Source organism: Manis javanica, chromosome 7 (genome assembly GCF_040802235.1).
Source record: "Manis javanica isolate MJ-LG chromosome 7, MJ_LKY, whole genome shotgun sequence".
NCBI lineage: Eukaryota > Metazoa > Chordata > Mammalia > Pholidota > Manidae > Manis > Manis javanica.
In genome coordinates, this window is record NC_133162.1 from 76,195,758 (window position 1) to 76,317,653 (window position 121,896).

The 121,896-nt window shown below is 38.7% G+C and overlaps 1 protein-coding gene, 1 long non-coding RNA gene and 1 pseudogene across 6 annotated transcripts; 1 reads left to right on the forward strand and 2 right to left on the reverse strand.

The window, feature by feature from the left end:
• Positions 1 to 37,169: 37,169 nt before the first annotated feature.
• BMS1 (BMS1 ribosome biogenesis factor) lies at positions 37,170 to 87,959 on the reverse strand. Of its 5 annotated transcripts, none has more exons than XM_037020009.2 (23): positions 87,849 to 87,959; positions 86,601 to 86,810; positions 85,681 to 85,871; positions 84,672 to 84,751; positions 73,794 to 73,982; positions 73,042 to 73,184; positions 72,238 to 72,359; positions 71,733 to 71,926; positions 70,587 to 70,726; positions 67,974 to 68,743; positions 67,746 to 67,847; positions 66,848 to 67,005; positions 62,577 to 62,658; positions 46,745 to 46,818; positions 45,968 to 46,144; positions 43,415 to 43,603; positions 43,146 to 43,326; positions 42,893 to 42,951; positions 42,015 to 42,137; positions 40,947 to 41,094; positions 40,425 to 40,600; positions 38,195 to 38,356; positions 37,170 to 37,681 (listed from the first exon to the last, which is right to left on the reverse strand). In XM_037020009.2, the coding sequence occupies exons 2-23, from the start codon at positions 86,774 to 86,776 to the stop codon at positions 37,451 to 37,453; spliced, it is 3,867 nt and encodes a 1,288-aa protein (XP_036875904.2). In that variant the 5' UTR covers positions 86,777 to 86,810; positions 87,849 to 87,959; the 3' UTR covers positions 37,170 to 37,450. The 5 variants fall into 5 exon arrangements, with proteins under 5 accessions (XP_036875904.2, XP_036875905.2, XP_073097276.1 ...); XM_037020010.2 differs by lacking the exon at positions 87,849 to 87,959 and adding an exon at positions 87,327 to 87,514; XM_073241175.1 differs by lacking the exon at positions 84,672 to 84,751 and having other exon boundaries at positions 73,794 to 73,870.
• A 150-nt stretch (positions 87,960 to 88,109) lies between these two features.
• On the forward strand, positions 88,110 to 120,352 carry LOC140850438 (uncharacterized). Its single transcript, XR_012133279.1, has 3 exons — positions 88,110 to 88,450; positions 90,771 to 90,932; positions 117,246 to 120,352. It is a non-coding gene; the product is annotated as an uncharacterized lncRNA (long non-coding RNA).
• Positions 109,610 to 110,626, reverse strand: LOC108388587 (olfactory receptor 6E1-like; annotated as a pseudogene).
• Positions 120,353 to 121,896: the final 1,544 nt, after the last annotated feature.

A 121,896-nucleotide genomic window follows, 5' to 3' on the forward strand; every position in this document is an offset into this window, starting at 1 on the left:
GTGCACCCCTATGTTTATTGCAGCACTATTTACAATAGCCAAGAAATGGGAGCAACCTAAGTGTCCATCAGTAGATGGATGGCTAAAGAAGATGTGGTACATATACACAATGGAATATTATTCATCCATAAGAAGAAAACAAATCCTATCATCTGCAACAGCATGGATGGAGCTAGAGGGTTTTATGCTCAGTGAAATAAGCTAGGCAGAGAAAGACAGGTATCAAGATTTCACTCATCTGTGGAGTATAAGAACAAAGAAAAACTGAAGGAACAAAACAGCAGCAGACTCACAGAACCCAAAAATGGACTAATAGTTACCAAAGGGAAATGGACTGTGAAAGATGGGTGGGAAGGGAGGGATGAGTGGGGAAAAGGGGCATTATGATTAGCACAAATAATGTAGAGGGTGGGGCATGGGGAAGGCAATATACACACAGAAGACAAATAGTGATTCTATAGCATCTTACTATGCTGATGGACAGTGACTGTAATGGGGTATGTGGTGGGGATTTAATAATGGGTGTAGTAACCATAATGTTTCTCATGTAATTGTACATTAATGATACCAAAATAAAAAATTAAATTATAAAAATTTACATGTTCCTATGTTGGGTACACAGAAATTTACACCTGTTATGTTGTCCTATTGGAGTGCTCTCTTTATCATTCTGTAATATCCTTGTCTCTTGTTACTTTCTTTGTTTTGAAGTCTATTTTGTCTGATATAAGTACAGCTACTCCTGCTTTTTTCTCCCTTTTATTTGCATAAAATATTTTTTCCATCCCTTCACTTTCAGTTTATGTATGACTTTTGGCCTGAAATGAATCTCTTGGGGGCAGCATATTGGTGGCTCTTGTTTCTTTATCCATTCTGTCACCCTGTGTCTTTTCTTGGTGCATTTAGTCCATTTACATTTAAGATAATTATCAATAAGTATGTACTTATTGACACCTTATTGTTTTCTGGTTGTTTTTGTAGTTCTTCTCTGTTCCTTTCTTCGTCTCTTATAGTTTTATTTTGTGATTTGATGGGGTATTTTTAGTGGTATGATTAGGCTCATTTTTTAAACTTTTGTGTATCTGTTATAGGTTTTAGGTTTGTAGTTACCACAAGGTTCACAGATATTTTCCTAAATACATAACAGTGAAGATAAGTTGATGGTCTCAGTTTCAAACACAATGTAAAAGTCCTACTTTTTTCTTCATCTTCCTCCTCCATAGTTTATGTATTAGATATGGTAATCTACACCTTTTGTGTACTCCTTGCCTAATTTTATGTATAGTTGATTTAACTACTTTTTAAAAAAATTTCTTACTTGCTTTGTAAATAATTGGCCTACTACATTTTCTGTAGGTTTATTTTCACTGATGAAAAACACTTAGACTTAAGAACTTTTCCATCTACTGAAGACCCTTTAACATATCTTGTAAGGCCAGTTTAGTGGTGGTGAAGTCTTTTAATCTGGGAAACTCTTCATCTCTCCTTCAATTCTGAATGATAACCTTTGAGGTAGAGAATTATTGGTTGTAGGTTCCTCCCTTAAATTCTTAGAATATTTCATGCTATTCCTTTCTGGCTGTAATGTTTCTACTGAGAAATCTCGTGATAGCCTTATGAAGTTTCTCTTATAGGTAACTGCCTTTCTTTTGCTGCTTTTAAGATTCCTTATCTTTAATCCTTGCCATTTTAATTTGTATGCATCTTGGTGTTGTCTCCCTGGATTCATCTTGATAGGGGCTCTCTGTGCTTCCCGGACCTGAGTGTCTATTCCTTCCCCACTCTAAGGACCTTTTCAGCTATTATTTGTTCAAAGAGACTTTCTACTCTTTTGTCTCTCTCTTCTCCTTCTGGGACCCCTATTATGCAAATATTGTTTATTTTGGAGTTATCACAGAGGTCACTTTGCATTTTCTCATTTTTAGAAAGTCTTTTTCCCTCTGTTCCTGCATTTGGTTACTCTGCTGCTCTCTTTCTTCCATCAGACTGATTCTTTCCTCTGCTTCTAGCAGTCTACTATCCATTCCCTCTATTATATTTTTCATTTCAGTTATTGTGTTCTTCAGCTCTGAGTGGCTCTTTTTCATATTTTCTATCTATCTATTGAAATTCTCACTGAGATCATCAATTCTTTTCCCCAGTTCAGTGAGCATCTTTATGACTGTTTCTTTGAATTCTTTATAAAGAAGATTGCAACTCTTTCTTTCATTTAGTCCTTTTTCTGGTGTTTACATTGTTCTTTTGTTTGGGATATATTCCTCTGCCTCCTCATTTAGTCTGGATTTCTGTGTTTCTTCCTTTGTATTAGATAGATCTGCTGTGCCTCATGGTCTTGAGAGCAATGGCCTTATTAAGTGGGCATCATGTGATGCCCAGAAACTCAAGACTCTCTGCTCACCAGTGCCTGGTTCTCTTTTGTGGTTGAGCCACAGTTGATATTGGTGGGCTGCAGGCAGGGCCCATCTTTTGGCTTGTCTGCTAACAGCAGCTTATCCCACAGCTAGCCTCTGTGAGCTCTTTGTATGATGTGAGGCACTTCTGCTGGGACTCATTGTGGTTAGAGCTGTGTTCTTCCTGCCAGTCAGCAGTGGTGGATCAGTGCAGAGTATGCTGGGCAGGGCAGGTACACGGTGGAGCACTGGGTTTGAGCCAGTGGGACAAGTGGAGAGTTTAGAGCTGGCTCCCACAAGCTTCTGGCCAGTTGAGCTGAGAGAGGGCCAGGAAAGTAGAGTTTGCCATCCTCACCTGCCAGCCAACAAAGTTGGACCATGGGCTGAGATAAGCAGGCCAGGAAAAGTAGGTTCACAGAGAAGTGCTGCTGTGGAGTTGAGCCACAAGCAAGGGAGATGGAGAGTTTTGGGCCTGGCTCCCTCGAGCACCTGACTACTTGGAGTAAGGGTGGGCTGTGAAGTGTTTCTGCTCCCCTTTCTCCTCCAGAGAGAGGGCCCTCTGACTTCCACCCCTCTGTACACTTTCTGCTGCTCTTAAATTGCTGCCTCTGTGTTGGGTCTCATAGGACCAACAGACCATGCCTGTCCTCCACAAGCAACAGGCATCTCAGACCCCTCAGAGTGCTCCAACCATCCCTGGTATCCAGCCCTGTTAATCATCAAAGCCCAGTGTACCGTGGACTCATGTTCATAGAGAAGCTCTCCAGGGACATGTGTGACAGATTCCTGAGCATTTATCCCCTCCCCACTCCATTCCTCTGCTTCCTTCTTATGGGGTGAGGTCGGGGAAGGGCTTGGGTCCTGTCTATCACAGCTCTGCCCCTTTACCCTTCTCTGTGTGGTCCTCTCTTCTTCACCAGGTGTAGATGGCCTGTTCTCCAGTCTTCAGGTTGTTTTCAGGGTCAGTTGTATTTGCTATAGTTGCTTCCTTGCTGTGTAAGTTTGAGGAGGTTTTTACCTTGCCATTCTACTCTGCCATCTTTTTGTCTTTTTCTCAATTATTTGCATGGGTTCTTGCTATATTAAGAAATTATTTTCTCATCTACCACACATTATAAAGAGCTTTTGTTTATTGTGTATCTGAGTGTATGGAAATTTTGATTTTTTTATGTAACCAAATTAGCAATTCTTTCCTGTTGTAGGTTTCTGGCTTTCCTGTCTTTCTAAGGAAAGCCTCCTTTACTCTAGAATGTTAGAAATATTTAGTGTTACAACTACAAAAAAAAGAAAACTTCAGATCAATAACCCTTTTGAACATAGATACAAAAATCCTCAACAAAATATTAATAAGCCAAATTCAAAAATACATCAAAAGGATCATTCATCATAACCAAGTGGGATTTATTCTAGGGATATAAGGATTGTACAGTATTCACCAACCAATTAATGTGATATACCACATTAACAAAAGGATGGATAAAAACCACATCATCATTTCAATAGATGCTGAAAAACATTTGACAAAATTCAACATCCATTCATGATAAAAACAACAAAACGGTACAGAGGGAACATACCTCAACCTAATAAAGGCCATACACAACAAACTCACAGCTAACACCATAGTCAATAGTAAAAAACTGAAAACTTTTCCTCTAAGATCAGGAACAAGAAAAGAATGTGTACTCTTACCACTTTTATTCAACATAGTGCTGTAGGTCCTAGCCACAGCAGACAGCACAAAGAGATAAAAGGCATCCAGATTCAGAAGGAAGAATTTCATCTGTCACTATTTGCAGATGACATGATATTATACATAGAAAACCCTAAAAATGCCACCAAAAAACTATTAGAGTCAATAATTCAGCAAAGTTGAAAGATATAAAATTAATACACAGAAATCTGTTGCATTAATATATACTAACAATGAATTAGCAGAAAGAGAAATCAGGAAAATAATTTCATTTACAATTATATCAGAAAGAATAAAATAACTAGGAATAAACTAACAAAGGAAGTGAAAGACCTATACTCTGAAAACTAAAACACTCATGAGAGAAATAAGGAAGACACAAATAAATGGAAATCTATCCCATGCTCATGAATAGGAAGAATTAATATTGTCAAATGGCCATCCTGTCCAAAGCAATTTACAGATTCAATGCAATCCCTATCAAGATACCAACAGCATTTTTCAGCAAACTGGAAGAAATAGATGTAGATTCACATGGAATCACAAAAGACACTGAATAACCAAAGCAATCCTGAGAAAGAAGAACAAACCTGGGATTATTATGCTCCCTGACTTCAAGCTATACTACAAAGCCACAATAATCAAAACAGTATGGTACTGGCATAAGAACAGACCCACAGATCAGTGCAACAGAATAGAGAGCCCAGATATAAACCCACACATATATGGGTAATTAACATACAATAAAGGGACCATGAATATCCAAATATATATATATATTTCAGGTGTTTATATATATTTAGTGTTACTTAGCTATTTAAAGCTCTTGTATTTATACTTAAAGCTATGAATGAGAAGTTCCTCAAAAATTTAATATAAAATTAGCATATGATTCAGCAATTCCTCTTCTGGGTATATACTCAAAAGAATTGAAAGCAGGCACTTGAAAAGATATTTGCACAGATGTATTCACAGCAGCATTATTCACAATTGCCAAAAGAAGAAAGCACCACAGATGTCCAATAATAGATGAATGGATAAACATTTTATCTATATATACCATGGAATATCATTTAGTCTTAAAAAAGAAGGAAATTCTGGCACATGCCACAACACAGATGAACCTTAAAGACATTTTGCTGAATGAAATAAGCCATTTCTGTACAATCTTTGCATGGACAAATGTCTTCATTTCTCTTGAGTAAATACTTAGGAATAGAATGGGTCTTATTAAAAAATTGGCAAACTGTCTTCCAAAGTGGCTGTCCAGTTTTACCTTTCCACCAGCAAAATATGTTGCCTCATATCCTTGCCAACACTTTACAGTCAGTCTTTTTTATTTAAGTCATTCCAATAACTCAGTAGTGGTATCTCATTGTAGTTTTATAATGCATTTCCCTAATGAATTTGATAATGAACATCTTTTCAGGTGTTTATTTTCCATCTATATACCATTTTTAGTGATGTGTCTCTCCAAGTTTTTGCCCACTTTTAAATTTTTTGTTTTATTACTAATGAGTTTATATCTTCTAGATAAAGTCCTTTTCAGATGTGATTTTGAAAATACTTCTCCCAGTCTGGGCTTGTCTTTTCTTTCTCTGGAATGTGAAAAGGAGATATTTCTTATCTGGGTGAAGTCCAATACTTCTTTGGATTGTGCTTTTGGTGTCATAGCTAAAAATCTTTGCCTAATGCAGGGTCACAAAGGTTTTCTCTTTTTCTTTTTGCAAAAAGAGACTGTGCAACATTTGTTACTATGTATTTGACATGGCATATTTGTGGGGAAAGGAAAACTCTACTACACATATTGTTCTGAGACAGTTGACATCAATATGGGTAGAAATGAAATTGGATCCCTACCTCACAACATATGTAAGAACCAATTCTAATTTAAAAATTTTAAATAATAAAATTACAACTTTTTGTAAGATAATATAGGAGAGTATGTTTATGACCTTGGGTTGAGGAGGATATGATAAACAAGACCATAAAAGTCAAAAGCAAAGAGGAAAAGATCAATGGATCTGATCTCATTGAAGTTGGGAGATTATACTTCTCAAAAAACAAAATACCAAATAGAAAGTAAAAGTCTAAAGTCTCAACAGGAGGAAGTTTTTATAGCACTTATTGCCAACAAAGCATTCATATCCAGAACATACCTGAAAATTCTTGTTATAGACTGTTTGTATCCCTCAAAATCAATATGCTGAAACCTATGTTTAGGCCCTAGGGAGGTGATTAGGTCATGAAGGTGGGGCCCTTGGGAATGGGATTAGTCGCCTTATTAAAAGGACCCAGAGAGCTCTCTTGTCCCTTCCTTCATGTGAGTAAAACAGTGAAAAGATGGCCAACTATGAATCAAGAGACAGGCTCTCACCAGATGCCAAATCTCCTGACACCATGATCGTAGACTTCCCAGCCTCCAGAACTGTAAGAAATAAATGTCTGTTGTTGATAAACCATACAGTCATTGTTATTTTTATTAGAGCAGCCCAAACAGACTAAGACAATCCTAAAAATTAGTTTTTTAAAAAGACAATAGAAAGAGTTGTATAGATATATCCTCAAAGTGGAAATCAAAATTACCTTTAAACATATGAAGTTTCCCAATTTCATTAATAATCAGTGAAATAAGAATTAAGATACCATTTAAAATCCACCAGAATGGGGGAAAACATTAAATCTGACAATCTGATATCATTGAAAATGTAGAACAAGCAGACCTCATATACTGCTGCTGTGAGTGTAAATCAATTAATTTTGATGAATTTGTCATTACCTAATAAAAACACATGCTCTTTGACTCTGTAATTCACTTGCTTCTATATACCTTCCAAATCTTTTGCACACAAGCACTAAGATGAATAAGAACATTCACAGCAGTGATGATCAAATAGCGAACAAACAATAAAGACAATCAACTGGAGACAGGTGAGTATGTTGACATATATTCATTCATGGAATGTTATAAAAATAAAAATATTCTTACAAATTTAGAAAATGGCTGATTTTCTGTAGCCCTAGTAACAAGTAGGCACTAGAACCCATCTTAAAACTGTTCACTTGATCCAGAACAATGCATCTCAGTGAATATGATTTTGTGAATTTACTGATCAGTGTCAGCTCTTCACTTCTGGGACGGCCAATCAGGGATGCACTCACCCCAGTCCACAGCACTCACCCAAGTCTATAGATGACGTCAACCTGTGTATGCTTCTGAAAGTCCACCAATCTCTGAACCCTACTTCCCCAAAACCTTACAGATGTTCAAGCTGTCTGCTCTTGGAGATTGCGCCCAATGAGCATAGCTCTACAATAAGAAACAAACATTTCAGCTTTCTTTTTTTCTTTTTTTCTAGATGAGAGGTGATTTCATCATACTTTGCCAGTTACAGAGTTGGTTATAGAGAAAAGGAAGTACAGCTTACAAACCTTAACATGGAAGGAAATCAGGATTATATGCAGGGAAAAGTCACAAAAAAATAGTGTTACTCCAGTTAAGAAAGGTCAAAATCATGTAACACTGAATAGTCAAAATCATGTAACACTGAATATAGCATTAATTAACTAAAAACATTAGTTATTAATTAAAACTCATAAAACATTTGAGATAAAACAACAAAGAAAATCAAGGGAATGATATATACAAAGTTCAAGTGCATTTCTACTTTGAGGAAAGTAAAGTTGATGTGCCAGTTAGTCACCAGGGGCCTTCAAAGATACAGTTAATGCTGTCTTTCTTAAGCTGAGTGTTGGGTACAGCATTTATTTGATTATTTTTATGCTGTATACATATTTGATAAAAAGTATTTTAATTGTTAATAATATTTGATACCACAAAACACACAATTGTGTGCATGTGCCCCTTATAACAAGACTATGACATAGAAATTATTAACCCCATTTTACAGATGAAGAAAATAAGGTTCAGAGTGGTTAAACAACTTTCGTGACCCAAGGCTAGTGTGCCAATGATCTGAACCCAGGTGGTCTGATGCTAGATCTCATACTCTTACTTAACCAATTCTCCACACAGAAGTCAACAGAGAACCATGGGTCCTGATAAAGCCTATGAGCTAGTATTGTGTGTGTATGTGACTTTAAGGAGTCTAATTAGGAACAATAGGCAAAAGCTTTAGAGGGACAGACCTGGGGTCACATAACGGCTTTTGGATTCTCAGAGTGAACCAGAGATAGGATGGGCTGCCTGGTCGGACAGTGAAGTCCGTATTCCAAAGAGTGTTTGAGCATGTTGTGGGCAGAACGTTGGTGGAGAATTTATAGAAGACATTGACATACCAGATGGTGAGATTAAATGATCGTTAAAGTTCTTGCTGTCTTTTGACCTCAAATTCCTGCTGCTCATTTTAGTTCCTAGGATAGTTCCAGACTGGTGTTGAGTTACATTTTATTTTGGACCACCATAAAAACTGATGTTCCTCACTTTGTTTTTTCATCCTTTATTCACCTGCTTTCAGAATAAAAAGCAGGTGCTCTGGCAACCAGAAAAATCATCAACAACTTGTTTTGATTTTGTATCAGTCACTTTAGTTATTATTGTTTTCATGCCCAAATTGACCCTGTATGAGCCTCTTGAAGTTGGACTAAGGGTCTTTGATATAATCCCAGTAGCTATCAAGCTTCCTTTCTTTCAGATCCCACAAATTTTCCAGGTCTATCTTGAAGATTTCCTGGTCCTGACCTGAAATCAACCATTTCTCCAAGGAGCTCTAGGTTCTTTTAGTGAGAAATGGTGTCCTTCACGTTAAGAAATTTGGACTCAGACCACTCATGCCTGGACAGTGCATCAAATACCTACAAATAAATTTACAGACTGTTATAGCAACTTGTCAGCTCACCAACCCATAAGTAAAATATCAGAGTTTATCAGTAACATTAAATGAGAAGCAACAAAATGCAGAATCAAAGAATGGGTGGGTTTGCCTGGTTTAAAAAATCAAGATTAAAGCAAAAAGCAGATTCACTGATTCAACATTTGTTGAGCACCTACTAAGTGCAAACCGCAATACTGAGCACTGACTGGTTGGTGATGGGGTCAGCCTCTTCCCGAAAGGCAGGAAACCTCAGAGATATTTCTGGCTCCTCCAAGAAGCATCAGGCTTAGTGAGGAAACTTGACAGCCCATTGCACTCCAGATTTACCCTCCCTACTCTCCCCTTTTGCTACCATCACTTGGTGGCCTACTATTGAGATGAAAACCAGGAGAATTAACCTCCCCAACCATGATTCTCACCCCACTACTTAACTGTGGAGCAGCTCTTAATTTTGCCACCAGCTCAGCACAAAGATATAAAGTGCTTTAAGATCAAAGATATAAAGTGCTTGTCTGCAAAACTGGATAAAGAGAAGTTTGGCCTTTCCTTATCCACTTCCTCCCACCTCTGGCTTCCCAATTTCCCTCCCCAAACAGGACCTTTAGTTTCAGACTTGGTCTCTGAGGATCTGATATTTGGTATGAAATCCCACCAGCCTCCAGTCCCAGACAAGTGAGATGAACGAGAGTCATTGTGGCCACCTCATGGAACAGATTACTGGGCAAATCATCTCACCTTTCTGAGCTTCTCTTTCCCAACTATCAGCTGAGAATAACAACACTCACCTCTCCAGCCTCTCAGAGTCATTGTGAGAAGCACAGTGAAGTCATGGGCAAGAAAATGTTTTGGAATGTATAAAGTGCTATGCAAATGTGAGTTGATACTATTATCAGTAGTCTCATGGGTCCAAAATACTTAAACTGTAAAAGGTGGGGGTGTGGGGTGTTTCATTCACTTTATAAGCCACACCTCCCTTCTCCCCTATATCTCTGGTTACAGGCTGGGCCCTGGAGTTAGAGTGTCAAGATTCAAATCTCACTCTACCACTTACTAGTGTCAACCAGAGAAAGACAAAGTTGTAAAAAAGTTGGGTTTATTTGAGGTCTTAGGGATTATAATCTAGGAGACACAGCTTTAGGTAGCTGAATTATATTCTGAATTGCTGGCAACGTTTAGGGTCTTTAAAAGTAAATGGGAGGAAGTTAATTCATTAACATAAATTGTTTTGAATATTTTATAATTGGAGCCAGCAGAGAGGTTTGTACAATATTCAGTTTCTGATTTAGTTGCTATGGTCAGAGTCAGGCAAGTGTCCCAGTGGTGGTCTCAGGAATGCAGCTTGGCATTCTTCTGAGATGTGAGACTGCTGATGTATGCAGAGCCCATTTCCCTAATACATTTAGGCTCCATTTTAGTTGTGGCCCTTAGCCACACTGACTCCATTTTGATTTTAGTTTGCCTCACTTCATGCTAGGTGTGCAGCCTTAGATTGTGACTTGGTACCTCTTTACTTCAGTTTCCCCATTTGCAAAGTGAAAGTGAAAATAGTACCTGCCCAAATAAAATTCTTGATAGAGTGCCTGGCAGCATAAAGTCCTCAGTAAAGGTTAGCTAACATCACACATATAATTGATATTTTTAGGTATTCGGATTTTTTTAATCAGGCTGGATCATTTTTCTTTAAGATTTTTTTCACTCTTAGTGACGTTTTCTTGCATACTGATTGCAGTCCACACATCCCTGAGACACTTACATGCACACACATGCTTACACACATACAGTGCCATTCAGGAGATATTTGAACTTGGGTTTCTGTAGAGAAAGTGGAAGTTCCAAGGCCAGGCTCCTCACCTGATCTTAATCTACTTGCCCACTGTGTACAGGCAGTGATGTAATACTTAGCCTACTGCACAGGCACATCCTTGCATACCTGTTGGCAATAAGCCATTATTGCCAGTGTTGCTATAAAAAGAACTCTGCCTGGTGTGAAAAGCAGAGGCTGGAGGTAAGAGCAGAGCCTGGAGTGGAGGCAGCATCTGAGGCAGTGGCTGAAGGAGAGGCAGGGACAGAGACGGACCTGCCACATGCAGACTGCCCTAGAGGCAGATGGGTCCTAGCTCTTGACCTGCCACCATGAGAATAAGGCTTGGTATAAGCCCCTTTTTACCCCCAATGTTCCATTGTCATTTTTCAGTCTCAGTGAATCCAGAGTGAACTTGCCCAGAGCTGAAACCCACTTCAGCCTGGAGATACAGCTTCCTTCTCTGTAAAATCAAGTAATGATGTTTGCTTCCTGGAGGTGTTGTAAGAATAAATGAGATAGGCTACGTAAAATTTGTTAGCACAGAGTGCCTAAAAAATTATTAGTTCCCTTTCCTCCCACCTATGTGTCACCACAAATCCTTGTAGGGATCACACATGTGAATGGGAATAGAACTGGCAACATCTCACAGTGCCCAGCCCCTAGTGGGAGACACAGGCAAGGAAAGACACAAGACAATGTCAGGTACTGCTAAATGTGATGAAGTTCACAGGTGTGAAGAGAGAAAAAACAGGGACTCTTTCAGACAGGTTAGGTCAGGCCTCTCTGAGGAATGAGCATGCTCAGACCCCTGAGTGAATTATTTCTCTTGTGCTTGTTCAGTTGGGACATGCAGAGATAATCTATTGTGATTACTTAATCTCTGGGTGAAAACTATCACGTGGGTTTCAATCTGAGTATGAGAATGATTCCCCTTTTGAAAAAATACTAATCACAGATTTAACAAGTCTATCTGCATCTTGTCCTTTCTCTATCAAAAAGTATCTTTGTACTTATTCAAGAAGTTCCAAAGGAAGAACATTGATGAGCTTTGTCTTCCTAAATAAAATAGAGTAGTTGAATTGAGCCACCTACCTGGGTCTTAGGAAAGCATAAACCAAGATAAGGTAGTGTGAGGTGTCCTGCACCATTTATGGAACAGCCTTGATGGATAGGAGGGGACCAACCCACAATAGTCTGGTCTTATTCTGAAGGGCACAAAGAGGAGAAAGTCAAGGCAGGAGAGGCATTCATCTAAAAGTGTCTAAGCTCTTATCACAGATGGAGGGAGCCACAGTAGGTGTTTATTATTATTCTTTCAACAGATCTTTACAAAGATACATGGACTTCTTAAGACACAGTCTTATGCCTTTTATTCTTCCTGTAATAGGACAAATGGCAACTAAACAAACAATGGGGTTGGAAGGAGCTGGTAACATCCACATTGAAAGGAAATCCACCAGGACCATGAGGTCATCTCTTCTAGGGCACTGTAAGTCCAGGGAGAGGAAATCCCAGGGCAAAATACCTCTAAAAACTGAAATCAGTCAAAGGGAGAAATAAAGTTTAAAACCTGTTAATTGCTTACAAACTGCAGTCCAGGGCTGTCTCTCTCTCCTGCTCCAGAGGAAGCAAGCCAGTAAGCAAGCCAGCCCCCTCACCTTAACCTCTCAGGTTGACACGCCCTTGGTTGCCCAGGTAATTACCCATTGACATGGAGATAAACTTCTCTCCACCCATAAGGATATGCAAATGCACTAAAGCCAGGCGAGATACTCTGGAAATGTTACAATTTTACCTACAGGCACAGATGGGGAGATTGGGTTGGGGCAATTGATTTCTTTTTTCTTCTTTTTTTTTTTTCCAATGAGTATTTCTGTTTAGTGCTCAGGGGTAGACAGTGCTTGATTCTGTTTAACTATGCAAATGAGCCAGGAAAAACTGAAATGGGCTATAAATGTTAGGAGCTGGCCAAAAGAAGGTATGGTCCCACAAAAACCCTCCAGAGGAAAATGATGCTCAGAAGGACCTGTCCCCAGTCACTTCCCTGGCCAGCCAGGGCTCTGGGGCCATGTCCTGCTGGCTGGGCACAGTTGCCCTGCTGCAGTTATGAGTACAGTGGCTACAGGGCTTCCTGTGGACAAGGCACAAGTTTCCCTCCGTGAGTCAAGAGATGATGCAACCAGCTGGAGAGGGAAGTTACAGCTACTCTCTCTGGCTCTTGGTCATGCTGCCTGTCTAAGCCAACCATAGAAACCATGCTCTCCTAGCAAGTTGCAGGATCTCCAGTAACTCAAGTTACCTAGGATCTTTTTACAGCTTCTCCATGCCTAGCATCATGATGAAGACAAGAGATGAGTAAGATACAGTCCTGGCCCTCAAGTACTTCTGAATATGTTGGGGGAGGTGGAAACAGAAGCAAATACTGATGGGACAGAGTGGCAATTGCGAAATATGGCCATGAGCAAAAGTTGGGAGCTCATAAGAGGTACAGCTCACTCTGCCTGGGGAAGTCAAAAAGGGCTCCATGAAATAAGCAACATTTGTGTAGGTGCTTGGAGGAGGGTATCAAGAGACAGATAAGGAAAATAGGACCAAGGGTAAGACATATGACAAGATTTCATAGGAATGAGAAGATGTAGAGCATTCAAGGAGCAGCACAGTATTTGAAGGCTGGCACGGTGGTCAGCTTTATGTGTCAACCTGGCAAGGCTATAGTACTCAGTTATTTAAACATACCCCTATCTGTTGCTGTAAAGATTTTTTGCAGATATGATTAATATCTAGTCAGTTGACTTTACGTAAAAGAGATTATCCTGGATTAATCTGGGTGGGCCTGATCCAATCAGTTAAAGGCTTTAAGAACATAAGTGACTTTTTCCTGAGAAAGAGGAATTTCCTCCTGTGGACAGCTGCATCATCAGCTCCTGCCTGAGTGCCCAGTCTGCCCTTCCTAATAGCCTGCCCTACAGATTTCAGACTTGCTTACCCAGCACCCATAATCATATAAGACCATCCTTCCAAAACTTCTCTTCTTATGTACACTGTAAGTCTGGGGGAAAGGAAATTCCGGAGCAAAACACCTCTAAAAACCAATACCAGTCAAAGGGAGAAATAAAGTTTAAAACCCGTTTATTGTTTACAAACTGCAGCCCAGGGCCATCTCTCTCCTCTGCTCCTGGAAAAACAAGACAGCAAGCAAGACAGCCCCTCCCCTTAACCTCTCAGGTTTAGACATGCCCTCGGTTGCCCAGGTAATTACCCATTGATATGCAGATGAACTTCTCTGCACCTCTGAGAAATGATGCAAATGCCCTAAAGCCATACTTCTCTCCACCCTTGAGCACCTGTTGATATGCAGATGAACTAAAGCCAGGTGTTCAGAAATATTACAATTTTACCCACAGGCCACCCCTCCAGAAATTTCACCTTACAATTTTATCGTTCCCCCTCTTCGAACTAATGACATACAATAGCAACAACAATAAAATCATGATAATCCTCAAACCAGAGGATTCAGCCTATGCAGGTTAAGTAAATGTACTTTACAGCACAATCTCTCACTAAGCACAAAATATGTTTCTATACTTGTTTACTCATTCCTAACAGCCATGATAGATTGCTCACAAAACTTTCTCCAAACATTAGACAAAGTCAAGCCTCTCTTTAAGCATTTTTTTCTTGACAACAGCAACACAATCATGATGATTCTTAAGCCAGAGGATTTAGCTAGGTTCACAGTCCCATGCCAATTAAGGCTAAAGCTCCTCCATTCCAGCCCTCACAGGGCAGCTGCAGCCAGGGGGTGTATCCAGGACACAAGGACTGTAGAAGCAAATAACTGCGATTTTGGTGGGGCCACTTTGCTGTTATTCCAGGAATACACAGGAGGCCAGCTTCCAGGTGTTAGGGTCCAGGCTTCCGAGGCTTCCCCAGAGAACAAACTACACAGGCATAGAGATGTAAATTCAAGCAAAGTCTTTATTCAACTAGCTAGCTGAGGTCCAAGTCAGCCCGATGCAGCGGGTCTCAACAAGGACCCCGAGCACTCAAAGCCAAGGGTTTATATAGCATTTTCAAAACACTTAACTCATAGTAATTTTCCACAGCTGCACATTATTCTTGCAAGACATACATCCTGGGGTTAGGCAGGAGCAAGATAAGACCACTCCTCAATTGTCAGGGAGGTTCTGCACGATAAGCTTGGTATGTAGGATTAGCTGACCAAGGTTAGCTGACTAAAGGCCACAGCTGCCCACCACCCGGTGCTCATGATTAGCTTGTTTTTCAAGGCCTTACCCAGTTCCAGTTTTTCTTTCTAAGTCACATACTCAGAAAATGGCTTCTAGGCCTTTAAGATGGCTATGCTTATGCTAACCTATTTCTATTCTTACATTCCCCTCTTCTTCTTGTATCTATTTCAATCATGAAATTAGGGGTCATCTGTTTGGTTAACACTCTGATAGTTCTTTCTCAACACTATGATTTGCATGGTACTAATGCGTTCTTTGATAAAGGTAACACACATGGAGTGACTCTGGTTTGGCGGGCCTACTACTTGTTAGAATAAGCTGGGGTGGTGCTGATTACTTCTGTCCTGTTGCAGAGGGAGGTGTAAGTTTTAGGAACTCTCTCAATGCAGGTTCTTTGCCTACTTACAGAGGATAAAGTGAGTCTTGGTCTTTGTCTCATTCTCTCTTCTACAGATAGGGACTCTAGCTGCTGCTAGGGAAAAGGGGCGATGACCGCTCTGGCTGCTTCGTGTTGAGTAGGGGGCGCAGTAAAGGGTGCAGCTAGGTCTCCATCACTGGTCAGTTGAGAGGGCTTCAGAAGGCTGGTGCTTCTATTCTGGGTTTCATTTCTATTACTTTTTGCAGTTTTGTGGCTTCTAGGCAAGATAAAACAAATTGTGTTATTAGGTTATATAGCAACATCTGGAGTTGGATTTTCTATTCTGGAAGGAGGCTGCCTTATTGAAACAATACTTTTCTCTAAAATCACTCTCATTTTTATTAGAAGTAACCAGGTTAAGAAAATAATTAACAGCTGGCTTGATTATTTGCACAGGTGCAGCAAGAAGAGCAATTGATTACACAGGCTCTTTTAAATATGCTTTGCTGGAACTTTTTGTAAGGAATTTCAGATTGAACTTTTAAAGGCCTCTTGAGGCCAGACAGCCAAGCTAGACTTGCCGTCAGGCTTTGCCTGCAGTACCTGTAGATTTGGATGAATTCTTCTCTTCTCGAGGTCTCTGCACCTGCCAGGAAGTGACCTTCTTTACTCACCTAGTAAGGCTGCTGGGAACTCTGTAAGCAAGGTACCAGGCCAGTTCTTCTAAAGGGCTTTGTTGGCTTTATAAAGTCAATCTTAGTTCCTTAAAGTTGTTCATATCTGAGTCCATGCACATGTCTCTCAGGTATGACATTCCAGTCAAAGCCTTGGCAGTATAACCAGTGTTCTTAAGTAGTCTTCTCACAAGGAAAGCAGATTCTTATTGAACTCGTGCAAATAAACATACTGCCATGGAATACAAAAACCGTCACTGAAAGTTTTTAAACTCTGGCGGAATCAGGTAGAGAGAAGGATGTTTCAATTCTGCTCATAAAGATAGTCATTTACTAAACTGTTGTCAGTTTAAGAGAACAAGGTTAAAACACTTTATCAGCAACATTTGAAACAAAAAGACACAAAATCATTTTCTTTAGTTTATGTAATCTTATGTAACTAATACCTGTTCTGCTGAAATCTAGTTCTTTACCAATTTAGGGATAATACTATAAATGACAAAAGACTTACAAATGACAATGGTTAAAGATCTGATGAGAGCTTACTGTAAAACAGTTGACATAAGGAAATTCTGATATTTCTGTAATACAAAACATTCAGTAACAAAGTTTAGCATCATTCTCTTTGACAGTCCTTTCCTGGTAAATATATATATATATCAGATAAATAAGCCAAATTAGTTAAATACTTTCTCTAATGAGAAAAAATTCTTCTGACATGTTCCAGAGGCCCTCTGGAAAATATCAGAGTTAACTAGAGGTAAAAGCACTTTTTTGAACTTAGCATAAGTGTCCAAGACTAGATACAAAAAAGCAGAGAAAGTGCTTAAGTCTACAGGTCTTCTCCGAAAGCTTCAAGAATGTTTTACTCTTTAATAGTAGATATAAGCTTCTATGTAAATTCTATTAAAAGCTCTAAGATCATTTGCATTAAAAAATATGGAGAGTCCCCGTGTTTTTTAAAACATACAGCATATAAATTGAACAAGAAGACCTGGTGGTTGTCAAAAAAAATCTATTACAACCTTTCTCAAAAGTGGTCACACGTTTGTCCATCTAAACTTTTACAGTGAAACCTGTTTTTCTGGGAGAAACATAATCTTGTCCAGATTCTACAGTTTAATTTTTAAGAATAAATTTTGGTTTGTTAACTAAGTGCATTTAATCAGCTGAAAAAAGCTTTGTTACCATTCTGCTTAGGATAAATTAAGAAAACAAATAATCAGTAACAACTTTAATCATTTGTTGGTTAGAGATTTTTCCACTTATAAAAATATATGGAATAAATAATTCAATTTCTCAGGCCATGCAATCATTTTCAATAACAAAATATTTCAAAGGCAAATAAAGGTTATACAGTTGTTAACAAACTTTAGCTTTTAGTCTTTTTAATATTACGATTTCATGGCAACTCACTGAGACTTTAAGCATGAGAAACTGCTTTGATCTTTCAACATTAAGAGCAGACTAACAGTTAAAGAAAACTGTTTAACTGGAAACGAGATTCTAATTTTGCTGTGCATTTGATATCAAGACTCACTTGCTTTAATTTCACTAGGCACGACTATATCTGTAAGAATATAGTAATTTATTCTTCATTTGCCCCATGGTCCCAAGCACATAAACCGGTGAGAATTATGCCTGGGCTTGCCTGCGGCTTGAGTGGGTTTATCTCACCTTATCTCTAAACATCTTGACCCTCCCCCCAAAGCAACAGGCTGAGCGGATCTTCCACAACAAAAGGCACCACGCTGTTTTCTTTCTTTAAATAAATAGCTGTACTTTAGAACAAAGTTACTTTCTTTTATCACAAAACACATTCTTTAGCATGCAGAAGAGTTTTCATTCTTTTTACTTTTTCTTATTAAAACATACATCTTTTAGTATAGAGAAATGTTTTCTTTATTACTTTAAGTAGTTTTAATTAAAACTTAAAATCATTAGAAACTTTAATTTTTAGTGAACACTGAGAAGCAGGACACTGCAAACTGTCAAACTAACATTCTCTAGACTGACAAACTTACACATTCTACAATTTCTGCAACTATGAGCTTCACAGCACAATCTCCCAGCAAACACAGAGCACATCTTCTCAACTTAACAAAACTCTAAGGCTTTAAGTTACTACAAAGATTCTCAGGCTGCAGGTAGGCATACACACTGCAACACACAATTAAAAAGGTGTTCACTTGCCACACTTATCCAGCTCACCTACTTGCAACAACTACGCTAGCCTACTCACAAGACCCCCACTGAACACTAGACAAAGCCAAGCTTCTAAGCATTCTATTCTTAAAAGATTTAGCAGATAACATGACTCAAATGACTCTAGGTAAACTCAGGCAGCCGACAACTACCAAGACATGGCCGCCTTAGGCAAACTCAAATTAGCATTAATGCTTAACACTTTTTTTATCAGATTTTCTGGAAGTTTTAGAATACTCAATTTTCACAAGCGCTTGTCTTTAAATCAATTTCATTAATACCATCCGGAGGTAGAAAGATATATTCATTTACACACTTAGGGGTCTTCTGAGTCTGTCCCATGGTGAGAAAGAAGAAGGAAAAAGAATATGAGGGAGACAAAGGCGAAGGATGAAGATGCCACTTCAAACAAAATGACTGTTGTATGTGCTTGTGAACAAGTGCCTGTCGTTGCACAGTTTTCCTTCCACGGGGGACGCGAATTTATCTGGGATTCGCGGCTGTGACCCCCTTATCCTGTCACGGGAATCTTCTAGCGGCGGGCGCCCTAATGGCTCTTAATTGCCCGACCCGTGCCCGCGGGGAATGATGTAGTGGCAGAAAGGAGGAACGGAGAGAGCAGGAGAACCTTAGAACGAGGAAACTTAAAATGAGAAGCACAAAAAATATAAACCGAAACCAAAACACAGTAAAACAGTCAATGATAACACCAAGCACACACACCACATCTGATCGCACTCGTTCGGACCGGTCCTTCTCTCACTCTGGTGCGCACCACACTCACTACTTTCAGGGTCCTCAGAAACTCTCGTAATTCTCCTGAAGGGCGTCCACTCAGACTGCCGCAGGGTGACGAGCTTGATCTTTTCCTCCTCGGGCGCCAGTTTTCTGCCGATCGGATTTGCCTTCCTAAGGCCGAGTCACTCGGACCCTAGGGCCAGGATTGGTTACCTGGACTTTTACCCAGGGTCACTAACCTGGGGGCCGGGACTACCAGCCCGGACTTCCTCACTCGGGACTACTAACCCGAGACCATACACGGGATGGCGACTCCCGCTTTATAATGGATTTATGCAGACATGAGGGGGCGACCCTCGAATTACACTGCCCCGTCCGGACAATTAGACCTTGCCTCCAGCTGTCCTTTGTTCTCAGGGAAGCCGCTCGAGATCCCGGACGAGCCCCCAAATGTTAGGGTCCAGGCTTCTGAGGCTTCCCCAGAGAACAAACTACACAGGCATAGAGATGTAAATTGAAGCAAAGTCTTTATTCAACTAGCTAGCTGAGGTCCAAGTCAGCCCGATGCAGCAGGTCTCAACAAGGACCCCGAGCACTCAAAGCCAAGGGTTTATATAGCATTTTCAAAACACTTAACTCATAGTAATTTTCCACAGCTGCACATTATTCTTGCAAGACATACATCCTGGGGTTAGGCAGGAGCAAGATAAGACCACTCCTCAATTGTCAGGGAGGTTCTGCATGATAAGCTTGGTATGTAGGATTAGCTGACCAAGGTTAGCTGACTAAAGGCCACAGCTGCCCACCACCCGGTGCTCATGATTAGCTTGTTTTTCAAGGCCTTACCCAGTTCCAGTTTTTCTTTCTAAGTCACATACTCAGAAAATGGCTTCTAGGCCTTTAAGATGGCTATGCTTATGCTAACCTATTTCTATTCTTACACAGGCTTTATCCCCAAGGTGCCAGAAGAGTCAGCCATCGCTGGTCCATGTGTTGAAATGTCCAGGGCCATGTCCATTTTATTCCTAATTGCTGTGCCCATTCTTGCAACACATGTCCAATAAAGTGGGTGCCTTGATCACTCTGAATCACCGGCGACCAGCCATAGGCTGCAAAGAGACACTCTAGGCCCCTCTTGATGGTTTGCTGATCTGCACAACGTGCAGGGCATTCCTTCCAGGCTCAGCTGACTTCTTCAAAGGTCAATGGCAAGCTCCATTGATGGGCTACAGTCCACATTGTCTTTTGCCCCACGTGCAACAAATGCAGATGTAACCATTGGGCCACATCAGAGGCAGACTTTCCTTCTAGCCAGTGCACCTGGGCCAATGTGTATGCTTCATTATTCCCTGGGGACACTAAAGGCAAATGGCCAGTCAGATGATGTGCCATGCCACTCCGTGGCCTTTGGGTCCAGTCTCCTACCCACCCCATAATGGGATAGGTGGTTATTACCTTAGTCAGAGCTGTTCCAGTGATGGGCTCCTTAGCCAGCAAGGTGTGGTACACAGCAGCCAGTTGCTTCTCTATCAAGGTGACCCAGACCTCTGCTCCTTTCCATAGTTGTGATCAGGCTCTGTCTGGCTGTAAGAATAGAAATAGGTTAGCATAAGCATAGCCATCTTAAAGGCCTAGAAGCCATTTTCTGAGTATGTGACTTAGAAAGAAAAACTGGAACTGGGTAAGGCCTTGAAAAACAAGCTAATCATGAACACCAGATGGTGGGCAGCTGTGGCCTTTAGTCAGCTAACCTTGGTCAGCTAATCCTACATACCAAGCTTATCGTGCAGAACCTCCCTGACAATTGAGGAGTGGTCTTATCTTGCTCCTGCCTAACCCCAGGATGTATGTCTTGCAAGAATAATGTGCAGCTGTGGAAAATTACTATGAGTTAAGTGTTTTGAAAATGCTATATAAACCCTTGGCTTTGAGTGCTCGGAGTCCTTGTTGAGACCCGCTGCGTCGGGCTGACTTGGACCCCAACTAGCTGGCTGAATAAAGACTTTGCTTGAATTTACATCTCTATGCCTGTGTAGTTTGTTCTCTAGAGAAGCCTCGGAAGCCCAGACCCTAACATGGCCAGCAGCAGGAGCAGCAGCAGTGGCAGAAGCAGTAGCGTTAGGCTCGGGCCATGAGCTGGGGTTGGCGCTGCCAGCAGCAGTGGTGGCACTGATGTCGGGGTTCTTGTTCACAAAGCCGAAGAATGAGCTTCACAAACACTCACGGTAGGAGAGCAAGGTACAGACTTTTATTTAGAAATTAAGTGAGAGGAAAGAGCTCCGACAAAGAGAGCTGTAGTGGTGCGTTGTCTAGGGGGTTTTATAGGCAGTTGAGGATTTTTCAAGAACATCAAAAAAAGGCTTAGGGGTGTGGACCTTTACCACCTGCCCTGTCCTCAAGGTGGGCTGGGTCATAGTCTGATTGCTAGGGCTGACAGCAGTCACGGGTTATGCTGATACCCTTGCAGAACACTCAAACATTCCAGCCCAAGTTGCTCCTGGCCTTTTGACCTTTAACTTATCTCATTGAAGATGTCTATACTCTTAGTCTGGTATATTTCCCTAGAGAATTAGTGTGACCCTGACTTTAAATAATGCTGAACACAGAGTTCTACAGGGACTTCTTTTCCCATTGTTACATTGCTCTGATAGTAAATATTCTGCCCTGCTTTTCCCGGAGGCCCTCACGCTACTCTGACTACACCCAGGTCCCTGTCTCAGCGCCTCCATGACCACACGAGTGTAGATGCACTTCCCTCGTCATGAGCACTTCTCCCCACCATTTCTAGGGGTGACTCTCCCAAAGGCTGCACCCATTAAGACAGATTTTGGGTTCAGAGGAATCCTGTCGACTACCACCAGATGTAAGTCCAGGGAAAGTTACTTTTAAAAACTGATATCAGTCAAAAGGAGAAATAAATTTAAAACTGGTTTATTGCTTACAAACTGCAGTCCAAGGCTGTCTCCTTTGCTCCTAAAGAAGCAAGCCAGCAAGCAAGCCAGCCCTCTCCCCTTAACCTCTCAGGTTCAGACACGCCCTTGGTTGCCCAGGTAATTACCCATTGACATGGAGATAAACTTCTCTCCACCCCTGAGGAATGACGCAAATGCCCTAAAGCCATACTTCTCTCCACCCTTGAGCACCTGTTGATAGGCCGATGTACTAAAGCCAGGTGAGATATTCTGGAAATACTACAATTTTACTCACAACACATATCCTTCTGGTTCTGTTTCTCTGGTGGACCTGTGACCATTACACATGGGAAGAGTGGATGAGGGCATGCAGGGAAAAACTGTGAATGGCCAGTGCATGAAGTGAGTGCTCCTAAAAGCAAGTGATTCTCAAACAGTGTTCCCACCTATATGGATATGGCTTGGAGGATAAGGGTGGGGGAGTGGATGAAATAAGAAAAAAGCCAATCAATCAGTCCCATCATTAGTTCACTTTCTGTTCAAATGGAGCATCTCCACTTTTATCTACTTCCTTTTGAGATTTAATTTGGAAAAGAGGTTTCACTTCTCAGCTGTTAGGAAGCAATGATAAGAAGCATTTCCACAATGATGGCACGAGGAGTTCCACAGAGATTCTTCAGAGTGAAACAACCAGAACTGGTGAAAACTAATAACAAAACAAAAAAATAGTAGAGTGACTGGAAATTGTCCTAAATGCATACAACAGATGAAAAAACTTTTACCAAGAAAATCTACTAATCTCAGTAAAAGCAGTGAGTGTCTGTGGCATTTAAGTCTTGACCTACTCCCTCCTTGCCCTCCACCCAACTCAGTGAAAGAGAATATCTATTTCAGGGATGTGCAGCTAAGACAACAAGTCTCTGTTGTCCCCCAGGCTCCAAGTCTAGAGCTATTATTTCATCCTGTGAGGGGCAGACCACCACCATTTCTCATCTCAACTGACTCTTTGTTGCAGAAGTTCTATTCCAGACAAGCTTGGCCAAGAGGTCTGACACTCCTTTCTTCTACTTAAGACTCCACTCTTAGGGCACAAGCTCTATCCCAAGTGCAGCTGGCCAAGAATACTGAGCTCTGAGGTGCCCTTATTCCAGATCAGTCATATGGTAGGAATTCCATGACAACAGAGGAAGTTCCATGCCAGGAAAGTCAGAAGAACAAGGACTATTGCCCCACTCACTGCCCCATGTGTAAAGAAAGGAAGTCATCTGAGAAAAGCATGTAGTTGTCTCCAGTCCAGCACCAGAGCAGCAGCATTGATGCCGGGGTTCTTGTTCACGAAGCCGAAGAATGAGCTTCACAAACACTCAAGGTAGGAGAGCAAGGTACCAGGCTTTTATTTAGAAACAAAGTGAGATAATGGAGCTCCTGGCTCACGCCAGGAGGGGACAAGAGAGCCTGTAGTGGTGCGTTGTCTAGGGGGTTTTATAGGCAGTTGAGGATTTTTCGAGAAAATGAAAAAAACTTAGGGGTGTGGACTTGCATCACCTGCCCTGTCCTCAAGGTGGGCTGGGTCATAGTCTGATTGCCAGGGCTGACAGCAGGATACTCTTGCAGAACACTCAAACATTCCAGGCCAAGTTGCTCCTGGCCTTTTGATCTTTAACTGATCTCACTGAAGATGTCTATATTATTAGGTATCTTTCCCTAGAGAATTAGTGTGACTTTGACTTTGCATAATGCTTAACAGAGTTTCAATGGGGACTTCTTTGCCCATTGTTATATTGCTCTGACTGTAAATATTCCGCCCTGCTTTTTCTGGAGGCCCTCTCCCTACTCTGACTACACCCACCATCCCTGTATCAGCATGAAGAACCTGGCCAAAGAAAGAGGCAGGCCATAAGAAAAGAAAAAAAAAAAAAGAATGGCTGTTTATCAAAACAACATAAAATAACTGGGTGAGGATCTGGAGAAACAGAATCCTTGTGCATTGCTAGTGGAAATGTTTAATGTTGCAGCCACTGTGTAAAACAGTATGGTAATTCCCCCTAAAATTAAACAGAATTACCATATGATTCAGCAATTCCACTCCTGGGTATATATGTGAAATAACTCAGGATCTAGAAGAAATATTCATATACATAAGGCAACCACAAAGAAAATAACTCAAAATACAGCAAAAAAAAAATAGAAGAATTTAAATGTTAAAAAATATTCACTTTATGGAAAAGAAAGCAGTAAAGAGGAACAGAGGAACAAAAAAGACATGCGACTTATAGGAAATAAGGAATAAAATTGCAGACAAAAATCCAGTCTTACCAGTGATGGCACTAAAAGTGAATGAGTTAAATAATCTAGTCAAAAGGAAGAGATGATCAGACTATATTACAAAAATAGAAAAAAAGAAAGATCAAACTATATGTTTTCTATAAGACACACAATTGAAATTCAAAAAACACAAATACCTTAAAAGTAAAAGGCTGGAAAGAGAATTGTAATGACTATGCTAATATCAGAGAAATAAACTTTTTGACAGAAAAAAAAAGTGTTATTAGAGATAAACAGAGACATTATATAATGATATAAAGCTCAGTCCACCAGGAAGATATAACAATTATAAACATGCATGCACTTAAGACAGAATTTCAAAATATATAAAGTAAAACCTAAAAGTAGACATAGAATTGAATGAAGAAATAAATAATTCAACAGAAAAATTTGGAGAGTCTAATGCCCTACTTTCATTAATGGATAAAACACAAGGCAATAGCTCAACAAGGATATAGAATACTTGAAAAATAGTCTAAACAATTAAATCTAACACATCTATAGGACAATCTACCCAGTAACAGAATACATATTTTTATCAAAAGCATATTAAACATTCCTCAAGCTGCGTCATAAAAAGAGCCTCAAAAAATTCAAACAGATGAAACTACACAAAATTGGTTCTCTGACCACAATGTAATGAAATTAGAAATCAACAACAGAAAGAAATTTTGGGAATTCACAAATATGTGGAACTTAAACACAGGTTAGGAATTTATATTCCCAAATAACCAATAGGTCAAAAAACATATTACAAGGGAAATTAGAAAATATTTTGAGCTGAATGAAAATGATGACACATCATACCAAAACTTATGAGATGCAACTAAAGTACTACTTAAAGGAAATTTTATAGCCATAAATACCTATACTAACAATGAAGAACGATGTCAAATAAATAAATTAAACTCCCCCTTAAGATACTATCAAAAGAAAACTAAACTAAAACAACATAAGGAAGGAAATAAGAATCAAAGTGGAAATAAATGAAATAGAAATGAAAGTTAATAGAGAATATCAATGAAAACAAAAGTTGGCCTTTGAAAATATCAACACAAGAAAACTTTAGCAAAAATAAGAAAAGAGAGAGAAAGAAGGTAGAAGAGGGAGAGAGGCTAGTCAAATGAATAAAAGCAGGAATGAAAGAGTAACATTAGTACTAACCTTACAAAACTAAAATTAACTATAATAGAATACTATGAACAACTTTATGTCAACAAATTACATAGCTTAGAAGAAATAGACAAATTTCTACAAAACACACATAAACAAAACTGACTCAAGAAATAGACTATCTCAATAAGGCCCATAACAAGTTTTAAAAAATCAATAATCAAAAAACTACCCACAAAGAAAAGCCCAGGCCAAAAGCCTTCACCATTTTCAAACTTATAAGGCTGGTATTACCCCTGGTACCAAACCAAAAAAAGACCTAGTAAGAAAGCTAAAGACAAATATCTCATATAGACACAAATATCCTCAGCAACATACGACCACTGAATTCAGCAACACTAAAAAGTTGTATACCATGACCAAGTGGGATTATCTAGAGATGATAGCAAGGTCAGCTTGACTGAAAATCAACTATATGGAGTAATCCTCCAGGTACATAGAATATAGGAGAAAACCTACATGACATCTCAACTGATTCAGAAGAAAAGCATTAAATAAACTCCAACACATTTAATAAACTCCAGCACCTTTCCATGATAAAAACACAAAGGTGATAAGAATAAAAGAAATTTCTGCAATTTGATAAAGGACACCTATGAAAACCCACAACTAACATCAGATTTAATAATAAAAGACTAGCTGTTTACCCCTTAAGTTAGGAACAAAGCAAAAATGCATGCTCTTGCCATTTATTTTCAACCTTTACTGGAGGTTCTGACCAAGGCAATTACACAAGAAAAATAAATGATTTTTGGATATAACACCAAAATCAGAGAGTAACAAAATTAAAATTAAAAAAGAGTGCCTACATCAAACTAAAAAGTTCCTGCCCAGAAAAGGAAACAATATACAAAATTGAAGAGGCAACCTATTGAATGGCAGAAAATATCTGCAAACTGTATACTGGTAAGAGTTAAATATTCAAAATATATAAGGAACTTACACAACTCAATGTCAAAAAACAAACAACTTGATAAAAAATGTGCAAAGGATCTGAACAGATATTTTTCCAAAGAAGACATACAAATGGCAAAAGGTACATGAAAATGTGCTCAATATCACTAATCATCAGGGAAATTCAAATCAAAAACACAATGAAATGTCAACCTCATACCTGCTAGTGATACCGGGATTCTTGTTCAGGGAGTCAAAGAATGAACTTCGTGAACAGACAAGGCAGGAGATTTAGAGAGAGTTTTTATTTAGTTACAGAGAGAACAAGCTTTATTCAGGATAAGAGAAAGTACAGAACTCTGAGAAAGTACAGAACTCCCTACAGGTGCAGGGAGGGGCAAGATGGCTGTTTGGGGTCTCGGTGTCTAGGGTTTTATGCTTGCTGCTGAGGGAATTTTCTATAGATTCAGCCAGAATGCTAGTTATATTTTAACCTATGTCTGTGAAGGTTTCCCAGATACTCTATTGTAAGCTAATGGGCCTATGTAGCTATGAGCAATGAGCTGTTCTATAACACTGGGGCCCAACGGGGAATAAATTGTTACATTATTTCCATGTCAAGCACCCTGTTTTGTAAGACTTTGTGCTTTTCTAGGGCCCACACCTACTCTAACTGGGCAGGAGTTATGCCCTGCTGCCTCCCTGTCTCAGTAAGAAAAAAAATTACGGAAAGAAGAAAGGAAAGACAGAAGGGAGGAGAGAAGGAATGAAGGAAGGGAGAGAAGGATGGGGAAAGACCAGAAATATAAGACCAAAGAAAATAAGAAACCTCATCCATATCAACTAAGAACTACGAATCTGACAGTATCAACATGACAGGGATTGTGGGAGCAGGAAGGAGAGGTCAAAGGAACTGTGAACATCTAATGTATGTATAAATTTTTGAAGAAAGATGTTGTAGAGAATAGAGAAAATGGAAATTCCTGAAAAGGATTCCCACATAGTCTTAATATCACCCACTGTAGACCTGAAAGAGCCTGCTTTGCATGCTTAGGAGAGCAGTGGGATGAGGCCAAGCGTGGAGAGGAAACACCCATTCTCTCCTCTCTGCAGTTCCTGGTACGTAATTGGTCAAGTATCCACCAGTCACCACAGAGATCCAACCACAGAGTTCCTCCAGGGGCTAGGGCCTCAGAAGAGAGCAGAGGAGAGTGGTGGGAGCAGACAGGGGAAGCCTGGAGGGTAGCCAGGAGAGAATGGAGGCTGGCAGAGGGAGGTTGCAGAGCCCAGGTGCTGGGAGGGGAGAAAGCCCCGAGCCAGGGAGCAGGAGGGAGCAGACCTGGAGCCAGGAGAGCCTGGGACCCACTTCTGTGAGAATAAACATGGTATGAGCTTAAACCTACCCACCCCACACCCCACCAGCCGAGAAAACTTGCTCTTGTTAGTTGGTCTCAGCAAATATACAGTGAACTTGCCCAGAGCAGGGAAAACCCTCCTCCCAGAGCAACAGATACATATACTAATGTGCTTAAGAAAATAAAAGAGGTAAATGAGCATGTTTGAATACTAAGTCAATTGCCATATGAATAAAAATAAGATTTAGAAGTTCTAAATCACTGAAAGAAAACATATATTCAGTAGACAAAAGTAAATGGAAGTATTGTTAACATAGCAGTAATTTAAAAAATATAAAAGGGTTAAACCTGACAATTAAAAGGTTGAAGCTCTTAGAATTGATTAACACAAAAATAGTATCCAACAATATGTGAGCTGCAGAAGAAATTTTGAAACAGAGACACAGGAGAGTTGAAAATAAAAGCTTAAAATAGCCATTTCATGAAATATAAACAGGAAGCTGGTGGAGCAACTGTAATATATATAATGCATTGCATCTGGGGGTTCATCAATTTTAAGATATTATTTTATGTATAATTAAGAAAAATCCCTACCAATTAAATCATGACATGTTTTCTTAATACTTAAAATTTTCATTTTATATGTATTAAAATAACCCTTTTAAAACTAGTTAGAGGTAGATTTTTTTATTGTTAATAGAAAAATAGGAAAATTAAAACTTCTTCATATCAGAGTTTAACTCTTCTGAAGTACTTTTTCACTCGGCCAATTACTCAAGCTTTGAAATACAGTAGAATGTCCTCTGTGACAATAATAGTTTGCGACTGAAGCTTTGTTTAAGAGTTCTCTATTCTCTTTGGCAGTTTTCCTCCAAGACACTGACACCATTCTGCGCATTGACCGTATTCCTTTTATGATCTTATCACAACTTGACAGTGGAAGGTTTTCAGACCACAAACAGAAGTCTGCTCCTTCTTCAAATAGATAGTAAATGGTTTGTTGATGGAATCATAAAGGGGTTGTACTGTTGGATTCTCCCAGAGGAGGACGCCGCCCCAAATCACTCACGAAAGGCATCTCTTGATGCAACAAGCAAGAGGAATTTATTCGGGAACCAGCTAGCTGGGGTCCAAGTGTCAGCCCGACGCAGCAGGTCTCAACAAGGACCTCGAGCACTCAAAGCCAAGGGTTTATATAGCATTTTCAAAAAGGCAGTATTTTTCCATAAGCACATAACTTTTCAGGCTGGTGCCACATCCTGGGAATTTAGCAAGATAAGATCATGTTAGGGTTGTTTCTTGGTATGTATGAGTAACCCACACAAGGTTAACTGACTAAAGGTCACTACTGTCGGTGCTTATGATTGATTAACTTGTTTTTCACCTTGTTTTTCAAGGCCTTTCTGAGTCACATATCCAGAAAATGGCCTCTGGGCTTCTTAAGATGGCTGTGCTTAGGCTAACCTGCTGTCTTCACTAAATGCTTAGATTCTACAGTACTCTTGTCATGCCTCATGGAATAACAACCAACTCACTTCCACTTTTTTCGTGAGTTTATTTTTTAGCTGATCAGATGCATCAAAACAAATATACCTTGTTAATTCCTTAAGTCTCCTGAACCCTGTGCCAGATACTTTTAGTCTGCTGTCAGCTTACCTACTATCCTACTTTTCTTTTTAGTGCAAGCACAGTAACATTACTTTTAAGCTAAAGAATATAAGTTAAAATTTAGAGCATATGTGGAAAGGTCTTTTATAACATATGAAGATATTTAAAATAGAAGGTTATTTTTGTGATTAAAGAGATAGGAATGATTTATTCAAATAGGACACAACAACTCAAAGCCATAAAGGAAGATAACAGGTCATTTAAGACCTCTGTACAAAGAAAGGTATCATGGACTTACAAACACAAGTATCATAGTAGGGAAAAAAATATTTGTTAGATTTATGAACAGCCACAGGATTTATATCTAGAATATATAAGGAATGTTCACAAATAAATATGGGAAACAACCAACAGAAAAACGAGAAAAGGGCATGCACAAATCACAGAAGAGATGAGAATGGCCAATGAACACTTGAAAAGATGCTAAAGCCTTCTAGTTACCTCATAGAAATGCAAATTTAAAAAACAATGCACTATTTCTTGTGCCTACCAGACTGGCAAAAATTAAAAGCACTGACAACATTCTCCACTGGCAGGAATTGGGAAAATAGCCATCTTTCAGATATTTCCTCTTATTTATTGATCTTTTCCTCCCCTCCTGGCATTCATACTGGATAGATGTGAACACTTCCTCCTCCCCTCTGTCCCTCTGTGACTCCCTTGTGGCCCCCTCCTCACCTCCTCTGGAAGAGCCCCCATTGTGATCCCTGTTCAGTCATTTGTGTTCTGCTCCTTAACATTCCCATAAAGCGCATCATTTCGGCACTGATAGTGCTCATACCCAGGATCCCCAGCTGCTTCACAACCACCTCATCTGGCTTCCTATCTCCATATCCTGCCAGGGATATTTATTATCAACATGTAAATGCTTTTCCTGCCTTTCTATTTATCTGTTCCCTCTGGAGCTCAGACTGTGGGGTTTCCCTCTTGGAGTTTACTCTTCTCATGCTCTGCCTCCCCAAGGGTTTCTAATGGGTTTTCTTCACAGGTTCTGGGCTCTTTTATCAATTAATTAATCCCTTTTGTGAAATCTCCAAGGTCTGGGTTCAGAGGATAGAGCTGGCAGCTCATACTAATTTATCTTATTATGAAGTAAAAGTAAAACTTAAAAACAAAAATGGTAACATCAGATGTTTTCATGGGTGAAAGCAATGGATACATGCAGACATTGCTGGTGGGAGTATGAATTGTTACACCCTTCCTAGGGAACTGTGGAAACACATTCCAAATGTTTGCAAAGTTGACTGGTAGTTCCCTGACAAGATGGTGTAGATATACTGTGTCCCTGCTCCTTCCCTCTGTATATAACAAAATGTGCTGGAAATAATCTAACAGAGAATCAGAAAAGGACTCTGCAAAGTGGAAAAAGGAAGGTGGACTTGATGGGGAAGCACAGAACTTGAGGGAAGACACTGTGCTGAGTTCCTGGATTCTCCTATCTTCCACTGACTTAGTCGATTTGGGCTGCTATAACAACAGAAATTTCTTTAGTACAGCTCTGGATGCTGGGAAGTCCAAGATCAAAGCTCTGGCAAGAGTGGAAGGGAGGGGAGAGAAGGGAATAGCCAAATAGTTCTTAGATTGACATGAAAAATACAATCCATAAAAGGAAAAGTTGATAAATTGGACCACATCAAAACTGAAATTTTTTTGCTCTGCAAAAGATTCTGTTAACCAACAAATAGACAAATTGCAGACTGGATAAGATATTTACAAATCACATATGTAACAAAGAAGTTGTGACAAGCATACAGAACTCAGAACTCAACATTAAATAAAATTTAAAATGTACAAAAGACATGAACAGATATTTGACCAAAGAGGACATCCAGATGGGAAATGAGCACATGAAAGGTTGGTCAACTTCATTAGCCATTAGGGAAATGCAAATTAAAACCACAATGAATTATGACTACACGCTTATTAGAATGGATAAAAGAAAAAAAGTGATAATACCAAATACTGATGAGGATGCAAAGGACTAGAGCATTCAGACATTGCTGATAAGAATGTAAATGGCACAGCCACTCTACAGAATGGTTCCTTGTAAAACTGAAAGGGGACTTACCATTTGACCTTGATCTTTGGCATCTATCCTAGAGAAATGAAAAATTCTTTTTACTCAGAAAATTGTACATGAATGTTCATAGCAGCTTATTTGTAATAGCCCTAAACTGGAAACTGCTCAAATGTCCTTCAATGGTGAATGGTTAAACAAACTGTGGTACACCTATTATACTATCCAGCCCTGAAATGGGACAGACTCTGCATACTTGCAACAACTCAATGACATAAGCCAACTTTAAAAGGACACATACTATATGATTCCATACAGTTGTGAAATAACCTGACAATTGAGATGGAAAACAGCTAGAGGTCAGGGATGGGAAGAAGGGTGCATGGCTGTAAACTGGTTAACATGAGGAAGCCTTTCAGTGATGGGACAGTTATGTATCATTACTGTGGCAGTAGGTAGGCAAAGCTACATGTAATATTGTGCAAAGCAACATACAAACACATACAAATTAGTACATGAATAACTCGTGAAATCCGAATAAACTCTGTAGATTGTTTCAAGGTCCATTTCCTGATTTTGATATTGTGTCATGGTTATGCCAGATGTTAGCATTGGAGGAAGCTGGAAAAAGGGCACAAGGAACCACCCTATACATTTTTCTGCAATTTCCTGTGAGTTTATAATTATTTCAAAGTAACAGGCATTTTTTTAAATGGCCGTAGGATCTCACTTGCAGGAATTTGTTTTAAGGAAAAGAACAAAGCAGATTTCAGTTCAGGGGAAAATGGAGTAAGTGCATTTTACTCTGTGTCTCCCACTGAAATGAAACTATAAAAACTGGATAGAATGCATGGAGAAGCTATTTGAGAACTTTTAAAATCATGTAATAGCAGAAGAATTGGGAAAGAAACCGTAATTCAAAGTAACACTGAGCTAGTGGAGAACTTTACCATTTTCCCTTCTCCAGTGTTTCACAGCCTACCTTGAAGTCAGCCTGAACTGGGAGGTGGACATCAGTGCAGAGAGAGCTCAGGAAAGTGTCTCCTAACACACAGAAAGAGTACAAGAAATAACCCCCCTTTCTCTTTACTTCAGACATTGCTGATAAGTCTGAACTCTTTACTCTTTACTCTATTTTCTCATGCTGTAGCCCAGAAGCACCTCATTTTCTGATAGGTAGAGTTGTGATCCAAGTAGGGTGGGTTGTGTTTTATTTCTTTTAATCACTGTTTTCGTACTCTCCCCGTCCTTTTACTGCTTGACCCTGAATGTGGGCAGTCACGGTAGGGAAGGTGCAGAGTGGGATACACAATGCCCCCGTTTCTTGGATGGAGGGGCTAAAAAAGAAAACCCCCGGGAATCAATAAAATAAGCTTCTAGGAAGACCAACAAAGGACAAAAGTAGAGAAGATTTAAATTACCAATATCAGGAATGAAAAGCAGATGTCACTACAGACCCCAAAGATAATAAAAGGATACTAAGGAAATCCTACAAATAACTGCCCATAAATTCAACATCTTAGAGTAAATAAATCAATTCCATTTCATAATCTGACAAAATTCACTAAAGATGAAATAATCTTCATAGTCCTTCAACTATTAAAAATATTGAATTCATTGTTTAAAATTGATTTTTAAAAAATATCCAGGCCCTGGAGGTTTCACTGCCAAATTCTATTTAACATTTGTGGAAGAAATAACACCAATTCTACCTAATCATTTCCAGAAAATAGAGAACATTTCCCAAATTATTTCATAAGGCCAGCATTTCTCTGATACCAAAATCACATAAAGACCCAAGACTTCCATAGATAACATATCCCTTATAAACATAGATGCAAAAATCCTTAACAAAGCATTTGTGCATCAAATCTAGCAAAATATTAATATACCACAACTAAGTGGGTTTTATCCCAGGAATGCAATGTTAGTCCAATATTTGAAAACTAAATCAATGTGATTCACCATATTAATAATCTAGAGATGAGAAACCACATGATTATATAAATTAATGCAGAAAAGCATTTGGCAAAGCAACACATTTTCATGATAAAAATTCCCAGTTAACTAGGCACAGAAAGGAATTTCCTCAATGAGATGAGATGAGAAAGAATATCTACAAAAGAACTGGGAACAAGGCACGGATGCCCACATTCACCACTCCAATTCCACGTTAGACTGGAAATCCTAGCCAGTGCAGTACATCAAAGGAAAAAAGATATACAGTTGGAAAGGGAGGAATAAAAACTGTCCCTATTTGCAGACAACATGATGGCCTATGTATAAAATCCCAAGGAATCTGCAAAACAACAACAAAGACCCAGAACTAATAAATGGGTCAAGGAAATTTGTAGGATATAAATTCAATACACAAGAATCAATCATTTTTCTAAAAACTAGCAGTGAACAATTTGAAACCAAAATTTAAATAACAAGTACCATTTTCAATGGCCCCAAAATTATTAAAAAGTTGGGCATAAATCTAACAAAACATGCACATGTTCTGTATGTAACATGGTGATGAAAGACATCAAAGAAGACCTAAGGAAATGGAGAGAGATGCCACAGTCATGGATTAGAAGACTCAACACAGCGAAGCTGCCAATTCTCTCCAAAATTGTATCACAGATTTAATACAATCAAAAACGATAGCAGGATTGTTTTTGGTAAATGTAGGCAAGTTCATTAAAATTTATACCAAAAGGGAAAGACTCTAGAATAGCTGCAGCAATTCTGAAAAAGAGGAATAAATTTAGAGGAATCACATTACCCAATTATAAGGCTTAATATAAAGCTATAGTTGTCTAGATTGTGTTGCAAAGGGATAGACACATTTATCAATGGAACAAAATAGAGAGCCCAGAAATATACCCTCACAAATATGTCCAAAGGATTTTTGAAAAGGATGTAAATGTATTTCAGCGGAGAAAAGATGTCTTTCAACAGTGGTATTAGAACAACTGGCTTTCTATAAGTTAAAAAAAAAAAGAACCTAAATCTCACACTTTATACAAAAGTTAACTCAAAATGAAAATTATAAAGCTATAAAACTTTTAGAAAAAAACATAGGAGAAAATCTTCATGACCTGGAGTTAAGAAGAGAGTTTAGTCATGACACCAAATGCATAAATCCATGAAAGGAAAAAATAAATTAGACTTGGTAAGTATTATAAATTTTGCAACAGACACTGTTGAGAATGAAAAGACAGTTATAGTCTAAGAGAAAATAGTTGCAAATCAACTACTACTCCAAAATATATGAAGAACTTTCAAAATCAACAATAAGAAAACAATCCAAATAAAAAGTAGGCAAAAGTCTTGACCATAAACTTCACCAAATAAGACACTGTATATGAAAGTCAAGTAAGCGTATGAAAAGTTTGCTCAATATTATTGGTCATTAGGGAAATAAAACCACAATGAGAACCTACTACATACCCACTAGATGGGCTAAAATAAAAAATACTGGCAATACCAAAGGTTGGAGAAAAGGCAGAGTACTGGAGCTCTCCTTCACTGCTGTGGGTATGCAAAATGGTACAGCCACTCTGCAAAAGCTTCACAGTTCTCTTAAAGCATATGACCCAGGGGTTCCACTCCTGAGCATTTACCCTGCAGGAAGAAAAATGTTCACACAAAACCTCTACACAAACGTTTATAGCAGCTGTATTCATAATGGCCCCAACCTGAAAATAGCACACTGTTCTTCCATTGGTGGATAACCAACGGTGGTCTATCTGTACAGCTGGATACTATTCAGTAACCGAAAGGAACGCATCACTGATCAAAGAACAGTTGGAAAGAACTCCAAGGCATGACACTTAGTGAAAGTAGTCGATCACAGATTATATACCATATGGCTCCACTTACATGACATTCTCAAAACACCAAAGCTTTCATGATGAAAACACATTAGTAGTTACAGGGGGAGGGTTCAGCACACACCAAGAGGGAGTGCTTCAGAGAGGTGGGATGGTGGGGTGTCTGTGATTACATGACTACATACATGTTAACATTCAGACCCTTGCACCTCTTTAAAATAGGACCAGAGAGGAAAAAATTTAAATCTATTCTGTCACTTTGTATGTATTCTCATTCAGTCCTCATAAGGTGAAAAATTGGCTTATTATCCACATCTCTCAGACAAGAAACGAAACTCAAGAATACTCAGGAACTTGCCTAGAGCCACATCATAGTGGCAGCGCCTGGAGTCCCCTGCCCAGCCTCTTCAGCACTGACACCATCAAGTCTGCATGTAGTGTAAGCCATTGGAGACAAGAGACTGCCCCCTTTGTTGACGTCACGTTTGGCTTCTGGGCACAGCCTTGGTCAGCTTTGAGCCAAATGACCCTTAGCAGGATCACTTGGGCTCCCTGGGATTGGTCTGCATTCATGGGTTGGATGTGGTGGTCTTTGAGGTGTGTGAAAATACTGAAGTAGCGGAAAGAATGCTGGACTAAGGACCACCAGTGTTCAATCTTGACCCCTCCCTAGATAACTTCCCAGGGTGGTGTTGCTGTCCCTCAGAAGCACATTTTAAGCCCAGAAAGTGTACCCACCTGAGCTTCAGACAGCATTCCTGACTACCTCAGATGTCTCCAGAGTAAGTGTAAAGAAAACACACACCAAATTTCAAAGAGCTGGCAAAAAACAGGAATGTTGGGTATCTCATTAAGGATTTTCATATTGATAATATATTGCAGTAAGTAATAGATTTATTGGCTTAAAAATAATAAACGCATGTCACCTGTTTCATTTTTCCTTTTGTTAACATATTTCTATTGATAGCACACAGAAGGCATTGTCCAGGGGGAGAACCAGGCTGGGGCTCTCACTGTCCCCCCCTTGGAGGTCACTAGGTTGCAAGGGCAGGTTCTGTCTTGATCCAGCCCAGGACCCCGGGGCCCATCTTCAGTTCTCTCTCTACAGTCAGGACTCCATGGGAGGGAAAGGAAATTTAAGACAGTGGTGAAATAGCTTCACTTAGATAGCAACCTCCCTACTAGTAAGTTCGTTCATTACATTCTTTAACTTTGCCAGAACCTGTGGTCTTTAAAGCACATTCAAGTCCCCCAAATCCCTGAGACTGGCCAGCCACTTACTGGAACTGGGTCTGAGCAGGTGCAGCATGCTCAAGAGTGGCCCAAGGAGGAGAAAGCCTGGCAGCAGCTCCCCTGTCTTTCTGTGCAGTTGCTGCCAGGCCACCACATCTGGGCAGGCATGGAAAAATCAAAGGCCTCAGTGACAGAGTAGGATCTCAATTAATTCATCCCTATTTACTGTCACTCTGAGGGGCCAGCACCACCGGTATGGGGTTATGGTTGCACACTCGTGAGCAGCATGGGGTGTCACCTCAGCAGGGAGGAGTTCAGGGCAGCTGTGCCAACATCTGCATCTCTACTCTTAAAAGTGACTGGGGTCCTCAAGCAGGTTTTCTTTGTGTTGTATCTATCAATTTTTACTGTGCAAGAAATTAAAGCTGAGAAAAATTTCAAGTATTTTTTATTAATTTGTTTTTTAAAAAAAACCATTATACATTATAAATAGACATCTTGTGAAAAGTGTTTTCCACAGCAAAAAATTAGTGGGAAAGTGGCACTGTTTTACATTTTTGTACAAACCTCTTTAAGACCAGCTTAACAGAAGCTGATTCTCTTATCTGCAGCTGGGCCATTGCACTATACACATCCTAAGGCCTCTGGGAAACTGGGCTTTGTGCTGTACCACACACCCTTCTCTACAGTTTTACTGTAACGCTAAGACTTCAAGTTAGTATTTTTTCCCCTTCTGGAAGACCCATCATGAAGGTGGGAGAATGAATAAGCACTTATCCACAATTATCAAGCATTCACTCCTAATGAAAATTACTAAGCCATAATTAACAGGAAAATATTTTAATATTTTTGTAGCACAAAAAATTAAACTGAGACAGGCAAGAGGAATGTAAGGGAATCTAGAAAACCATAAATTATATTGCTTGATGTAACCTAGATGCTGAAAATGAACAGGTGTCCTGCTGGCAGTTTTCATTTCTGCTCTCACAGGCAGTCTGGGTGAAATAGCCACCAAAGAGGTCTTTCTTGGGCTCCTGTCCCCTGACTTGTCATTTACGAGTACCATCCATCTTTGCAGATGCAAATGAGTCTATCTGACTGGAGCTCACTTGGATTGCGTCTCAGGTCCCTTCAGGCTGGACTTCTGATTTCTTCTTTCTTTCTGACCCTGAATTCGGAAGAGTTTCTTCCTGAGGTCCTTCTGTCGCTTCAGTTTCTCCTCTTCCTCCTTCTGCTTCACCTTGAAGTGCTCTTTGCTCTGCAGATGTCGCTGCTCCTTGGCCTTCTTCATCTTCTGACTGTGCACTGTGCTCAGAGCATCCAGTAGGGCAAGGATCTGACAAGGACAAACCAGAGAGCACCAGATATTCTTACAGATACAGCACATTCAGGGGACTACATACCTCAGCTGACTGCATCAAAACCAGAAACAACCCATGATCCAAATGAATGGTAACCTAGTGGAAATTTGCCCCAAACTAGGAAATCATAATTTGCATGGAGATATAAGTAAGAGCATATTTACTTAGTGAAATACTTAAAGAATGGCCTTTACCACAAAACGACCTTTGTTAACCACTCTGTGGATACTATACACAACTAAGACACAGTGACTCAGCTGTGTGTCTACTACTTCCCCCTGAAACATATAAAGCAGAGCATGACTAAACAGAAGGGGGGAAATGGACTCTGGCCTTCCCTCTAACATCCAGGTCTAGTGCCTGAGTAAGGCTGGCCCTCGTCCTTTCCTGATGAAAAATGAGAATGCAGGAGAAACACCAAGTGCACTACTGAAAGCACTGTTTTCCCATCTAAATACAACATGTAGGTAGCCATCCAGCTACAGTACCTTTCTCTCATGAGGCTCCCGTACGACGGCTGGTCTCAGCCTGTCCTTTGGCACCTTGCCCACCTTTGCTTGGGTCTTGGGTTTGTTCTTAAATGGCAGGGCTTTCTGCAAGGCTTTTGGAATGTGTAGTGAATTAAAATGTTTCTTTTGCCTCATGATTGGCTGAAAAGAAAAATAAAACAACGACTGTCACTTATTTAAATTACGATCTATGTGCATTTGAAATTTGCATAAAATTTCAGTGGTTGGCTTTTCCACAAGTTCAGTCACACCAGAGTCTGCTGACCATCAGGAATGAGGTGAGGATTCAATCATCCATCAGATATAGATTGCCTCAATGGACGTGCATAGCTCTCGGCAAAACAGAAAAATACATAGAATATATTTGCAGTTTTTCCAAGAAATCAACTGTGCCCATTTCTAGAGTGTGTACCAGGGGGTTCTCAATAGAGCAGATGAATAGATCTAAAATTCCTTTTAATGGAAAATTAAGGCCTTATCTTTGGGACACTGAGGTGGTTTTTTCTTTCCTAATAAGAACTATCTAGCTTTTCATGTTGACTATCAACCACTCTGGATTTAGGAAATAGCTCTTCTTCCAACCAGCAGCCAAAATGTCCCCATTTCTGATTCTCATTAAGAAGTTTAACTTCATTCTATTTCTAATGAAAGGTCAGCCAAAATACTGATATTTATACAACACATGAGATTTAAACTCTCTACAATTTTTAAGGTAATCTAAGTTCTACGCTTAAATTTTGATGACCCAAATTCTTACCTGCCTCCAAAATAGTTATTAGTTGAAAGTTTTGCAAGGTCAACATCAACTATATAGAAAATATTTCTACTATGTATTTAAAATTTATTTTTAAAAACATCATCCATGATAATGTTCAATTTTCTCTGTTCAGAAACCTAAAACACTTTAGAATGAAAGACACCAGAAAAACCATCATCTCAAAAAGAGTAAGTACCACAGGCTGGATAACAGGTACCATGTCCTGAAGGACATTTTAATAGAATTTCATGTAAGATGATTCAAAATTTTATTATTAATTATTTTGTAGAAGAAGGAATGCTTAGGAAACTTATTTTTAGCAGAAACATAAGCCAGTATCCCGAATTATCCTCTCATTATAGAACAACTAAGTAGCCTACATGAAAACAAACCTTTTAAAATGCATTGTCAACCTGTGAAAAAGATAATGGAAGTTCCCAGAGACCAAATTCTAAATGAAAATAGGAATCCAGACAGACACTGACAACTTAAAAAAGAGAAAAAATACTGATGAGGCCAACTACTAGCAAGGATGGAGAACAATTAGAACCCTGATAAGCTGTTAGTGGGAGTCTAATAATCCAGTATGACTTCAGAAAACCATAGGCATCAGACACCGAACCACATGCACACCCTGTAACCCTGAGGTCCCAGCTGTGGGGATCTAACCAACAGAAGTGTATGAAGCCCCTGCACACCAAACAAGTCATGTACAAGCATTCAGGGCAGTATCTGTAATGGCCCAAATTGAACATATTGTCTATCCATAGATAAAATGACATTGCCATGTAACAGAATTCTACCTGACAATAACAACAAACTAAATGTCTGCTATACACAAAGACATGGTTGAATCTCAAAACACTGAATGAAAGAAGCCAAGTAAAATAGTATATGCTGTATTTTATAAAACCAGAAAACAGAACGAATTTACATGGTCTATACGAGGTGAGACAGAGGCCACACTTGAGGTGGAGGTGACTGGGATAGGTCACAAGAGGGGCTTCTGTTGTTCTAGGGATTCATTGCTTGACCCAGGTGGTGGCGATTTGGGTGTGTTAAAGTTCACTGGGCTGTATGTACATTATGACTTGTGGACTGTTCTGTATATATGTGAACACTTTGATTAAAAACTACACTAAAAATTTCCAAAAACCCACGTTGCTTCAATTACAATTGGCATATTAATGTTTTTTTAAGTAATACATGTATATGGTGGTGAAAAAAAATAATTCAAAAGATATGCAATAAAAAGTTTAAGTCTCTTTTCCAACCTACAGAAACCACTATTCCATTTTTCTGTGTTCCTCCCAAAATATTCTATGAATATACAACATGTTCATTTAAGTTTAACATTAGACTTTCTACCTGAAAATTCAAAGCACAGAAAACATCACATATGAAACATCTGGATGACCTCTCTCTACAGAGCACACGTGTGTCTATCTATACCTTATAGAGAGAGTCCTTGTTGGGCTTAAGTTTGACACCATGGGCAAGCCGGAGTTGACCAGTTGTCCGCATTCCTGACCAGGTGTCTTTCTCACCAATTGGTCTCAACAAGGATGTTACTGGATTATAGAAGGCTGGAATGGAGACAGGATACCAAGTTCTCATGAAGACGATATCTGGTAAGACAGGAAATTTACTTTAACATTCTCAAAAGAAGATTCATATCCATCTCATCAAACAAAAGAACAAAACATTCACCCCAAATTTCTCTAGCTAAATGCACAGTATTTGAAGAGACTTTATCAAGTGAACTACTCTTCAGTATCACAAAACTTTTACTGGGTGTGAACCACAAGGCTCCAGACCCAGTGTGACTTTGCACACTGTAAAATATCCTTTAACTGGGAGAGCTGGACCTAACTCCTATTTTCTAAAGACCAAAATTACACCTTTGAATCCACACTGGCTAGAAATCAACAGTGAACGGTAACACATTTATGAAGACACCTAAGGGATATTTACCACTCATCAGCAACTTATCCTCAAAGCTGGCCCGGAAAGCTCCTTCTGGAGCCCGGAGTGCTTTCTTGATCTGTCCCCTTATTCCACTGACAGTCCGAATCACAGCACCTTCAAATTTGGCCACTTCCAAGGCAGAATTAAACATTCCCTACAAGTATATGAAAAAATCACACACACACATACAAAATCTTACTTCAGTTCATAATTATATCCTTGGCTAAAACACAAAAAACAATTCATTGAAGGATGGTAAAATAACCAAAATTTATTTTTTCCCCCTGAAAGTGGAATGACTAGTTCAAAAAGAATACCCCTCTATTTTGTTTCCTCAAAATAACATTCATCAAGACTCTCCTGTGGGCTCATTAGCATGCTCATCACTGATTATCTTTGTAGAAAATCAAGAAGCTATTTCATGGGCCTACATAGCCTGTGCTGTCATCTCACAGGACTAGGCTGCAGCTCATATCCTATTACCTAAGGTACATGCACTCAGAAAATAAAGAGAGCCAGATAAATGCTGGTAGTATTATTATCTCATATTACAAGGACATTTTATGATCATCTTAACTCTGTTTTTAATGGGAATACCCCCACTAATGAAATTTTCAATAACTGTTGCTAAGCTATGCCCCCTCCATGTCGTACTGCATAACAAAGCATGCACTTGTCTGTACTCTTGCCAACAAGTATTTTGTGAACTGCTTTATTTTTCTATTGATCTGTTTGACAAACCTATGATTTTCCCCCTTTCTTTCACAAACCAAAGGGGTAGGAAACAAAACTCAGTGAAGGAAACTACATGTTTTTAATACTACCTCTGTTGATTGTTACACATGGAAATAATAAGCAATAGCCTTGATTACTAAGTATCTATTTCATAGCCCCTTAAAACCTGAGAACATAATTAAATAACAGGAACCAATGTAAAGAAGTAAACTAAAAATATCAAAGACCAAGTTTATAAAAGGTTTAAATACTTTTCTGAAAACATTAAACCTTTATTTTAAAAATATTTCATTCCTCCTTTAACAAAATACACATATATGAATACACAGATATACAGACCTTAATGAATGAAGTATTCTTGAAAATTTTATATGGAAAACCAGTTAGCTTTAATTTCTTCACAATTTTTATGGATTTATCCAGATCAAGGACAACTCCCGTGGCAGCTATCCGAAAATCAGGCTATAAAGGAACCCCCAAAATTTGAATACAGGAATAATATCAGCAAGAGAAAAACTGTAATTTTCTGTGCAAAGCAATAATTACCAAAGTGCATTTTACTTACAATTAGCTATGAAAGGACAAGAAAGAATATCTGATCATGTAAATAGTATGTTAACAAAGCAATCTGAAACTATATTACACATAAGCTAAACTAATGATGATGTTTAAATATTTTCCTGAGGGTGATATAGTAACATAACTTCACAATAATGGCCTATTCAGAATGAAAAGAATATGAGAATTTGGTTATAATGGTTAAGAAACTAAATTTTGGACTTCCAGGGAGTATTGCATCTGCTCATTATTCTGTTTTTTATTAAATGGGGCCAATAAAACCTGCTCTGATTGATCAAATGAAGACTGTGTGAACATACTTTGCTAAACCAGCATTACTAGGGGATATTCATGTCTGGCTGGTATCTGATGTACCCCCAGAACCTATACAGTGCTTAGCACAGGGTGAGCAACACTTAAATGTTTTATCCAAAAAATGCATGAAGATAAGAAATTTCTTCAGTTCCATTACAATTATTCTTCTATCCCCTTTTCTCCATTCCCACACCCTATTTAAAAAGATGTCGGAAAATTAAAAGCAAAGTTTACTAAAAATACAAAAAATGAGTCATTTTCAATTTAAAGTTTCATATACATATTCCACATTCATATGTATTTCTCAAACACAATTTGTAAAACAAAACATCCATGATACTTACCATTATGCCACTGACAGACTGTATTGCCAAGAACCCAGTTCCCTGTGGAGTGATAGGACCTTAAAGAAAACAGCAGAAAGAAATACAGTGAACTACAAATTTTTGGTTCTGTTTTACATATATACTCCAACCCAAAATAGGAGAAAAATCTTATGAACTGGATTTCATGAAAGGAAAAAAGAAAAACTATAACAACACAAAAGCCTTAAAGATTTAATTAACCTATAAGCAAGTTATTCTGATCATATTTTACCCCACAAGGTGGCCCCACAATGCATGTGCTGTGGGGTGTACTTCAGAAGTCTCTGCCTTCCGTTGTGGTCTTCAATATAATAGAGTGGGATGGTCTGAAACCTCCTCCACCCTACAGAAAAGATGACTGGGTCTCGAGACTTGAGGATTTTCTTATACCAGCGATGTTTCTTCAGACGCATCTGAGGGGAAAAGAGATTTCAGTAAAATTATTGGGGGCATTACGTCTGAAGAACCTCAGTTGTCAGGCACACAGCAAAGAGCACCTACCTGTACATAGCCGACATTGCCTTCGCTATTGCCCAAACCACCCAAAATTATTGGGTAGTGGGGGTCAAAGTTAAGCACAAATTCACAGGGGACATTTTTTATCTCAATTCGGACATACATCCCAGGTCGAAAACCCTCATATTGGACTCTGGCTTCATCATCTTGATCTTCAAATTCTGCCCGGTTAAGCTATATACAAGAGGGGAAGAGAACTATAAAAATCCACAATGCTTGTTAACTTCAATAAATGTAGGATTAATATTTTAAAAATAGCAATTTCTAAATAAAGGAACATGGACAGAATTGTTTATGCTTTAGCCCAATTACAAATGATATGCATTTTGTCTTTACAGTTTGCTCAGGACATGTCCCAGCTGCTTTCCTGTCTGCTGCTGTAAGGCATAGTTAATGCAGGCACTCTGGAAGCAGCCCTTCGTGCTGTTCAGCAAATACTCTAAACTCTCCGAGTCCACACTTCCTTTTCTTATTCTGCAAACAATTATCTCCCATTTTTTCCCCTTTCTTCAAACATCAATATCACTTCCCTCATCCTCACTCTCAGATGTTGACTGTTCCAAATTCACACAAAAAGCAAGCAGTGTAAAGGAATTCTACAGCCAATATTTCCTTACCACTGAAAGCTCTCCTGGGCATCTGTGACAGGTAATTTGCCGATGCCTCTCTACTCAGTGCTCAACTAGCTTACAATCATCTACTCTTGTTGGACTTTATTCCAACAGATTTACCTGTTATTTTTCCCGTTTTAAAACCTCCTTTTGACTTCACTACTACTAAATATTGCCCTATTTCCCTGGGACACAGAGAAGAAAATGCCACAGAAGTTTTCTCTATTCAGTCTCCAGTTCCTCTGCTCCCAGTCCATTAATTCCCTAAAATCAGACTTTAACCCACACTCCATACACCTGCTTTCTGAAATTACTGAAGGCTTCCACACTCCTAATCCAGTGGTCAACTCTGTCTTCATGGAAGTTCAACAGTGCTTAACAGGTCAGCAGGATTTGAAGCAATTTATCACTTCCTTCTCCAGCGGAGTTATTCTGTCTCCTGCAGGCTGCTCAGTCCCCACTGCTGCTGTGCCCTGCCAGCCCTGCCTCTCACCAGGGGGTATACCCAGGCAGTTCTGGCCCTCTCCTCACCTGTCTCTACACTCACTCCCCATGCCTTCCCATCCAGCTCATGGCTTTAGGTAGCATCTAGCTGCTGAGGACTGTATATCTCAGTCCCTGCCCCAACCTCCACCCAGAACTCCTCACTCACTACTTGATGTTCTACTTGTTGGAAAGATACCCTACACCTGACAACTGCAAACACCATCTTCCTGGTGAGAGCTGCACCAGCTAGAGGCTTTCCTATCTTTCTTCTGACAACCCAATCCTTCCAGTAAGCCGTCCTTACTTCCCCTTACACAGGCTACATTCGATGCAAGAAATCCTACTAATCTACTTTTCAAAGTATATCCAGATTTGACTCTTCTCTTTCCCCTCCACTGCCACACATCTCCCCAACCCCTAGTGTGTTACCTTAGTCCCACTGAACTCTCACCAGAGCAATCCTTTCAAAGGTAAAGAGGTCACACATCTCTCTCCTTTGCTCAAACACCCACATTGGGCCCCCATTCACTCAAAGTAAAAGCTTCAAAGTCCTTTACAATGGCCAACAAGGTTCTATAGGTGATTTTAAATTGTAAATGGCCTGAAGCAAAGACCTTTACATTTCTTTGTCACTTCTACCAAAGGTCAGTACAGACTTGGAACCACTACATTAATGACTAACCAGGAAATACTCTGACTCTATGAAGGCCTAGGCTGAGCAAGCTAGTCAATGCCATTTTCACAAACCACATACTTAATTTTCAGAAAGCATGTAAGGTATGTTCCAGCTTATAGGGACTCTTGGTGGCCCCAACTGTCAAAGTGCAGTTCATGCCACCAACCACATACACATCTTTGTGTCTCCTTCAAGGTGGGTGGGGGGGTTCATCCACTTGCACACCTGTTTGGCATCCTCCAACAGGAGGCCCAGGCTAGCTCCTTCTCAGGGATCCACATACTCCCTTTATCTCCATATCTGGTCTGGCACTTGAAATATCCTCTAACTCTGGCCCAGGTGAATTTTCAGAAACCCTCCCCATGGAGCACTGGTGCACACATACGCCACACAGGCCAACAATCACCTACCTGTTCAGATTGCCTCATTATGGTTCCAGGAAGCAGTAACCAGAAGGCTAAGACAATACCTGCACTTAAATAAACACTATGTCACAAAACACTACACTGTGAGATCCTCAAAAGCAGCAGACAGGTTGAAACACATTTGCTTCCTGGAGGTGTGGTACAAAACCAGTACTGCTCTTTGGTGAAATTTCTAACTCAAGAAACAATTAGATGAATAAACACACTCATCTGCATCTCGACCTAGGAGTCCAAAGGCAAGGCACAGAAGCAGGTCAGGGAGCAGAGATCTAAACACTGTGCATTCACAACACTCTACAATAGCCTTGAAACAAGGCTGAAAGAACACTAGTTTTCTTACCTGTGCTTGTTTTTGCATTTCTCCCTTAAGATCATCAAAATACGTGCTTTCTCCTTCATCATATTCTGCATCAAACATCTCCTTCAATTTTCTTTTCTTCTCCAAATGCTTTTTCTTGGCACTTTCCTCTGTGTTAGGATCAATTTCTTCCTTAATGTCTTCCTCCACATCTTCAATCTTAAATTTCCAGAAGAGAAAATTTTATAAAACTTTGCAGAGATTTAAACATTAAAGCAGATTTAAAGTTCCACTTGAGCTGCAAAATCTTATGATCATCATGAAACAAAACACAGCCTTTGCCTCTTAACAACATGTAATGCTACAAGAAACATTTAGACATCTGCATTACATTTAGCTGCCTACAATAATCTGGCTGGGATGCCAAACATAAATAAAAGTAACAGCAAATGTCCCCAAACCAGATGCTCCGCAGACACAGTTCTAAGGAAGTATTAGGGAGAACAGTGAATTGGTTTTTTTAAATGACACTTAAATTTAAGAAGAGGAGAATGATGGAAAAAGAACGGTAGAGAGGAAGACAGTGGCCCAAGGGTTAAAACTTTCAATGGCTGAAGAACCACAGTGAAGATGTAGTAGGTGTCACCCCAACAATCAAGGATAACAAATAAACCAGCGACCTATGGTGTATCCCCACCATCCATCCAGTCTGTAACCTACACATGTAATGAGTTAAGATCTGCAATTCTCAGCATGGGCCTGAGAACGTCCTGACCACGGACCAAAGCCAGTGTCTGTGGTCAGCCCTGGCAGTTGTACCTGGGTATCCGGGCCTGATTCACCCTTGTGCATGTCCCCTGTTTCCAGGTCTTCAAAGTCACCATAGAGCTCCTCTGGGAAAAAAAACATCCAAATGAATCCTCTGTGAACAGGGACTGTGTGTGATGCTCTAGCACTACTAGGTGCCCCATGTGCTCTGCACCCCAACTTCATTTTACTGTTCCTACTGCTACACACCCCAGAAGAACCCTACACTCACTTCTTTTTCTTGTTAAATTATCAGTATTTCACTACCTGCTTAGGTTAAGTAAATGGACTCTATCCATGTTTCCACACTTTACTCTGAAATCCCACTTAGCTGTTTTTCTAGTACAGGTGATGGATACCCTGGAGTCCCCAAATCAACAGTTCAAAGAGTGACTTGAAAATACCCTGGCTTGGTAAAAGCATACATGAAAAAGGTCAACACAATGCGTGACATACCCAGGGAAAATTTGAGATTATATCAAGTACAGCATTTACACCCAAAACAGTGCCAAGCCACATGAAGAGTTCATTCATCCATTTGTTTCTGGAGCTCTTAGTTATGGGTCTTAAAAGAAAAAGATGCTAAAACTCCTTTGGGAAGCAACATTTAGAAAGGGTTGTTAAAACATCTTTCTATAAGGAAGAGCCAAGAACTGAGGAGCCCAAGAAAATATACAAGATGTGAAGATTTCATTTGTAATAAGAACAAAAAGGATAAAATACACAGGAATAAACCTATCAAGAAATGTGCTGGGACTTTATTTTTAAAACTTAAAAAGCTTTAATATGCTACCAAAGGACACATGGAATAACATTAGCTACACCAGTAAGTGCTTCTGACACCAGGCACTGCTCTGAGGACTCTGGAGGCCTTAACCACATTCTTCAAAAGGACCCAATGAAGAGGTGTTACTGAGATCTACTGAGCAGATGAAGATTACCATGTGTTTGGAAAGGAAGACTCAGTATCAGGAAGATGCCAGTTCTCCCTTTCACAGTTACAATAAAAAATGCCACCAGGGACTTCTGGTGTGGAAAAGATAGTGTAGACATGTTTCATTTGTTCTTCCTAAGTATAACCAACAATAGGATAACACAGAGCATAAGTGACAACCAATGAACTCTGAAAGCTGGAAGCAAAGACAGGCTGGTGAGGGAACCCAGGACTAGAGGACTAACATAATGGCTACTGTCTCATTACACCACGACCTGCAGAAAGGTGACTGGGGGTCACTGTTTCCAATCCCCAAGCTAGCAACAGAAGGCAGCTCATTCTTCCCCCAGATGGACAAAGATCTTGCCGGCAACACCAGGTAAACAGCAACGCTGCAAGGGGGATGAACTGGGAGACCCACTGTCAGTGAGTGATGAGGAGAGGTGTTTGCATCCCTTGACAAGCCTAATCTCTTTTCCTCTACCAAGAATGAACAAGTGGTCAAGGGTCATGGGGCAAAGGGAGATTCTGCCAGGCATGAGACTCTTCACCCCCACCCCAAAACAATGTGTGCCCGGGCAGGACCAGCAAAGATCCCCTCACAATGAGCACACTGGCCCCACAGGCCAATACAAGCTTCCCCCACCTAGCCACACCAGGTGGCCCAACCCGGGGAGATTGCTCTATTTTCTCAGGTGGTACCAGCAGAGACCAGCGGCATCAAACAAACCAAGCAGACCAAAACAGTACCACAAAGGCTCTGAAATTAAACTGTCATTGGAACTGCAGCCCACAAAGTAGACTGGGACCTACACACTAAGCCTAAACAGGAGGACTATCTGCTAAAATTAAAAATTACACAGGACCCAGAGGGTCCTAACATATTAATCAAATGTGGAGGATACAACAGAAAATCACCTGTCTTACCCCGATCCAGGAAAATTCTAATTTGAATGTGAAGTAACAACCCAATGACACCAGTCCTGAAGTGAATCAGATGTTGGAACTATCTGATTAGTATCTTAAAACTATCTGAAAATGCTTCAACAAGCAGCTATAAATCCTATCACAATAACCAAAAAATTGAAAATTTCATCAAAGAAATTGAAGAACCAAATGGAAATTACAGAGCCAAGTAGAAATTATAGAACTGAAAAATAAAATTACACAATATAATACAAGAAATGTTAAAGTTAAAATACAATTACAGTAAGAGAAATTTTAAAAGCTCCCTAGATGCGCTCAAAGGTAGAAGTAGAGATGGCAGAGGACAGAATCAGAGAACTTGAGATCCTATCAACAAAATTCACCCAGTCTGACCAACACAGAGGAACAGCCAAAAAACAAATGAACAGAACCTCATGGCATGGACCTATGGGACAGAAACAAAAAGTCCAACATTTATATGATCTCACCAGGAGATTGAAATTGAAAAAAATAATAACTGCAGTTTCCCAAATCTGGTAAAAGAGAAACTTACAGATTCAAGAAGCTGAACATACCTCAGAGTGAAACCAAACACAATCCACACTGAACTTCCAAAAACTAAAAGTCTTGAAAGCAGCTATAAGGAAATGACAGATTACCTATAGACAATTCAAATGATGGTATATTTCTCCTCTGATATTATGGAGGCCAGAAGGAAGTGGCATATTTTTGAAGTGCTGAAGAAAAGAACTGTCAGCTGTGAGTTCTATGTCCAGTGAAGCTATCCGTCAGAAATGAAGGGGGAAATAAAGACATTCTCAGAGGAAAACTTCAGGAATTGGTTGTTAGGATACCTATCTTTAAGAAATGGATGAAGAAAGTTCTTAAACAGAAAGGAAATTATAAAATCAGCAAGAAAGAAAAAGACCAGAAATATGGATAGAATATCTTTTGAGTTTTTAATATCATATTTGATGAAATTTTTTAAAGCACCCACAGAACATCTACCAAGACAGAACATATTTTGAATAATAAAACACACCCAATGAATCTAAAGATTTGCAATTATAGAGGCACATTCTTAGACTACAACTAAATTAGAAATCAATAACAGAGAAGTAAATTTCTAAATATTTGGTAGTTAAATGACATACTTCTAAACAATGGATAGGTCAAAGAGAAGTCTCAAAGGAAATACAAAAATGCATAGAACTGAATAAAAATTAAAATACAACATATGAAAATTTGTGAGGCACAGCTAACAGTGTAGTGAGACCAATTTACAGCATTAAATGTTCACATTAGAAATGAGAAAAGGTCTCAAACCAATAATCTAAGAAAACCGAACAGTGAAAAATAACTTAAAACAAGCAAAGACCAGAAATAACAAAGAGCAGAAGGCAATGAAATTGAAAATTTGAAAAATGGAGAAAATCAATGAAACCAAAAGCTGGTTATTTGAAAAATATCAACAAAATTAAGTGCCTTCAAAAAATTTACTCCCAAAACTTGAAATTCCTTGAAAAACTGTAATATACCAAAATGCAGGAAAGGTGGAATAATATCAAAATGGTCCTATAACCAATAAAGAAATAGAATTTGTAATTATAAGCTCCCCGCCCAAAAAAAATCTCCAACGTCTGATAGTTTCACTGGAGATTATACCAAATATTCAAGAATCCATCCCAATTCTACACAATCTTTTCCAGAAAACAGAAAAACTTGGGACCCTTTCCAACTCATTTTATGAGGTATTACCTTGATATCAAAACCAAAGATAGTGCGGAAACAACTGCAGACCAGTATTTCTCATGAACTTACATCTAAAATTCCTCAACAAAATAGTATCACATGAAATCTAACAACATATTAAAAAAATTATATATCATGACCAAGTGGGATTTATCCCAGGTACACTAGGCTGGCTCAACAATAAAAAATTAATGAGTGTAATCCACTATATCAAAAGGATAAAGAATAAAGTTCATATGATTATATCAATTGACACTGAAAGGCATATGACAAAATTCACCACCCATTCATGATTTAAATAAGAAACACAGATACCTCTTGGTATGCTAGGAATAAAGAGGAACAGAGCACTGAAGCACATCTAAAGAAAAAACAAACTAATAGCATATTTAACAGTGAAAAACACTGGGGACAAGATAGGATTTCCACTTAGAACTAGTTGTAGGAATTAGGAAAAAAGTAAAAAATAAATAGAAATAAAGAGCACACAGGTTGAGAAGGGAGAAATAAAATTGTCCTTATTTGCAGATAACATGACTGTCTACATAGAAAATCCCATACAATCTACTAAAAACAACCTCCTAGAACTAATAAATGAGTTCAGCATAAATATAACAAAAAGGGCATTTTAATCAGATGGGAAAAGAACAAATAGTATTGGGAAGAACTTGGTGACCACCTAGAAAAAACTGTATCTATGTCTCTCAATTCACACCAAAATGAGTAGTGAATAAATCAGTGATTTAAATGTAAAAGAAAAATGGAATCATGAATTCCTAGAAGAAACAATGGGAGAATTATTTTTTAACCATTTGTTTGCAAAATACTTTTTAAGGGTAAGATAAATCTCAAAAGCCACTTATGGCAAAATGGATAAATCTGCCTTCTTTTGAAAAAAATTCACATAAGAGAATTATAAAGTGAAAATATAAATGTTAAAATGTGGGGGTAAGTGTGACATCTCCTATCACAAAAAGCTAATTTCTCTAATATATAAAGAATTTCTATAAATAAGAAAAAGGCCAATGTTAAGCCAACAGAAAAACAGGGAAAATATAAGCAAATAAAGTTTGTGAAAAAGTAAATACAAATGGCCCCTTAACACAAGGAAAGATGCTCAGTCTGGCAGAGATTCAAGGTTTTGTTAGCACTCTGTTCATTAACTGTAACAAATGTATGATAACAAGAGGGCAAACTGGATGTGAGGTAAATGGAGCTCTGTAGTATAGTCACAACCTTTCTCTAAATCTAAACTATTATTAAATATAGTTTATTTCTTTAAAGAGATAGGCAAAAGACTCAAATGGACATCTCACAAAGGAAAAGGAAGATATTCAAATGGCCAATAGGCACATGAAAAGATGTGCAGTGTCATTAGTCATCAGAGAAATACAAACCAAAACAATGAGACATGCCTAGGATGTGAACTGAAATTCTCATCCACTGCTGGAGTTCTCTGAAGAACTGTGGGGCAGTTTACTGTGGTCATTCCACAGAGATAACATTGGACCTCCCACCCAAGATTTGGTTTGTATATTGAGACAGACAAAAGCACACAAGCATCAAGAGGATATAGAAAGATTTATGACTCACACACTGAGGCTTTCTGGGGAGAACAGGGTAGACTTCCCAAACTAGTTCAAATATAGCTTGAGAGAGCAGAGAAAGAAAGACGACTAGCTTGGGTTGTCAATGGTAGTTGGGGTATAGGGTGTGGATGAGAACAGGGGTTTATGTGGTTTGAACTTCCTGCTTGTGCCAAAAGAGGAGCACCTGGGCTTTTATCAGCTTGCCCAGATGTAGGACAATAGGGAGTCAGAGGGAATTGTGGCTTAAGAGCTGTCATCAGTCAAATATTAAAAATGTAGTCAGACTCTATTAGTTTCTTAAAAAGTTGGGTATCCGTCTACCTGAGAGCCCAGCCATTCCACCCCTATGTATTTACCAAGGAGGAATGAAAACTAATTTCCACAAAAAGACCTACAAACTCAATGTTCGGAGTAGGCTTAATAACAGCCAAAAACTGTAAACAACTTAAATGGCCATCAAGAGATAAATGTATAAACAACTGAACCGTATCTGTGCAACAGAATATCACGCAGCAATAAGAAGAAAGTCTAATTTGAATGAATCTCAAAAATATGCTAAACATATTTTATTATGCAATTCTAGAAAAGGCAAAATTAATCTACAGTGCCAGAAAGAAGGTTACTGTTTGTGCTGGGCTGGTATGGCTGTGGGACTACTGACTGACTGTAAAAGGCAGGAGGATGCTTTCTGTGGTGATGGAAATATTTTATTTCTTGATATGAGCATATGCAATTGTTCAAACTAACCAAACTATATCCTTAAAATGGTATATTTAATTGTACATAAAATGTACCTCAATAAGGTTGGTTTATGAAAAAGTAAAACATTATGTTAAAGGAAATAAAGAAGTCAGGCACTAAAAAGTATATACCACCTGATTATATATATATGAAGTCCAAGATCAGGCAAAACAAATCTATGGTGATAGAAATCTAAAAGCTGCCTGAGGTAGGAGTTGGGTGCTGCCTGCAAAGTGCACAGGCAAACACTTCTGGGGTGATGGCAATATTCTAATTCTTGTTTTGAGTGATGGGTACAGGTGTACATAATTGTCAAAATTCATAAAGTTTAACATTAAGCTATACCTCAATTTTTTAAAAGAGCTTTCCTTAAAAACAAATACACTTCTTTTCTCCCAAAACTAGCGAATACAAGTAAAAGGAAAAGTCACACTTTATTTTCTCATTGTGAGGAAAATAGAATTAAAAAACAAATGCCAAAGCTATGAATCTTACAAAATATAACCTGCAAATCTAATTAAAAACTTAAAAGAAACAGTATTAGAAGTGAGAAAGTATAAATAACAGATAAGCCTTATTCTACTTTAAATTCAAAATCTCAATGGAAGTTTTGTCAGAAAATATCACGAGTAACTCATTAAAATGTTAAAATATAAACACAAAACTACAACCACGGCTACAAGATAACCAACTCATCCAAAGATCAGAGAAGAAACTGAAAATGTTATCAAAGATTACCTCTAAGAAAATCTTTACATATATATGCATACCTGTCAAAAATGCTTGACCTGAATCTAATGAAGCCTTTAATCCTAACATGCAGCTCACTGGAATTTGGGAAAACAGAGGAAAAATAAGTTAAATGACACTACAAAGAAATAAAGGTCCCAAATGAGGGACATTTTTCAAGGCAATAAGCCAGGTCTCTTCCAGAAAGTCAACTGTCATAAAACAGGATGGGTTGTTAGTATGTTGCTCTAGATCAGGGGTTGGCAAATAGTAAATCTTTAAGGCTTTTTGGTCATATAGTCTGCAACTACTAATCCTGCCGTTGTAGCATAAAAGTGGCCACTGACAATATGTAAGCAAATACACATAAGTGTATTCTACCAACACTTTATTTATGGACACTGAAAAAATTTGAATTTCATATAATATTTACAAGTCACAAAATATTCTTTCTGGCCTTCAATACCAATTAATACCAATTTAAAAACAAAACATTTCATAATTCACCAAATGATTTTCAAAGTTAATCTGGACCACTGCTGACCTATTATACTGACAAAACTACCAACAACTGATAATACACACTTTTGGTCAAAATGTGAGGAAAACTGTTCTCTTACACATTGCGGTAATAAGTAGGAATATGAAATCCAGGACATCAGTCTAATGCAACTTCATTCAAACTTAAAATGTATATACCCCTTGACAGTGTTATTCCATTTCTAAAAATCTGCTACAGAGAAATATTCCTACAAATTATTAAGGATGTTTACTATGACCTCTTTTTTATAAGAATAAAACATTGAATAAAAATAAAATTGAATGAGACCAATGATTAAATAGGGGATGCCACATCAACACGAGTATACAGCCACTAAAAAGAATGTGACTGATCCATATATGTGGCACAGAAAGACATCTTGAATATATATTTGAGTGAAACAAGCATGCTATAGAACATGTTAGGTTAAATAGCATTTTTATTAAAACAAAAAAATGTTATCACACTTTTAACAGTGGCTATACCCCCACAGGTTGGGAGAGGCAGAGGAGGATTTAGCACTTTGGTGTCCCAATTTCCATATTACCATGTTGAAAGCCTCTGTATTTGAGTAATTTGTAATTATTGCTGTTAACTTTATTTAAACAAGAATATAAAAATTAAACAGGAGTTTATAAGAATAGGTGCAAATGCAAAGGAAATTAAGAAAATAACAGAGGAGGATTCAAGATGGCGGCATGAGAGGTGAGACAGAGAACTCCTGACATCCAAATCCGGCTCCTCTGGGACAAAGGAAAGGCAGGTGGTCTGAGAGGCTTCTTGGCAGGGAGATGGCTGCTGAAGGGGCAGGGTTTGCATGGAGCTTGCTGGGAGGTAGAAGAGATAGATGGGAAATGTTGTCTGGGTGCGCTCTGCCCAGCAGGTTGGGAACTGTCAGGAGCTTCAGGTGCTCCATCCTTCTCACTGGCTTCTCAGCTCCAAGGCCCCCCACTATGATACTTCCTCCTGGCCTGACAGCACCCGTGGGCAAACCGGCAATCCCTGCCTGGGCATCAGGCCAGCCAGAGGGAGGCCCTGCCTATGACAGCTACAGACGCAAAACACATAGGCTTACGTCTGTGTGCTCAGCCCACTGGTTCTGACAGTGGAGACAGGCACTGAAGCCAGGAAGGAGGAAACAGCTCTATCCTCCCCCCAGGCACCAGCGCTGCTCCCCTGCAATCCCCGACATTACTCCAGGGGCCGAGCAGCTCCAGAGAGTAGAGCCTCTGGACACTAGAGGGCGCCACATACAAATATGAAATATCAAAGGAACCTGGTTCACACCGAAATCTCACAAACACCAGAAAAAGGCTCAAGTGAAACTGAACTCACCAATCTTCCTAAAAGAGAATTCAAAATAAAAATCATAAACATGCTCATGGAGGTATAGAAAAATATTCAAGAACTCAGAGAAGAATTTAGGATGGAGATTCAATCACTAAAAAATTCCATATCTGAAAAGAAACATACAATGGAGGGATTTAAAAGCAGATTAGATGTAGTAGAAGAGATGGTAAATGGAATAGAAATTCAAAAAGAGGAATACAAAGAAGCTGAGGCACGGAGAGAAAAAAGGACCTCTAGGAATGAAGGAATATTGAGAGAACTGTGTGACCAATCCAAATGGAACAATATTCACATTATAGGGGTACCAGAAGAAGAAGAAGAGAGAAAACGGGATAGAAAGTGTCTTTGAGGAGGTAATTGCTGAAAACTTCCCAAATCTGGGGAAGGAGATAGTCTCTCAGGCTATGGAGGTGCACAGATCTCCCAACATAAGGGACCCAAGGAAGACAAAACCAAGACATATAATAAAATAATTAAAATAGAAAAGATCAAGGATAAGGACAGACTTCTAAAAGCAGCTAGAGAGAGAAAAAAGATCACATACAAAGGAAAACCCATCAGGCTACCATCAGAATTCTCAACAGAAACATTACAGGTCAGAAGGGAGTGGCATGATATATTTAATGCAATGAAACAGAAGGGCAGTGAACCAAAAATACTCTAACCAGCAAGATTATCATTTAAATTTGAAGTAGGAATTAAACAATTTTCAGATAAGTAAAAGCTGAGAGAATTTAGCTCCCACAAACCACCTCTACAGTTCATTTTGGAGGGACTGCTATAGATGGAAGTGTTTCAGAGGCAAAATAGCTGTCACCAGGGGAAATAAAACCACAGTAAAGAAAGTAGAACAATTAACTACTAAGAAGATACAAAATCAAATCTACCTAGAAAGTCACTCAAAGGATAGACAGAGAACAGAATGATGCCTAATATATAAAGAATAGAGGAGGAAGAAAAAGGAGGGAAAAAAAAAAGAACCTTTAGGTTGTATTTGTAATATCATAATAAGTGAGTTAAGTGAGTTAAATTAGACTAATAGTAAGGGAATTACCCTTGAACCTTTGGTAACCACAGATCTACAGCCTGCAATGGCAATAAGTAGATACTTCTTGATAATCATCCTAAATGTGAATGGCCTGAATGCACCATCAAAAGACACAGAAAAGGTGAATGGATAAAAAAACAAGACCCGTCTATATGCTGCCTACAAAAGACTCACTTCAAATCCAAAGACATAGACAGACTGAAAGTAAAGGGATGGAAAAAGATATTTCATGCAATTAATAGGGAGGAAAAAGCAGGTGTTGCAGTACTTGTATCAGACAGAATAGACTTTAAAACAAAGAAAGTATGGAGAAAAAGGATATTACATAATGATAAAGGGGTCAGTCTGACAAGAGGATATAACTATTAAAAATATCTATGCACCCAACACAGGATCACCTACATATGTGAAACAAATATGAACATATTTAAAGGTGGAAATAGAATGTAATGCATTCATTTTAGGAGACTTCAATATTCCACTCACTCTGAAGGGCAGATCAACAAGACAGAAAAAAAGTAAGGAGACAGAAGCACTGAACAATGTAAAAGAACAGATGGACCTAATGGACATCAACAGAACACTCCATCCAAAAACAACAGGATACACATTCTTCTCAAGTGCACATGGAACATTTTCAAGAATAGGTCATATACTAGGCCACAAAAAGAGCCTCAGTAAATTCAGAAAGATTGCTATTGTACCAACCAGCTTCTCAGACCACAAAGGTATGACACTAGAAATAAATTACACAAAGAAAACAAAAAAAGCTCACAAACACATGGAGGCTTAATAACATGGTCCTAAATAATCAATGGATCAATGACCAAATAAAAACAGATCAAACAATATATGGAGACAAATGACAACAATGATTCAACACTGCAAAATCTGTGGGATACAGCAATGGCCGTGCTAAGAGGGAAGTATATTGCAATACAGGCCTACCTCAGGAAAGAATAATCCCATATGAACAGTCTAAACTCATAATTAATTAAACTAGAAGAACAACAAATGAGGCCCAAAGTCAGTAGAAGGAGGGACATAATAAAGATTAGAGCAGAAATAAATAAAATCAAGAATAAAACAATAGAATCAGTGAAAGCAGGAGCTGGTTCTTTGAGAAAATAAACAAAATAGATAAACCCTACACCAGATTTATCAAGAAAAAAAGAGTCTACACACATAAACAGAACTAGAAATGAGAAAGGAAAAATCACTATGGATACCACAGAAATATAAAGAATTATTAGAGAATACTATGAAAAATTATATGGTAACAAACTGGATAACCTAGAAGAAATAGACAACTTTCTGGAAAAATACAATCTTCCAAGGCTGACCCAGGAATAATCAGAATATCTGAACAGACCAATTACCAGCAAGGAAATTGAATTGGTAATCAAAGAATGACCAAAGAATAAAACACCTGAACCAGATGGCTTCACTGCTGAATTTTATCAAACATTTAGTGAAGACATAATACCCATCCTCCTTAAAGTTATCCAAAAAGTAGAAGATGGAGTACTTCCAAACTCATTCTACGAGGCCACTATCACACTAATACCAAAACCAGGCAAAGATATCCAAAAAAGGAAAATTACAGACCAATATCCCTGATGAACATAGATGCAAAAATACTCAACAAAATATTAGTAAACCAAATTCAAAAATACATCAAAAAGATCATCCTTCATGATCAAGTAGTATTCCAGGGATGCAAGGATGGTATAACATTTGAAAATCCATCAACATCATCCACCACATCAACAAAAAGAAGGACAAAAACCATATGATCATCTCTATAGATGCTGAAAAAGCATTCGACAAAATTCAACATTCATTCATGATAAAAACTCTCCACAAAATGGGCATAGAGGGCAAGTACCTCAACATAATAAAGGCCATATATAATAAAACCCACAGCTAACATCATACTGAACAGTGAGAGGCTGAAAGCTTTTCCTCTGAGATCAGGGACAAGACAGGGATGCCCACTCTCCCCACTGTTATTCAACATAGTTCTGGAGGTCCTAGCCATGGCAATTAGACAATACCATGAAATAAAAGTCCTCCAGATTGGCAAGGAAGAACTTAAACTGTCCCTGTTTGCAGATGACATGATATTGTACATAAAAAACCTGAAGAATCCACTCCAAAACTACTAGATCTAATATCTGAATTTAGCAAAGTTATAGGATACAAAATTAATATACAGAAATCTGTTGCATGAACTAGCAGAAAGAGAAATCAGGAAAACAATTCCATTTACAATTGCATCAAAAAGAATAAAATACCTAGGAATAAACCTAACCAAGGAAGTGAAAGACCTATTACCTGAAAAGTCTAAGACACTCTTGAGAGAAATTAAAGAGAACACTAATAAATGGAAATTCATCCCATGCTCTTGGATAGGAAGAATTAATATTGTCAAAATGGTCATCCTGCCTAAATCAATCTACAGATTCAATGCAATCCCTACCAAAATACCAACAGCATTCTTCAATGAACTAGAGCAAATAGTTCTTCCCTATCAAAATACCAACAGCATTCTTCAGTGAACTAGAGCAAATAGTTCTAAAATTCATATGGAACCACAAAAGACCCCAAAAAGCCAAAGTAATCCACAGAAGGAAGAATAAAGCAGGGGGGGTCTCGCTTTCCAACTTTAAGCTCTACTACAAAGCCACAGTAATCAGGACAATTTGGTACTGGCACAGAACAGATGTATAGACCAATGGAACAGACTAGAGAGTCCAGATATAAACCCAAGCATATATGGTCAATTAATATACAATAAAGGAGCCATGGGCATACAATGGGGAAATGATAGCCTCTTCAACAAGTGATGCTGGCAAGACTGGACAGTTACATGCAAGAGAATGAAACTGGATTATTGTCTAACCCCATACACAAAAATAAAGTCAAAATGGATCAAAGACCTGAATGTAAGTCATGAAACCATAAAACTCTTAGAAGAAAACATAGGCAAACATCTCTTGAATATAAACATGAGCAACTTTTTCCTGAACGCATCTCCTCAAGCAAGGGAAACAAAAGCAAAAATGAACAAATGGGACTACATCATGCTAAAAGGCTTTGGTACACCAAAGGACACCATCAGCAGAACAAAAGGTATCCTATCCTACAGTATGGGAGAATATATTTGTAAATGACATATCTGATAAGGGGTTAAACATCCAAAATATATAAAGAAGTCACATGCCTCAACACCCAAAAAGCAAATAACCCAATTAAAAAATGGGCAGAGGATATGAACAGACAATTCTCCAAAGAAGAAATTCAGATGGCCAACAGACACATGAAAGGATGCTCCTCATCATTAATTATCAGGGAAATGCAAATTAAAAACACAATGAGGTATCACCTCACACCAGTTAGGATGGCCAACATCAAAAAGACTAGAACAACAAATGCTGGTGAGGATGCGGAGAAAGGGGAACCCTCCTACACTGCTGGTGGGAATGTAAACTAGTTCAACCATTGTGGAAAGCAATATGGAAGTTCCACAAAAAACTAAAAATAGAAATACCATTTGAGCTGGGAATTCCACTTGTAGGAATTTACCCAAAGAAAACAACTTCTCAGATTCAAAAACACATATGCACCCCTATGTTTATTGCAGCACTATTTACAATATCCAAGATATGGAAGCAACCTAAGTGTCCATCAGTAGATGAATGGATAAAGAAGATGTGGTACATATACACAATAGAATATTATTAGGCCATTAGAAAGAAACAAATCCTACCATTTGCAACAACATGGATGGAGCTGGAAGATAGTATGCTCAGTGAAATAAGCCAGGTGGTGAAAGACAAGTGCCAAATGATTTCTCTCATTGTGGAGTATAACAATGAAGTAAAACTGAAGGAACAAAATAGTAGCAGACTCACAGACTCCAAGAGGGGACTAGTGGTAAACAAAGGGGAGGGGTGGGGAAGGAGGGAGAAGCAGGGAATTGTAGGGTATCTTGATTGGTACACATGGTGTGTGTGGGGTCATGGGGAAGACACTAGCTCAGAGAAGACAAAAAGGGACTCTGTGGCATCTTATTACACTGATGGACAGTGACTGCAATGGGGTATGTGGGGGTACTTGATAATAAGGGTGAATGTGATAACCACTGCTTTTCCTGTGAAACCTGCATAAGAGTATATATCAATGATACCTTAATAAAAATTTAAAAATTTTTTAAAATAATGGAAAATGAGATGAGTTGCCTTAGGTTTCAAAAGGTGTAACAGAGATATTTAATGGAGAGAATAGTATGATTATAGCATGAGAATCAAGATGAGACTCGACCAACAGCACAGAAGAGATTACCTTATAATTGGCCCCTGATATACATACACATCTATATGTAAACAAACACAATTGAGAGTGCATCATGAAGCAACATCATTCAACCAACAGTGATAGGAAGTGATGATATGTGAATCAAATGAAGCTGATCCTTACTGAAATTCCAGATGAGATCAAGTTAAATGTATAAAATCAAACTATAAAAATGATTCTATGGCTTGTTATACAAGATATATTATTTCAATTACTATGATGTGAGGATTCACTCAACAGGCATCAAACTGGCCAGAGCTCTTTTGCTCCCTCAAGGCAAGGACCCAGGTCAATGCATGAGTCACACTGATCAACAGTGTTGATTTGGAACCATGGGTTCAAGGAGTTTGGGGCCAACTGCTTCAGAAACTTGTCAGCACTGCTTACTGATAACATGAGATTGAGGAGGTGAGATGCTGAGAGGCCTCTGCTGTAGTAGGAGCACATCTCTGAGAGAAGCAAAATGTGAGAATTCTAGACAAGACTCTGGTAGGCTTCCCAATTCCCTGGTGTTCAATGAACATACATCCCGCCACAGCCCTCACAGAGGGAAGATGGCTGGAGCTGCACCTGGCCTCCACGGGAACCTATACTGATACTGCTGTACTCCATCCTTTTCATGTAATAAACTGTAGATTTGGAAGTGCTATCATTTTGGGTACATGAGGTTTTTAGTAACAGAAACCCATAAAAGTGCCCATTAGTGCAGTGATGAAAAAGAATGTCTGTGGAAAATATAATGGTAATGAAATTCTCCCCCAAAAGATTAACAGATGTTAAGCATACAATATTATAAAATGTATGTTCAATGTAACACTAAACAAAATTTTTAATTAAATGATAAAAAGCAGAAAAATATTTGCAACAAATGAAGGATAAATATCCTTTACAAAGTAATTTTACCAATCAGTAAAAACACATTAACATTCCACTAGAAAAATGGACAAAGGACATGAACAAGGAATTCACCAAAGACATGCCTCAGCCACACACCTTAGTGTCACTTAGTAGTAATCAAAGGAATGCCAGTTACAAATATAAGAACTTATTTATCTAGAAGAACATTTTCACCTAGCAAAGTGGCAAAAAAAGGTTTTTTATGGGCAGTACTCAATACCGAATGAAAGTGGTAAAATAGTAAGTATGGAGATGCACTGATCACAGGCACATAAATAAGAATAGCTTTCTGAAAAACCTTCTGGCAACTGCAGTCCATAAAGACTCAACAATTCTAACTTCTATGAACCTGTCTGATGAAAATAAAAAATGTGATTCAAGAGTTAGTTCAAAGGTGGTCCAGCAGAGTTATTTACAATATGGATAAAGTAAATTGCTTAAATGTCAAACAACAGAACTGTGAGTAGAATTACAAGATGATGGAACACTTAAATCATAAACATGAGATCTTTGAAAAAATTTAATGACACAATGTATATAAAGTTTGATTATAATATATTATATCAAATTTTTAAGTGACTAGAAGGAAATACCTCAAAAGGTTAACAAAGCTTTTCTTTACAGGTGATGGAATGACACAGGTTATGGTATGATATGAACTTCTTATTCTAAATGTTCTACAATGCATAGTATCTTTATCATCAAAAGAAAAATATATGTGAGTACATTTTTCATACACCAAAAAAAATTTTTAACAAATGCATGATAAAATTTATGGTAGATGTCCCACTAGGTCCACATGTTAACAAGCCAGCCAGTGAAGAAAATAAGATCACCATGAGAAGAGGAACAGGATATTACCCACAGCTCCTCCCAGAGTTCCCCAAAACACTTCACAATTGACTATTAAGGATAGGAAAGAAAAGCAAGTATAGAGAAGGCAGTATATTATCTGAATATTATAGCCCTTTACTTACCATCCTCTGCTAAGATCTTGGCAGCATCTTTATCATCTTCCCACTTCCCAGTCACGAAGCAATCTCTGATGCTGCTCATAACCTTACACAGAAAAGTCAGCAGTTAGGTGACATGCTACAATCACTCAACAAAGAATTGCTATCAAGAAACAGTAGGAGGTGACAACTTGCTTTAAATGCTTTTGAAGACAATTTCATGGATATTCTTTCCAAGTAGGCCTATGAAATAACTTTACCTTTGATGTAGACAGTAAAACCACAGAGATAAAATCATAAATGTTATAACATTAAGCAGAAGACAGGCAAAGTACAGTACTACTAGCTGACTGACCTGGTGAATAAACAGATACTTATTAATTCAACTGATTTTCAAAGTTGATTAGCACTCCTAAGGCAATACAATTAGCATTTTTACAAAGTTGGTATTACTATTTGTTAATCCAGCCTTATTGTGGCTGTTTGAGAACTTAATTCCTTGACCAATGACAATATTCTGACAGAGACAAAATGTCCTGTATGAGCACGACAGTGCGACAATACCAATGAGGTTCCCAATCTCAGATCTACTACATCATCCAATACACACATGCAGTGAATGCTGGGTGTACCTCTCAAACCTGGAATAAAACCTTGTGTACAGTTCTCCATCTCAGAGTCTGTGTCCTGGTAACCTGACCTATGACAGCATGTCACTCACTGCCAAGGCTTCAAAAACACACTTATAGAAATCTTTACATAAGGCCTGGCTTTCACCTCATCACATTTGGTTATAAATCTGTTTCACATATACAACCTCACTCTCCACAAGCAGCCTTGAGGCTACCATGACTACAGTATATACAAAAGCAATTTGTTCATTTACTCATTCCTTCATGCTTATTTATAATCACTAAATAAATACCAAATCTACTCTGTGCCAAAAAGCTCTGTAAGCACCAAAGAGCAAACTTCCTTGGAGATCCTTGTTTTCCTGAAGCTCAACAACTGACTTATAGGAACCAAAGATAAAACAGATGGAAAAAATAGGCTCTCCAAGATAAAAACACTCAACAATCTGGGAACAGAAGGGAACTTCCTCAACCTGATAAAGGGCATCCATTAAAAATCCACACCTAGCATCACACTTAATCGTGAAAGATTGAGAGCTTTCTTCCTAAGATTAGAAGTGAGACAAGAATGTCTGCTCTCAGGACTTCTATTTACCATTGTACTAGATGTTCTAGCCAGGGCAATTAGGCAAGAAAATAAAATAAAAGGCAACCAGTTTACAAAGGAAAACTATCTCTATTCACAGGTGATATGATCTTGTATATAGAAAAGCCTAAAGAACACACTGAAAAGCTACCAGAAGTAATATATGAGTTCAGCAATGCTTGCAAGATATTGCATCATATACAATAGTAAATTTTGTTTCTATACACTAGCAATGAACAATCCAACAATGAAATTTAGAAAACAGTTCCTTTCAAAATAGCATCAAAAATATACTAGGAATAATTTCAACAAAAGATATCAGTAAATGGTAAATCAAAACCACAATGAGATACCGTCACATCCCTAGGATGGCTGTAATTAAAAAAAAACAAAGCATATAATAAGAGTTGGTGAGGATGTAGGCAAATTAGAAGCTACATACACTGTGCTGGTGGGAGTGTAAAACGGTATAGGCACTTTTGAAAAGAGAAATGGAACAACATATGAGGGGAAAAAAATTTAACTGTTTTCAGTAATTATATACATAGCAACATGTATAATATTATTCTGACACTATTTTGTGTATAATGTGGGATAGAGCAAATGAGTAATTATACAATTTTCTAATTTCATTATCTTCAGATTCAAACCAGTAATCATTCTCCAGTTGAAAAATAGGAGAGACAAATCTTTAAGATGAAAGATTAAATGAAAATTCCCTAATTCCGACTATGAATTGGAAACATCTGTATAAATTTTTTCAGGTCTGGTCACTGACAAGACCTAGAAACAAAGACCAAACCATAGCAAAGAGTTATGCAAGAAAACAGACAAGTACAGTACTACTAGCCGACTGACAAGTAGTACTTGTATCAAGCCTAGACTGTGATACTGAAATACCATTTTGTACTAAAAGAAATCAGGACCTCTTACGGCTTACTTCCAAATCTCACATCAGATATACGTACAAGATGATGTTGGAACACCTTCTATTGGAGAGCAAGTGAGCAATCAAGGACTATTAGGACTGTACCAAAGAACTCAATAATCAACTTGAAGAGACTCCCCCTGGCCACGGATGGAATAAACATGAGCATCAATAAGGATAACAAGTGCAGTGGAAGGAATCACTCAACTGTATTTAAATCCATGAGTTCAAAATGCTACTCAAAAAAAGGTCACCTTTGGAGAATCATTCTGAAAACTGGTAAAAGCATCAAGCATTTATCCTGTTTACATGGAACTGAGGAACCAAACAGTAGATGAGGGGAAGTTTATTTGTACATAAGCATTCCAGCTAATACATAAAATAAAAATCTGAGCAAAATATCACCATTTTATATCCTTAATAAAAATATGGTTCTAGACATTGAGGATCAACAGCTTTTAACATCACAAGATGATTTTATGTGCCCACTAATGAAAAATCACCACTTTGGCAAGCAATCTCGTAAAACAAAAACGCTAAATCTAATCAAACCTCTAGATAGGGTAGCTATATTTATTTAAAACTTAAATAAAACTAAAACTTTAGTTCTTCTGTGTCACCAGCCACATTTAAAGTACTCAGTAGCCACAAGTAGCCACACTAGACAGTTTATATGTACATCATTTCCATCATCACAGACAGTTCTACTGGTATTGTCTGTACCAATCTACAGGAAATACACAGGAGCTGATAAATGCAGACCCACGAAGTCCAGAATGTGAGAAACTCTGTATCAAATACCTGGTTTCTTTTTTTTTCTGAGTATTTTTTTTATTGAAGTATAGTTGGTACACCATTTTATATCGGTTTCAAGTATACATCATAGTGACTCAACAGTTATCTACATTATTATATGCTCACTCCAACTACTGTAAATTACTGTCAACATAGAAGGATGTTACAGAACCACTGACTATATTCTCTATGTTGTACTTTCATCTCTGTGCTAGTTTATATTACAACTGAGATTTTGTGCCACTTTATCTCCTTCCCCTATTACCTGCCCATGCCAACCCCTCCCTGATGATAACCACCAGTCTCTTCTCAGTGTCTATGAGTCTATTTGTTTTGTTTTTTTAGATTCCACATATATTTGACTTCTTACACAAATAAAATGTAAGGGAAAATGAGATGGGTGGAGGGGAGGATTATAGGTTAAGAGACTTAAAAGCATAGTGAAAAACAAAAAAAAAAACCCCATTAAACTAAATTTTGGTGGTTACTGATGCAAACTTAGATGATGCAATGATGAAGAAAGGAAGGCTATCATTACTCAAAGAGACATGGTTCCTTTTCTGCAGAGAACAGAGGACGATGACTGGGATGGACACATGGTGGTGACAGGGTTATTCACCTAGTAATCCATTGAGTTAAACAATTGTTTTAGGTGGGTCTGTATAATCTGTATTAAATTCTACTATAAAAAATGGTTACATAAAATCTCATAAAGTGCTCAGTGAATTAAAATAGGTAATGTGATAGTGATCAGGGGCCTCTCTGAAGAATGACATATAAGTTAAATTGAATGAACAAAAGAAGCCAGCCTTGGGAAGATCAGAACATTCCAGATGAGAAAATAGAAGGGCAAGAGGCCAAAGAGGAGATTAAGCCTGACAAGTTGTAGAACTAAATGGATTCCAGTGTGACTAGAGAGCACTGAGCAGGGTAAGAAACTTTTATCAGTATCACGGATCTATGTTTGTTTATGATAGTAGATATCAGAAATGTCAACTCAGGGACACTGGATATATCCTAGTATAAAACACAAAATATCTCAAGTATGAAGTTTCAAGTATGAAAACTTATGTGCAATGCTTACAAATAAAGATTAAGACTTTATTTGTCTTAATCCCACACTAAGGTTGAACATTTTCATTTTCTCGATAACACATGCATGAGGTCTGACTCAACTCAGAACATGTCACTGATGAAGGAGCATGAAATCTCCATTTCAGTATCTGGGGAAATGTCCTGTTATAAAAATAAGAAGCTAGTACCATGTAAGCAATACTGAAATCACATCATCTTCTTTTATAACAATTCCCTAATTCTCTCCTAAGCCAAACACACTATTCATATTCAGCCTTACCTCCTCTAAATCCCAATCATGGGGCACCTCCACGTGAAACCTGGAGCAGTCCAAAGAGTCAGCCTTGTGCTTACACTCTCTGGCAGGCTGGCTGACACGGAATAACCCTCCAAGCTCTTCCCTGGTATCACCGTCGTCTTCTTCATTGTCCTCTGTCACTGAGGAGACCACCATGATGGAAAAGTGAGACAAATCTACACCCTGGAGGACCTGAGACTAAGTGTCCCTCTTTGTAGTGGGCATGGTGGGTGCCCAAGAGTGCCAGGCCCAGACAGAGAAAGGCCAGGAAAACTATTGCTCCATGTGTCTGGAGGACTTCTGCCCTCCCAGAGGGTAGCAGCAGGTCTGCTGAGAGAGAATGCTGGGGTGGGAGAGGGAAGGGACACTGAAAGGCAGAGCTTCCTCTTATCACAGAGTCTCTCCTGAAGAGTGCTCAGCCTAATCACTAAAAGTACCTAAGCAAAACCTGAATGGAAATGAAAACTCTTTTGCTTCGATGCTCCTGCTCACATATATACTCCTCTGGCCTTGTTCTCATCACGTAGTAACTGGGAACCATAATATAATGTTCATCACTTTATATTTTTCTGGCACTAAATTCTACAAAAAAATTCTCACGAAGGACTTTGTACAGGGAATACAAAAATGGTATAACAGAGTATTCTCATTAAAAGTTTTATGGTAAGCCCATAAATCTGTACATGGCATCTCATAAGGTTGTATGGTCCTCACAAGCTGATTAAAAACACCTGTCAAACATAAACTACAGCAGCCAGTATCTGCAGGATATCAAACGTACCACCCAATCCTCCAACCAACTTCCTCATCTCCTTTTCAGAAAATAGTCTCAGAAACCTAAAATGTTTACATGTTTTGCTCTGAGCCAGGGCTCTTTTACCTGCCCCATAAATGAGCCTTCGAAGGTTGGGAGTTGCTTGCTGCTGCCTCAGAAAGGCCTCAGCTGCCTTCCGGGAAAGTTCTTCCTTCCACCTGAGGGCGCCTGAAAGGACCAACACCAGCGTCAGGTAAGCCTGTCCTCTCCGCTTCAAGCCCACCACTCATTCACCCTGCAATCCTCTTATGAGGAGCAACGCCTACAATGGCAGTAAATTAAACATAAGCATACCTGACGTTTCTGTGGAATAGCTGCTCTCTTCCTTGTAATCCTCCTCCTCTTTGAGTAAGTCTTCCACATCACTGGTCTCATCAATTGAGTTCTCTGACCCCCGTTTCCAGCCACTGACCACTTGAGAAGTCTTTGGAAACTTTTTCCTAATAACGTCTTCTTTCCTGGAATCCTCTTCCTCTGTACTGAGAGAGAAGCTTTCTTCAGATTCATCTTTGGAAGCAAGTGCCTCTTCAGCTTTGCAATGACCTGAATCTGAAGTGGTGAGGATTGCTTTTTTGATTGTCAAAAACTTCTCCAGACTCAAACTGTCACTCAAACCATTAGTCTGTAAAAGTCTTGGTTTCCCATCTTCTCCAACAGCCTCTGATTCCAAAACATCCCTTTCCCCTTCTGCAGCAGAATCCTCTTCTTCACTGCTTTCATCGGCTTCCTCCCCTTCTCCTTCTTCCTGTGAGCTCCTCTCAAGGTCGTCGTCACTATCAGCAAAGGCTGGCGAATCCACCTCAACGTCCTCTTCCATCTCCTCCAGCCTCTGGCGTCTGACACTTTGCCCAGTCAGATACACTTCCTCAGTCATTCCAGCATCTTCCTCCTCTTCGGTCTCATCATCACTAGCACTACTTTCCAACCTGTAACCTTCAGACACTTCTTCTTCGTCTTCATCATCACTATCTCCAGACTCATCTTCTTCATCTCCAAAAATGGCTCTCCGACGCACTCGACCAGTTTTCAGGTCCATCTGCTTTTCCTCTTTTGGCTTCCAGAGCCTATGTTACCAAGTAAATGAAAACCGATTCAGTTTATAAAATACTCAGCTAATCTAGAAATGGCAATCAAGAATGATTTGATAAATACTGGGATAGTTAATAAGCAAACGTGCACAGTTCTCTAACACCGGTCATCAAAAGAACTTATAGAGAGAATACAGAGACAATTTTTAAAAAGTATTACTTTAAGAGAAAACTGATTAAAAGGGAAGTGAGTGTTTAATATTGGTTTTAGAAGACTTATCATTTCCAGCTTGAAACAGACGACCTTTAGAGAAATGGCTGACTCCAGGTCCAAGGCAGGGAAGTAAGAGTAAGCCTGGAACATATGCTGTGTGAGAAGCCAGGAAATGCTCAAAGACTAACAGGGATGTACCACAGGAGACAGGAGGCACACTGAAGGGTCAGCATGGACATCACAAAGAATAATGACTGTAGTGGGATAACAAATGGAATTTTTTTCAAAAAGTCCATTAGTCAACAGTGACACTAAAATAAAGGGGTAGAAGTAAAAAAACTCTTTGTTAAAGAACACCAACTAACAAATGCAGGAGGAATAGCAGATGACAAATAGCAGATGTCATTTTGAAATCACCAATGCAATTTGATAAAGAATCATCAAGATGCTAAAATCATGGGTGAAATAAGAGTTCATTATGAAGGTACTTAATGTAGCAGCATATATAAAATTGTGAAAAAAAGAAATTAGGAAAATACTAAAACTGTATTAAGAATGGATGTTAGAATACATAAAAAACAAGAATATGACTATATAAAAAGGCTATAGAGAAAAAGGAAGTGTTTACAATATAGAAAAAGGAAGTGTTACAATATAGACAAAATGGATGTTAGAATACATAAATAACAACAATATGATGGCTACATAAAAAGGCTATAGAGAAAACGGAAGTGTTTACAATATAGACACAGAAGTTTTACATGTATTGTGACTGTAACTATATTAAAAAGAGTTTCCATGTAGACAAGGAAGACTAGAGGAATACTCAAAACCAGCCAGCTAAGAACACTGATCTTAATAGGGGATCTTTTAGTGACTATTTACCTCATTTAGCCAGGCATCAGACTAAACCGTTTATGTACACTATTGTATTTAATCATCACAACTCCTATGAGGTATTAGGAAACTGAGGCCTAGCAAGACTGATTTCCCCAAACTAGGGCACCCATTTCACTTAACTACCACACTTTACTACCTGTGAGTTAAGAGGGCAACAATTTTTTCCAAAATAATTTTCCTTTGTTTTTGTATATTTACAATAAATTATAAACTAGATAAGCTCAATCATTCCAGACTGATTATTGGGAGTCATAAATCACTATAATACCAAAGTCCCCACTATATATAAGGTATACTAATTCCCAACCCAGACAGAAAATAACTCACATAAGCCAGACATTACTGGAAATCACACCACAGGAAAATACTGCAACACAATCTAAGTAAAACTAGGGATATGTGGCCTCTGGACATCTGCCCGAACAAGCCCTGACTCTGCCCGTTTTAGTGTTTTGGCCATTAAAAGAAAGCCTAGTGTCCTCAGGTCTCCAAAGAAACAAAAAGCAACCTACGGGAAAGGTTTTGTGGAAATTGAGGAATATCCTGGGTCTGTTAAAGACTGAATCCTGTAAAATTTTTCAAGGAAATATTTACATGTAACATCACATAACTGAAGAGCCCTCATATGCATATACAAAGCAAAGCAAAGCAAAACAAAACATCTTGGAATGAATCCTACCCAAAATGTGCTATGATGGCACAGTTACGGTGATACAATCTTCTGTAATATATATATTTTTATAAATAGAAAAATAGCAAACTTACCCTGGATTGTCTATGTCCTCTGAGCCCAGTGGTTTAGAATCAGAAAAAAGTGTCACCCTACTTGAAGCCATCTTGGCATCAATAGTGGAATGGGTGGAAATGAGACTCTGGACCAGTTCATGGGTGGGCCTCACCTCATCCTGTCAAGGCCACCAAGAAAGAGAAAATGAGGAACACACAGGGATTCTGGAGACACTGGTTTCAATCAGTATCCCAAAATTACCCTAAACATAGTTCCTGAGAACCTTTCTACCACAAAAAAAGAAAAGAAAATTCTTACCACAAAGCCTGTAATTCATCTCACTCTTCAATGAACTTTTCTAAAGTTCAAAGACTATACAATCTGATAACTTACATACTTAGCAAGAAAAACTTTAGGTGCCAATGCTACAGAAAGCATTTATCTTAACCTAGTAAAATCCCACTGCAGAATAGCGAAATAAAAATCTGGAGTCCAATAAAAGAGGGGGTGCTGCCTTTGATTGAAAAATTTTTCACTTCGGGGAATTTACTGCATAGAAAGATTCCCCCAGTGAGGAAAGCTGCATGCATGAAGGAGTTAACTGCAGCACTGTTCAAGCCAGGGGAAATTGGGGGTGAGCCCATGGCCCTCCAAGGGTTGGTTCAGTAAATGAGGTTTATCCATGTAATGCAAAATACTACACAACTCTAAGTAAAGACTGAAGAAGCACTGTAAATAGCAACAGGAAAAAAGGGACTCACATATTCTCAGGCCCCCCACAAGCTGCAAAAGCATTTACAGTTGGAGCCCCTAAAACAAATATTACTTCTCTTTCTCTCTCTCTCACACACACACATATATACAAGTGCCATATATACATATATATATATAACCTAAATATATATAATCTAAATAAATTTGTATATGTTTAGAAACAATCAGAAAAAAAAAAGAGAACAACCAAAGAGCACTAGAAACAATGATTTTATATAGAAATGGGAGGTACAGGCACCAAACTTCTTAAAATGCTTACTGGGAGACAGGATTCCCATGACATTAATTGCATGGAATACTTGATGCAATTAAGTACTCTGTATATTTACAATATGCATTGTGGCCTTTATCACAAATACAAATACAAATAAAAAGCTGACTACATTACATTCCTGGGACTTCCTGCTCACCGGTTCTTGGAAGCCATGGCTGCCACCAAGGTCAACATAGACAGCATCTTTGTCATACAGCACACCACCAACTCCAGAGAGAGGTGCATAAACCAACTTCTCCTTCTCATTTAAACAGCGCTTCTTCTGTTGCTCAGGAAGTGCACAGGGGTCTGGGAGGAAAATGATGTCACTCACAGCAAAATCTCCTACACCTGCAAGACAGACACAGGAAGGTGGCTTCAGCTGACAAGCGCATCGATTGTCTGCAGAAAGGGCCCACAGTCACAAGTGCCCAGCCACAAGAGCACTGTTTGACACTGGCTCTGTTTCTCTAGCTGACTGACACCGTCAGAGCAGAGGAGCTTTGGCCAACTAACCAACACCTTTGCTGGCCAAAGCTGGGTTACTCTTCAAACCTCTAGTAAGGTAGCTCTGTCTTGTTTGGCCATTTTGTTCAGTTTTCCTGAGAAATGAAGTCATTCGAAGAGTTTTACAAATACAGTATATGACAACAAAAGGATACCTGGCATGTGAACTTGGCTTTTATTTTTCAAGTGTGCTCCTCTCAAATAACCATAAAGAGACACCTTTCGGTCACACTTGATATTTGTTCGGATATCTTCAGGGTTTGTGAGATCTTCCATCCTAGTAAAGCAAAACCCAATCATATGGCAGAAATGAATGTCAAAGTTCTACTTCCCTTCACATGTCAGTGATTCATCAAATTCACTAGTTCCTAAACACACTGTTTAGAAAATACAGAAATAAGCACAGTTCACCATCTACCAGAGGAAAACTATCATACACGAGACCCCTCTTAGGTTTTATGTCATATATATTCTGTAAGTAAAACACCAGAAATGGGAAAACTTGTATCCGAGGTCAGGGAAGAGTAAAGAACACTCCAAGTAAACCCTTTATGGAAGAGGGTTAAGCTTTCATCTGTTTTTGCAAGTGTGTCTTGGATTCTGGCGGGTAGAGAAAGAGTATTCCAGGTTGGGAAAACAGTATGAAAAAAAAACAAGGAAGGAAAGCCTGGGGCACATGTGAGTGACTGGAACACCATGGTCTACCTAGAGTATGACTAAAAATTAAGGTCAAAAAAGCAGGATGGGGCCACATCATGTAGCCTTAAATGCTACAAAGATTTCACATTTTTCTAAACATTTCATACTTTATTCCTGAAGCCACAGCATCTTTGAACAATGTTAGCCATACCCACTACTCAAAAATAAGCAGAAAATAATCTCTATTACTGTTCTCTTTCTAACCTTTTTAGCTTTGCAATACATGGGCCAGGAAGAAAAAATTTATATTCCTTTTTTACCTGTCTGCCAGGATATAAGGGTGAGAGGTTTGCCATGTAAGAGGCCTAAACTTCATAACTGTAATAAAACGGCCCAGATTGTGAATTTCTTGGTTTTGATATTCTCCATGTACCATTCCAGAAAGGAAGAACAGCTTGGCACCCTAAACATTAAAAAAAATAATAATGATAAAATTAAATTTCAATTAAATTCTTGTCAATATTGTACCAAAATAAAGGCCTCTAACCAAGAAGCAGTCCTCAACCATCACTGTGCTATGCTCCCAGAACACTGCTGGCTTCTTTCAGGACTCATTTTGTTAGGGCTTAATTGGGGCATTCAGTTTCCCTCCAGTCAAGCAGTGAAATCTGTCTGGAGCACTGGAATAGAGGGTGGTAAGGCTCCTGGACCCAGAAAAAGTTCTGTGGCCAATGGGGCACAGTGGTGTGAAGGGGAGAGAGGAATAGTGGTAAGTAGCACTACAGCACTGGTCCTTGAATCAGGACAAATTTTGTATAAACTCTACTAAATCACAAATATAAAATACTCTGAGCCAGACACTGCCTGGTCCTGGGGGATACAGAGACAAATGAGACACACATACCAAGGGGTCCGGAATAAGGACTATGTTGAGGAGATATTCCAGGAACTATGAGCATACATAAAGGAAGTTCAGGAGGGGAATCCTGTAGAAATGTTTATTAATCTGTGCTACTCATCCTATGTTTAAAGGATTGCAGTGCTAGTACTTAGTAATTAATTCTCTTCCTACCGGGTAGACTTCCGTCCAGAACCTGTGTTTTAATCGCTTCTTTGTCTTCTTCAGTTGCTTATTATATTTGAAGGAATCTAGGTGAGTGAGAACACCCATAATTTTAGGAAAGCCATGTACTTGACAGATGTTTAGAAATTCAAATGTTTCCATTTCAAATCCAAAGCTGGCATCTATAAGCATCAAAACCTAGAAACAGAAGACACGATTTCTCATGGAAGCAACCCAAAGTAGACCATAATCAAATTGTGGCCCATGTTTTTAACTAATGTTTTATTGGAACACAGCCACGTTAATTCATTTATGTACTGTCTACATCTGCTTTGCGGGCTACAACAGCAAAGTTAAGTAATTCCAACATGAAAGTAGGACCCACAAAACCTACTGGGCCTTTACAGAACCTTTACTATCTGGCCCTTTACGGAAAAAGTCTGCCAACTCCTGCTCTAGACTAAACCAAACAATTACTTAGGCATCACCAAGATAGAGAAAACACCACCCTTTGACTTGTTCTAAAAGGCAACTGTGAGGCAATATCTACCACAATATAAACATTCATTTCAAGAATCTGGATGTATGGGATACAACTCAGGAAAGGCTGGTCTAATTTGGCCCTCACCCGAGAAATTCTCACTTCAAGACATGAAGTTTTCTGTAAGGTATTTTTTAAGTCAAATAACAAGTCTCTTACAAGGAAACCAATTAACAGATCTCTGACATCCAAAAAATGGGAAGAAGTGATAATAAATAAAGAATATAAAAAAATGTACAGATAAAGACATTTTTGTTTCAGTATCCTTATAGGGACAAAAGAAGTTTTTTGTGGAGAATAATATAGTAGGAAAGTTCTATCTTATATGTTAATTTGTAACATGCAACTGCTGAAAAACTAAAAAAAAAAAAAAAGCCTACTCATTGAGAACTGAGTCAAAAAATAGTAGTTATAAATGGTAATTTATGAGAAAATACAAGCAGGTAAGACCAATTTTTTTAAATTTATGACTTCTCAAACATGTAAAATAATTTCAGACTTCTAGTTTTAAGTTATTTAAGATATCTTTGTTCTCATCTCTTGGTAGCAAGTTAAAAATAGTAACAAAATAAGAAACAGAAAAACTTATCTTCGATTAAGTTAGGAAGCAGTCATAATCCTAAATCACAAAGTACAAGAGGGCAGGCCTCTAGCTTTGTGAGAAAGTACACCTGCCACTGTGGAAGACAGGCCAAGTCAGCACACAGAATTCTCCAACACTGAAACAGGTCGAAGATAAGGGTGCTGACTGGCTGTGGAATACCTATACCTACACCTATACCCTTTGACACCATGGAGTGACAAGAGGCAAGCATTAGTTGGAGGGTCAGAGGAACAGGTGGCAAACAGTCCCATGACTGACTATCTCAGTCAACTAAAGATAACGGAAACCTGTATCACACCTTCAAGATACACACATGCACATGGACACACAAATCCATGTTATGTATGCTTCTGCTGTGACTTAGGAGGCTTTATGACAACCGAGAGAAAAGCAGTCAACATGAGCTAATTAAATTCTGGTACATACAACAGAAGAATTAAAAAGAATGAGGTCAAGCTATAGTACTTATACCTCCAAAACATATCTAGTAAAAAAAAGCAAAGCACGGGACAATGTGTATAATACACAGCATGCTTGAAAGGATATGCTAACCTGGAAGGATACTGCTGTGAGGGAACTGAGAGAATATGGGTCAGAACAAAGAAAGAGAAAACAAGCATTGTGTGTTCCCTGGAACAGCAGTATTTTATCAAATGTGTGTGTTCCTCTTAAATCTTAAAGAGATGTATACAAAAGGCATCTTTCTTAATATTTTACCAAATTTCGGTATCTTTTACATATAAGAGAAACTAGTAATTCACATACTGAACTATTTTAATCATTTAAAATACACAAGATTTAATAAGTTTCTTATACTTTTTGTGTTGACAGTAACACTTATTTTTACATTGGTAGTCAAAATTTGAATGATATTTAGTTTTCTGATATTAAAATGGCACAGCTGTAACATCTATATTAAATTAGCTTTTATTTTATAATTTAGGAGACTTCCTTGGCCAAAGGATAAAATATCTGTAGCTCTGTCACCAAACAGCTCTCCAGAAAGTGTTCAAAGAAAAAACAAGGTACCTGTGACCCAACTCTTCCTAATCAACATGTCTTAATTTTTTTCTTTTTGGCTCTATTTTTGCTACCTTAAAAGGCAATTAATGACAAACAGTGCTAAAATTCATATGGAACCACAAAAGACCCCGAATAGCCAAAGCAATCCTGAGAAGGAAGAATAAAGCAGGGGGGATCTCACTTCCCAACTTTAAGTTCTACTACAAAGCCACAGTAATCAAGACAATTTTGGTACTGACACAAGTACAGAGCCACAGACCAGTGGAATAGACTAGAGACTCCAGATATTAACCCAAACATATATGGTCAATTAATATACAATAAAGGAGCCATGCACATACAATGGGGAAATGACAGCCTCTTCAACAGCTGCTGTTGGCAAAACTGCACAGCCACATGTAAGAGAATGAAACTGGATCATTGTCTAACCCCATACACAAAAGAAAATTTGAAATGGATCAAAGGCCTGAATGTAACTCATGAAACCATAAAACTTTTAGAAAAAAACATAGGCAAAAATCTCATGGACATAACATGAGCAACTTCTTCATGAACATATATCCCTGAGCAAGGGAAATAAAACCAAAAATTAACAAGTGGGACTATATCAAGCTGAAAAGCTTCTGTAAAACAACAGACACCACCAATAGAACAAAAAGGCCTCCTACAGTATGGGAAAATATATTCATAAATAACAGATCCGATAAAGGGTTGACATCCAAAATATATAAAGAGCTCACGCACCTCAACAAACAAAAAGCAAATAATCCAATTAAAAAATGGGCAGAGGAGCTGAACAGACAGTTCTCCAAAGATGAAATTCAGATGGCCAACAGACACATGAAAAGATGCTCTACATCGCTAGTCATCAGAGAAATGCAAATTAAAACCACAATGAGACATCACCTCACACCAGTAAGGATCACCACCATCCTAAAGACAAACAACAAATGTTGGCAAGGTTGTGGAGAAAGGGGAACCCTCCGACACTGCTGGTGGGAATGTAAACTACTTCAAGCATTGTGGAAAGTAATATGGAGGTTCCTCAAAAAACTCAAAATAGAAATACCATTTGACCCAGAAATTCCACTTCTAGGAATTTACCCTAAGAATGCAGGAGCCCAGTTTGACAAAGACATATGCACCCCTATGTTTATCACAGCACTGTTTACAATAGCCAAGAAATGGAAGCAACCTAAGTGTCCATCAGTAGATGAATGGATAAAGAAGATGTGATACATATAAACAATGGAATATTATTCAGCCATAAGAAGAAAACAGATCCTACCATTTGCAACAACATGGATGGAGCTAGAGTGTATTATGCTCAGTGAAATAAGCCAGGTGGAGAAAGACAAGTATCAAATGATTTCACTCATCTGTGGCATGTAAGAACAAAGAAAAAACTGAAGGAACAAAACAGCAGCAGACTCACAGAACCCAAGGATAGACTAACATTTACCAAAGGGAAAGGGACTGGGGAGGATGGATGGGAAGGGAGAGATAAGGAGGGGGAAAAAAGAAAGGGGGCATTGTGATTAGCATGTATAATGTTGGGGGAGGCCCAGGGAGGGCTGTGCAACACAGAGAAGACAAGTAGTGATTTCACAGCATCTTACTACGCTGATGGACAGTGACTGCAAGGGAGTATGTGGAGGGAACTTGGTGATGGGGGAGTCTAGTAAACCTAATGTTCTTCATGTAACTGCAGATTAATGATACCAAAAAAAAAAGGCAATTAATGAACATCACTGTTTCTTTAAATGCAATCAAGCCTGTACCATTTCCATATACTAAGTAGTATCTAGATTTTCTATTATAAACTCTGAAAACTTCTCAAGGACAATCCATGGACTTATTTTATCATAATCACTAAGAAGAGACGTTCTGGCACCATCAAGAGCAGAGTTCCCCTCCTCAAACAAGTTACTTCACTTCTAGGAGCCTCAGTTTCATCATATATGAACTGGAGATAATACCTACTTACTTCTAAGGTATACTGGGGGATTAGATGAACTAAATTTGTAGAAAGCTGTTAGCACAATGCCTAGTAAGGATACAAGAAATGGCACTTATGATTATATATTTCTATGTATTTCTGTAAGTATATCTTAACAAACTTTTACTAGATATGTTGATTAATGGTATTCTCTGTCCTGTGGTTTACTTTTAGATTTTAGAATACCTTTCTTTCATTGCCATATTCCATTTTTATTATAACAATCATCATCATCAACTCAAACATACCTGGGGTATCCCTGATACTCACTATTCCTTTAATAATCATAAACCTGGGGAAGATGGCGGCATGAGCAGTTCAGAGGAAATCACCTCCCCAAAACATATATATTTATGAATACAATAAATACAACTATTCCTAAAAGAGACACCAGTGGACACAGTACAACAGCCAGGATACATCTACATCTGTGAGAACTCAGCATCACATGAAGGGGGTAAGATATAAGCTGCGGCCAGGCGGGACCCGAACGCTCCCCCACCCCAAAACACGGTGAGAAGAAAGGAGTCGGAACGGGGAGGGAGTGAAAGCCCAGGACTCCTAAACAAACAGCTCTAGAAATCCGCACCCGGAACACAGAAACAAGGTGCACGGGGTGCTGGATATTAGAGAAATGGAAAAGCAAAACCTGTGGGCAGGTCCCTGCAACCAGTGTCCCTGAGACAAAAGAAAAGCCAGTGCTTTCTGCAAGTCTTAAAGAGACAGGGACCCCATAGCTGGACGAAGTTTTCATGGCACACATACCCAACAGCTGAGAATCTCGGGAAAACTTAGGCACCCTAAACCCTGGGGAGGCAGTACAGCTCTGAAGCCCCTCATGGCACTGAGCAGCCTGCCAGTCATTCCTCCAACTGGCGTGGACCCCGATACACCGGCCCAGTAGAGGGAGAGTAGCAGTGCGTGCCGGGGGCAGAGGCACCAGAACAGACCGAGAGCAGATCTGTGCGCCAATGGCACCAGACGAGACCAGGAGAGGCTCGTGTGAGCCCGCAGCGGTGCGACCAAACAGCCTGGGCGCGGCTCGTTCACACCGGCAGCAGGGGAGCCAGAGAAGCCCGGTAGAGTCCTGTGCACACCTGCAGCGGAGCCAGAGGGAGCAGGCACGCACCCAGCAGCCGACCGAATCCCAGCCCAAGGCATAGCAGCCCGGGCCAGACCCAAAGGCCACTGCTGGCACAGAGCTGCCTGGAAGGGCACCGCTAGCATGGAGCAGCACACCTGGCGTGCCTGCCACTCCCCGTAGGGCTCCGTACTGCTCTGACAACCCGCCCACAGCAGCTCAGGGGACGAACCCAGTGGCTGCTGCTCCAGAAGTGCGAGTAACCATCACAGGCAGCGGAGAAGGGCAAGGCATCCAGCAAGCAGGAAAGGACTTTCTTCTCCCAGCTGACACACCCGCAACCTGCCTACAGCCACTGCTATCACTATGAAAAGGCAAAAAAATTTGGTCCAGTCCAAGATACTTCAAACAACACCTGAGAAAGGATCTGCAGAGGCAGACCTAACCAGTCTCCCTGAAAAAGAATTCAAAATAAAAATCATAAGCATGCTGACAGAGCTGCACAGAAATATGCAAGAGCTAAGGGATGAAGTCTGGAGGGAGATTACAGAAGTGAAACAAACTCTGGAAGGATTTATAAGCAGAATGGATAAGATGCAAGAGGCCATTGATGGAATAGAAACCAGAGAACAGGTACGCATAGAAGCTGATGCAGAGAGAGATAAAAGGATCTCCAGGAACGAAACAATATTAAGAGAACTGTGTGACCAATCCAAAAGGAACAATATCCACATTATAGGGGTACCAGAGGAAGAAGAGAGAGAAAAAGGGATAGAAAGTGTATTTGAAGAAATAATTGCTGAGAATTTCCCCAAACTGGGGGAGGAAATAGTTGCTCAGACTACGGAGGCACACAGAACTCCCAAGAGACAGGATCCAAAGAGGTTAACACCAAGACACATAATAATTAAAATGGCAAAGATCAAGGACAAGGACAGAGTATTAAAGGGAGCCAGAGAGAGAAAAAAGGTCACCTACAAAGGAAAACCCACCAGGCTATCATCAGACTTCTCAACAGAAACTTTACAGGCCAGAAAAGAATGGCATGATATATTTAATGCAATGAAACAGAAGGGCCTTGAACCAAGGATACTGTATCCAGCACGATTATCATTTAAATATGAAGGAGGGATTAAACAATTCCCAGACAAGCAAAAGTTGAGGGAATTTGCCTCCCACAAACCACCTCTACAAGGTATCTTAGAGGGACCGCTCTAGATGGAAGCACTCCTAAAAAGAGGGCAGAACAAAACACCCAACATATGAAGAATGGAGGAGGAAAAAGAAGGGAAAGAAATAATCATCAGACTGTGTTTATAACAGCTCAATAAACGAGTGAGGCCAGACAGTAAGGTAGTAAACAAGCTAACCTTGAACCTTTGGTAACCACAAATCTAAAGCCTGGAATGGCAATAAGTACATATCTTTCAATAATCACTCTAAATGTAAATGGACTGAATGCACCAATCAAAAGACACAGAGTAATAGAATGGATAAAAACGCAAGACCCATCTATATGCTGCTTAAAAGAGACTAACCTCAAACCCAAAGACATGCACAGATTAAAAGTCAAGGGATGGAGAAAGATATTTCATGCAAACAACAGAGAGAAAAAAGCAGGTGTTGCAATACTAGTATCAGACAAAATAGACTTCAAAATAAAGAAAGTAACAAGAGATAAAAAAGGACATTACATAATGATAAAGCGCTCAGTCCAACAAGAGTATATAACCATTCTAAATATATATGCACCCAACACAGGAGCACCAGCATATGCGAAACAAATAGTAACAGAAGTAAAGGATGAAATAGAGTGAAATGCATTCATTTTAGGAGACTTCAACACACCATTCACTCCAAAGGACAGATCCACCAGACAGAAAATAAGTAAGGACACAGAGGCACTTAACAACACACTAGAACAGATGGACCTAACAGATATCTATAGAACTCTACACCCAAAAGCAACAGGATACACTTTCTTCTCAAGTGCACATGGAACATTCTCCAGAATAGACCACATACTAGGCCACAAAAAGAACCTCAGTAAATTCCAAAAGACTGAAATCCTACCAACCAACTTTACAGACCACAAAGCTATAAAACTAGAAATAAATTGTACAAAGAAAGCAAAAAGTCTCACAAACACATGGAGGTTTAACAACATGCTCCTAAATAATCAATGGATCAATGACCAAATTAAAATGGAGATACAGCAATATATGGAAACAAATGACAACAACAACACAAAGTCCAAACTTTTGTGGGACGCAGCAAAACAGTCTTAAGAGGAAAGTATATAGCAATCCAGGCATATTTAAAGGAAGAACAATCCCAAATGAATAGTCTAATGTCACAATTATTAAAATTGGAAAAAGAAGAACAAATGAGGCCTAAGGTCAGCAGACGGAGAAACATAATAAAGATCAGAGAATAAATAAATAAAATTGAGAAGAATAGAGCAACAGAAAAAATCAATGAAACCAAGAGCTGGTTCTTTGAGAAAATAAACAAAATAGATAAGCCTCTAGCCAGACTTATTAAGAGAAAAGGAGAGTCAACACACATCAACAGAATCAGAAACGATAAAGGAAAAATCACAATGGACCCCACAGAAATACAAAGAATTATTAGAGACAACTATGAAAACCTATATGCTAACAAGCTGGAAAACCTAGAAGAAATGGACAACTTCCTAGCAAAATACAACCTTCCAAGCCTGACCCAGAAAGAAACAGAAAATCTAAACAGACCAATTACCAGCAACGAAATTGAATTGGGAATCAAAAAACTACCCAAGAACAAAACCCCCAGGCCAGATGGATTTACCTCGGAATTTTATCAGACATACAGAGAAGACATAACACCCATTCTCCTTAAAGTTTTCCAAAAATGAGAAGAGGAGGGAATACTCCCAAACTCATTCTATGATGCCAACATCACCCTAATACCAAAAACAGGCAAAGACCCCACCAAAAAAGAAAACTACAGACCAATATCCCTGATGAACGTAGATGCAAAAATACTCAACATAATATTAGCAAACCGAATTCAAAAATACATCAAGAGGATCATACACCATGACCAAGTGGGATTCATCCCAGGGATGCAAAGATGGTACAACATTCGAAAATCCATCAACATCATCCACCACAATAACAAAAAGAAGGACAAGAACCACATTATCATCTACATAGATGCTGAAAAAGCATTCGACATAATTCAACATCCATTCATGATAAAAACTCTCAACAAAATGGGCATAGAGGGCAAGTACCTCAACATAATAAAGGCCATATATGATAAACCCACAGCTAACATCATACTGAGCAGCGAGAGGCTGAAAGCTCTTCCTCTGAGATCGGGAACAAGACAGGGATGCGCACTCTCCCCACTGTTATTCAACGTGGTACTGGAGGTCCTAGCCACGGCTGTCAGACAAAACAAAGGAATACAAGGAATCCAGATTGGTAAAGAAGAAGTCAAACTGTCACTATTTGCAGATGACATGATACTGTACATAAAAATCCCTAAAGACTCCACTGCAAAACTACTAGAACTAATATCGGAATTCAGCAAAGTTGCAGGATACAAAATCAACACACAGAAATCTGTAGCTTTCCTATACACTAACAATGAACTAATAGGAAGAGAAATCAGGAAAACAATTCCATTCATAATAGCATCAAAAAGAATAAAATACCTATGAATAAACCTAACCAAGGAAGTGAAAGACCTATACCCTGAAAACTACAAGACACTCTTGAGACAAATTAAAGAGGTCACTAACAAATGGAAACTCATCCCATGCTCTTGGCTAGGAAGAATTAATATCGTCAAAATGGCCATCCTGCCCAAAGCAATATACAGATTCGATGCAGTCCCTATCAAATTACCAACAGCATTCTTCAATGAACTGGAACAAATAGTTCAGAAATTCATATGGAACCCTCAAAGACCCCAAATAGCCAAAGCAATCCTGAGAAGGAAGAATAAAGTGGGGGAGATCTCGCTCCCCCCAACTTCAAGCTCTACTACAAAGTCACAGTAATCAAGACAATTTGGTACTGGCACAAGAACAGAGCCACAGACCAGTGGAACAGAATAGAGACTCCCGACATTAATCCAAACATACATGGTCAATTAATATACGATAAAGGAGCCATGGATATGCAATGGGAAAATGACAGTCTCTTCAACAGATGGTGCTGGCAAAACTGGACAGCTACATGTAAGAGAATGAAACTGGATCACTGTCTAATCCCATACACAAAAGTAAATTCAAAATGGACCAAAGACCTGAATGTAACTCATGAAACCATAAAACTCTTAGAAAAAAACATAGGCAAAAATCTCATGGACATAAACATGAGTGACTTCTTCATGCACATATCTCCCCGGGCAAGGGAAACAAAGGCAAAAATGAACAAGTGGGATTATATCAAGCTAAAAAGCTTCTGTATAGCAAAGGACACCATCAATAGAACAAAAAGGTATCCTACAGTATGGGAGAACATATTCATAAATGACAGATCTGATAAAGAGCTCACACACCTCAACAGACAAAGAGCAAATAATCCAATTAAAAAATGGGCAGAGGAGCTGAACAGACAGTTCTCCAAAGATGAAATTCAGATGGCCAACAGACACATGAAAAGATGCTCTACATCGCTAGTCATCAGAGAAATGCAAATTAAAACCACAATGAGACATCACCTCACACCAGTAAGGATCACCACCATCCTAAAGACAAACAACAAATGTTGGCAAGGTTGTGGAGAAAGGGGAACCCTCCGACACTGCTGGTGGGAATGTAAACTACTTCAAGCATTGTGGAAAGTAATATGGAGGTTCCTCAAAAAACTCAAAATAGAAATACCATTTGACCCAGAAATTCCACTTCTAGGAATTTACCCTAAGAATGCAGGAGCCCAGTTTGACAAAGACATATGCACCCCTATGTTTATCACAGCACTGTTTACAATAGCCAAGAAATGGAAGCAACCTAAGTGTCCATCAGTAGATGAATGGATAAAGAAGATGTGATACATATAAACAATGGAATATTATTCAGCCATAAGAAGAAAACAGATCCTACCATTTGCAACAACATGGATGGAGCTAGAGTGTATTATGCTCAGTGAAATAAGCCAGGCAGAGAAAGACAAGTACCAAATGATTTCACTCGTATGTGGAGTATGAGAACAAAGGAAAACTGAAGGACCAAAACAGCAGCAGAATCACAGAACTCAAGAATGGACTAATAGTTACCAAAGGGAAAGGGACTGGGGAGGATTGGAGGGAAGGGAGGGATATGGGTGGGGGAAAGAAAGGGGGAATTATGATTAGCATGTGCAGTGCGTGTGGGGCAAGGTGAGAGCTGTGCAACACAGAAAAGACAAGTAGTGATTTTACAGCATCTTACTACGCGGATGGACAGTGACTGTGAAGGGGTATGTGGGGGGGACTTCCTGAAGAGGGGAGCCTAGTAAACATAATGTTCTTCATGTAATTGTAGATTACTGATACCAAAAAAATAATAATAATCATAAACCTTTCTTCCCTTCAACATGGGATAAATAACTTATCACACTGCTGTAAGTTCCCATAAGAAATCTAAGCTGCCCCCGTTGACCTACCAGATCTGCTACTTTAGCCAGATCAATCATCATGTTAATGTCACACCCACATTCAATAATGGTGAGTCTGCGCTTTTTACCTGTAAGTAAAAATATAAAAATTTCACTTTTAAAAACATTGAAAAAAAATCCATGCAGTTAATTAATCACTTTTAATTGCATCTGGTAAAGCACCAAACACACTTATAGGAGTATGCCAGAAGTTCAATTTTATAGGAAAAATGTGATTAAAGAAATTCCGTCTTAGTTTTCTTGCTATGTTCTCTAATTTTAAAGTAAAGTCTACCCATGTGAATAAAGTGCTCACACAAGTAAAATTCTGACTGGAGTAGGCAGACAAGCCAGCTTCTGACGACCATGATATTGCTGCTCAGCAGCAGGCAAGCTTCTCCCTCCATCCAAGTTTCTTGTGTTCCGACTATAGCTAAAAAAGTCCTCAAACCTAATGCGATGGGACATTCATGGGCCAGTCATTATTTCGAAGTAAGTTAAAAGAAATCAGTCAAGATATTAGCAATGCTTTAAAGATAAAGGAAAGCCTCAATCTAACTATATTATCACCATAATAAGAGATTTCATATTCTACCATTACCATTTTGGGAATTTTATTCATCTTCCCTTGGACTTAGAAAGGTCACCATCACATAGCAGACAAGTTCTCACAGGAAAAGGGGAGAAACTCCCTCACCTCTACCAGAAGGTGGCTTCACACAGGCAAAAGCACTATCTTACATGGAGTTGCTCCCCATGACCAGACCAGGCTGCCCAGGCCTACCAAGCTTTTCAGAAGAGCATACCTGGCAAACCCATACAGTAGTCAGAATAAGGTTCACAGCTGTATTCATTATTATCTCTGGAATCTATGATTTTCTGAAGCTACAGCCAATTTAGAGGTACAAGAGAGGTAATATGACGTGACAATTTACCAGCCAAGAAAATGTTCAATAAAGATTTGCATGACCCTCAGATGACAACACCTGCCACATCAGTCTGGCGTAGATTATCTTACCTGACACAATTGTTACAGGGCCTCTAATCTCTGTCAGCTTTTGCCTAGTGAAGTTCCGAATGAGGCACTGGATCAAAGTGCTCTTTCCAACTTTTGGAGGCCCCATCACCACCACCACTATTGGCGGGGGCTCTTGTGGAGTTCGATCAACCACTGGAATGTGATGCTTTTTTGTCTTCAAATCCTGAGTCCTATGTGTAGGAAAAAGAAAAAGTAAATACACTTTCAAAATATAAAAGGCATTATCCTTATAAATGAAGATTTTAAAGACAGCAGAACATATAATATATGGATATGATACTTGTTAACTTCTGGCCCCAATCCAAATACTGGGTAAATATATAACAGATTGACTTCAACAGTACAGAATGCAGAAAACTATACACACTTTAAATCTGATTGCTTTATTAGTGAACTGTAACAGTTTAAAATGAAAACAAAAAGCAAACATGGAAGCAGTGTATCAGAATGCACAATAACAGACTTTGTAGTTAAATTTGGCTCTCCTATTGGGAGAATTTAATTCAATAATATTTGAATATACTGCCTGTCATATAATTAGGACTCATTAAATAAAGCTATTTAATACTACACATTACAATTTGGTGAAACATATCCAGAAACAAACACAAGCACACCTATTACCAGAGAAACTCTTGAAGGTTTACAAACAAACAAATTCTACAAAGAAACATTCTTAACTTTTCTCTTGGGCAAAAAAAGGCCAATCAGTGTGCAGATACTCGAGACAAGGAGGATTCCACAGGAAAGACTTCCCACATTTTAGTAAAAGAAATGTGGCATGCAGCTCCATGTCCTTCAGAGCTGGAACAGACTCCTAAATCCAAACATCATCTGAAGAGGCTTCTACTGCTTGAAAAGAATAAACGGAAGAACAATTGGGCTCCCGCTAAACATACCTGTGAAAGGATCGCGCCATCCGCACAGCAGACTGGACGGCAAAAGCTTTGGGGTTTCTCTTCCGGGCATCTTCCTCATCTCCGAGCTGGAGAGCTTGCAGATGTCGTTTCTTTTTCTTCTCAGCTTTGGGCCCACTGTTTTTCTTTCTGTGTTTCTTCTGGTCTTTAGTTTCCATGGTGGCTCTCTACCAAACCCCAAGTACTTCTAACCTATACAGAATGGGAGGGAATGAGGGAGCATATCCAGGCAACACCCAAGGAAAAATAGTACATTTCATTCTCTTTTTTTTGAAGAAATAGGTACTTGTTCATCCAACAGGTGTAGAACCTGCTTAATATTATCCCCATTCTGCTTCTCTGTGTTATGCTATAGTTACCTCTGCTTACGTCATTTTTTATTCTTTTTAAGTGTTCATTCATATCACCATTGTCTGTTTCTGCAATGGAAATAATTCTATACTGTTCAATACAGTAGTCACGACCCACCTGCAGCTACAGAGAACTTAAAATGAACCTAGTGAAACTGAGAGGTTGAAATTTTATTTCAACTGATTCAATGTCTTTTGTCCCAGTAGTATGGGCCGTATCAGAAGGCTGCACCGACAGTCTGAGGTTTCCCACAGACACACATCAGCGAAAACAGAAGTCCACATACATCAGCATTATTGTCAAGATTACTAGTAGGGAATTAGGAGAGCTGAGTTCTAGAAACCTTTTGCAACTAACCATCCGTGTGGCTTCAGAATATTTTTTTTTTTCTGCTGTATTTTGGTTCCAAACTTATACTGATGCCCTTCTCCTTTTCGGAGGGCGTGGGAAAAGCAAGAATTGGAGTCACACATCTAGGTCGCGTCTGAGTCACTGCTAGGATTATCCAGCCAAGCTCCTGCCCTGACCCGGCTCTCGCAAGCATTCTGAAGGATGCTTCAGGGTGAGCAGACTAAGAACGCCATCGGCAGCTTTCATCCCTCACCAGGCAGTCCACGCCAGGCCAAGCCGCCCCGCGAGGGCGCGTTCGCGCCCACTCCCCTATATCCTCAGCCAATCAAAAGCCTCTTCCGTTCTAGCTCCCCTACCCAGGTACCCCGGTGCACTTCTCCAGCAGGTATGAAATAGGTCTGTCCAGCGCATGAGGTGCTCCTCGGAAGCAAAGACTTTCTGGGAGGACCTGATCATGCGCCCAACCTGCGGTGCTCCCACAGTCCCGCCGCCACCGCCCACCTGGCCAGTGGCCGTTACCAAACTCACAACTGCTCCAGCTGCTCAGGCCCGCATGGGCAGCGACGGAAACGGAAGTGCGCCTTACGCTCCACATTCCGGTGGGAAACAAGAGGGAAGGAGAAACAGACCGGCGGAAGGAGACTTTCAGGGGTATTAACGAAGAAGCTCGTGATTGGCTGAGGATGCAGGGCTGTGGGCGCGCCCGCGCGTCGGGGGCGGCGTGGCCTGGCGTGGCTGCCTGGTGAGGGATGAACGTGTAGGTGGCGTTCTCAGTCTGGTCACCCTTAATCCTCCGCGGGCTGTCCCTTCCGGAAGCCCCGGGTACCACGTGTCTCGACTGTCCTGCAGGAGTACCGCTCCGCCAGCCGGCGCTCTGGTTCCTCTGCTTGCTCTTCCTGGGAGATTTCGCGGGCTTCCTCGACGTGATTCCCTCTTTCGCTGGGACCAACAGACTCAGAGCAGGGACAAACGGACCCAGCGTGACTGCCCCTGCCTTTCTATGGTCCCCGGAAAGGGCCTGGCCCTGGGGAATGCAGCCTCGCGCATTTTTTTAAGGCAGACCTGCTTTCCCTCTGCTCTGTCCTCCCCACCCGAAGATTGGTTATGGAGTCACCTAACCCTCATCTCAGGTGGGTCGGGATGCCCTCGTACAAGCCAGGCACAATTTCAGTTTGTATCCCTCATGTCTTGGAGGTTTTCTTTTCTGTATGATCCAACCTGTGTTTCCAAAGCTCCGTTTTGCTACACCACAAAACTAGGCTCCCTGTTAGAAATTGATATGCCCAGTACTTCATGCCATCTCACGGTCAGCTTGTTCTCCCACGTCCCACAGGCAGTCCCTGCGGAGTGAATACACTATGCACATACTCTGTGCACTCTGCCTTGCTAGAGAGGCTGTCCTACAGGACACACACTTCCCTCATCTGAGAAGAGCTTGTAATTTTGTAACTCCTGCCAACACTACCCCTCTTACTTTTGTATATTCCAGTATACAGGTAAATGATCCTTGTAACATTCTCTTGGCCTCATGAATCCCACTCTTGTCCTCTGCTGCTCTCACTCCACCTGTGACCATATCCTAGACCTTGTCAGGGCCAAGGACTGCAACTCCTGAGGCACCCCACTCTGATCACCACCTGCTATCTTTCCAAGTTAGTATCCCTAGTGCCTTGAACCCAGAACTGTGACCCTACCAGTGCCTCCAATCCATATCTTAACTACCTTCCTCACTTAATGACCTCTCTTCCATCCCAAGTAAACTAGGTTAACCTCCATGGTCACTATCATCAGTCTCTTGCTCGCTTCCTGAACTTCCCCATCTCCCTGTCACTTCATCATAATCTGCTTGGTAAAATGAGAGCCCTCGATAAACCCAATCCTCCATCTGCTACACGCTACTGCAAGGCAGCTAAACATGGCTGGAGGAAAACCCTGAACCATGCTGACTGCCCTCACTTTAATCATTCTAACTCTGCCTGGTCTATACTTGGTCCGTGCCATTCTTCCAAATGGGTGTTTCACACCTCTCGTCTTCAACCCTTGCCACTGCCTCCCCGTTCCTTGCTTCCTACTTCCCTAAAAAAATGGAAGTGGGGACTCCCACCACCACAAACTTTCACCACTTCTTCCACCCATGTCCCTCTCTGCTGCCTGCCTGTGGCATAGATGAACTGCTGCTGTGTCTACCTAAAGGAGCCATGCACTTGACCCCTGACACCAGTGGGCTGTGGCCATAACCTTCCAATGATATTTAAATCTCAGCTGGAGATGGGGTGGTGGGGAGATTCATCCTGGGCCCTCTATCTCTGCCATAGGGTAGTGGCTGGTCCTCAGGCCTGCTATTCTTATACTCTTTAGACTTCTCTTCTTACTAGCCTATGCCTTGTTACTCCAGTACCCTGTTGGACTAAATAATTCTTAGTATGAACTTTTCCTTTTCAAATTATGATTTCTCTTTCCTGATTGGACCCTGACCAATACACCACCATTTGCCAACAACTTTCAAATTTATATCAATGACTCTGACCTGTCTCCTGAATGCCAGCTCCCTCCCTGTCTGATAAATCCACTGGGGTGTCTAATAGACATCTCAAATATAGCATGCCCAAATGGAACACATGATACTCCCTCTCAACTAACTGCCCAGTTTATCTCAGTTGATGACAGTTCCATCCATAAAGTTGATTAGGCCAAACACCTCAGACATCCTTGTGACACCAGGAACTTCCAGGACAATGTCCTGGAATCTACAGACTCAAAATTCAAGTCTGGGCAGGAGAGCACTCCTCTACGACCTCACCCAGGACCACAACATTCAGGCATCAGAGGTTCTTAGAGTCCGCCATCTCCTCTGAGGCCTTCTGATTTATGAGAGGGGAAATGAATGTATATGTAATGTGAATGTAAAGCCAGACCCTGCTCTGCCCTCACTTAAGCCTTGGGGCTGAAAGAAGGAGAATAGGCCCTGCGCTGGAGTCCTGGATTTCCTGGGTCATTCTCTACAGCAGAAGGTCCATTGCCATCCCCATTTTAGAGATGAGCATGTTGAGGCTCAGAGACAAGCACATAGCTAGGGTCTGAGGGAGCCAAGATTACAACCGGGAGAGAGTCCTCCTTTCTACTCAGAACTCTGCAAAGCTTCCATTCAGCTACATGCAACTAGACCCTTTGTGGCTAAATGGGAAAAAACATGATTAAATCATAATATAACTGAAAATATTCTGCATGTACAATAAAAAAAAGAACATAATGAAAGCAGACCAGCCAAGGAAAACATAGCTGCAGAGTGCCTGCGCTGGGGAGAAGACCTGGCATTTACCTCAGGCCAGTGGCTTCTTCTGGCTGCTTATGCTGAGGTTGCTCCTCAACCTGAACCCCAATCCAACACTTTGGTTTGTTTCCCCAACTAGCTGGACTCTGTGTAGACTGAGAGATTGTTCTATTATGCAGATGGGGAATCTTCCTCAGGCTCTGGGTTTCATGCTTGAACTTCTGACTGTCCCCAAGAATGAGGACATCTTCAACAGCAAATGACACATGTCAAAAGGACACAGGAACCAGGTCGCAGGGGCTGCCACTGAAAATCAAGACAACCAAGTAAAATGAATCATGGTAGGAATGATAAATAATCCATGAGTTGAGACTCCTTCTAAAGAAACATTTTTTTGAGTGTTTCTGTTAATCACAAATGAGTGTTCATTATTTTTCAAGCATTTTTTTTCTATGTCTGCAGAGATGACTATAGCTTTTGTATTTTGTTCTATTTATATGGTGCATTAAACTGATTTTCAAATTTTATTTATTTACTTTTATTTTGGTATCATTAGTATACAATTATGTGAGCAATATTGTGGTTACTAGATTCCCCCCATTATCAAGTCCCCAACACATATCCCATTAGAGTCACTGTCCATCAGCATGGTAAGATGCTATAGAATCACTACTTGTCTTCTCTGTGCTCTACTGCCTTCTCTGTGCCCCCTCCACCACATTATGTGTGCTAATCATAAAATGCCGCTTATTCCCCTTTCCCTTCCTTCACATCCACAACCCACCAGTCCCTTTCCCTATGGCAACTGTTAGTCCATACTTGGCTTGGGTACTGTGAGTCTACTGCTGTTTTGTTCCTTCAGTTTTTGCTTTGTTCTTATGGTCCACAGATGAGTGAAATCATGTCTTTCTCCACCTCACGTATTTCACTGAGCATAATACCCTCTAACTCCATCCATGTTGTAGCAAATGGTAGGATTTGTTTTCTTCTTAGGGTAAATTCCTAGGAGTGGAGTTCCCAGGTCAAATGCTATTTCTATTTTTAGTTTTTGTGGAACCTCCATACTGCTTTCCACCATGGTTGAACTAGTTTACATTTCCACCAGCAGTGTAGGAGGGTTCCCCTTTCTCCGCATCCTCACCAGCATTTGTTGTTCCTAGGCTTTTTGATGTTGGCCATCTTAACTGGTGTGAGGTGATATCTCATTGTGGTTTTAATTTGCATTTCTTTGATAATTAGCAATGTGGAGCATCTTTTCATGTGCCTGTCGGCCATCTGAATTTCTTCTTTGGAGAACTGTATGTTCATATCCTATGCCCATTTTTTAATAGGGTTATTTGCTTTTTGGATGTTGAGGCATGTGACTTCTTTATATATTTTGGATGTTAACCCCTTGTCAGGTGTCATTTACAAATATATTCTCCCATACTATAGAATGCCTTTTTGTTCTGCTGGTGTCCTTTGCTGTACAGAAGCCTTTTAGCATGATGTAGTCCCATTTGTTCATTTTTTATTTTGTTGCCCTTGTCTTAGGAGATGCGTTCAGGAAAAAGTTGCTCATGTTTATATTGAAGAAATTTTTGCCTATGTTTTCTTCTAAGAGTTTTATGGTTTCATGACTTATATTCAGGTCTTTGATCCATTTTGAGTTTATTTATGTGTATGGAGTTAGACAATAATCCAGTTTCATTCTCTTACATGTAGCTGTCCAGTTTTGCCAACACCAGCTGTTGAAGAGGCTGTCATTTCCCCATTGCATATCCATTGCTCCTTTATCGTATATTAATTGACCATATATGCTTGGCTTTGTATCTGGGCTCTCTAGTCTGTTCCATTGGTCCCTGGATCTGTTCTTCTGCCATTACCAAATTGTCTTGATTATTGTGGCTTTGTAGTAGGGCTTGAAGTTGAGAAGTGAGATCCCCCCTGCTTTATTCTTCCTTCTCAGGATTGCTTTGGCTATTTGGGGTCTTTTGTGGTTCCATATAAATTTTAGAACTATTTTCTCTAGTTCATTGAAGAATGCTGTTGGTATTTTGATAGGTATTGCATTGAATCTGTAGATTGTTTTAGGCAGGATGACCATTTTGACAATATTAATTCTTTGTATCCATGAGCACGGGATGTGTTTCCATTTATTGGTATCTTCTTTAATTTCTCTCATGAGTGTCTTGTAGTTTTCAGAGTATAGGTCTTTCACTTCCTTGGTTAGGTTTATTCCTAGATATTTTATTCTTTTTGACGCAATTGTGAATGGAACTGTTTTCCTGATTTCTCTTTCTGCTTGTTCATCATTAGTGTATAGGAATGCAACAGATTTCTGTGTATTAATTTTGTATCCCACAACTTTGCTGAATTCAGATATTAGATCTAGTGGTTTGGAGTGGATTCTTCAGCTTTTTTATGTACAATATCATGTCATCTGCAAACAGGTACAGTTTAACTTCTTCCTTGCCAATCTGGATGCCTTTTATTTCTTTGTGTTGTATTGCCATGGCTAGGAACTCCAGAACTATGTTGAATATAGATTATTTACCTGATAGCTGTGGAACATAATATTATTTTTAAGCACACATACTATTAACCATATTTTGGCCATAAAGCAAGTCTCCATATATTTCCGGAAAATGAAATCCATAGAGTACATTCTTTGATAATTACAACTGTGCTAAATCAATGAAGAAATGATAACAGAATTTTCCCATATGTTTGGAAATTGAACAGCATCCTTTTTTTGAAAATGCAGAAAAATTTAATTCTACTCTTGATAAGAGTTTAAAATTGCCTTCAGAATTTTTTAAAATTTTGTTATTAATCTACAGTTCCATGAAGAACGTTATGTTTACTAGGGTCTCCCCTTCACCAAGTCCCCCCCACAAACCCCATTACAGTCACTGTCCGTCAGCATAGTAAGATGTTGTAGAATCACTACCTGTCTTCTCTATGTTGCACAGCCCTCCCCATTCCCCTCCCCAACATTATACATGCTAATCATAAGACCCCCCCTTTCATCTTCCCCACCCTTTTCCCTCCCATTCTCCCCAGTCACTTTCCCTCTGGTAACTGTTAGTCTGTTCTTGGGTTCTGTGATTCTACTGCTCTTTCATTCCTTCAGTTTTTCTTTGTTCTTAGACTACTCCACATATGAGTGAAATTATTTGGTATTTATCTTTCTCCACTTGGCTTATTTCATTGAGCATAATACCCTCTAGGTCCATCCATGTTGTTGCAAACAAATGTAGGATTTGTTTTCTTCTTATGGCTAAATAATATTCCATTATGTATATGTACCACATCTTCTTTATCCATTCATCTACCGATGGACATTTAGGTTGCTTCTATTTCTTGGCTATTGTAAATAGTGCTGCAATAAATATAGGGGTGCATCTGTCTATTTCAAACTGGGCTGCTGCATTCCTAGAGTAAATTCCTAGGAGTGGAATTCCTGGGTCAAATGGTATGTCTATTTTGAGCATTTTGAGGAACCTCCATACTGCTTTCCACAATGGTCGAACCAATTTACATTCCCATTAGCAGTGTAGGAGGGTTCCCCTTTCTCCACAACCTCGCCAACATTTGTTGTTGTTTGTCTTTTTTATGTTGGCCATCCTAATTGGTGTGAGGTGATATCTCATTGTGGTTTTAATTTGCATTTCTGTGATGATTAGCGATGTGGAGCATCTTTTCATGTGCCTGTTGGCCATCTGGAGTTCTTCTTTGGAGAACTGTCTATTCAGTTCCTCTGCCCATTTTATAATTGGATTATTTGCTTTTTGTTTGTTGAGGTGTGTGAGCTCTTTATATATTTTGGATGTCAAGCTTTTATCAGATCTGTCATTTACGAATATATTCTCCCATACTGTAGGGTAGCTTTTTGTTTTATTGATGGTATCCTTTGCTGTACAGAAGCTTTTCAGCTTGATGTAGTCCCACTTATCCATTTTTGATTTTGTTTTCCTTGCCTGGGGAGATATGTTCATGAAGAAGTCACTCATGTTATGTCCAAGAGATTTTTGCCCATGTTTTTTTCTAAGAGTTTTATGGTTTCATGACTTACATTCAGGTCTTTGATCCATTTTGAATTTACTTTTGTGTATGGGGTTAGACAGTGATCCAGTTTCATTCTCTTATATGTAGCTGTCCAGTTTTGCCAGCACCATCAGTTGAAAAGACTGTCATTTACCCATTGTATGTCCATGGCTCCTTTATCGTATATTAATTGACCATATATGTTTGTGTTAATGTGTGGAGTCTCTATTCTGTTCCACTGGTCTATGGCTCTGTTTTTGTGCCAGTACCAAATTGTCTTGATTACTATGGCTTTGTAGTAGAGCTTGAAGTTGGGGAGTGAGATCCCCCCAACTTTATTCTTCCTTCTCAGGATTGCTTTGGCTATTTGGGGTCTTTGGTGTTTCCATATGAATTTTTTCAACTATTTGTTCCAGTTCGTTGAAGAATGTTGTTGATAATTTGATAGGGATTGCATAAAATCTGTATATTGCTTTGGGCAGGATGGCCATGTTGATGATATTAATTCTTCCTAGCCAGGAGCATGGGATGAGTTTCCATTTGTTCGTGTCCTCTTTAATTTCTCTTAAGAGTGTCTTATAGTTTTCAGGGTATAGGTCTTTCACTTCTTTGGTTAGGTTTATTCCTAGGTATTTTATTCTTTCTGATGCAATTGTGAATGGAATTGTTTTCCAGATTTCTCTTTCTATTGGTTCATTGTTAGTGTATAGGAAAGCCACATATTTCTGTGTGTTAATTTTGTATCCTGCAACTTTGCTGTATTCCAATAAAAGTTCTAGTAGTTTTAGAGTGGATTCTTTAGGGATTTTTATGTACAATATCATGTCATCTGCAGATAGTGACAGTTTAACTTCTTCTTTACCAATCTGGATTTCTTGTGTTTCTTTGTTTTGTCTAATTGCCATGGCTAGGACCTCCAATACAACGTTGAATAACAGTGGGGAGAGTGGGCATCCCTGTCTTGTTCCCGATCTCAGAGGAAAAGCTTTCAGCTTCTCACTGTGCAGTATGATGTTAGCTGTGAGTTTATCATGTATAGGCTTTATTATGTTGAGGTACTTGACCTCTATACCCATTTTGCTGAGAGTTTTTATCATGAATGGATGTTAAATTTTGTCAAATGCTTTTTCAGCATCTATGGAGATGATCATATGGTTTTTGTCCTTCTCTTTGTTGATGTGGTGGATGATGTTGATGGATTTTCGAGTGTTGTAACTTCCTTGTATCCCTGAGATGAATCCCACTTGGTCATGGTGTATGATCCTTTTCATGTATTTTTGAATTTGGTTTGCTAATATTTTGTTGAGTATTTTTGCATCTACATTCATCAGGGATATTGGTCTGTAGTTTTCTTTTTTTGGTGGGGTCTTTGCCTGGTTTTGGTTTTAGGGTGATGTTGGCTTCATAGAATGAGTTTGGGAGTATTCCCTCCTCTTCTATTTTTTGGAAAACTTTAAGGAATATGGGTATTATGTCTTCTCTGTGTGTCTGATAAAATTCTGAGGTAAATCCATCTGGCCCGGGAGTTTTGTTCTTGGGTAGTTTTTTGATTTCTATTTCAATTTCTTTGCTCGTAATTGGTTCATGTAACTTTTGTGTTTCTTCCTCCTTGGTCAGTCTTGGAAAGTTGTATTTTTCTAGGAAGTTGCCCATTTCTTCTAGGTTTTCCAGCTTGTTGGCATATAGGTTTTCATAGTAGTCTTTAATAATTCTTTGTATTTCTGTGGAGTCTGTCATGATTTTTCTGTTCTCATTTCTGATTCTGTTGATTTGTGTTGATTCTCTTTTCCTCTTAATAAGTTTGGCTAGAGGCTTATCTATTTTGTTTATTTTCTCAAAGAACCAGCTCTTGGCTTCATTGATTTATGTTGTTCTTTTATTCTTCTCAATTTTGTTTTTCTTCTCTGATCTTTAATTATTTCCCTCCTTCTGCTGTCTTTAGGCCTCATTTGTTCTTCTTTTTCCAATTTCGATAATTGTGATGTTAGACTATTCATTTGGGATTGTTCTTCCTTCTTCAAGTGTGCCTGGATTGCTACATACTTTCCTCTGAAGACTGCTTTCGCTGCTTCCCACAGAAGTTGGGGCTTTGTGTTGTTGTTTTCATTTGTTTCTATATATTCCTTGATCTCTATTTTAATTTGTTCATTGATCCATTGATTATTTAGGAGCATGTTGTTAAGCCATGTGTTTGTGAGCCTTTTTGTTTTCTTTGTAGAATTTATTTCTAGTTTTATACCTTTATGGTCTGAAAAATTGTTTGGTAGAATTTCAATATTTTGGATTTTGCTGAGGCTCTTTTTGTGGGCTAGTATGTGGTCTATTCTGGAGAATGTTCCATGTGCACTTGAGAAGAATGTATATTCTGTTGCTTTTGGATATAGAGTTCTATAGATGTCTATTAGGTCCATCTGTTCTACTGTGTTGTTCAGTGCTTCCGTGTCCTTACTTATTTTCTGCCCGGTGGATCTATCCTTTGGGGTGAGTGGTGTGTTGAAGTCTCCTGAAATGAATGCATTGCAGTCTATTTTCCCCTTTAGTTCTGTTAGTATTTGTTTCACATATGCTGGTACACCTGTGTTGGGTGCATATATATTTACAATGATTATATCCTCTTCTTGGACTGAGCCCTTTATCATTATGTAATGTCCTTCTTTATCTCTTGTTACTTTCTTTGTTTTGAAGTCTATTTTGTCTGATATTAGTACTGCAACCCCTGCTTTCTTCTTGCTGTTGTTTGCCTGAAATATGTTTTTCCATCCCTTGACTTTTAGTCTGTACATGTCTTTGGGTTTGAGGTGAGTTTCTTGTAAGCAGCATATAGATGGGTCTTGCTTTTTTATCCATTCTATTACTCTGTGTCTTTTGATTCGTGCATTAAGTCCATTTACATTTAGGGTAACTATTGAAAGATATGTACTTATTGCCATTGCAGGCTTTAAATTCGTGGTTACCAAAGGTTCAAGGTTAGCCTCTTTAGTATCTTACTGCCTAACTTAGCTCGTTTATTGAGCTGTTATATACACTGTCTGAAGATTCTTTTCTTCTCTCCCTTTTTATTCCTCCTCCTCCCTTCTTCATATGTTGGGTGTTTTGTACTGTGCTCTTTTTAGGAGTGTTCCCATCTAGAGCAGTCCCTGTAAGATGCCCTGTAGGGGTGGTTTGTGGGAAGCAAATTCCCTCAGCTTTTTCTTGTCTGGGAATTGTTTAATCCCTCCATCATATTTAAATGATAGTCGTGCTAGATACAGTATCCTTGGTTCAAGGCCCTTCTGTTTCATTGCATTAAATATTTCATGACATTCTCTTCTGGCCTGTAGGGTTTCTGTCGAGAAGTCTGATGTTAGCCTGATGGGTTTTCCTTTCTGGTGACCTTTTTCTCTCTAGCTGCCTTTAAAACTCTTTCCTTGTCCATGATCTTTGCCATTTTAATTATTATGTGTCTTGGTGTTGTCCTCCTTGGATCCTTTCTGTTGGGGGTTCTGTGTATTTCTGTGGTCTGTTCGATTATTTCCTCCCCCAGTTTGGGGAATTTTTCAGCAATCATTTCTTCCAAGATAGTTTCCATCCCTTTTCCTCTCTCTTCTTCTTCTGGTTCCCCTATAATATGGATATTGTTCCTTTTGGATTGGTCACACAGTTCTCTTAATATTGTTTCATTCCTGGAGATCCTTTTATCTCTCTCTATGTCAGCTTCTATGCGTTCCTGTTCTCTGGTTTCTATTCCAAAAATGGCCTCTTGCATCTTATCCATTCTGCTTATAAATCCTTCCAGAGTTTGTTTCATTTCTGTAATCTCCTTCCTGGCATCTGTTGTCTCTCCCCGGACTTCATCCCATTTCTCTTGCATATTTCTCTGCATCTCTGTCAGCATGTTTATGATTTTTATTTTGAATTACTTGTCAGGAAGACTGGTTAGGTCTGTCTCCTTCTCTGGTGTCTTTGTGATCTTGGTTTGCCTGTAATTTTGTCTTTTCATGGTGATAGGAATAGTTTGCAAAGCTGGGATGAGTGACGGCTGGAAGAACTTTCCTTCTTGTTGGTTTGTGGCCTTCCTCCCCTGGGGGAACAGCGACCTCTAGTGGTCTGTGCTGGGTGGCTGCGCACAGACAGGGCTTCTGTTTCCTGCCTGGCTGCCATAGAGTTTATCTCCGCTGTCACTGTGGGCATGGCCTGGCTCTGGCTGCTGCTCCAAAATGGTGGAGTTGCGTTGGAGGGGGAGCAGCAGGGAGGCTATTTATTTCCGTAATGGGCCTCCATGCTCCCTGCTGCCCAGGGGATTAGAATGCCCAGAGATCCCCGGATTCCCTACCTCTGGAGTAAGTGTCCCGCCCTGCCCCTTTAAGACTTCCAAAAAGCACCCGCCAAAACAAAACGACTACAAAAAAAAAAAAATGGCCACTTGTTTTTCTTTATTCTCTGGTGCCAGTCTCAGGCACCCGCTCACTGGTCTTACTGCTCTGTTTCCCTAGTATTGGGGTCCCTGTCCCTTTAAGACTTCCAAAAAGCACTCTCCAAAACAAAACAATGACCACAAAAAAAAAAAAAATGCCACTCGCTTTTCTTTTGTCCTCTGGCACTGGCCTCCAGTTCTGGCTCACCGTTCTTGCTTGCCTGTTTCCCTAGTATCCTGAACCCCACGGGTGCACTGTTTCTGCGCTCTGGTGTGGATGGCTGGGGCTGGGTGTTCAGCAGTCCTGGGCTCCCTCTCTCTCCCCGCTCCGTCTCCTCTCCTCCTGCCGGGAGTTGGGGGGAGGGGTGCTCAGGTCCCACGGCGCCAGGGCTTGTATCTTACCCCCTTCATGAGGCGCTGGGTTCTCGCAGGTGTGGATGTGGTCTAGATGTTGTCCTGTGTCCTCTGGTCTCTATTCTAGGAAGAGTTGTCTTTTATATTTTCATAAATATATGTGGTTTTGGGAGATTTCCACTGTTCTACTCACACCGCCATCTTGGCTCCTGGTCCTATCTGATACCTTTTATATAAGGTCACTCCTTCAAATCTGGAGTCATACCTGATATATCTAATACATGGAAAGGAACATAGAGAGTCAGGCAAAATATGGAGTTCCAAATGAAAAAACAAGATAAAATCTCAGAAAAGAGCTAAATAAAAATAGAGATAAACAATCTACTTCATTAAGAGTTCAAAGTAATGGTCACAAGATGCTCACCAAACTCGGGAGAAGAACGTATGAACACAGTGTCATCATCAATGACAAGACAGAAAATATAAAACAGGATGAATCAGAGCTGGAGAATACCATATGTGAGATAAAAATACACTAGAGGGCATCAATGGTAGATAAGATGATGCAGAAAGACTGATAATGTTGTGGAAGACAGACTAGTGGAAAATCACCCAAACTGAAAGCAAAATAAGAATTAATTACAGAAAATAAGGATTAAGAGACCTCTGGTACAACATACTGTGTACAAACTCACATTACAGGTGTCCCAGATGGAGAAGAGAGGGAGAAAGGGCAGATAATTATTTGAATAAATATGAGCTGGAAACTTCCCTAGTCTGGGAAAGGAAACAGACATCCAGGCACAGGAGTACAGAGTCCCAAACAAGATGAACCAAAGGGGTTCACACTAGAAACTTAATAATTACAATGTTAATAAATAAAGACAAAGAGAAAATATCCAAAGCAGCAGGGGACAATAACTGGTTTCCTACAAGGAAACACACATACCAACAACCTGGTTTTTCAGCAGAAACTTTGCAGGCTAGTAAGGCATAAGTGATGAAAGAAAAAATTTAGAACCAAGAGTCCTCTACTTAGCAAGGTTATCATTCAGAATTGTAGGAGATATAAAGAGTTTTCCAAGAAAGAAAAGTTAAAGGAGTTTCTTAACACTAAATTGGCCTTCCAAGAAATACTAAAGGGATTTCTTTAAGAAGAGGGCATAATTAGAATTTTTTAAATTATGAAATAAAAATCTCACTGGTAAAAGGGATCATAGTGTGAAGGTTGTAGATCAACACTTATCAGTTAGTATGAAGTTTGAAAGCCAAAAGTAATAAAATCCACTATATGTCCAATAAATAGTAAGGTACACACAAAATAAAAAGATGTAAAATATGAGTTCAAATACATAAAATGTGGGGGGGGATTAAAAGTGTAAGGCTTTTGGTATGTATTTGAACTTAAGTAACCATCAGCTTAAAATAAACTGCTATATACATTGAGTGAACCTCATGGTAACCAACTAAACCAAAAATCTGTAATAAAACATAAAGAGAAAGAATCTAAACTTATCACTGAATAAAGTTATCAAGCTACAATCAAGAATGGCCAAAGCAATCCTGAGAAGAAAGAATAAAGCAGGGGGTATTACACTCCCTGACTTCAAGCTCTACTACAAAGCAACAGTAATCAAAACAATCTGGTACTGGCACAAGAACAGACCCATAGACCAGTGGAACAGGCTAGAGAGCCCAGCTATAAACCCAAGCATATACCGTCAATTAACATACGATAAAGGATCCATGGATATACAATGGGGAAATGACAGCCTCTTCAACAACTGGTGTTGGCAAAACTGGACAGCTACATGCAAGAGAATGAAACTGGATTATTGTCTAACCCCATAGAGAAGGTAAACTCAGAATGGATCAAAGACCTGAATGTAAGTCATGAAACCATAAAACTCTTAAAAGAAAACATAGGCAAAAATCTCTTGAATATAAACATGAGCAATTTTTTCGTGAATGCATCTCCTTGGGCCAGGGAAATAAAATAAAAAATGAACAAATGGGACCCCAATGAGATATCCCCTTACACCAATTAGGATGGCTAACATAGAAAAGACTAGTAACAACAAATGCTGGTGAGGTTGCAGAGAAAGGGGAACCCTCCTATATAGATGGCTGGTGGGAATGTAAACTAGTTCAACCACTGTGGAAAGCAATATGGAGGTTCCTCAAAAACTAAAAATAGAAATACCATTTGAGCTGGAAACTCCACTCCAAGGAATTTACCCAAAGAAAACAACTTCTCAGATTCAAAAAGACATAAGCACTCTTATGTTTATCACAGCACTATTTACAATAACCAAGATATGGAAGCAACCTAAGTGTCCATCAGTAGATGAATGGCTAAAGAAAATGAGGTACATATACACAATGGAATACTATTAAGCTATAAGAAAGAAATCCTCCCATTTACAACAACATGGATGGAGCTAGAGGGTATTATGCTCAGTGAAATAAGTAAGGCAGAGAAAGACAAGTACCAAATGATTTCCCTCATTTGTGGAGTATAACAATGAAGCAAAACTGAAGGAACAATATAGCAGCAGACTCACAGACTCCAAAAAGGCACTAGTGGTTACCAAAGGGAGGGGTGGGGGCAGGCAGGTGGGAGGGATGGAGAAGAGGATTGTGGGGTATCATGATTTGTGCACATGGTGTGTGTGGGTTTTCGGGGAAGACAGTATAGCTCAGAGAAGATGAATAGTGACTCTGTAGTATCTTACTGCACTGATGGACAGTGAATGCAATGTGGTGTGTGTGGGTCTTGATAATGAGGGTGAATGTAATAACCACATTGTTTTTCTTGTGAAACCTTCATAAGAGTGTATATCAGTGATACCTTAATAAAAAAAATAGTAAAAAAGTTAAAAAAAAAACTACAGTGGAAGAGAGGTAGTAAGGAAGTGGAAGAGAAATACATACAAGAACACACTTAACAAAATGAGAGTAAATGCAAGCCTATGAATAATTACTTAAGTGTAAATACATTAAATGATCCAATCAAAAGATATAGGTGTCTAAACAGATACAAAACAAGATGCATGCACATGCTGCTTACATGAGATTTACTTCAGACCTAAAGACCCATGCTGACTGCATATGAAAGGATGGAAAAAATATATTCCATGCAAATAGATACTACAAGAAAGCTGAGGCATTGTACTTATACTATACAATATGGACTTTAAAACAAAGGCCGTAACAAGGGATGAAAAGAGACAGTAATAAACATAAGAGGATAAATCCAACAAATAGACTGTATATAATGCATACAACTATACAACAATTGCAAATGTCTATGCACCAACATAAAAGCACTTAAATATATAAAGCAAATATTAACAGATATAAGCAGAAGAATTGTCAGTAAAACAATAATATAACATAAATTTAATACCTAACTTAGGTCAATGGATAGATCATCCAGACAGAAAATCAGTAAGGAAACAGTGGCCTTAAATGACACATTAGACCAGATGGACTTAATATATAATTAAGAATTCTTAATATATACAGAACATTCCATCCATAAACAGGAGAGTATGCATTTTCACATGGATACAGAACATGCTCCAGGATAGACTGCATTTAAAAAGATTGAAATCATATCATTCATCTTTTATGACAACAGTGCTATGAAACTTGAATACAAGAAGAAAATAGAAAAAACACAAACAAATGGAGGCTAAACAACATGCTACTAAACAATCAATGTCTGTGGGAGGAGGAAGATTCTGAAAACTTTTCTCCCAGCTTGCTGATGTCCTGTTTGCAGTTTTTTGCTATTACAAATGAAAATACTCTAAACATTCATGTACAGATTTATGAATGTAAGATTTCATTTCTATGGTATAAATGCCTAAAAGTGCAATTTCTGGGTTATGCTGTAGCTTCATGTTAACTTACATGAAAATCTGAAAAACTGTTTTCCAGAGTGACTGTACCATTTTACATTCCCAATAGCAATGTATGGGTGAGCCAGTGTCTTTGCATTCTCATTAGCATTTGACATTACTGTTTCCACTTCTCTACAATTAAACTTAAACATCCTTTTTTAAGAGCAAGGAATATACTACCTTTCATAAAACAACATTGCTTGAACCATCCAAACTATCTTTTCCTTTAATTCAAATTTTTACTGAAATAAACTCACTATTTGCAGATGACACGGTACTATATATAGAAAATGCTAAAGACTCCACCAAAAATTGATTGCAAACTGTCACTATTTTCAGATGATATACTATATATAGAAAATGCTAAAAACTCCATCAAAAAACTATTGTAACTAATAACTGGATTCAGCAAATTTGCAGGATAAAAATCAACATACAGAAATTTGTTGCATTTCTATATACAAACAATGAATTAACTGAAAGAGAAATCAGGAAAACAATTCCATTTACAATTGCATCAAAAAGAAAAAAATATCTAGTAATGAACCTAACCAAGGCAGTGGAGGATGTGTACTCTGATAACTGTAATATACTGATGAAAGAAATTGAAGAATACACAAATAAATGGAAAGCTATCCCATGCTCATGGGCAGGAAGAATTAATATTGTCGGAATGGCCATCCTGCCCAAAGCAATTTACAGATTCAGTAAAAACCCTATCAAAATATTGAAAGCAATGTTCAATGAACTAAAACAAATAATTCTAAAATTCATATGTAACCACAAAAGACCCTGAATAGCCAAAGCCATCCTGAGAAAGAAGAACAAAATTGAGGGTATCATGCTCCTTACTTCAAGCTTTATTGCAAAGCTTCAGTAATCAAAATAGTATGGTACTGGCACAAGAATGGACATAAAAATGAATGGAACAGAACAGAGAGCCCAGAAATAGACCCACATGGTCAATTAATATATGATAAAGAAGCCATGAATATACAATGGGGAAAAGGCAGTCTCTTCAGTAAATGGTGTTGGGAAAACTGGGCAGCTACATGCAAGTGAATGAAACTGGATTACTCTCTAACACCATACAGAAAAGTAAACTAGAAGTGGATCAAAGACCTACATGTAGGATGTGAAACCATAAAACTCTTAGAAGAAAACATAGGCAAAAATTTCTTGAATATTAGCATGAGCAATATTTTTCTGGATGCATCTTCCCTGGCAAGGGAAACAAAAACAAAAATAATCAAGTGGGACTACATCAAACTAAAAAGTGTCTGCACAGCAAAGGAAACTGTCAACAAAACAAAAAGGTAACATACTGTGTGGGAGAATATATTAAAAAATTATATGTCCAATAAGGTGCTAATATGCAACACGTATAAAAAATTCATACAACTCAATACATAAAAAAACCCAAATAACCCAATTAAAAAAACAGGCAGAGGACCCAAACAGATATTTTTTCAAATAAGACATACAGATAGACAACAAGCACATGAAAAGATGCTCCACATCACTAATCATCTGAGAAATGTGGGTCAAAACCATAATGAGATATCACCTCACATCTGTCAGAATTGCCACTATCCAAAAGAAAAGAATTAACGAGCATTGGTGAGGATGTAAAGAAAAGGTAACCCTCCAATGCTCTTAGAGGGAATGTAAGTTGGTCTGGCCACTATGGAAAGCAGTATGGAGGTTTCTCAAAAAACTAAAAATAGAAATACCATACAGCCCAAAAATTACACTTGTAGGAATTTTCCTTAAAGAGACAAAATCACTGGTTAAAAAAATACATATACTCTTATGTTTATTGCTGCATTATTTACAATAGCTATGATATGGAAGCAACCAAAGCCTCCATCAAAAGGTGGATGGATAAGGAGATGGTGCATATATACAATGGAATATTATTCAGCCATAAAAAGAAATATTGCCATTTGTGACAATATGGATGGACCTTGATGGTATTATGCTAAATGAAATAAGTCAGGCAGAAAAAGACAAATACCATACCATTTCACTTATATATGAAATCTAAAAACAAAACAATGAACAAAACAGATATAGACTCACAGACACTGAGAAGAGACTGGTATTTACCATGGGGGATAGTTGGGGCGTGTGGGTGAATTAGATGTAGGGGAAAAAGAGGCACAAAATCTCTATCAGAATATAAATTAATCATGGGAATGAAAGTACAGCATAGAGAATATAGTCAATAGTTCAATAACATCATTCTATGTTGAGATAGCAATTATACTAGTTGATGTGAGCATTTAATAGAATAGATAATTCTCAAATCACTATGCTGTAAAACTGAAAGTAATATAATATTGTATACAACTATACTTCGAATCAATCAATCAATCAATCAATCAATAAATAAATACTGGATATTTCAGAACATTGGGCCTATGATTAACAATTAACTATTTTCTACTTAAAAATTTGATGAGAAGGTTGATCTTATATTAAATACTCTTACCATATAAGAAAAATAAAACAAAAAGCAGAAAGAAAATTTTGCAGATGATAAATAACTATATGACACTGATAAGTGATGATGGTCCCACAGATGTATACTTATATCTAAACACAGCAAGTTGTATATGTTTACTATCTATAGGTTTTTGTATATTAATCATATTTTGATGTAATGGTTTAAAAACTTATTATTGGAAATATCTTCAGCATAGAAGTAGCTCAGAGGATTTTTCTCAATGTTTTATAGTAGCAGAAACTACTGCATTAATCTCCATATTAAAGTTTGTCCTTCACTGGGTGCCATCTACAACTGGTAATGACCAGTTGGATTCATAGATTGAATTTTGGTTATCTGTTCTTCATTTTTTCTTGGTTAAGTTCACCATTCAATCATGTTCCACCTCAATACAACATAAAGAGAATGTGATCATTTTTAGTGTAATTAATTCTTATGAAACCCTCATTAAAACTTTGAGGAGGCTATACAGCAATTTACAGATTCAATGCAATCCCTATCAACCAATTGTAATCCCTCTATCAATGCAATCCCCCTACCAACAACATTCTTCAATGAACTAGAACAAATAGTTCTGAAATTCATATGGAACCACAAACAACCCTGAAAAGCCAAAGCAATCCTGAGAAAGAAGACCAAGCTGGGGGGATTATGCTCCCTGACTTCAAGTCCTACTACAAAGCCACAGTAATCAAGACAGTTTGGTTCTGGCACAGGAACAGATGCATTGATCAATGGAACAGAATAGAGAGCCCAGATATAAACTCCATGCATATATGGTCAATTAATATAGAATAAAGGAGCCATGAATATACAATGAGGAAATGACAGCCTCTTCAACAACTGGTTTTGGCAAAACCGTACAGCTACATGTAAGAGAATGAAACTGGATTATTGTCTAACTCCACTCACAAAAGTAAACTCGAAATGGATCAAAGGCCTGAAGTAAGTCATGAAACCATAAGTCTTAGAAGAAAACATAGGCAAAAATCTCTTGATATATAAACATGAGCAACTTTTTCCTGAGCACATCTCCTTGGGGCAAGGGAAACAAAATAAAAAATGAACAAGTGGGACTGCATCAAACCCAAAAGATTCTACAGCAAAGGACACCATGAGCAGCACAAAAAGACATCCTACAGTATAGCAGAACATATTCACAAATCTGATAAGCGGTTAACATCTAAAATATATAAAGAACTCACACACTTCAACACCCAAAAAGCAAATAATCTGATTAAAAAATGGACAAAGGACCTGAACAGACACTTCTCCAAAGAAAAATTCCAATGGCCAAGAGGCATATGAAAAGATGCTCCACGTTGGTAATCATCAGGGAAATGCAAATTAAAACCACAATGAGATATCCTAGGAAAAACCAGTTAGGATGAGCACTATTCAAAAGACAAGAAACATCAAATGCTGGCAAGGATGTGGAGAAAGGGGAACTCTCCTACACTGTTGGTGAGAAGGCAAATTGGTGCAACCACTCCAAAAACTAAAAAGAGAAATACCATTTGATTCAATTAATTCCACTCCTAGGAATTTACCCAAAGAAAACAAGATCCCAGATTCAAAAAGACATATACACCCCTATGTTTACTGCAGCACTATTTACAATAGCCAAGATATGGAAGTAACCTAAGTGTCCATCAGTAGGTGAATGGATGAAGATGATGTGGTATGTATACAGAATGGAATATTTTTCAGCCATAAAAAGAAAAAAATCCTCCCATTTGATACAACATGGATGGATCTAGAGGGTATTATACTCAAAGAAATAAGCCAGGTGGAGAAAGACAAATACCAAATGATTTCACTTTTTTGTGAAGTGTAAAAACAAAGCAAAACAGAAGGAATAGAATACCAGTAGACTCATAGACGCTGAGAAGGGACTAATGGTTACCAGAAGGGAGGGGCTTGGGAGGGTTGGAGTAGGAGGGAAAAGGGACACAATAATTTGCAAGCACAATATACGCACGGGGATGGTAGTACAGCATGGAGAATACACTTAATGACTCTGTAACATCTTACTATGTTGAGGGACAATGACTGCACTGGAGGGGATAAGGACTTTGTAATATGAGTGAATGTTGAACTGCTGTGTTGTATATTTGATACTTTAATTTAAAAAAAGATATGTTCAAGGGAACATATGTTTTCATAAAATAATAAAGAATTATAAAGGAAAAAATGTTGGGGAGACTACACTCTTTTCAGTAGTTTCACCATGATTCCTTGATTTGTTCCTACAATACTGAACCTCAATCACTTAATACATTTTTCATAGTTCAACTCAGGGTGAAGTATTATTTTCATGTTCCTGCTGCATCTTGATGCTATCACCATAAATCATTTTCAAGTGGACCCTAGAGATTACCTGTGTAAATCTCCATATTTTATGGATGAAGTGACATTTGTTTTGAGAAGTTGACCAATTAGTTGAATACACCAGAAGGCCTAAAGCCCAGTGTTTGTCCAATGCAAATGATTTAGAATCTACTATCGGCCCCTTAGTTTCCTTCCCTCTGTCACTTCCCTAAGTTATTATGCTCTTTCTCCCAGTTTCTGTAGAAGTCTCTGTACCCATTTTCCTACTCGGATGTCGACTTTTCCAAACTCTGTGTATACCATGTCCACAGCTATGCAGTATAATATGTAGCTAATCATCATATATCTGATTTTTCAGAACATATTTGATACTTCATTGTCAATAAGATGAAATATGACTTTGTAATACAACTTTTCAGGCTGATCTCTTGTGTTGTAGAATCTATTTCGTAAAATGTGTTTGTGAATATCTAACCTCACCATGTGGGTTAAAAACCAAACAAAGTAAAAGAAAAAATTGTGTTAGTATTTTAAATGTGTCTGCTGTGTAGGAAAAGAGACATATTTCTCTTGGATATAGATGTTAAAGGCACAAAAAGGTTAAGGATGGCAATAATGGAAATGTTGATTTTAAAACAGCTTATTTATCAGAACATAGCCTTATACTTGACAACCCCAGTCCACCAGGAAAAACTTTGTTTAAATTATTTTCATTAATAATATAAAATAGATTGGCAAATAATTTAGATTCCATCACATCAAAACTTTGAAAATCATGCAAATATGGAATAAGTATTCCCTAATATACATACACATTCCATAGTAAGAGCTAGTGGTTAAGAAACCATCACAAATATGCTTATGCCTCTGCTGGGCTGGAGCTGGAAACATAATTCAGAAACTTTGGAGCACTGATCAGCATGGGAGGCTGTGGTTATCCCTATATTTAGAGAATGGTACAAGATTAAAAAGAGTTTATTTCTCTCTAGCATGAGAATGATGCATACGGGTATAGGGTAAGTCCAGAGCCAAGAGCAGCGTGTAAGAGGACACTTTAAACAAACCATATATAACCCAAGATGAAGGATACTGTGTCTATCAATTTCTTGGGCTAGGCAGGTAGAAATGTGGAACTAGGCACTGGTACAATTTCCATCATTTCTTCACACTACAACCTACTATGCAACATTCCATCATTTCAAATATTTAAAAACCTTTCAGTAAATAATTGTTAATTCTGTTGAACCATCTTATTTTGCTAGAGAGAAATGAAATGGCTGTAGACTATTAAATTTTGGATATTTCAAATAGTTTACATCAGAGGGAGCATAAAGTTCAATAAATGATTTGCCAAGTAAAAACGTGTCATAATTATGTGGAATATTTGTGGGAAGACAGTTATGCAAAGCAAGGTAAAATAAGGCAATGAAAAAATAAAGATCTCCCTTTTTCTAGTGTAGTGCAAAATAGGTAGAGATCTGCCTAAACACTCCACTAGGAACTCTGTGAACTATTACATTGGCCAGAATGAAGACCAGTGGTTTTCCGAAGCCTTCCATTCCAAGACCATGTGATTGTTTTATCCTGGTATTTTTTCATTCTACACATTGTCTTCTTCAGAGCCTGGTGGACCTGCTTATTCCGTAGAGTGACGATGACAGGATTCAGTAGCAGGGTCACCACTGAGTTCACAAGCACAGCTTCCCTGTTGGAGTCCAGCCTGTATTTCTGCTTAGGTTTCACGTATATAAAAACACAGCTGATGTACATGAGAAGGAAGACAGTGAGGTGAGATAAGTAAGTGGGGAAAGCTTTCTGTGGCCCCTTGGCTGGTGGAAGATGCACCATCATCACGACTATGTTGCTGTATGCAGCGATGGTTTTGATAAGAAATTTCAAAAGGATGAACAAAGCAAAGACAAAGGTCAACATTTCAACAGACCTAGTGTCAGAATAGGAGAGGTGGGTCAGGGGCAGAGGGCCACAGAAGTGAGGGATGACATGGGGGCATAGAATAATAACTGGGAGACTTTCACCACCAGACCAGTGATGAGACTGAAGCCCAGAGACCAGGAGGAAGTGACCAGGCAGGAAACAAGTCCTCAGGTTCATGATGGTCGGGTAACGCAGAGGCTTGCAAATGGCCACATACCGGTCCAGAGACATCACTGCTAGGAGGAGGAAAGCTACTGCTCCCAGAAATACAAAGACAAAAGTTTGTATGAAACAGGCAACAAAGGAAATCTTTCCCTTGCCTAAAAGAAAGATGACCAACAATTTAGGAATAACAGCAGTCATGTAGGAGCACTCCAAGAAGAAGAAAATGCTGAGGAAAAAGTACATGGGTGTATGGAGCCGGGAGTCAGCACAGGTGATGCTCACTATGACGACATTGCCTACAAGAGCTGCCTGGTATGCCAGCAGGTGCACCAGGAAGAGGACCTTCCCCAGGTGCTGGACAGTAGGAAACCCCTCCAAGATGAATCCTTGTACAATTGTCCCATTACTCATTCCATGGACATCTCTTTATACAGAAGCAAAATTCTGGTCTTAATCTATAATAGAGATACCCCTGCAAGCACAAATATTTTAGAGAATCATAAGATCAAGTTTTTGACTAACCAAGAAGTTGGCTAGGCAGACAACAAAGGTCAACCAGGTTGGACCTGAGGTCAGTACTAAGTCAACACTAGTTCTGAGCCCTGGGGGATGTGTCGTCTTTGGAAAGCTTTAACCTCTGTTAACTTCTCCTTCACCCTCTGTAAAAAGAAGTTGATACAATCTACCTGTTCATGTTCTCCTGAGAATTAAGTAAGATAAAGCATATAACTCGCTTAACATGTGATGCCAATGTTTCCTATGTATTCCTTAAGTCAAATTGAAAAATTAGTGTCATTAGTAATAGTCTTAACTAGAGCATGATCAGTAGACAGGGTTATTGACATTTGCATAGTTATAAAACATTTTACTGGGTTCTATATTAGGAATTTTTAAATAAACATAACAATAATATTTGTAATAATCCTTTTGAATACACTTTTAAATATGCAAAAGTCCCATGGTCCAATCACCAATGTCATCCTCCTCCTTTATTAAGGGCATTACTAATGCTTGATACTATGCTGATCACTGAGGTCAGTGTTTCCATTACTCTCCACAATAATTATGAGTGTCAGGGACCCCCACAACTTTTTCTATAGAACCAGAAATTGAGGCTTAGTGAGATCCAGAATGGTTAGGTCACATGCCTAGGACTTTGGCAAGATCTGCATGAACCCAAAGCCCCTGCTGTTTCCAAAAACTGTGGCAAAATAGTTTGAAATTGGTGCAAATGTATTGTTATAATCTCTCAAAACTAAGTGAAAGTATAGCCCCATTTAACTTAATTATTTTTATCTCTCAGTTCCTATCACTGATGAATGGTACAGGCCTTAGATAATATCTGCTTCAGCACAACCATTTTAGAGAAGACACAAGCAGAGACACGAGGCTTGCTCCACAACGTGGTGAAGTTTAATTCCAGAATTTACTCCACCCTTCGAGGTTGCTGGATGTAAGAGCTGGAGAATGTCGGGACTTCCAGGATTACCCCACGTAGGAAGAACTTTCTGGGAATTTGGCACCTGCACACTCCATGAACATTCTCTTAAGTGCCCTCAGGGAAACACGGCTCTCACAATGGCATTTGGCTCTAGCACCTCAATACTAAGCTGAAGGTCTCTGGCGGGGAGTGTGCCTCTCTCTCTAACCTGCCATAGGCCAAGTCTCTGAAGTGCTGCTCAGGCAGCCACACTGCTCACCCTGATGGTACAGCCTGCAGGGCAGCCCTAAGGCACCTTTGCTTCTCTTCCTGTGGATCCAGCAAGTTCACCAAGTTACTGCGGTCCCTGAGGCCAGGCACACACACAGTCACCTCATAGCAGCAGGGCCTCAGATATTCTCCAAGAGACTGAGACTTTCTCTGGGCTGAGAGGCAAAGAGGAGAAAAAGGAACTCATTTGTCACAGCCTATTGTCCCAGAGCAGGGCAAATATGTCTCATGATCACAGTGTCCTTGGGCTTCAGTGCCCTTTTCAAATGTCCCTTCATGTTTCATCCACAGCAGACTGCAAGGCAGGGTTGCAGATGGTATAAAACAAACACACTTCACTTGCCCAGTCTGAGCGAGAACTCAGCTCAGAACTGCTTAGGGTTCTGAGGGAGGGACTGACTCTATCCCCCACTGAATGCTGCCAAGTGGTAAAACCCACCAGCCTGGTAATGGATTACTGCTTAGCAATAAAATGAAAGCTCCTGATACATGCAATACCATGGGAGAATCTCAAGAACATGCAGAATGATAGAAGCTAGATGCAAAGAATACTTTTCTACGATTTCATTTGTGTAAAGTTCGAAAAATACAAGACTATTATATGATAATGAAAGTAGAACAGTGATTTTCTGTCAGAAAGGAAGACAGTAATTGGGAAAAAAGAGAAGGGAACTTTGGGGATTATAGAAATGTATATCTTATGGTGATATAGAAATGGTATATAGAAATGGTATATGCTATATAGAAATGGTGGTTACACAGGTGAAAACATTTGTCAAACTAATCAACTTTAAATTTACAAAGTGTAATTTTTATTAAATGTAAATTATACCCCTCAAGAAGAGAAATGGAAAAATAAATGTTAAATAAAAAGCTGAAATTTTAGCACAAATTATGAGATACATATTATTTATTTTAATATATTTTTAAAAATTGAAATAAAAAATGGTTTGTTCTTTAGAAATAGAATTTTACAAAACAAAGCATTATAATCATTTTTGATTTATAAATATACTTTTGTGAAACATTTTGTTTCAAACCCTTTTTAACCCTCCTCTCATGAAAGAGTGCAGAGATAGTTATGAAGTAATTACAAAAAAATTTCCTGATTCCTTAATGTCCAAATAATTTCATCTCTCATTTGATAACTTTGAGGAAACTTTTAGAAAATATTTGAATTTCTTTTTAGGGGTGAGTCTTGCTAATGATAGTAAATTGTAGTGTGGTTTTTAAAAAACTCAATATGCCTTCATATTCTTTATTTTCACGATCTTTAGAGGAAAATTCCAATGCAGGATCATTGGGATCAATTTCAGTATTGTCACAGACATGTTTCACATGCTCAGAATTTCTCTGATGGAAGAATTTTTCTTATGGTAGAAGTTTTGTTTAGTGAATCACCATTTCATTATTTCCCCTTGGAGATTATGGTCATATGAAGGTATGCGTTGTGAATAAGGACAAGCTATTCAATTACAAATTTTAATGCAGCATATAATTTGGTTACCATCACAAGTCATAATGATTCAGATTATTTATAACACTGAAATAACTGTATTACATTAACAAAACCCATTTTTGGCTGAATCCAAATGTATAGGATGTTAAGAACTGTAAAAAGCCAGCAAGAAGTCTAGGTGGGTAATTGAACTGTTACAAGGAGAGCATGACAATGCCCTGTTTGTGAAGTCTGGTCTTTCTTTAAAAATGTGTTTGCAAAGTGATCCCAGGACACTGAAGGAAAAAGTACAGAACAAAGATGAGTGCATTTGTGTTTGAAAAACACTGCTGGGGACAATTTCCATAGTGTTATCAGTAGCTGGTGAGGTTAATATCCAGGCCAACAGATGGCACAGGCAGAAAGCGAATGGAGGCTTTTAGCTTTACCAACCCATCTCACCCAACATTTATACTCCCCTGCCAACTTCTCCACCCCACCCAGCCTCTAGGGTGCTAGTGACAAGTCTTCTTCCCAGAATGGTGGGAAAACCAGTTTAACAGGTCCTTACAATTTGACAAGCAGTCCACATCTGCAGCATGTTTATTTTTGCCTACTTTCTGCATCAACAGGCTCTGGGAGCCACGAGCCGAAGTGGCTTCAGAGCTGGTTAGTGGTAATTGTGATGGACCATTTTGAGGGAATTCTCCAGGGTGCACAGAACTCTTGTCATCTGTGAACACTGCAAGGAGCTATCACACAGAAACTTTCTGTCTACTTGGGCATAAGATAGAAAGTAATAAATTAATTTCCTAGCCTATCAGTCACTCCAATGGGGATAAAGCAGCAGATAATTAATTCTTCAGGGAATACTTTTCCATTGTTTAAGTTCAACTTGAAAATATTTTCGGTGAAACTTACATGCCTGTGGGAAACCATAAAATATTACCGTCATTATCTTACTGTTAGAACATTACTTGTTGTAAGTAAGTAATGTGGGGAAGTAGTTATCATGGATTTCCTCAGAAAACCTCAGTGAATTCTCCCTTTGAATTTACTGTGGGGCCAGGCAAGGTAGTTATAATTAAAAGGTATGCAAGACATTTAATACCATAGTGACTGAATATTGGGCCTTGACTGAGGAATTAGGAAAATGAGTCAAGACCAGAAAGTGTTCAAAAACTGGAGGTCCAAGACTGGACATACATGATAGGCATAAATAAAAAAGTAAGTAAGTAATTGTAAGGAACTAGTTCCAGGTATATTGGAGAAAATATTCCACCCTGTTTCTACCACTGAATCCAGGTGCGAAACAATGGATGGAGCAGCCATTAGAAGATCCTACAAAATGAATAGTAACAGGAGGATTGGAAAGAAGACCAGAATTTAAAGTATTACCAAATCAGAGATGACTTCACCATGTTTTTTATCTTCCAGTCCTCTTGCTTCTTGGTCCAGGACACAGGTGAAGTCACAAAAGTGAACAACAGAAAGGAGTAACTAAGGCCCCATACTTTGGGCTTCAGACCTAAAAGAGGCCCTTCAGGGGATATGAGATGTATGGGGGAGATTATGAGGAAGGGGAACCTCAGGAAATAAATCCTACTAATTGTTAACTAACTCCAAGATTTACTCCTAAGGATACATCACTGGATCTGATCCTATTCCAGACAGCCACTGGGTGATACATGTGGAACAGAGCTGAATAGCTCTGCAAAAGTTTTGAAAATGGAACTGACACTGAAACTACAGCCTGTAGAAGATGAGATACAATTTATGGCCTAAACTCAGTCAGGTCAATTTCTTGCCAAAGTAAATATCAACATTTTCCAAAGGATTTAGAAAAGACTCAGAATCTAAAAACATGATATCCCAGTCCAAAATTACTCAACATATGAAGAACCAGGAAAATCTCTATTCTATTGGGAAAAGACAATCAACTGATACCAACATTGACATGACACAGATGGTGGAATTATCTGACAAAGACTTTAAATCAGTTATCTAAAAAATTGTGACAAATGATTACAACTACTCTTAAAATTAATAGAAACATAGGACTCAATAATGATGTCTAAGAGGAATCAAACAGAAATATTAGAACTGAAAAATACAATAACTGAAATATACAACTCACTGAATAAACTCAAAAGCATAATGGGAATTACAGGAGATTACAGGTGAAATTGTCAGCAAAATTGAAAATAGAGCAATAGAATTATTCAACCTGGAAAATAAAGGGAAAAATGTCTTAAATGAACAGAGCCTTGGGGACCTGCATGAAAATAAAAAGTATATAACATTCATGTCATGAGAAGTGTTCAGTCAGGAAGAGATAATGACCGAAAACTCCCTAAATCTGGCAAACCACATATTGACTCAAGAAGCTGAAGAAACACTTAACAGGATAAACCCCAGAGATTCTGTGCTCAGACCAACATGATCAAACTGTTGAGAACTAAAGACAAAAAATATTGTATCAACCAGAAGAAAAAAAAAAACTCTGGGGAAGAAAATTTGAATGACTGCAAATTTCTAACCTGAAACTATCAAAGAAGGTAGCATGATATTTGTCAATTGCTGAACAAAAAGAACCATCAACTTGAAATTTTATATTTAGAAAAAGAACATTTAGGAACGAAAGTAAAGTGGAGGGAAACTAAGAGAATTTGTTTCCAGAGATGTGCTGTAAAGGAATTGCGGAAGGAAGTTCTTAAAGACAGAAAGGATATGATACCAGAAGAAAATGGTATTATCAGGGATAATAAGCAAGAAAAATGATAAATATCTTGATATATATTCTCTTTGTAAGTTCTTGAAAATATACTTGATGATTGAAAGCAAAAATAACATTGTCTGGAAGGTTTTTTCATGTATATAGATGTAACATATAAAACAGTCTTCCAGCTTATCATAACCTTTGTTCCTGTATGTTCAGGGCATGGTCTAGAGGCATGAATGTAAATATGCCCATCAAGGACACCTTGGACATAGGCTGCCCTTGATCCAGAAGCCAAAGTTTATTGTTCCTGTGTTGAGCAATTGCAGCTTCAGCTACATTTTTCAAGTATAAAATTAGCTGCTCTTATCCCCTTACCTGACTCCTGGGCTGTGACTGTGTTTTTAATAGGAGTATTTATGCCCAAAGCTGGTCATCAGGACACTGTCTACCAAAAACTTCATATGATACTATTTGCTGATGGGTCTTAATTTAAAAGTCAAAAAGTCAAAACCACATGTGGCTTTCATTTTTCCCAAGCAAGAATTTTTTTTCTTATAATTTGTTATTAAGGTATTATTGATATATACTCTATGAAGGTTTCACATGAAAAACAAGGTGGTTACTACATTCACCCATATTATCGAGACCCACTCATACCCCACTGCAGTCATCCATCAGTGTAGTAAGATAAACAAGAATTTTTAAATAAATATACATAGTTTTTTTGGGATTGAGAGAACTGATTTCCTTTAATAAATAGCTGTATTATATCCCATCATAAAATTGTGCCATACTTCATACATAAGAGAAGAAACTCAGAAGCCATAAAGTTATATTATTTAGTAATGAAAACCTGAACTAAAAGCTGCATATTACGACTGTAAGTAGCAAAATATATATATTTATTTATATATAAAATCAAGTGCAAAATGATAGAGTGGAAGAATGAATTAACTTATATTTGACAGATAAAAGTTAGTATCCTTAATATACAAATCCCTAAGAGAAAGGTGAGTACTAATAGAAATATCAACAAACAACATAAAGGGACAGTTATCAGAAGAGAAAATATGCATGTGAAATACACTGGTAATCAAGAAATGCAAAGTAAAAAATATTAATGAAATAACATTTTATCTCTCATATTGAATTACAACAGTTGGATCAAGCAAAGGATGCTGGAAAAAGGCCCATTCCTCTCCTGTGGGTGTGAGAATTGCTACAGTCTTCATGGAGCAGAACCTGGCAGGACCAAGTGACATCTAGATCATGCAAGCCCTTTGATCCAGCAATCACACCTGGGAGAGCCATCCTTTAGAACTTAAGCCCCAGTATCTATGAATCTGTGTGCAAAGATTTGCCCAGACTCAGCCTCCATGCTGGTAATTACAAAAAAGTATTATTGTTGTTACTGTTATTGAAATATGGTAGACATACAATATTATAATAGTTTCAGGTGTACAACTACAACATAATGATTCAACAATGTTAGGAAATGCTCACCACAATCAGTGCAGTTTCCATCTGTCACTATGCAAGTGATTACAGTATTACTGACTATATTCCCTATGCTGCATTTTTAATCCCTGTGACTTATGTACTTTATAATTGGAAGTGGTAAATTGTTGATATTGATGTGTACTTCTCGAGGCCATTGCAGGGATTGAAGCTATGTATAGGAAATGCATTTTTCTAATTAGTTATCAATATTAAAATATGCGGCAATGTGAGATCTCCAAAGAGAACCCCTGCTTTCCTACAGACTCCTCACACACTCTCTCCTGCGCCTGGCATTTCCCACAGTGTGGCACTCAGCAGAAACAGCAAGGGAAATAGCAAAAACAAAGGAATCACTCCAGGACAGAAGCCTGTGCTTCCTCTCCCAGAATGGAGCCACCCTGGAGGAATAGCCCTGCAACTGGCTCACTAGTTTGTTGATGTTTCTCGAGTATTAATTACTCCTAGAAAACTTGGGGTTAGGGTGAAAAGAAGCCTTTGGGTCTTGGAGGCAGAGACTAACCCTGCAGGGACCCTGCAGTCTGGCTATTTACCTGCTGTCTTGGCAGGCTTTGTTATCTCACAGAGGCAAGTCTCCGAGTACTTCTAGGGAACTTGGAGGCTAGGGGGCAAGTTTTCAGGGACCATTTCTAGCCATAGGTGACTCTGGAAGCCTTTGTTAAATGTTCCGTAGTAGATCAGAGACAAATGGGTTCCAGGGGAATTAAGATAACAGAGAGAAAATTTTATAGGCTGGAGTGAGTGGATGCCAGGGGCTTTGTGCTAATGATGACTCAAATTTGAGGAGAAGTTATTACAAAAACCAGTCTGCAGTCTTAGAATAGTCAGTAAATTAATGGAGATGTATAGTGTTTACAAACTCTCCACCCCACCTAACATTTGTTCCTCCTGCCCCACCTTCCACCCTTCCACACCACCTCACTGGTCATTAGGGTGGCACAATCCATTTCAAAAAATGAAGAACAGAGAAAATGCTGTGAAGTTAGTATGATGAGGTGAGGTAAGCAGAGTTCAGCTGGAATTAATGTTATGAGGTCCTGTGTCTGTACAGAGGCAGAAACAGTGGCTGTGGGCCACTCACCACTCACCACATGGGTGTCATTTATAGCTTAACCTCTGAAATCTCCTTCCTGTGTGAATGGGTCTGAAACCACAGTGGAGCTCAGCATGTCTTTGTTCCTTTACCTTTGAAATAAAGGCTGTGCTTTTGAAGTCTGGTATGATGGATTTTACCATCTGGCTAAGGTTTCCTGATAAACTTACCATAATATATGAGGAGGGAGCCTGGTAAACATAGTGTTCTTCATGTAACTGTAGATTAATGATAGCAAAAAAAAAAAAAATTACCATAATATAATAGGACAAAAAAATAAGCTCCAAACAAATCCTAAATATGTAATTAACATGTAGTAAATATAACTTCACAAATAAATGCTGGTGCTTGAAGTATTTACAAGATAGCTAATCACTTCATAATATATCATAAATTCTGAATTATGAGAATTAAAGTGTTAAATATGGACAATGAAACCACAGCAAAGTATGATGAATATGTAACTCCCCTCTTATTAGCAAATAACTAAAACACAAAACTGAAGAAGAAAGTGAAGGAGAAATAAATGAGATATCAATTGCTTATATACAATTTTAAACCTCTGTATATTGAAAGATTCAGAAATATATCAGAGAAAAATAATCTTCTTAATATATAAAAAAGCTCATTCAAGTCAATAAATAAAATATAAACACTCTAAAAGAGATCTGATCAAAGGATTGAAGTAGAAAATAACAAAAGAAGAATTTTCAAGTTATAATAAACATGTGAAAAATCCAACTCATTATAAGTTACCTGGAAGAGCAAGATCCAGAGGTTGTTCATAGAGCAACAAAGGGCCAGGTGTGCATGAATATTCGGTGCTAGTGGGGTTTTCCTATAATGCAATGTAATCATGGAGTGACACCCATCATCTTTGCCACATTCTGTTGGCTGGAAGAAGCAGGTCGGAATTCAAAGGTAGATCACACCAGGGTCTGAACACCAGGAGGGAAATACCCCAGAACCATTTGGGAGTTTATCCACCACACTGCTGGGTAACAGGCACAACATGGCCATGGATAAAGGATGCTCACTTTCTTCACTTTTCCTACCACAGCACATTTTCTGTCATTTACAACCCTCCAATTCCAAGTGTCATATCCTACATTATTCAGGACTATTAGTTTTAAAGTGATATCCTCCCAACCCAAAAATACCTTATGAGAAAAGATAAATGAATATCCAAATATAAAAAGAGTGAGTTTTGTTTTGTTTTTAGATTTCACAGATAAGTGAAATCATATGGTATTTGTATTTCTCCACCTGGCTTATTTCACTGAGCATAGTGCCCTCTAGGTCCATCCATGTTGTTGCAAATGGCAGGATTTCTTTCTTTTTATGGCTGAATAATATTCCACTATGTATATGTACCACTTCTTCTTTACCTACTCATCTGTTGATGGACACTATGGTTGTTTCCATATCTTGGCTATTGTAAATAACATGGCATGTACCTTTCCAAATCACAGATTTGTTTTCTTTGGGTGAATCTCTAGAGTGGAATTGCTGAGCTGTATGGTATTTCTATTTTTAGTTTTTTAGGAAACTCAATACTGTTTTCCATAGTAACTTCACCAATTCACACTCCCACCAACAGTGCAGGAGGGTCCTCTTTTCTCCACAAAACAGCAATAGACACATAGACACTGAGAAATGGCTGGTGGTTACAATGGGGGAGGGGCTGGGGTTGGGGTGAAATAACTGAAGGGGATAAAGGGGCACAAAATCTCAACCATAATATAAATTACTCATGGGGAAGAACATCCAGTATAAAGAATACAGTCAATAGTTTTGTAACATCTTTTGATGTTGACAGACAGTACACTAGTTGGAGTGAGCATTTAATCATGTATGTAATTGTTGAATCACTATGTTGCATACTTGAAACCAATATAATGCTGTATATCAATTGTAATTCAAATAAAAATTATATAAAAAGAGTAAGGATAGGTCTCAAGCAAAACTGAAATAAGGACTTCAAATGTATGAAGGCATTTTCTCCATCGCTCATAAAAGCATCTATTTGTGTATTACCTTCATTGCTTCTCACGTGAAATTTCTCTAAGTGGTGTTAAACACAACTACTGATAGCTGTCAAGTTTTATACCTAAAGCTTCTACAACTGGGAAGGAATATACATATTCTCAGTTCCAATGTTAACAATACCACATACGGACTCTTACTTCCATGTATGATGGTGTAGCTTATGGAAGAAAACAATTTTCTAATTTTAATGAGACTAATTTGAAAATCCAGATATGTATTTTTTATTCACTTTTCAACATTGGGGAGTTGTTGAGGCAACCAGGATTAGAAGAAACAATATTTCAGAAGGGGGATCCATGGATTGGTTAGATGGTCTATAACCACTTTCTTTTCCTTGGAAGCATTTACTAATTTTAAGCACAGATAAGTGGTTAAGAATCTAGGCTCTGCTTGGGCAAAGAGTCATTACTATGGAACAGAGAAACCAGTAGAAACTCTAGTAATCTTCTGAAGCTGAAGAGGAGAAAGTGAACTTGAAAAGCCAACATTTTATGTGGTGGATGATGTTGATGGATTTTCAGATGTTGTACCATCCTTGCATCCCTGGGATGAATCTCACTTGGTCATGGTGTATGATCCTTTTGATGTATTTTTTAATTCAGTTTGCTAATATTTTGTTGAGTATTTTTGTATCTATGTTCATCAGGGATATAGGTCTGTAATTTTCTTTTTTGGTTGGGTCTTTGCCTGGTTTTGGTATTAGGGTGATGTTGGCTTCATAGAATGAGTTTGGGAGTATTCCTTCCTCTTCTATTTTTTGGAAAACTTTAAAGAGAATGGGTATTATATCTTCTCTGTATGTCTGATAAAATTCCAATGTAAATCTACCTGGCCCGGGTTTCTTTTTTCTTGGGTAGTTTTTTGATTACTGCTTCAATTTCTTTGTTGGTAATTGGTTTGTTTAGATTTTGTGTTTCTTCCTTGATCAGTCTTGGAAGGTTGTATTTTTCTAGGAAGTTGCCTATTTCTTCTAGGTTATCCAGCTTCTTAGCATATAGGTTTTCATAGTAGTCTCTAATAATTCTTTGTATTTCTGTTGGGTCTGTTGTGATGTTTCCTTTCCCATTTCTGATTCTGTTGATGTGTGTTGATTCTCTTTTTCTCTTAATAAGTCTGGCTAGAGGCTTATCTATTTTGTTTATTTTCTCAA

Coding starts and splice junctions, on each gene's coding strand:
- BMS1 (XM_037020009.2), bottom strand. CDS start 86,776: ATGGAAACTAAAGACCAGAAGAAACACAGAAAGAAAAACAGTGGGCCC. Junction 42,138..42,892: donor AGTCTGTCAGTGGCATAATG/GTAAGTATCATG, acceptor GTTCCTTTATAG/CCTGATTTTCGGATAGCTGC. Junction 37,682..38,194: donor GGGAGCCTCATGAGAGAAAG/GTACTGTAGCTG, acceptor TGTCCTTGTCAG/ATCCTTGCCCTACTGGATGC.